The sequence below is a fragment of the Lutra lutra genome, chromosome 3 (genome assembly GCF_902655055.1).
Source record: "Lutra lutra chromosome 3, mLutLut1.2, whole genome shotgun sequence".
Lineage (NCBI taxonomy): Eukaryota > Metazoa > Chordata > Mammalia > Carnivora > Mustelidae > Lutra > Lutra lutra.
In genome coordinates this window covers 103,339,056-103,483,234 of record NC_062280.1, presented here as the reverse complement: position 1 = coordinate 103,483,234, position 144,179 = coordinate 103,339,056, and the positions used below count along the sequence as shown (strand labels likewise).

At 44.5% G+C, this 144,179-nt stretch overlaps 1 protein-coding gene across 4 annotated transcripts; it reads left to right on the top strand.

Moving 5' to 3' along the window:
• Nucleotides 1-52,108: 52,108 nt before the first annotated feature.
• CCDC93 (coiled-coil domain containing 93) lies at nucleotides 52,109-139,455 on the top strand. 4 transcript variants are annotated; one of them, XM_047722562.1, is made up of 25 exons: nucleotides 52,109-52,311; nucleotides 56,886-56,999; nucleotides 58,656-58,750; nucleotides 68,036-68,147; nucleotides 73,100-73,198; nucleotides 73,985-74,041; nucleotides 82,464-82,564; nucleotides 83,200-83,217; nucleotides 90,458-90,494; nucleotides 93,520-93,612; nucleotides 93,906-93,953; nucleotides 94,805-94,891; nucleotides 109,540-109,656; nucleotides 112,701-112,763; nucleotides 116,348-116,421; nucleotides 117,598-117,679; nucleotides 118,145-118,216; nucleotides 119,546-119,599; nucleotides 121,286-121,348; nucleotides 123,500-123,608; nucleotides 127,352-127,434; nucleotides 128,510-128,547; nucleotides 129,852-129,936; nucleotides 134,492-134,605; nucleotides 139,063-139,455. In XM_047722562.1, the coding sequence occupies exons 1-25, from the start codon at nucleotides 52,270-52,272 to the stop codon at nucleotides 139,114-139,116; spliced, it is 1,911 nt and encodes a 636-aa protein (XP_047578518.1). In that variant the 5' UTR covers nucleotides 52,109-52,269; the 3' UTR covers nucleotides 139,117-139,455. The 4 variants fall into 4 exon arrangements, with proteins under 4 accessions (XP_047578518.1, XP_047578517.1, XP_047578520.1 ...); XM_047722561.1 differs by having other exon boundaries at nucleotides 93,903-93,953; XM_047722564.1 differs by lacking the exon at nucleotides 83,200-83,217.
• Nucleotides 139,456-144,179: the final 4,724 nt, after the last annotated feature.

Genomic DNA, 144,179 nt, shown 5'->3' with positions numbered 1-144,179 from the left:
ATAGAAAGCTCATTTTTCACAGCACCAGCCCTAGCACCACCTTTAAAATTTCCTTCTATCCTGGGGCGCCTGGGTGGCTTAGTCATTAAGCCTTTGGCTCAGGTCATGACCCTGGGGTCCTAGGATGGAGCCCTGCCTCAGGCTCTCTGCTCCTCCGGAAGCCTGCTTCTCCCTCTCTCTCTCCCCCTGCTTGTGTTCCCTCTCTCACTGTCTCTCTCTCTCTCTCTTTCCCTCTGTCAGATAAATAAATAATATCTTTAAAGAAAAAAATTTCTTTCTACTCTTTAGTATACTCCTTAGTATTAGGCCAGGAGATCGGGTTGGGGGGAAGAGGGGCAATTTTGGAAACAGAAAACTATGAAGTGTTGTAATAAAACACTGTGTCCCCACACTTGTTTCCTCCAAATGGAAATGATTTGTTTACATGTGGCCTAGAGGTAAGGTCCCACCCAGAATGCAGGAGCGAAGGAGCCCTTAAACATCCCAGGTTGGCTCTGTGAGAGGAACCCAGCATGCATGGACTAAAGTAAAAATCCAGCCATCTAGCAATCTACAACCGCGGAATGCGGAAGGATTGCGAACGAGTTCCTTTATTTAATCAATACAAAGCAGGGACTTTGGTAAGCAGACTGGCAGATCTCCAGCTGCCAACGTGGCATGAAACTCTAAAATAAATTAAAGGCTACAAAGCAGATGGTATTTTCCAGGGTTCTATATAGTTGAAAAACCTGGGACGTGTCCTACATCCAGCATATTAAGCTTAACTCTAGCAACATCACAGCTGAGCCTGGTCAGCATCTCCTGCTATGACATATTACAGGATCAGGTAAATAAAATCCTCACACATACCAGTATGTGTTAGGATTTCCTTGTTAGAAAGCTGTACTCAACCTCTTGGCCCACGTGAGTGAGGGCAGCAGTCAAGGCCACGTATTAGGAATACTCACTTAACCGGTGGTGCCCAGATCTTTGGATTTCAGGGACCAGTAAAATTTCAAAGGGAAAGAGAGAGACCATCTCATGGAGGCTAAATTCAAAGCCATTATTTCCTCAAGTAAAAACATCTCCTAGCCACCGATCCTTCTCGTTTCATAAAAGGAGGTTTTAACACTAAACCAAAGGAAGGACATTGTCTCAAATAAAGGATGGTCCTTTAAATTGCTTGTGTTTAGTTTTCGGACATATTTAGCAATATTGCTCTTTACTTTTCTGAGCGTTCATGGATCAGTGAAAACTTCCTTCTGGCCAGAATGATTCGTGAACAGGCATACGGGAAGTCCTGCTCTTCCTTAAGATACTCTAAGAGCTAGAAATCCTCTTTCTCCAATAATTCCAGTCCCACCTTTCCTGGCTGAACTTTTAGCCTGTTTCTACTTTGAAGCTTTTTTTTCCTAAATACCTATGACCTTTTATGATCTTGCTAGTCCCTCAATTGTTACAGCACTTAGAATATTATTTTAACATATAATCTACCACTCTCTCTCTTTTTTTTTTTTTTAAAAGATTTTATATATTCCTTTGAGAGAGAGAGAGAGAGAGAGCGCACACACGAGCGCAGGAATAGGGGAAAGGGCAGAGGGAAAAGCAGACTCCCTGCTGCACAGAGAGCCCCACATTGGGGCTCGTTCTGGTGTCCTGGGATCATGACTTGAGTCAAAGGCAGACGCTTAACCAACTGAGCCACCCCAGGCGCCCCATAATCTAGCAGTCTTGCTTTGTGGGAAAAGGTTTTGAAATTGAGAATGTTTTATAGAAAATAGTTTCATTTTAAATGAAAAACTTTAAAAGTTTTCTTATTGACTAAGAGAACCACAAGTTAGACATCTCAGAACAAGAGCTCAGCTTTGGAAAGAAAAAAAAAAAAAATACAGAGAAATCTACCATGGAGATGAAACATCCATTATTCAAAATGCATCTGAAGCTGGCTGAGGTCTTTTAAAGTTGAAAGTATAGAATTCAACACAGTTTGATAATAGGCTGTTTTGTTGAAAATGCTTTGGTAGTACATCAAGAAAGGGTTACAAGACCTTGGATTTTAATATTGTCCCTTCTCTTTACCAAGCTAAGTAAGCATCAGGACAATGACTCCCCTACTTTTTGTTCCAAAAGGCCCATATTCCCATTTAAATAGAATAACAGACTTCTGCATAATAAAAAAAATTGTCTTAGAGATCATCTAGTCTACCCTGTTGTTTAACAGATAGGATATCTAAGGCCTGGGTAAGTGAAATGACTCACCCCACATCCCAAGAGATCAGTATTAACATTGGGATTTCTACCATGTTGTATGATCTTTTAAAGATTTTAAAGATTATTTTTTTAAAGATTTTATTTATTTATTTGACAGAGAGAGACACAGCAAGAGCAGGAACACAAACAGGGGGAGTGGGAGAGGGAGAAGCTGACTCCCCACTGAGCAGGGAGCCCAACCTGGAGCTCAAACCCCGGACCCTGGGATCATGACCTGAGCTGAAGGCAGATGCTTAACGACTGAGCCACCCAGACACCGTATCTTGTAGGTATTTTATTTTATTTATTTATTTTTTAAAGATTTTATTTATTTGTCAGAGAGAGAGGGAGAGAGAGCGAGCACAGGCGGACAGAATGGCAGGCAGAGGCAGAGGGAGAAGCAGGCTCCCCGCCAAGCAAGGAGCCCGATGTGGGACTCGATCCCAGGACGCTGGGATCATGACCTGAGCCGAAGGCAGCTGCTTAACCAACTGAGCCACCCAGGCGTCCCGGTATTTTAAATATAATAGTCTTATATCCCCATATTTCTAGGTATATAGTATGCTCCACGTGAGTACAGTCCCTACAGGGATTATAAAGAAGACAAATTTTTCCCAGCCCTCTAAGTTCTCCTTTTGGCTTTCTTTTTATCCTGGACTATTCCTTCTTCCCTTCTTTAGTCTACTACCCCTACCCTCTCCTCTCTCCTCCGTACTCCCTGTCCAAACTCCTTAAAACCTAAGTTCTCAAGAAAGGCTCTGCTAGATGTTTCTAGCCAATATAACATCCTCCTAATCTTTATGGACTAAAGGTCCATATGCCCAAACATCATGCTGAGCATCGCTAAGTGAGTTCTCTCTACCAGGGGTCCTTACGATTTTACAAGGTAGAGAGATAAATCACCAAATTAAATCTTTATTCAAGAGATAAGTGCAGTTTTCTCTTTCCTTGAAACCACCACATGTAAGCAATAGTTTACTTTCAAAGTCAGCCATACTTGTCTTTGGTGCCCTCATCACAATTACCACAGTCCTAGATATTTTAGCAATCTGTATGAATCTATATTGACAACTTAAAGGACTCTTCTTCATTTTCCTTCTTTAGGGTCTGTCTTTTCTTCCTTAACTAAAAGCAAATCTTTGCGTTTTCCACTTAAATGCGATTTTGAAATATTTGAAACATTTTATGATGTTGGTATCAAAATCAATTACTCATACCCAAACCCAGAAACAAGGACTCCCATTTCTGGAACAGATATAGCACAGGACACATGCCAATTCTCTAAACTTCTCTGGCCACAAGTTCTCACTTTTCTGAAACAGAAAGATTGTTCTTAACAAAGACTGAGGTATTGGAGGGTTGGGACCACACCTTTTAATCTTCCGTATGTTACCATATAGAGCCTCGTCTCGGGCTCTGCCCACGCAGATGCTCAGGAAATGCTTGCTAACTGAAGATTTTTATGATCACTGATAGAAAGACGGCATAAATGCAAAACACGACTTTTCCCTTGCCCCGAGTTACCCAGGAGCATCATTCTCATTCAGAGATGACCACATTTCAGAAAGTGGGTCTCATAAAACATACAATTTAATGAAGCCATCTGGGAAGATGATCGTCATATAAATGCAAGATATTGATATTATCTGGCTACTTGGGGAAATACCATGTAAATGAAGGTTCAACCCAGCTCCATAATTCAAACCAAGTATTGATGTACAAGGTCTTTGGATAATGGACTTCGAAGATTGATATTTCTCACAAATCTGAGGCTACTTTTCTCTCCTCCTTTGCAATTTTGCTATTTTTGCAATAAGATTTTATTTTACTTTTTTTTTTTTTTTTAAGCAGGAATCTATCAGTGTCAGCTGGGAGTCCTGAAACAGAAAATTTACATCTGTCTTTATCAGGGTTTTTAACTTCTCTTTTTTGAAGCAAGAAATGATGCAAACAACACAGGCGTTTCTTTCCTGCTCCAGTAATTATGCCGAATGTCGTTCAGTTATTCAGCCTCCCTATTGACCCAGCTGCTTCCTTTTCTGTTTTACATACATAGCAGGAAGGTGTGTTCTGCCCCCGATATTATCCTGAAGGCCGTTCTGGATGAAGTCACCCAAGGATCTGGACGCTCTTTTTGCCAATGTTACCCCCTTTCTCGAGTGACCATCACTAAAACAATACCAAGTTCATTCATGCTGGTAATCACAAAGTGAACATTCAGCTAGCTGTGGTACTCTCCATCTTCTATGTGGTCGAAAAAGGAATGGAGCATTTCGTCCGCGCTTAGGATTCTGCCTTACTCCCTCTGCTGAGGTAATTACCTCTCAAATGGAGGCAGCACCTGCCCCCACAGGGTGATCCGAAGGTCCTCTGGGCTCCTTAATGTCTCTGCTGGAAAAAGTGCCATCCTGTGTTTGTGCCCACTTTCTAAAAACCCCAAGTATTTCACACACTCATCAAATATTATATAAATACAGTCAATATCAACACTCTTCCTAGAAGTTGTCTGCGTGGCAGGGGGGTGTTCATGAACATTGTCTGTGGTGGGTTTGCTGGTCCCAGGCACCCCACAGAGTGTTCATGTAGGGAATGCACATGACATGAGTTGGGGACATGGAAGCAGAGAGGCTGTTCCAAATGTTTTGCCTGGGTGACAACTGGGGTAGAATACAGGAGGGAGCTGACAACATATCCTTGATCCTTAATCCTTTTCATTAAGAAATGTTCACCGCAGACACTCCTCCTCCCATTGCTCATTGTCTTGCATCCCTAAATCACAGCTTAGAAGCAAGTGTACCAGAACTGTGCCCTGTATCTTAGGGACAAGTTTGCACACTGAGAAGCAGGGTCAGAAGAATCTGCTGGTCGTCTTTCTCCTCGGACTACAAGGCACTGTCATTGCCCATCCGTGAGTGTCAGCCAAATAAGCTGAGGGGAGGTCTCACGTCCTGAAAGCCATGTAAGCAAGCCCATTTACTGAGTGCTGTAGCCCAGAGAGGGTAGTAGACATGGGGGTACAGAAGGGAGAAAGCCCAGTTTGTGCCCTCAGAGAGTTCTCAACCTGGCAGGATCATCATAGTAAATTTGACTATATGGATCTATTAATGTTCTCAACATTATTTTCCATGTTTAGAACCTCTAAATGTATTTTTCATGAAAACAAATTGCAAACATGATGACAAAATAATATGGATATCCCAAGGGACTAGAACTCAGACCGCAGAGATAGATAGTACAGAAACAATCCTACCCAAAGAACTGACAGTAACAGATCAACACACACGAGAGAAACAGCAGATTTGCCACAAAGAAAAGGCATTGGTACTGGGGAAAGCCTTTCAACTTCTCATAAAACATCAGACCATTATGAGAACTCAACACTTATTTTAAAAAGGTATCTTTGTGTAGAAAAATTAGTCTCTCAGATAGCCACATTTTCTCAGCATTCAGAGATAGGTTATCACAACAGGAGAAGGCACAAAGAAGTGAGATGCGATCTTCACCTTAAGTCACAATACTGGTGGGAAGGTGAGTTTTTGCACGTGGAAAAATTAAAGTGATATTGATTCACATTGTAAGCTACCTTTAAAACCCTTTGTCTAATATCTAAAGATTCTGTGGAGAAAGAAAGATGTATGACCATAACCAAGAGGTAAAAAATTGAGTTTACAGGGGTTTTGTAGTTAATGGGGGGGAGGGTGGGGGGAGGTGGGTAGTGACAAAGGACTTGAGGTTTGGAACCTGGGAAGAGCTGATAAAGTGTTTTTCTGTGCAAACAAAAAAGCCAAATCCTTTCTAACCATTCCTTGAAGTGATTTTCTGTAAGCATCAAAAGTCTAAGACCAATAAGATTTTGTACTCTGTCATTCAAGTGTTTGGGAAATTTTGAGTCAAATATAGATTTGTTTAAAAAAAACCCAGAAATTGTTTTTCTGATTATTTCTTTTCATAGCAAAAAGGCTGTAGGGGAAACAATAAGGAAAAAAGCAAAAATTACCCATAATACTGTTGCAGAGAGATAATCAGTATTAATATTCTGGCTGTATTTTTCTGAATATTTTTCTATGCATGTGCACATGCAGGTTAACATATACTTTTTACAAAAATGAAATCATGGGGCACCTGGGTGGCTCAGTGGGTTAAAGCCTCTGCCTTCGTCTTGGGTCATGATCCCAGGATCCTGGAATCGAGCCCCGCATCGGGCTCTCTGCTCAGCAGTGAGCCTGCTTCCTCCTCTCTCTCTGCTTGCTTTTCTGCCTACTTGTGATCTCTGTCTCCCAAATAAATAAATAAAATCTTTTAAAAAAAATGAAATCCTACCAGGCATATTGCTTTTTAATGGAATTTTTTACTTAATAATATTTCGTTTTGCATCTCAATAAATATAGGTTTGAATGAGTATAGTGAGTTATTTTCCCCCAAATTTCATGTCCATCCAGAATGAGAGACTGTGACCTAATGGGGAAATAGTGTCTTTGAAATTTTAATTATTTAAGGGTCTTGAGATGAAATCATTCTGTACATAGGGTCCCTAAATTCAATGACTAGTGTCGGTATAAGGAAAAAGAGGGGGATTTGGACATAGAGAGGCCCATGTAAACAGAGGTTGGAGGATGCTGCCACAAGCCAAGGAAAAGGAGAAGGCACCAGAAGCTGGACTGAGGCAAAAAACTCCCCCCTGCCCCTGCGCTCCATACTGCCAGCGCCTTCAGAGGTAGTGTGGTCCTGCTGTACCTCGATTTGGGACCTCTGGCTTCCAGAACTGTGAGAAGAAACTCCTGTGGTCTTAAGCCACACAGTTTGTGGAAACTCTTTGTGGCTGCCCTAAGAAACCCATAACATTAGCATTTTTCTTGGCTGCATAGCATTTGTCATATTCCATTCCACGCGGGGGTTCAGCAAGGAATGTAACATAGTGATGGATGTTGTTGTTGGGCATTTTAGGTTGCTCCCAATTTTTCTCTATTGCAAACGACACCACAGTGAACATTTTTGTTCAGGCAACTCTGTGCCTTTTTATGGGGAGGGAATATAGCCTAATGGTTAACAGCATAGCGTGAGTCCCAAAGCCAGAGTCACGTTGCCTGGATTAGAATTTGGGCTCCATTAATTACTAGCTATTATTACCTAAGGAGTAACCTAGCTGAAGATGTGCTGTTATATGGAAAGATTTTTTTTTTACAACCTCTGATGCATAATAAGTACTAAAGACATGTTTCCTATTTATATTATTAGAAATGGATAATTCTTTCTAGATCAAAGGAGAAATACATTTTCAAAAATCAAATGCAATCCTAAAAGGTTTAGGAATAAATCTAATAAGCACCAGAGTTCACTTTTGTTCATAGGTATACACACTTTCATAGAAAAATTAGAGCAAAAAGACTAGGAGTACTTAATTTCTAACACCTTCGACAAAACAAAGAAAGCACATTAGGAATTTGTTGCCATTGGCTTTGAAACAGCCATTGTTAATTGTTCAACATACTGCCACTTAAATAAGACTACCTCTAATTTCAACCCTAGTTCTGCCACCTTTTAATCTGGAGGACATTACTAAACTTCTATGCTCCTAAATTTTTCAATCAAATACTGGGATACTTATCTCAATCTCATTAGGACTATTCGAAAAGTAAACTGAGGTACTTTATGCAAAGTGCCTAGTACAAAACCTGGAGCATAATAGAGGCACAAAATAATATATTTCCATCACTAAAAAAATAAATAATGTCTAAGAAAACTCCAAGGAATAGTCTATTGAATAAAGAAGACAAATCTAAGATACTTGCAATCACTTCACAGATGAATAATGAATAAATGAAACCTTTTGACCATGTCCCCCGTGAGTGAAAAAAAAAAAATTTGCACCATGCACCACCAACATGTGGATATTTAATTATAAATTATAAACATGCATGATGGTTTTCATTTGCACATTGCAAAACTCAAAACTAGACATTTTGAAGGGATGAGATGAAATTTTTAAAGTTCTCTAAATTTTTAAAGTTTAAAAATTTTTAAAGTTTCCTTCCACACTCCAGTGGATCGTCTTGAACAATCACCAGCTTGGGTTCATGCATTTCAATTTAAAGATTCCCAATGATAAAATATTCTCAACTACAAGATAGTATAGAGATGGGAGGGGTGCAAGGATTTGCCAATCACTAAATGCACATGGAATTAACCAGCAAAACATTTCTGGATCATGGGAATACCTATCCATTTGGTACATGCCCTATTGCTCATTTTTCAAGATTTGGTTCTAAGTCTAGCCCCTGCATGAGATTTCTGGCACTTACAGATAGAACTGATAACTGATTCCCTTGATTTGCCCCCTACCTATGCCAAGCTCTAGCATGTACCTAGAATACCTGATTGCATTTAGAAGCCTCTGTGTCTCTTTCCCCATCTTGACCATCTGCTTCTCAAAGGCAGGGTTCCTTTCATAGTCTTCATTGATTGGCAAGTATTTGATACACAGTACAACCTGAATAAATACTTACTAAATGGATGAGCTAACAAAACTAGATAGGTATACAGTGCATAAAAATTAGTACACCCTGAAAACACATAGAAAGATAAAAAGAAAACGCTACGAACTGTTAAGTACAGCCTCTTCAACATAGGAGCATATTTAATTAGATTGTAATGTCTGACTTTGTTAGCAGCAAATTTCACAGAATTTCCCAGTGAATTCTCTAGATACTGCAATGGAATTGTTGGTTGCTTCGCTCCTCTGCACAGTTCTCCTCTGCTCTACGGAGGAAGGGAGTTAGGCCTGGATGGGGATGTTTATGTACTTGCTAATCATACGTTTTGTTTTCCCTCCAAGCTCAGTTCTGCCTGCCAAGAATAGCTCAGGATGACAATCATTTTCATGCTTTCAGTCAAACAAAGGCTCCAGAAGGACATGGAAGAAGGGAACAAAGCCAGGAGTTGAACATCAACAACAATAAGCAGAAGAAAAATAAGAAGAAAATAAGTTTAAATATCCTGCTCCCATATTTCTCTATCCCATCTTGCATTTTAGTACTCCTGTTCACCTGAAATTAGAACACTGTGGGTGTGTTGGGACCAGTAGACTTTAAATAGCTACAGGAAAGAAGAAGGCTCCATTCCACCCTACACTTACACCCCTCGAGAGTCACTTGAGTTTCTAAATCTCTCTCTCTCTCACCACCCCACTTTGTCTTTCATGTGAACTTGAAGACATGACTAGAAACTGTTCACAGTATTTGTTCCTATGTCTGTTTCTTTAAAGCATTGTTTTCCAAAACGGGTTCCATGAAATGTTCATAGATGCTTCATGGAAAAAGATTCTGTGATGAATATTTGGGAAATTTGTGGTTATGCAAGTTAAACAGATTTCTTTGCAATAGGTTTTCTCATGTCCTTTAATTTTCTGACATACCTGGTCAATCTCTAGGAGGAAGCATAGGTTACACCACAGAGCCCTCTTTTTTCTGGGAATCAACTGGCCAAACTAGTGTTCCAATTAGTGTACTTTTAGAAATGTCACCCTTTGGGGAACCCTCTTACACTGTTGGTGGGCATGCAAACTGGTGCAGCCATTCTGGAAATCAGTATGGAGTTTCCTCAAAAAGTTAAAAATAGAGCTACTGCATGACCAAGCAATTGCACTGCTCAGCATTTATCCAAAGGATACAAACATAGTGATTCAAATGGGCACATACATCCCTGTGTTTATAGCAGCAATGTCCACAGGAGCCAAACCATGGAAAGAGCCCAATGTCCATCTACAGATGAATGAATAAAGAAGATGTAGTATATATATACAATGGGATATGATTCCGCCATCAGAAAGAATAAAATCTTGCCATTTGTAACGACATGGATGGAACTAGAAGGTATTATGCTAAGTGAAATAAGTCAGTCAGAGAAAGACAAATACTGTAAGATTTCACTCAGGTGGAATTTAAGAAACAAAATGGATGAACATAGGGGAAGGGAAAGAAAAATAAAATAAGATGAAAACAGAGAGGAAGGCAAACCATAAGAGACTCTAAACTATAGAGAACAAACTGAGGGTTGCTGGAGGGGAGGATGGTGGGGGGATGGGGTAACGGGGTGATGGGCATTAAAGAGGGTACTTGAAGTAATGGGTATTGTATGCAACTGATGAATCACTGAAATCTACCTCTGAAACTAATAATACAGTATATATTAAATTGAATTTCAATAAAAATATAAATTAAAAAAAAAAGAAATGGTACCCTCTTGGTTTAGCGTTTGGCTTGAACTGGGAGGTCTTGTCATCAGAGACACAGACTTTTAGAACTACTGTGGTCATTTGGCTTGGTGTGCAGCTCTTGACAACAGAGAGAAAACATTGCAAAAGAACTTTCCCAGATAGTCATACAATGAATTTCATTCTTCTGTGGGCTGGCACCTCTGCACCCTGGAGCCTGAAATGCCAATCCTCCAAAAAGAGATAGTCTAAAAACATTGCCTAGCAAAAGAGTCAAAGGACCTAACTGGGGCACTGTGGTTTTAGGAATAAGCATCTCAGGACCTATTTGTGCATTTAATCTCTCAGCAATTGCTTGTCAGAAGAGGAAATGCCCTTCCCTCTTGGGCTGCAGTCCTGGAGAAGCTGTTTGGTTTGTTTTTTGTTTTTTGTTTTTTTTTTTCTATTTTTACTCCCACCCACCCCAGCACAAAGCCTTCCTACTATACATAGCCTTTGTTTACAATATTCTCACCAAGTATATCACTTCTGCCCCTAATTCCTACAGAGGCTTCAATCTCCTGCTACTGCATGAAGACTTTCCTTTCTACCCACATTAACACTCCTCCCTCCTTTCTCTAAACACCCAAGTACTTAATGGCTACACCAGAGGTGAGCAAAACCTGGTCCTCCTTACAAATGCAGCCTGCCATCCATTTTTGTAAATAACAGTTTCAATGGGACACAGCCACCCCATTCATCTAAGTATTGTCTATAGCTGCTTTCTTTCTACAAGAGCAGAACTGAGTTGTTGAGCCAGAAACCACATAACACGCAAGCCTAATATAATTACTATCTGCCCTTTACAGAAAAATTTGCCAAACTCCATACTGTTTCTTTAGTAATTATCAGATGCAGCCTTGCTTTGTGCTGGGACTCATACTTCTGATGTTCCTGTATGTTTTCTCAGCGAGTCTTAAGCCCACTAAGGGCAGGGTCTATGATGTGTACTTTTTTAAAGTCCTTTGTTATATCTAGCTTAGAATAGCTTATCAATAAACATTAGTTCATCAGTGGTTATTTTTATGGATTTTTTTGAATGAGTACGGTTTTCCTAAATTCTCCCGTAAGATGTTCCTGGTACTGAAAAGCAGAGAGTAAATAACATCATATTATTTTCTTTTTTTTTTTAATATTTTATTTATTTGACAGAGAGAGAGAGATCACAAGTAGGTAGAAAGGCAGGAAGAGAGAGAGAGGGAGAAGCAGGCTTCCCGTTGAGCAGAGAGCCCGATGCGGGGCTCGATCCCAGAACCCTGAGATCATGACTTGAGCTGAAGGCAGAGGTTTAACCCACTGAGCCACCCAGGTGCCCCCATATTATTTTCATACTATTTCAGTCTAGTGGTTTGCAGTGGGAAGTGGGCGTGGGCTGTTTACATTGGTTCACTTCAAGTTTCCTCTGAAAATAAAAATAAAACCTCAGGGGGACATTTCTTCCTAGCAGTCTGGAAAATATTATACTCTCTATACACAAATTGCAGAACTTTACTATTTTCCCCCATTCTACTATATACTGATTCCTGCTACCCCCAAACAGCTACAACACACACACACCTACACACACATACGCACTACTCTGAAGGCTCTGTGAACACTAGCAGATAGAATGTGAACTGGCAGAAACTGATCGATATACTTCTGGGATGACGATGGCCACCATGCTGACCCTGCTAATGGCCGCCTGGTGCAATGACTGGCCTGGCTGTGGCCCGGGTTCCCAGCAAGGACTGGTCTGCAATGGCCTCTCATTTGAATACTGCAGGTCACCTATGTAAATGAGCCTCAGATAGATTTGACTGGAGGACACCAGAAGCTCTTTTGCGCGGCCATATTATCTAGTCTGAAAACTTCTCTAGCTGGCATTTGTCAGGGCAAATGAAAATCCTAAGTGAAAAGTCATAAAAGCCAACAAGAACATCCTCACGAGTAGCAGCTTGTCCGCTCTCAGTGGGGTTCCATCAGCCGCTCAAAACGCTTATTTGGCTTGTTCGGTGCCAAGAAGTGGGTCCTTAAGTTGTGTGCCTGGTCGACGCACACACATCTGTGCTCCTGCGGCTCCGGGTGATTGTATGGGCCAGGCTGATTATGATTGTGTAAATCCACCTGCAATTTGTTCTCCACCCAGGACTACAATTGGCTAGCGGGGGAGAAAAAGGAAGGTGACGTTCTCAGAGCTGTCCTGCTGCAAGCTTCAGCTCTTAGACTTCCATTCAGGCTAACTCATCTTGGTTTCTGAATAAACGTGAGGACCGACTTGGGGTTAGGTAGGATGGGATCTTCCCCTGGTCCCGCCTGGAGCTGGCGGCCCAAGCAGAAAGAGTCTGATCTTTCGATTGTGAAATCGCAGCCACTGACATGTTCGAATCTGCAGAAAGTAGCCTTTTTATAATACTACCAGATTTCTGTAATTAGAATTTTCATGGTGTCTCTTGGTGGAGAGATGATAGGACTTATTCATAGAATTTACACTCTAGCGGCTTAATAAATATATAACATGTTGGAAAGGAGTTTCGTGAAAAAGTAAACGTTATTCATCAGGGCTTTGCGTTCTCTTACATGTTGCTTTCAGCTGAGCGATATTGTAAGTTGTGTGATTTTTATTTGTTTTGCATTCATTTGGCTTTCTTTCTAGATCTTATACCGAATTGAATCCAAATAAGAACAGTGCTGAAACAACCCTAAATATGGCATAGGGGGAAATGTGTATATCCTTTTCTTTATATTATCTTTTGTTCACATCCTGAGGGCTATGGAAGGCAGAATGCAGCAAGGCACTATTTTATAGCATGTTTAATGCTTATCAGTAATTTTTCCTCTTGACCTTCTGCCTCAGACAATTAATTTTCTTGAACCACTCACACACCAGAAGAACATAGGGGGGAAAAATAATGTTAGTACTAGTGAATATAATCTTGGAAGAAAAGCTGTGCAATTATTCAAAGACCTAATCTTATCTCTTGTTTCATTTTTATATCACAAGTCTACATTTAAAAGTATTAGATATACTGTCCTGCTGTCCCGCACCTTCAAACCCCAGTAAATAAATGCTGCTAAGTGCCACCAGGAGTGAAAGAGCTTGTAATGAGAAGTGTGAGGAGATATGTGCTCCATTCATCATTCTGTTCAGTCCGATATTGAGGCTCTTGTTATCAGCAGGATTCGTGGCGGTGTCATCGCAGCCGGCATAAATCTTCTGTCAGTGTGGGTCGGACTGATGCCCTATTAAAACTCTGCTTTCACCTAATCACAGAATGACCTTTCGATGTCTTTAATTAACCTCTGACCTGAACCATGCCAATGTCTTGTTGGTAGGTAAATCTATGGCGTGACATTTGCTTATGACACTACATTTGTCTTGGTTTAATCATCATACCTTTCGGATTATGGCTTGAATGAAATACAGTTGGGATCCCTGCTAATAGTTGGATTAATTTTTAAAAGGTTAGAACATAATATTTTCCTCTGAGCTCCCAGTGATATCTTTGCCGACATTTCCCTCTGGGGAGCTGGGGGTCCCCCATTAAAGTAAATTCAGGTGAGCCTTCAATTTCACCAACAATGTCATCTTTTCTGCTCAGAGTTATTCCTTTTGAATGGCCTGGGGAGCTGGAAACATTCTAGATCCTACAGATGACTTTAAGGCTTTAAAATATGAGCTATCCTCACTTGTCCAGGAAAATAGAATGCAGCAGCAGCATGGGGTTAAAAGAAAGAAAGAAGGAGGGAGGGAAGAAGGGAAGGGACCTGGAAGGAAGACTTTCGTCTCACTTTGGGATTGTGCTTTTCTACTCCATGATATATGTGTGTCTCGGGTCTTGAAACTTCTTTGAATAATAAAATTTCATTCATATCTCATTCCTCCACTAAGAGGAGCCCTGTTGGTAACCTCCTATATGAATTAGTGACTATTACAAATGTAAAATATTTTTAAAGAAATACACTTTTTTTACACACAACCATAGTTATAAATTGATTGAAGTGGTTACTAATTCATTTAAACTGAGTAGCTCTTTTCAAATGGCAAGTTGGGATTGGCCTATAAATCGTGACGTTACATGAATAAAATAAAAGTTTTGAGCTACGTAAGATTTATCTAATTTTATACTCAATCTGAAGCTGCATGAAGGGCTTGGACTAGATGATCTCTCAGGTCTTTTTCAGTTGTAAAAGTCTATGATTCAGTGTCTCAATATTATAAATTCTGGGTTTATTGAGTCTGAATTCAAAAGGTTTTCCTGCCTTTAAAATACAATTTAAAAGTTATATTGTAAAGACTTTCAGAGCTAGAAGTTTTCAAGTGTCCCACTTACTTTTGCTCTCCATTCTGCCCCGTTCTCCCATCTGAGCCTGGTAATCTGTGGAGAGTAATTCCTTTGGAGATTAGAGAAAAAGGTATATATGGCATGTAAAACAGTGTCTGGCACACAGTGATACCCAATTCATTCTGGATGCTGGTGAATGTGTTAGTATCTCCAGTGTTTGCCAAGAGATATTACGTCCTTAGATTGAGGCACTAGCCCTCTCCTAATCTATTTTCTTTAAAAATTATAGGATTTAATGGTTAACAACTTTAGAGTCCCCCCAGGTTCAAATACCTGCTCTATCAGCAACTTACTGGCTGTATGGTCATGACTTTACTTAACCTTTCACAATTTCTTGTCCATAAAGTGGGGAAATAATTGTACTTAGTTAACAGACCTATTGATTGAGATAATAGATGGGAGTCACCTATCTGCTCCATATTTTATCTCCATTACCTAGCATACTACCTGGCAGATAGTGAGCGAGCACTCAGTAAATACTAAGATTTAACTATTAGGTAAAATTGTTTTATTAATTTTAATTATGTATTAATATTATCTATATACTGTCCATCACCTCATCATCAACGAACTCGTTCTGTTTCTAGCTCACATCTCCTTTGGTTTAGAAGTGGTCGTTACCTATTTTAACAGACGTGGGCTTTGGTTAGGTCCAATGCTTAAGTTAAGAAATGATAACTACTAATGATATCATCTCTTCTGCTTAAGTCTCATCATTTAAGAAGTGTTTACTGAGCAGCGATTATGTGTCAGGCTCTGGGGATATGATAGAAGGGTAGAAGAGCAAAGAGTTTATGAGAGAGAGATTGATATTAATCAAAGAAGGACACTAATAAAGGAATAATTGTGTGACTTGGCCAAGGACCATGACAGAGAGATACACAACTCTATGAGTGGATTTCACCATAATCAGGGAAGTGAATCGAAGTCCAAAGGAGAAATAGTAAAGGATAAATCACACAGAGATTTATATGCCATGTTATAAAATTTTGTTTTTATCCTAATATAATAGGAGGTAGGGGATAGTGCATTATGAGCTTTAGGTTTCCAAAAGCTTACCTTGATGACCATGTGGAGAGGAAGTCTGAAGGAAACAGGGGCATACATGTTAAATGTTACTGATTTACATTGTACAAAACCACATAGAAGTAGTCTCCTTTATGATTCTTTCTTTGAATCCCAGAACAATTAGATTAGGTTGATAACTTCTTATTAGGCACAAAAATATAGAGGAAGAGAGATCCCCAAATATGTAAACCTTTCCTTTTACAGTGAGTATCAATACTAAGGACCAAGAGGTACCACATAGGCCTCTGAAGTTACCCTCTTCTGCAACTTTTGCTATAACTACAAGAGCACAAGGCTGTCCGTGTTTACTACTTTTTATTATGGGCAGTTACCTGCTTTCTAATTGAAAAGTTACATACCAAGCCAATGACCTGGTTATTATGCATTGGGGCTGGGCTATATAATGCAATTAGAGTTACAAAATTCACTTCTAAACAAGGTCCAACAAGGACAGAAGAAAAGAAAACATCTCTAGATAGAGAGTTCTCAGGGCAAGCAACCTCTTAAAGAAGTAAAGTGGCTTTATTCATATTTCCTTCTGCAAATATTTATTCGAATCTTATGACACAGCAGGTACCTTCCAGGTATTACACAGTAAACAAAGCCTAGCCTTGAGGAAGACATCTGTTATGTGATTTAGAGGGAAAGGTTAGCTTTTATGAACCTACTCTGTACTTGATATTTTATAGGGATTATCTGATTTGGTCATCAAGACAACTCCACAAAGTAGAAATTATGATCTATGCCATGGGAGAATTAGGATTTGAATCTAGATCTATTAACCACAAAACCTTTGTCTTTCCATTATGCCGTGCTATTTGCCAAGAAGGTGTCCCTCTTCAGTGACAGCTCCCCAAGGAGGGGAAGCTACCAAGATTCACCCTCTCTCCAGTGCCTCCTTTTTAAAGCTACAGGAAGTTTTCTGGATCTCAGCACCACTGATATTTAGGAATGGATAATTCTTTGTTGTCTGGGGCTGTCCTGTGCACTGTAGGATGTTTAGCAACATCCCTGACCTCTACCTACTCGGTTCTAGTAGCACTCCAGTTTAATAACCAAAGCTGTCTCTGGACATTGCCAAATGTCTCTGGAGAGAACAACTGTCCCTGGTAGAGAACCACTGGTAGAGAATAAAGGCAAGAGGCCAAAAGATTAAACTCTGAGGTCAATCAGGATTTAAAAGGAAAGCAGAGGAAGAGAAACTAGTGTGAATGATCAAGAGAGGAGACTTTCAACAAAGAAATGATTGGGAAAGTCAGCTGTTGTAGAAAAGTTACATAACATAAGAACAGGAAAAAAAAATCTTTTAATTCAATGATGAGGAGGTTTCTTGGTGACTGCACGAAGGTGAGTTCCAGAGGACTAGGGGAGGAGGAGGCTGGAGTCTAGACGTGGGTAATAAATGGAATATATGGGATGGAGTTAGTGACAATGAACTCTCCTTTCAATGAGCTTAAGAACATTGTAGAAGTGAAGTGCAAATGCTGAGCCCCAGGGCTTAAGAGCCCGGAAGCATCTATTTTCCGTATCTTGGAATACTTTGGGAGCCCAAACCAGCCATAGAAGAAGTCCCAGCACCCCAAGGCCACTATGCTCTGATCACAGTCTCAACTGAACCCCACTTCCACCTTCCCTGCCAAGTGGCAGAAAAACAACTGAAGGCATATTGAAGCCCCCAGCCCAGCCCACCCACCAGCTCAATCTAGGTGACCTAAATCAAAGCTACTTGGGACAGGATTGTCCAGCTGAGTGAGCCCTGCTTAAATGCCTGAGCCACAAAATCATGAGATACTATAAAATAGGAAGTTTGGGGATGATTTTTTACCCAGAGGTATGTACCTGGACCACACTGCAGTGCTCATCCCAGCTGTCTTCTCCCATCCATATATTTAAAGATATATTTATATCTTTATATATATATATACATATATATATATGTATATATATATATATATATAAGAGATATATTTAAAGAAGAAGGATGTTAGACTTAATGCCATCCTGTCCCATCAACAGTAACTGCTAAGCATGAGTTTTGTGCTATTAGCATGTGATGTTCAAGCAATCAAGACTCTAGAGTCATGCAGACCCAAGTTTAATTCTTATCTTCTCTACTTCCTCACTATGCAAAAGAGGGGTGATTAAAGGTCCTATTCATAGAAGCACCAACCTTGAGTGAGTTTCATTTCCATAAAGCACTTACACAGTGCCTGACACAATAAATGTTTGCTAAAGGTTGGCTGTTACTTAAGTAATGGGTTTTACCATCAAAGGACAGCAAATCATCACATGCTTTATAAAATGACCCTGACTTGGACTTCAGAAAAGTTTTCACTAACTTCATCCCTCCTAACTAGCCAGAACTAATGGGACCTTCTGCCCATACCTTATGCTTCTTTATATACAACCACAACCAAGTCTGATCCTATTGGTCTTCCTGTGGCTTCCAACCTCCCATTCTCACTGTTTGACCTACAAACCCCACCCCCACATTCACACACACCAAAAAAAACAAAGCCTCTAAACCACAAGTTCTCCTGTGGGAAATGTTAAGTATTAAAGGATTGACTTCTGAATGTCTTTTTAGCAACCACAAAAATTCCAGTTTCAATTTGTGTGACATGTGAATCACTCCTTTGGAAATAACTAGAAAGAAAAAGAGAACTTACTAGGTGTTGGGGATAGAAAAGAAAGAATAAAGTACAAGTCACTGGAGGAATAGAGATTTTTGTAATAAAACATTGGCAACTCTGAAAGGAAATGGAAAAAAAAGGAGAAAATACCTATTTCGGAGGCAAAGGGCTGAGCTGTGTATGAACAGGGGCGAGGGCAAAGCTGAAGCTATAATCCTGGCTACTGGACAGATATTTCAGTATACCAAATTAGCCTTGAAGATAGCCCAAGGGCTTTTTCCATCTCGGCCACCCAAACTACTCTGCATTTCTGAACCCATAGGGGACGCAGGATCTTCGAGGTGATAGTTAATGACTCTGAGTCATAACATTAACAAACATTGAACATTTAAGTAGAAGACAAGGCACAGAGAGAAAATGCCTCATAGCATGCATATTATCTGAAAAAACAATTTATAAACATCTCATCTTTATCTTCTCCAGGAGGGAACTCCTGCAAAGTTGCTAATAAATAATGGGGGTTAAGACAACATTAATTATACAGCATCCATCATAACTAATTTAAATGGGGGAATTGTCACCAGAAATTTATTTAGTGTGCTCTTTACCTTCCCAAACACAAAAACAGAAGGTAAATGACAACCTCGGACTTTTAATCCCAATTTTCACATTGTCAGAAGTTTCTTTCCTTCCATGGGCTTTTCAAAAAGAGGACTGAGGATTGACGTGAGTGTGTATGGAGAGTTGTGGGAGGGTCATATGGACTTAACAGAGTGGTTAACAGCCCCTCGCTAGGTACTCCATCAGATTCTTCCCATGGGAACATGCTGACTTTGTAGAAACAAATGGATCTGATGCCTTTTGGGTCAAAGTACTTAAGATGTGTCTTGTCTTGCTGTGAAGTATTCCTTGTGACCACAGGACAGAGAGCCATGGATCAGCTACTTCATATTTACAGAGGTTCTTCTGAGCTTTACGCTGACTCCACTCAGCCCCACCTAGACCTCCCTCCCTTCAACCAGGGCTCTACCTGATGGGGTTTGTGTGTGAACAGGAACAGAAGGAGGAGCAGTCCGATCTCACATTCATGAAGGGCCTGAAATTTATACTCTTGAGATATTCTCCAAACAAATTTATATAAACACTATACTTTTTGGAGTGTTAAAGCATTAATTTTCTAAATGTAAACATTCAGAATCTATATATGTACACCTGGCTTAGGCATCTCTTCATTTTTGGTATATCTGATCCTCAAAACTGGAGTGATCTGGTTCTTTCCATCTGTGGGAGCCCCCAACCAATCCAATAATCACCTACAGCTCTTCCCCCCAAATGCTGAAACTTCTCAAATGAAGGGAGCTAGATAGATGTTAAGCTGAAAATGGGAATGATAAATGAATATGCAGTGGGCATATGCAGGTCAAAAGCAAGATACTAAATTCTATTCCATTAAGTCCCACTAGAAGGTATATCCCTCAAGAGCTGGGGCTCAATCTTTCATCTCTATATCCCTAATTCATAGTACAGTGCCTAGAACGCAGTAGGCACTCTATGCATGTGTGTCAAACGGGTGAATGAATGAATGAATGAACAACAGTAGCCTGGACAGACTATTCTTTATGCAATATATGATACTGTCAACTTCAACTGCCTGCAAGGGAATCATTTGTCTATGGAGTAGGCAAATTTTCAATCTGGGACTGACTTCAAGTGGTTGCTCAGACCACGTGCCCAGCTAAAGGAACATAAATGATTCTTAATATCCTACCAAGGAAAGCATAAGTGGGAGAAGGAGAGCTTCAGCTGGAAAAATCAGAGCATATTCCAAAACCAAAGAGAAATTCCTTTTGGATTGTCAATTATCTGGGATTACCTGGGCCTGGGTCACAGACCATTGGTGTGGATAATCAAGAATTGACTGCACATGTGGATGTTAAGCCTGCTTGGACTCGGGCATCCCCCAGTGGCTTGATCACAGCCTCCACTACTCCCCACTTCACATAGCTCAGGGTAGGAGGTGTAAGTGCACAGCAAAGCTGGGAGTGGGCAGGGACCTTCAGCTAATGCCCCCAAAGACTAGAGTTTCCCCCAGAGCTATAGGAATGAAGTGGACTTTTTCATGCACTTGACAAGCAGAGCAAAGGGTGAGAGAAGTAAGGGCATAATAGGAGAGAAAATCGGGAACTGTCTATGCCAGTTGCATTTTCCTAGTTGCTAGAATCTCAGAATAGTCTATCCTAATCCATCCAATGTATTCAAAGCAGGAACAAAAATACAAACCAAGCTGAAGAGTGGGGAATCCTGCTTTGGGTGCTGCCACCCATTGCCTCCACTGGTGTCCATTAGCCGCTCAGGGCCTTTCCCCAGCAGCTTCCTCTGGGAATGATCTACAGTCCCAACCTCTCCTCCTGCCCAATAGCCAATTTCCTGCTCCACATTCTGTTCTGCCAGTGGCCTGCACTCAGCTCTCAAAGGTTAAATCTGGGACCATTTGATAAATTAATCTGGGCTTTCAGATTAATGCATTAATGGGCACTCTTTTTTTTTTTTTCAAAGATTTTTATTTATTTATTTATTTGACACAGAGAGAGAGAGAGAGAGAGAGATCACAAGTAGGCAGAGAGCCAGGCAGAGAGAGGGGGGAAGCAGGGTCCCTGCCGAGCAGAGAGCCTGATGCGGGGCTTGATCCCAAGACCCCGAGATCATGACCCGAGCTGAAGGCAGAAGCTTAACCCACTGAGCCACCCAGGTGCCCACTCTTTCTAATAAGAGTTTTCAGAAGACCTTTGCCCATTTGTGTTGACCATCGAATGGAGTGGCCCCTCCAGGAAGGCAGCATTGGGAGTGGGTGGGTGGTGTCAGCCAGAGAGAGGACATTCTGGGGATCTGTGAACTGAGGTTTTTGAGACACTTCTGGCTTCCTCTAGATGGATGTGTCGATAGAGGCAGGTGACCATCAGGATTTCCAGTACTGAGGGACGAGTCTAGGATGTCATTTGCTACTTCTCTACCCTTTGGGGCTCTCCTGAGAGCATTTTAGATGCTTTTCACTTCATCCTTCTAGTTTCCTGAGAGTACCTTAAGCAAACACAAAGAGGGACAATCTGCAAGGTTATACATAGCATCATGATCAATACTGAGGAAGGAGCTCGCGATGAACAGAAATTTCTGTGGCCCATTCTATGGAAGGATGGCCCTGAGAACACAGAAACAGAGAGTCTGCCCCCACAATTGAGCTGCCTAAAGGAGTCCTTAGCCTCACCAGAAAGAGTGGAATAATTTATACGTTAACATTTTCTTTTAATGTGGATAGCATTTTCCTCATTTATAGTTAATTAGGTTAAGCATGCATGGGAAGCGAGGGAGAAAGGCTTTTAGTGATGCTCTAAATGATTGGTAATTTGAATAAAGTAAAGAACCTCTCTAAAAGATGGCACACCGGCACATATTAAACGGGCCCACTCTGACGTGGAAGATACTGTGGTCATTAAAGCACTAAGATGAGAAGATACAGGATGTGCTAAATATTTTAAACAGGTTTTAAGCCATGCGTATGTATGATATAAATGACATCAGGATGAATGGCTGAAGACCGAACATACTGGATACTTGATATCCTGGGAGCCATCTTCGACCTCTGAGTCACACCAATATACCAGGGCCCAGGGACACAGTGGGAGTGATGAGCTTCGGGTTTCTCCTTTGTAAGATGAGAGTAACAGTCGTGCATTCCCTCACCTTGGTGGCGTCGTTATGAGATAATATATGCGTTTCACTTTTTAGCCAATAGTGGGCACCCGTCAGCTAATAACTAACACTGTTGTCAGAGCAGTTCCCTCCCTCCTTCGTTTAGCTGAGTCAAATACTTTAAGTGTGCTTTTCCTTTTTTAAGGAAAAGTGGCTTCTTCCTTTTTTAAAAAATTCATTTATTTACTTGAGAGAGAGAGAGAGAGCAGGGAGAGGGGCAGAGGGAGAGGGACAAGCAGACTCCAGTGGTCAACCCAGAGCCAGATGGGGGGCTCGATCTCACGACCTTGAGAGCATAACCTGAGCAGAAATCAAGAGTCAGACGCTTAACCGACTGAGCTACCCCTGTAGCCCTCCTGTCTTTTTCTTTTTAAAGAATGCAGGCTCTTAAATTTATGGCAGCTAATCTCACACAAACAAGGTGGAACTCCTTACATACTGCTTCCTTACCAAGAATTCTCAACAAATAAAAATAAAAGCAACAAGACACCTGGGTGGCTCAGTCAGTTAAGCGTCTGCCTTCAGCTCAGGTCAGGGTTCTGGGATTGAGCCCCGTGTCAGGTTCCCCGTTCAGTGGGGAACCTGCTTCTCCCTCTGCCTCTGCTACTCCCGCTGCTTTTGTTTTCTCTCTTGCTCACTCTCTCTTTCAAATAAATAAATAAGATCTTTAAAAACATATACAAGTAATAGAAAGTTTTTACCACAGTTTGCAGGACATTGTATGTTCCTATCATGCTGTGTCAGCTTTAGGCAGTCCTAGCATGCCCACCAACCTTCGTGTTCTGTGTGCAGGCAGGCCAGTGAGTGGAATGTCCTGAAAAGAGCCTGGGGAACTTGGTCTGGTCCCGGCTTCATCACCCCCTGGCTGAGTGACCTGTGGCTGGTTTCCAGAGTCTCTGGACCTCTGTTTCACTCTCCATAACGTGGCGACTGCCTCTATGAAGTAAATACAATCATTTAAGTGAAAGAATTCTAAGTCTCAATCCACAGGTCAAAGAATTATTTTTCTAGACACGAAGTTTTAATGGCTTAGAAAGACTGTGCGCTCCCCACTACATTTCTCTGGTTGGCTTCTCTCTCAAACTCTTTCTCATTTATCAGCGTTCTCGTGAGGGGACCGATGCGATTCTTCTGAGTGGAAAGAGTGCGGGCTGTGGAGCCGGGACTAAAATTCGAATCTCATTGCTTACGTTAGTGGCCATATGAGCCTCAGCAAATGGCTCCACGGTGGTCCCAGGGACCCAGTTTGTTCCCTTGGCTGAAACAGCACAGGTCCCACTTACTCCCCTTCAGCATGAGGATAAAATAAGGATAAAGAGGGCCTGGCCCGGAGTCAGTATGAACCAAGTTGTAGTTCCTTTCCTTTCAACAAGCCAACAGGAAAACTGGCGGATTTTCAGCTCCCCCTTCCCCATGGACTTCACAGAGGCCCCAAACTAGTCAGTAAAAATATTATTTTTTACTCTCTCACACACGCGTGCACACACACACACACACACCACCCCTAGACTATACCCACCCTCTCCTGCCTTGCCCACTCTCCCCAGAAATGAAATGTGCTTAAGACCATTTAAAAGCACTGTTCAGACCTCAGTCCGAGGGTGGGGGTGGGGGGGACGTCACTGTCTTCCAGATCCTAGCCATCCAACCGCCTTCAGGCAGCTGGCTGGGTGAGGAGAAGGTGATTCTTTTTTCCATTGTTTTAATTTAATTCTAATTGAATGTATGGCTGGAGATGCCTTAAATGGACTCTTTTTTTTTTTTTTTCCTGGTTAGATTTCCTCAGGGAGCATACCCCAAGACCTCTCTCTTTGTGATAACTTATTCCGTCCAGCAGAGCCAGGGTCAATTTATTACATGTCCCGACCACCCCCCTCCAAAGCTCCAGCAGGAGGGGCTCCTCTGCAGTTGCTGATGACTAGGGAATTACTCAAGTGTGAACTGTTTCACTGTCTGTCACTTTGCTCATTAGGCAAGTGAGAAAATGTATCTATGGCTCTGTCTCACGGTCCTCATTAGCTTAGCGGCACATTTTTACTTCCCTTATTTGTTTTAAAGATGAATGCATAAGAAACAGGAGTCAGCCGGTGTGCCTCAGTATAATTTTAAAAAGCAAAAGCCTGGATAATCTTATTATCTTCCCAATAATTGTGTTGTTCAGGCGATAGGGAAGCGTAATTGCGTCTACTACATTGCCAGCCTAGGTATAGGGGTGTAAGTGTTTTCAGTTGTAGTAAAAACTGAAGAAGTCCAAAGCACTGGGGTAAGATCGTGGTGTTTTTGGAAAGACAGTACACGGAGAGTCCAATCAAGACAACTAAATAAAATAATGAGCCTGTACCCTAAGAATGCTAGGTTTGTTTTTTGCTTTTTTTTTTTTTTCCTTCCAGTACTCTAGTTCCTGTAGGTAGGAAATATACTAATACTCTCACTACCTTTGTGTTAAATGTGGTTCTATCTCCACCAGGAGATTTAGCAAAAGGTTCATTAGGAGAGGGGGCAATGAGATGGGAGGGATGTGGGGAGGGCGTAGCTTTTTATTTGATTTTTATGGAGCATTCTTTACAGGTGTTTATGGTTGTTTATCATCTCCAGATTTATTTACGGAGATGATAAAACAGAGCTGAGATCGCCCAATATCATTCAAGAGTTTGACGTTCTGGCTGCCTTCCTGATAGAAATGTGTCAGCCTATTTCTTGTTTGCTGCGCTTGACTTGGGGTGTTTGGGATCCACGTTTGTTCAGCCACATAAATGCTGTTCCAAATTCATTAGCATCCATGTGGAGTCCCAGCCACAGCTTCTCTGTGGCTGAAGATTTAAGCAGGGCATGTCTGTCCCACAGGGGGAAAGGGCAAGATTGCTACCCTCTTTTCTGTACTTAAAACTTCTAACACACACACGTAGCATGTTGGAGCTGGGGTTCACTGCTAGAATCAGTTAAAATCTAGGTCCGCATAACAGGAGAAATAGATGAGCTACACCAGCAAATATGCAGAATATGTTTCTGTTTATTTGCATTTACAGATCTAGAGTCAAAATTCAAGAAGTGTGGAGAAAGAAACATTCTCTCCTACTTTTTTTAAAGCTGGATTCTTTTAGTCACAATGCCAGCTAAAACGCCCTATTTTCATCTCCCTCAACCATTTTCTTCATTCAGAGAAATGAGAATGCACGTAACCCATTCAAGGGAAATATAATGCATTATTATAATAGGACTTGGCCTAAGTAGCTAATCACTTTTTATTAACACTTTTTGGCCCAGGGAGTTGGGATTTCTCCAAGCTGACTGTCAGGGCAGGGATTCTGGGAGTCTATATTAGTAATTAGCATTACAAGATCTCGACTCCTGGGGTGATTCAAATTAATACAAAATAAAAGTGCAAATTTCCAAATAGCTTTGAAAGCCTTATCTATTATTAAATTTCTGTTATTAAAGCTCTTTCCAGCCAGTGTGACAGAGGAGTCCAAAGCAGAAGGTTCCCTCAAATATCTGCACAACTCGTCTTGGACTCCTTAAAATTAAATAAAAGAGCATACAATGAAAGATCAAAAGAATTTTCTGTACAATTGGGTTACGCCTTGGCAGTAAAGTTTTCCACCAAACCAAATCCCTACAAAGCAATATGAGTTTCATGGTCACAGTTGCTTTTGGACCTTCCTTGATACATTTGGCAGCTATCCTGAGAGCATCCAAAGAACCGCTGGCAACATCAATCACTCATTTCGTAAGCAGGCGCTAAGAGGCGACAGGAGGGCTCTTGGCACATTACCATCTCTCCACCATGGAACCCCTCCCAGGCAGGAAAAAAGAGAAACGGCGCAGCATAGAGACATTATGGAGTACTCGTCTTCGAATAGGGTTCTACTAATGTGTAAATAACCTGCTTTCTCTAACCATGTCTTTAGCAGCCTAAGTGGTTAATTGTTATTGATCAGCTCTGCCCACTGTTCCAATATCAGTCATTATTGAAAATAATCTCAGTATCCTTCATTAAGCATGCATCTGTTTCCATGGGAATGCATTTTCAACCCAGAGAGCTACTTGAGTGTTATTGGTCTCACTGGTTGTGCCGGCACCGAGGGCTGTGGTTGCCCAATCTGTCATAGTTAATCAACTCTCATCTCTTAACACTGGCTGCAGTTATCAATGAGGTAAGGATTAATATTCTGGGCGAAGCAGATGATAAATCATTTGTATATAATTAGTGTACAGCAAGGTTACAGCTGACATGAATTTTTATCTTAATTATGAGAGAAATTTGTTCCATTAATTTAATTTAGTTTGCATGAGTGGCTAGACACCTAACAAAGTTAATCTTACACCTGTCATTACAACATTAAGGAGAGAGCCTCATGTTGAGGCGCTGGGCTCGGGTCCTCCTGCGATGAGGATAATGTTGTTCATCCTGATGTGAGAATAGTTGATCGTAGACAGAAGATGTAAAGTCGACTCTGTTTAAAGTTGTTCCCTAGGGGATTTATGGGAGAATCTCAAAGCAACTCAGCTGGCATTGCCACCCTCTGGATACCATGGTCCCCTTTCCAAATTACCTATCCCCTACCTTGTAAATCAGGTGGGAGACATGAGGCGCAAGAAGAGACTTATTTTTGTTGGTCATGTATAGATGCAAACCTCAGAATTGGTGGTCAGGGAGAGCTTTGCTTGATGACAAGCTCCAGCATTTGTATCAAATGCAATGGATTAAGAAATGTGTGGTGTTCGGGCTGTCTATTCCAAGTGCTCCGTGTTTATGTTATAATTGAACAGAATAAATCACGTAACTCGGTCTAACTGTACAAGTGGTAATTATGCAGGCATCGAAAGCCTTCAGAGTCCTACACAAACCGAAACCTGGTCCTAATTATCCAAGTAATTACTAAGTCTGATCAATCATATTTGATTGATAGATGAGGTGGGGCTGTTTGTGCAGTAGAATGTGATGTTCTTTATTTTCCTAACGGTTGGCTACCCACTTAAGATTAAAAACAAAACAAAACAAAAAAACCTCGCTAATCTGGATTATTTAAAATGGTTTCCTTACAGGCTTACCTCTGTGCTAATTGTTTTGCCCAGGATGGCTGACCTGGTGCAGGGGACATCCTTAAAGGAAAAAAAGGGGCAGAAAGTCACAGGGTCACAATACAACATCTTTGCCTACACTTTGACCGCAAGGAACGATCCCAGGGATGTCGAAACAGACCGAAACAGGGGATCGCGGAACAGGCCATTTCCAAAACTGCCAGTTTGTGATAGAAGTTCCAGTGTCCAAAGGAAAGGGCCCTGGCATTTTAGGAAACCCCGAATCAGCCTGCAACTGAAATGGGAATCGCACAGTAACCCAGATTAATGTATTGTAATATTAGTCCACAATTATCACTCGGAGATAGGGTCAAGAAGTGTATAGTTGGTTATTCACGAGAAATGACTGATTTAAAAACAAAGAGCTCTAATGGAATTCAATAGTGCTTTTCAGTCATTCTGCTTGGCATCTCTATTACCTGAGATGATTCACAGTCCATTATGGGAGCTTCCATGCTAATAGAATGTCTATCTTCTGTAATACAGACACATCAGAGCACTAACTGGGAATCTGTCACAATGAATTTCATCTAGATTTCACTTCATCTCTTCATGGACTGTAAAATTTGCTCTTGTACAATGCCTAAATTTACTGTGGGTAATTGAGAGAGATCTATAGATGCAGCCACACTCGGTAAAAAGCAGTTTTCCAAAGATCTATTGTAAATTGTGCAGCTTTGCCTCAGCTGGGGAAAGATGATGGGGAGCTGAATCTTGCCTTTACTAATGAGATGTTTTGGTGAGTTCAGAAGGGAGAGGGGGGCAGATGCCTTAGGGGACTCTGCCACGTGGAAAAAGGAAAACAGGGGAGGCACCTATCTTTCATCCTCAGAAAAGCTTTGCAAAAGGGACAAAAAGAAGTTTGGACACAGGCTTCATTACCTTCCGTAGAAAGGATAAATCAGGGCTACGAGAGACATAATATTTTCCGAATCTGCCTGCATTTGCTTGGCAGAAAAAGAATGTTTCCTGCACGACCCAGCTTTCCAGCAGCTCACATTTTCCTCTGCTTACGGCTGCAGGGAGAACAAATTCCATCTCTCATTTGCTAAACCTTCTGTTTCACAGATTGTTAATCCTAACTAAAATATTTGGTATTAAGCTATCTGCATGAATTGTTGATAAAGAATTAAGATAACATTTGAGCTATTAAATATAATGTGTGCTCATCTTTTTTCAAAGGAGACTTGGGTTACTGCTCATAAAGTATACACACTAACCTCTTTTTTTTTTCCTTCAAACCATTTCTCCTTCTTTATTTTACTTATCCCCATCAAAAGCCAAACAGAATCACTGGGTGCCCTTAACAATCGTAGGGTTTAATATTTGTTAGCCAATTAGAATTGTGATATATTCTATAGCTTTTTTCCTAAGCCAGGAACAGAATAATAGCATCATGCTTCACTGGCAGTGAAGTGAGCTGAGCCTTTACATTAGGAGAAAATCAGAATGGTATGACTGCAGTTCATTACCGAAATAGGTAAGTGATGAACTGTAAAGACAAAGGGCATTGTTAAATGAAATGTCATTATTAGAGGTGCTCATGTTTAACAAATGTACTGTAAGTTAATTCAGTAGTGTTTTCTATAAAGTTCCTCACTGCATGTTCGCTGCTCATTTTTACTGTGTCTGCATACCTAACATCTCCTTAAAAATGTATTAAAGGAAACAGTGTCAACCCCCAACCACGGGGAGTAATTAAACCTAGGTCGGAACCCTCTTCTGAGCTCAGGTATTTGGCGTCACTTTGACTGAAGACCCTGACCAGATGCAATTGTGTTTTGGTTCCTAGATCTACATGCAATATGCCAGGATGTGTAAAAACACACACACACACACACATACACACACACACACACAATCATTTTGCAGAAGGACTAAGAAAAATGTTTTCAGCTTAAAGAGAAAAAAAAAAGCAATGAAACCCCTTTGGCATCTGTGCAAAACTGTTTGCTTGCTCTGGAGGTGATAAAAATAATTTATGAAGCTCTACATTTTTAGCAAGAGGAAATGACCTCAGCTTTTAGCAATCTGATGCAGTTGGTGAAGCCTCTCTCTACTACTTTTATGGATTTCCTTGAGCTGCATATTCTGTGACCTGTATTTCAGATTTATTGGCAGATACATAAGGCACATTAAGTAATATAAAATGCAGTGAATGCATCAAACAACTCAGCAGGGACAGGCTGACAACGGGCAGAGGCTGCCTCTTCGAAGAAGTTACTCGCAATCACCATTAAATACCTGTTTATGCGTTTGTCTAATCAGGCTCGAATTTTTGTTTTAAATAAAGACATTGTTTCCAAACAAGAGTGTCTGGCTGAACACATTATATAGCAGGTGGAGGAAGAGGGTGTATGGCCAACTCTAAAATCTAATCAAACCCTCCAGATTTTGAGTGTGAACACTTTTGCTTCCAGTTTGGGGGGAAGCCTGACTTCCCCGTGGGAGAAATGGGGCCCTCAGCATATTGTGTTCCGTTCTAGGCATTTTGGTGAGGGGGATGCAGACTGGCCAATAATGTCTTTGGGTAAATATCTACCCTCCCTGATTAAGGGAAGAAAAGTATCTGGGGGAGACGTGTGTATTCAATAAGGCAATACACTCAGCACTTGAAACAGAGCTGGCAGAAGTTTGGTAAAACCTTACATCCCCAATCCTGTTGTCAAAAACAGTCAGGGGCCCACGTGGCAAGTGGAAAGAGGACCAGTACGTCAGTGAAGAGGCCTGAGTTCTAGCTGGGCCAGCTGTATCATCTTGGACAATTCATACCCTCTCTCTGGAGTTCACAATGCGACTCTTGGCATCCCTTCCAGCACCAAAATCCCTTTATTTTTGAACCATGAAGTCTTAAAGATTGATGTAAGAGAAATGAGATCGTAGGATCCAGGGACACCTCCACCAGGACTGAATCACTTGGGAAGATTCGGGCCCTGGCATAAACTCAAACAGAAAAATGATGGACACGTTGTTTCATAGGGGGAGCTTATCATTCACCTTCCTGTGCCTGTTACATTTTATCACTATTACTTTTTAAGGTCCCCCCCTTCCAAAAAATCTACTGGTTGCCTTCTATCCTATGATGGCCTCTCCATTCTTGCGAAGTATACTGTTCTTTGTTTTCACCACTTAATACTGCCCACAGAACAAGTAAGTAGAAACGTTAAAGGCTCAAGTTCTGGAGTCAGATGGCCTGAGCTTAAGTCCTGGTTCTACCACCCTTAGCTGTGTAACCTTGACCTTGGGCAAGTCCCCTAACCTCTCTGGGCCCATTTTTCCTCTCCAGGAAAGCAAGAGTGACAATAAGAGTGTTCATTTAATGGATTATTGTGACGATGCAATGAGATCCAATTTGTAAAGCATTTAGCACAAAGTGTGATACAGAGTAAAATCCTCAATCTATATTAGGTCTGATTATTATTGACGTTATTATTATTACTCTGTTCATGCCTTTTCTTAACAAGAGAGCAATTCATTAGAGGCAGAGCCACCGCCGCACGTGTCATCTGTGTTCCCTACAGTGTTGGGTTCCCATTATGTTTTCAGAACATAAGTACTGATGGATAAAGCTGTGATAAAGTGGACAAAGAAGAATGAAACCTAGCAGTAATAAATAAAACTGTCTGTGCTCCTGTGGCACAAAGAGCAATTCTAAGAATGGCTACCATTATTAAACATGTACCAGACACTTCACAGAAGTTATTTCCAATCACTATTCTGCAAGATCTATGTAATTATCCTTGTTTCACAGAAACAAAAATGGAAGTTCAGGGGAGGTGAGATAGAGTCACAAAGGAAACAACAGCAAAGTGAAGGAAGGAGAGTCAATCACAGGTCCATCAGCTGTCAATGTCCATTTATATCCTATAGCCCCTGCACCCGCAAGATTACTGACCAATCAGAAAGAATCCCAGCCTCTGCACATGCCCCACAGCCATCTCCCACTGGTGAGTGGGGGGAAGAAATTAAGAGATGAGATAGCCATAGGAACCCTCAGTGCTGAGTCACAGAGCAAAATAAAGGATGGCCCACAGCAGAGACTCAGTCTTCGAAAATGCACAATACAAAAAGAAATGCAGATCAGGGTCATCTGGGGCTCCATCGTAGGTCACTATGGCATTAACCACCACCAGGATTCTCTTTGAACTCTAACAATAGTGGCTTAAAGACAAGAGGTGCTAAATAATTAAGACACTGAATATGGATATTAAATCACAATCATATGATGCCATGTTACTTAGAAATACAGTTATGCCTTACACTTACAAAACTCCTCTCCCCTAGCACTCCCTAGAACACTCATTGGCACTGAGGTAGGGGTAATGAGATGGGGGGGTTCACACTGGCGAAGTTGGGATGCAGCCTGAGAAGACAGGATTAGGAGAGGCAGCCAAGACCAGCCATAAAATCCTGATTGGAAGTGCTGGTACAGGTTATGGCTTGGACTGGGGCCAGGGGAGAAACACGTGGTCTGTGCACGACATGTTGGGGGCCATATTGTCAGGAAGGACATGGTATTATGAATGTCTTTGTCTGATGGAAAAGACCTGGTCTCTCTAAGCAACCATTTGCAGCCCTGAATGTTGCCTACCCTCCAGAAATATCTCTTCCTAGACCTGAGCTAGTGCCCTTGTTTACCCAAAGGCCAGGCAGAAATGCTTGGGATCATAAAACAGAGAGTAGAGGAATACGTGTTCTTACAGTGCTTCCCAGCAAAGAAGCCCCAAGCTCTGCTAGCTAATTTAATCAGAGAGTTAAGGCAGGAGCCAGCTCTTGTAATTCCAAACTAAAATTAGACATTCACCTGAAAAATTCAGGTAACCAAAACAAAAATGAGGGGACGCTGTTTATTTAAATTATGAGGATAATTGCCTCAATTCTCCAATTCCCCTCACTCGGGTAGACTTGGCTTGAGTGTATCAGTATCCATGGTGATTCATCTAATAAGTAAACTGCATTAGCTCTGCTACTAGCAGAGAGGAAAGGAAAAGGTCTTGAAATCTATCTTTCGTGGCTTCCTTCCAGAGCAAGGGATTTCATTATATCCTGAAGACATGAGGCAGTTCAAAGAGATCTGAAATATGGAATGAGAAGGAGGAGGAGGAGGAGAAGTTTGGGCTTCTACACTTGCTTTTTAGTTTTGTTTTTATATATGAGAATCAGGCACTAGAAACAGAGACTCTAGGGGAAGGCTTTATTCTTCTGGTCCAGGATTTTGTTTTGGTTTGTTCTATGGTTGATATCTTTCAAAGAGACACGAGGAAGCTTTCACATTTCCCCTCATGTACATAATTTTAAATAAGTATGACAGGAATTTCTTTAAAAAAAAATACACATATGTGATTTTCTATTCCATGGCTGGAATGAAACTTGATGGAACAAATGCATAATGGTACCTGTTTAATAAATCCAGACAGTGTGAAATGATAATAGAAATCATCCCAAAAGGGCACCACAATTTCCCTGCAACAGCAGAACAATATTTGCTTGGGATCCATCTACTTTTGAAAACTGTTTTATGATTACAAGCATGTAAGCCATACTAATTATTACTGTAAATAATTAATCATTTCCTTTACAATCACTTATTAATTAGCTGTCATAACACTGTTGTGAGTTAGGCAGAAGACAAGGATTCGATATTCAGTTATTAACAGCTAATTAAAATATTCATTGTTTTCCATACGTTGTTTATAGCTTTGCTTCCCTCCTCACCCTTGATCGCAGAATTTCTCGAACCAGGGACAATGGCCTCCATTTGCTTAGCGACATCGCCATCTGTTGTCAGGAAGTAGAAAACATGCTCTTCGGGTTCTTTGGCGGAAACAATAGCTTAATCCTCCCTTCAGCTTTTATTTGGAATCAAAAAAGTTTGGTGCACACTGTTCTCTCCTGAAATGTTTTCCTTCACTTTAAGGTATTCTGCTGACTAATTCCAATAACATCATCTAAGCAGTAAACTAAGTGAGCCCATTAACAGACTGTGGTGAAATATTCAAACTACAGCCGTATCAGGTAAGAGAGGAAATCAGCTACCTGACGTGCTTAACATCAAGTCAAAAGAGGGGGAAATTTAAAATTGATCTCCAAGTGTCGTACAGATTCACTCCACACTAGTTTATCTGTGTAATGGAAGTTCACGTTTGTGGAGGGATTGCTGAATGCCAAGCCCGGTTTATCCTGCAGTCAGTCTAGGGATGGAGACATTGTTATTGTGCCCAGTTTACAAACAAGGAAACAGAGGCACTGAGAGTAAAATAATTTGCTGATGCACGGTCAGCTACATCATTTGTGGGGCCCAGTGCCAAATGAAAATGTGGCAAGAGAAAAATGCCATTAACGGTACTGAAATACAAAGCTTTTGCCTCTCTTCCTCAGTCTTTCCCCACTTTGCTATGAATTCTTATTTGCTATGTTACATCATTCTAAGCAAAGAAAATCTTATCTTTAGGTTATAAGTATGGATTGGGTCATTTATTTTTATATTGTGCAATATCAGTTTTAAAGGCAAACATAAGAACATTTAACTCACGCAAAATCACTGAAATTATGCAGTGTGTTATTTTGTAGCTTCTATATGTGTCTTGCTCTTCCCAGAACAGTGGAAACCCTGCACAAAATTAACTCAGGTGCTTTTACTTCACCTGAGAAGCGCACATTCTACCAACACTCTCTACCTTTGGCTTGCTAGATGAGTAAGGAAGGACTGAAAGGAAAAGGAATTATGGTTCTTTTTCCTTCCATGCCATCATTGGCAGCACAGACGGGGAGCTAATACAGAGAAATAATATGTAGCGGGACAAGGCAGGGTTCCCGGCCATTCACCTATCTTAGAATGCCACTGCCTTCTCTCTGCATTCAGAGCAAGTCCAAGTGCAAACAGAAAGTCAGTCGCAGACATTATGGGTTTACCTGGCATGCACTTTGGGTCTCACCGAGCTCCCGGATATTGTGGGCCCACCAGAACTCTGTGCTCCTGGGGCCACAGCAAAACCCTAGAGGGGCAGGAGCTGGCGAGGAGCAGTGGACACTGACACTGCACTCATCTCTACTCACGTGCGTGCTCCGACCATGTCTTGTCAGGTTTCACTTGTTAAACTTAAGCTCAAAGATAAAACGATCCAGAATCACTGGATCAGGACAGCAACAGCACAACATAAAACCCAGTGCGAGGCTCTCTGCACATGGCATCCCGTGAGACTGCGGAGAGCACACCCCCACGAATCCCACCCCGAGGTGATGGCCAAATGCAGAACCCAGGCAGTCTGAATCCAGAGCTCCTGCTCTCAACCATCATGCTCTACTGCCCTCAGACTGTGCCCAGAGGCACCTTTACAAGGTTCTACTTTATGTATCCATTATTCATAGAATTAAAATAAAGATTATAGTAGCTGTAGGGCCTTGGGAGTCCAGCCTCCTCATTTTACAGACACAGATAAGGGACCTAAAGAGCCAGGATGACAGCCCTGGGCAATCAAACTGTCGGAATGAATGCAACGGTCCTTCTTCCCCTCTCCAGCCCTTCCCTGGCCCACTTCTCTTTTGTTGACCCACTCCTCCTCTCTGACGCCATGGCAACCCTGCCTGTTGAGCCCCTTTGGTTCGGGCAAGGCAAACTCCCTCCCCTTCTACCAGGGCCCAGAGAAGAGCTCACAGGCAGGTCTGGCAAAGCCACACACTCCCCAAGAATCTTGCTACAGCTGTGGGGATGAGAGATACCCTCCTTCCTCCACCAGGATATCGAGATGGGCAGACCATGGGATCCTGGAGCATCCAGTGGCTAACTTGTCACTATGTAGACAGTGACCATGTGAGACCAAGGACGCTGTGGAGGGAGACAGAGCGGAGAGATGCAGAGAGAAATAAGTGTCCACGCAGGCATCGCTTTGGAGCACCTTGGTTGAGCCCTCAATTACATAAATGAGCCCCTTTCAACCCTAAGCAAATGTGAACCAGGTTTCTATTTCCCGCAACAAGGAGTCTAGCCCTAACACAAATGAAGGTAGAGATTTGAGAATTGCCTGTGTCGACATGGTCATTGAAACCGTGGTAAGGGTGTAGTGAAAAGAGGAGCAAAGATAAAGCTTTAAAGAATGTCAAGGAAAGAGAGAGGAAAGGAGAAGCCAGCAAAGAGGATGGAGGGAGCCATCAGGGAGTTTTCAGGAGGCCCAGAACAGAATAGAATGTCCACCAGGCAGCAGTAGGCAGTGGCTATGGGCAGCACTGGGTACTACAGAATATTTAAGCAAGATGAGGACTGGAAAGAGTCCCCTGATCTGGGAATTGGAGGTTAGTGGAAACTCGTGCAAGAGTTCCCTGGGTCGTGGGAAACAAGGCTGGGGCCTGGGTACGAAGAATAAATGGAAAAATCTTGTGTTTAAAATAGTAGGTTGAATATACATATTGATCACTACTTCTTCCCAAGACAGAACTGAAATGATAAGAAAATAATTAAGTTTAACCGACGAGGACAATGAGGACAAGAGAAACCACAGTGGATGAAAATTGGCACTTGCAAACAAAAAAAGGCCACAAAGTTTTGGAAGTAGGAAAACAAATGGAGGACTAGTCTCTGGCTTTACAAAAGGGAGAGAGGAAGACAACTCAGAGCCCTCTTGGGGTGACGGTGAGAATGATTTGCCACTGAGAACCCCCCAAACCCCAGGGCTGAGGGGCCAGGTAGCCGGGAGAACAGGAGGAAAAGGCTCCAGGCTGACAACGGGAAGACCGTCTGTAGCCTCAGTTAGAGCAACTGGACACACCCTTAATCTACCACCTTTGTCTGTTATAGTTGGGTCACTAACCCGCTGATGGCCACAAGAAATCAGAGAACCATTCTCCAGAAACACTGAAAGGACCAGAATCTTGACTCTGGAGCCTGTGGCAGAGTAGGGTCATGGATGAAGTTCTGCCCCAAACTGAGAGATTAGGGGAATGGCTCTCGGGTCATGGCTATGGGCCATAGCCCTTCCTGTCCCCTGCGTTTTACCAGAACACCAGCAGTCAGGAGTATATGCCCGAGCAAGACATTGAACTAGCTTCTCTGCAGAAACAATGCAGAGGACAAACAATGCTGATTTGTATCGTGGCACTTCAGCTAAGTGGGAGATATATTTAGCAGAATCCCCTTCCCTGTGTGGTTCTGGGTTAGGACAAGAGAAATCTGTGTGAAGTTTGGGAAAAGGAAGGAGGGAAGCAGGCTCCATTATATTCTCAGTGTTGGTCTAGGGTGCTAGGTGTCACCACAGTCCCATCCCTACCCATTTCCCAGTTCACAAAGGAAATTAGGAAGATGAAGGAAATGCTCACAGCAAAGTCGCCCGGAAGAGTCCAGTCATTGGAGCATGGGCAGCGTGGCTGGTACAAACTCAACAATGGATCAGAGCCTGGCATTGAGCCACTGGTCAATTGCACTCATCGTACTGGGAAATCCGAGAGGCACGTTCTCAAAGGTGCCACAAAGGTGTCATCAGCCAATAGGGGATTAGGGAGACTTGTGATTTTCCTTCTTCCTACTCTCTGTATTTGATTCCTGGGGCTACATAATGAAGTACAACAAACTAGATGGCTTAAAACAAGACAAATTCATTGCCTCACAGTCCTGGAGGCTGGGAGATCAAGGTGTCAGCAAGGACATGTTCCCTTTGAAACCTGTAGGGGAATCCTTCCTTGACTCTTCCCAGCTTCTGGTTTGCTGGCAATCTGTGGCATTTCCTCACATACATCTGCATAATTGTAAGTGGTTGGGTCTGTGGATCTGTTTTAACATCAGCTTCACTTCTTTATGTTTCAGGTCCTGATTCTTTATCCATAAAATGAAAGCCATTGTCTTCGCTAATAAAAAGGATTAACACCAATACCAATAATTTTTTTTTAAGTCCATTTTTGCCACAAAAATTCTGGGTTCCTTGTCTTTGCCAGGCACTGTGCAAGGCCCAAGGACATTCCAGTCAACAACATGGGAACATCTTCTGTGTTTCATGAAGTTCACAGAGAAGAGAGTTAAGAAGTTGTGGTACTTCATACAATGGAATACTATAGCAGTAACAGTAAAATGCTCTAACCACAGCAAGCTGGGTCCCCCTCACAGTGACAATGGTGAGCATCTATAGGAAGTTCAAGAACAGAAAAACTAGCCTATGGGGATAAAAGTTAGAAGAGAGAATCATCTATGAGGAGGGTGGGAAGGCACAGCCTTCTGGGATGTTGGCCATGTTTTATAGTCGAATCTGGGTGGCAGTTCCTTGGATTTATACATCCGTAAACATTCTTGAAGATTCGGCACTTTACTGAATGTATGTCATACCCCAGTACCACGTTAACAAGTATCCCCACGTAGAATTAACATTTGCTAAAAATGCTAGCAAGAAAATCTAGTGTTCCACAGAGGACCTGATCTGGGGGGGGCGGGTTTCTAGGTTGGTTTCTTCAGGGAAGTCAGGAGAAGCTTCCAAGAGGGGTCCCCAAAGGTGAGCCTGCGGTGGGTGTTGAGAACAGCTGGACCTCTGGGAGATCTGAGGCCAGAAAGCCTGGGCACAGGGAGCAAGAAGAGGGAGTGGTGTGGGGCAGGTGTGTGGAGGTGGGTTTGAGCCTGAGCCGGCAGCCACATGTAGCCTATGTTTAAGGTCACGGCACTGAGACCTAAGGAGGCTTTCAAGGAGGAAACATACCACAGATTACTTAGAAGAGAGTGGATGTTCCATTTGGGTACTTTTCCTCCTGGCTGGTTGATAACTGAGGGTCTCTCCATAACAATACTTAACTTTCCCATTTGCCTTTAGGGGAGCCAGTTATTTAATAGAGACCACAACTCACCTCCTTACTTTTCCTGCCCATCCTGCTCAAGACAGCGGTGCCAACTAAGTCAGTCTCTGACATACACACAGAGTCAAGCATGGACAGCCTTCTCCCACATATAAGCTCTGGGGATGCACTACACCTCAATATACAGACCAATATGCAAGACCTTTTTGCATAACCAGCCAGCATGGTCAACCAGTGAGCCATTGCTCAAACAGGCTTCCATGGGAACACCAGTGCTCCACGGAGCACCAGTTGGTACCTATAGTTGAACACGACTAAGAAACAAGAAGTGTTGGTGTGGAGGAAAAGGAACACTCATCCTCTGCTGGCGGGAACGCAAATGGGTGCAGGCACTATGGAAAACAGAATGGCGGTTCCGCAAAAAATTAAAAGTAGAATTAGCGTATGAGCCGGTAGTTCTGCTATTGGGTATTTACCCAAAGAAAACAAAATCACCAATTAGAAAAGACACATGCACCCCTCTGTTAATTGCAGCATTATTTACAATAGCCAACTATAGAGGCAGGCCAAGTGTCTATCAATAGACAAATGGATAAAGAAGAGGAGGTATATATGTTTGTGTGTGTGTGTATGTGTGTGTGTGTGTGTGTGTGTATACAATGCAATATTAGCCACAAAAAAAATGAAATCTTGCCATTTGCAACAACATGGATGGATCAAGAAGGTATCAGACTTTTGAATGGGGGCGCCTGGGTGGCTGCGTAGGTTAAGGCCTCTGCCTTCAGCTCAGGTCATGATCCCAGGGTCCTGGGATTGAGCCCCATATTGGGCTCTCTGCTCAGCAGGGAGCCTGCTTCCTCCTCTCTCTCTCTCTGCCTGACTCTCTGCCTACTTGTGAGCTCTGTCAAGTAAATTTAAAAAAAGTGTTGAATCACTCTATCCTACACCTGAAACTATTACAACACTGTACGTTAACTACACTAGAATTTTCAAAAATCAAGAGATGTAACTAAGATGTCCACTTGTACATATGAAAAAAATAAATACATTCGACCGGATACCTTTTAAAAGATGCTTGTGGAATATTTGGTCAATGTTGTGCAGTTGTTCTATGGCAGGACTTTCCATGTTTCTTATGTTAATGTTATGATCCCCTAACAGGAAAACTATGTGCAACATTTCCAAACTTGTTTGAGCTGTGCAGCCCTTTCATGGGATGAACCATAGGAGTAATTCAAGGTATACTTTCCACAGTGGAACACACTGTGGAAAGTGGAGATCTGAAGTCTGACAGTACAGTGGTCAGGTACTTTTCACTGGTTAGGGATTTATGGCATGGTGACAGTTGATGATCTCCTTCAACTTAATTAGTTTTTAGAATAAGTGATGGAAAACTGAGGTGGTTGTTTTATTCTCATCTTTCACCAAGTTTTATTTCTTCCTTCATCTGCTCATCTTCTGCATTTGTTCTTGGGAAGCTCATTTGTCTCCATTGGGCTGTAGATTATTTTCTTCTCTGGTAATCTTAAATACCTGAAAGGCTTCTCTAAGCCCTTATATCATTTGCAAGAAGCCTTATTGCTTTTTAACCCCTTTCAGAAATTATCAGAAAGTGACCCACGCTCAGATTCCCCAACCTAATGATCACTATTGACACGTGAAATAATGCTTTTCATATCTCAAGTCCAAAATCATGTTATCTGTTGTAGGCAATTTTAGCCAAACAGATAGCAAGAACCCTAGAAATTCTGCTGCATCTGACATATTGAAAATTTTTGGTATTCAACCCAGGCTTTGCATCTTCTTTGCAATTTTCAAAATGCACAGCCTCACACTCTCTTTCAAAGGCCCTGGTATTATCCAGAAGCAATTACGAAGAAAAACGAAATTACCTTTCGTCATTCTATCTATTCAGGGCCTTGGAAATGCAGACTGACAATGAGCTGACAATTATTTGCAATCCACTTTCAGTTAATTTCACCATAAATTGAGTCTGAGGACCGCTGACAAATAAAATATATTATTCATCTGAAAAACATTCTCTTTGGGGCTCCAGATCTCCAATCTATTTCATTAGTGATCACGATCAAACTAAGTTGAGGATTGATTTATGCAATAGTTATCCCGCCGCAATAATTAATTAGGAAAATAATAGTTTGGTGGAGCTTTGAAAAGGAGCAGTTTCTAAGGCCCTTTGATAAAATAGAAAACTTTTAAAATAATTATGAGGCAGCGTCCCTAAGGGAGTAGATATGCCTTGCCCTTGCCTCTAACCACAAGTCACTAGACTTAAATCATTGTCGGGGATAAGCTCCTTGAATCTCAATTCGGTTCATCTAACAATTTTCTAGTGTGTGCTACACGCCAGGCACTGTATGCTAAGTCTGTGAGTATTACAGAAATGGAACATCCTCCACGAGTACACATGGGCAGGTAACCATGTAAGGTATTAACGGTCCTAATAAATGCTTATAATAGACATAATAGCAAAGGGCTTTTGCAGCCATAGAGGCTCCAGGGATTAATTCTGCCTGAATCATTGGGAAATGCTTCATGGGAGAAAGTGGCACTGGAACTGGTCCTAGGACAATGGGTACACTTTCAACTGGTGGGGCGGGGGGGTTGAGGGGCTGTGGGCTAGAGGAAATGCAAGAGTGATACCAGGCAGATAGGAGTATGAACAATTGCAAAGCACAAGGATGGTTCCAGGTGGATTTGAGAAGAGGTAAGAAATCTAGGGTAGCATGTTGAGATCAAATCATGAAAGGGAAACCAAGTACACAGACTATTTGTACTAAGTTGGTTTTTAAATCGGGGGCTCTGCTGGTTAAATGATACACCTGGTGACAGTGTAATGAAGGAGTGCTGGAAGGTACGCTCATTGTTCTGAAGAGAGCCAATAAAGCACCGTGGGAGAGGAAAATTAGGATGCAAGAAGGAAACTGGGAATCATTCATTCATCCCCTAGAAGTCAAGGCATGTTGAAGTCAGAGGTTGGAAGGATCTCGTAAGTGCTGAGGTCATGGAGGTTGTGAGCAAGAGATGGTGAGGAAAATAAATTATGAGTTTAGTGTTAGAGTCTCAAGGAGGATGAGAGTGTCTTAGAAAGTGATAGAGGAAGAGGATGTTTCTTCTTTCTTTGGTTCATGTATTCATTCAAAAACCTGTCTTTGAAAACCTACTCCTCTAGGCACTGGGAGTACAGACACTAGAAAGACATTAAGTCACCAACTTTGATCAAAAGGAGACTCACTGTCTTTGGGCAGGAGAAGAACTCAAGAGTAGTTAACAGAACCATAAAGCGGAAAGCCATGGGATTCAAAATAACGCGTGTGTACAGGTCAACAGGACCATGTACAGAAATGGGGGGAAATGCTGCTCCAACTCAAGCTTTGTGTCTAAGCAAAAGACAAGACTGGGAAATGGTAAACAATAGGTAGAGAATCCTCTAAAGGATTTTCTCCCAGGACATATCTATCTGTATTTTATTTCTCAAAAGTAGGTCTTATGTCTACTAATCTGCACAGAAAGCTGGGAACTGTAGAAATTGACAGGGCACAATTTTATATCCGAGAGATTCTAGAAGGGGTGCAGGGGAGAATGAAAATTGCATAGACAACTAGCAAGTCCATTCGCATGTTTAAATATATTTTTATTCTATCCTCCTGGTTGATAAAAATCCTACCAGAGTATAGAAATCTAGATTAACAGTAACATTTTTTAGAATTTTGAATGCATTTTTCCACTGTGTTCTGGCTTCCTGTGCTACTCTTGAGAAATTATGCCATTCTGATCCTCATTTCTTTGTTACATGACCTGGTCTTTCTCTCTGTAAGTTCTCAGCATCTTCTCCTTATCTTTAGTGTCCTGAAATGTTGCTATAATATGTGTGGGTATGGATCCTTTCTCCACTCATTATACATGGTACCTGGAGAGCCTTTTCAATCTGGACACTCCTTTATTATTGCTTTGGAAATTCCCCCTTCTGTTGTCTTCTGTTATGATGTCTGATCTCCCGGATATTTCCAAGGCTTTGTCTTCCAGCTCTTCTATCAGATTTTTAATTTTAGCTATCATTTTTCTCAAATTTCCAAGAGCTCTTTTTAAATATTCTAATGATTACTAATTATAATCTGTAATTATCTAAAATTATAATTATGTAATTAAGGTACACCAGGCTGTTAAATGAGTCTTTTAAAATAAATTTGGAGTTCTGGCAAAGGCTCAAAGCCCAGAATGTAATGCACCCCCATATTCCAAAGGAAGATGCCAGATCATTCATATAGGACTTACTATAAGACAATAAAACAAATCCTATTCCTCTGTCCTAGCTCACCTCCTGTCTCTATCCCATATAAGAAAATAATATAGACATACATATATAGGCATGTATAAATAAGGCTAGAAACTGTTCAGAGTGGGAATTATTTTTGAAGAGTTACTTGTTGGGGAGTGAATATTTAAAATAGGTGTTTCTTTTCATCTCTTTAGCCAAGCAAGGGTCATGAACATACTCCAAACCCTGGGGGGACCTGTCACAGATGGAGACCAATGTCTCAGCCACCAGCCAGCTTCTGCTGAGCTGCAGAAGCCTATGGGCCTGCTCATGTTGCAGCCTGGGAAAAGGGTGGTGCAAAGAGTGTCCTTGGGAGAACTAGACCCATGTCCTCTGGACTGAGGGGTATCATGTGGGTGGGGGACAGGAGGATTAGTGCCTTCTACTCACCTGAGGCTGCCTAGGGACGTCTGAGTAGAACAGAGAAGGGGCCAGAGTGGAATGGCTTAAACTTCCATAGCTAGATTAGATTAGACAGAGACTAGTTAGATTAGACAGAGATTCATAAGTTTACCCCCAGAACTAAGTAGGAACCAGCAAAGGAAGAGTGAGCTTGAAAGGATCCTACCCAAGAGTTCTGCACAAACAGAGCGGGCCTGCACCAGGAATACGTTTGGGGAGAGTCAAGGGACATCACGAGATGTCAGGTGCATGGTGCTTCACCTAGTGAAGTGTGAGGAGAACAGGGCAAGGTCAAAAGACACAAGGCAATAGGCAAAAATCCTCCCCCGCCCCCAAGGAAAAGGGTCAGCTTTGGGGCACCTGCTGCACAGAGTCATCAACATCAAATACAATAACTCAATCAAATACAGTTTTCCTTTTTTCTCCTAATGGGAGGGGCAGAGGCATAAGTTAGTAAGTGGGGCAAGAACAGAGGGGAGAGAGAGATAAAAGCACAGACCTTAAACCCCTACTTCCATTTTGCAAAATTCAAGGTTGGATCCAAGCTAGGAAAGGGGAGAAGGTATGAATTGGATGAAAGATTGAAGATCAGATTTGATGGGACTCTTTAATATCTGAAAAAGAGAATATTTTCATCTGCAAAAGTACCCAGAAGAGCCTTAGAATCTGCACAAGTTATCATCCAGATGTGGGGGAAAGGACACCTAGCAGAACAACTTTAAAGAAGATGGATTGGGGGGGCACCTGGGTGGCTCAGTCCGTTAAGTGGCTGCCTTTGGCTCAGGTCATGATCCCAGGGTCCTGGGATTGAGCTCCGCATTGGGCTCCCCACTCAGCAGAGAGTCTGCTTCTCCTCCCTCTCCCACTCCCCCTGCTTGTATTCCCTCTCTCTCTATCTCTCTCTCTGTCAAATACATAAATAAAATCTTAAAAAAAAAAAGAAGAAGAAGAAGATGGATGGGAAGAAAACCCAGTTGTATCCTGATGGCACCTTATCAAGGATAACCCATTTAAATCAACTGGTTATAATAACATTTTCATTTCCCTTTCCATTCTCTTGGTCTTTGTAGTATCATACTTTTGCCATCCTTTTATTTGGATTTCAAAAGAAACAGAAGACAAACACATGTATTCAGTCCCTTTATAACCACAAGTCATACAATTATACATTTCTTTGCATCTATAGCTTCTTTTCCAGGAAAGACTAAGTTGGCCTACAGATACTCAAAATGAGAGGTCAACAAATAGCAGGAAATTCCCAAATTTCCACTTAAATGTTGAGCATATTCCACTTAGATAAGCTTATGTAAGAAAAGAATTATAACTTGTAGCTACCATTGAACTTTCTTTGAAAGGATAATCATTGCCTGTCACATCTGCCATCTGGTGGCCACTCTGATAAACACATTATGCTAATATCCCCACCCTACTTCTCACCCATTCACCCACCAGGCTGTCATCCATCCATCCATCCATCCATCCATCCATCCATTACCTATCCATCCATCCATCCAACCATCCTTCCACTCATCCATTCACGGTGCACTTGTTGCAGATAAATAGAACACACAGTCTTGTCCTTCTTTGAGGAGCTGACAATCTATGGGGAAAAATTGTTTGTGAGAGATTTGTAAGAGCTCAGGCTCTAAGGCTCAAGTGTATGTCTTCAGTCTCTTTTTTTCGATTGGATTCTTCCCTGTGATTTAATGAAAGATACTTAATTCTTTGCCATCTTAAAGGAAAGTCAAGGAAACAAACCCTCCATCAATCATGCTACCCCGACCATCTTCTTATCATAGTCAAGCTTTTCCAAAGAGGAGTCAACACCCTCTGTCCCCTCTTTCTTGCCTCTAATTCACTTTAGTGCTTGTTTCTCCTTATTTCATTTTTAGCATATTTTGATTATAAAATAAATTATATATGCAGAAATAAATACAATGTAATAATTACCCATCTATCATATGCTCTATCGAATATTGTCATTATACTGCATTTGCCTCAGAGCTTCTCTCCCCTAAAAGTAAAACATTATAGAGTTGGTGCCCTTCTTTCTGTTCCTGCTCCTCCTCCAACCTCTCCAGAGAAAACCACAATCATGAATATAATTCTCATGCACATTTTCACACCTTTATTACACATTTCTATATACATAAGCATTGAATATTATTATTTGGAGTCTTTGTAAACTTAGCAAATCATTATGAATGCTGTTTTCTTAAAAAATTCAACACGTATACTTTTCCTAGTTATCACATTATATTCAGACATGTAACTCTAGCTCATTTTCACTACTGTGTATTAACCCATGGAGATATCATAAATCATACATCCATTCTCTTTTTTTATTTTTTTAAATGTATTTATTTATTTGACAGAGAGAGAGATCACAAGTAGGCAGAGAGAAAGAGGGAAGCAGGCTCCCTGCTGAGCAGAGAGCCCGATGCGGGGCTGGATCCCAGGACCTTGAGATCATGACCTGAGCGGAAGGCAGAGGCTTAACCCATTGAGCTACCCAGGCGCCCCTCATACTTTTGATGAATATCAGGTCATGTTAAGTACTTTTCTATCTCATAACATACTTGCCATGGATAGTGTCACGCACATCTGTTTACTCATGTGGGCAGTTTTGAGAAGAGGACCCTCTATCCTTTCCCCTGTTCTAAAAAAGTGAGGAAGAATATCCCCAAGAATTCTCTCCACTGAGGGTCTTCACTGGCCCATCACATCCTCTGCTGGGAACAGGAAATGTTGCTATGCCAAGCACTGGACTTGGTCCTCTGTCTACACAACCCCAAAACAGAAGTGAATCACCTTCCAAGTTGATCCTACTTGTAATGAGTCCACTTCTGAGGATCAAGAACAGCAACAGATTTTATCAGCCATGATTGGAATTCAGATTTCTTTTCCTCTTACTTTTATTGCTATTAAGGGATGATGCAACGGTTCATATAAATGCTTGTTAGGATGATAATTTTTAGGGTGATGTTTTACAACTTTAGATTACCTAAATGCAATCTTATAAATTAATGATGTCTGTGTTATCCTATTTGTGGGTAATTTTGCTGTTGCTAACAAGCCCAACAAAATAACCCAGAACCATGGCAGCAGCTCTTTGTCTTTATTGAGACACGTGAAGCATCTTAGGATAACATTTTAGAAATTCACAATATATGTGTGAATCTTAAAAGTTCATTATTTCCATCTTATTTGGTTTCAAGATAATGAAAGCATAACATAGCTTCATTGCTAGTTAAGAAGTCCATTGACCCAGAAAAACAGTATTCTTAGTCCTCTCTTCTAAAGTGATTTTGGGTTTTCTCTCATTTAGTTTGCCATGGAAGCTTGACGGAACTATAATTCCTAGGACAATGTTATATAAATGCACTTTATTTAGCAGTTAATTTCCTGAGTGCTTTGTTTTCTTTTTTTACATTTCCAGACAGGGTCAGGGTTGGATTTTTGGTTGCAGCTATTTACCAAGTAAATAACATGAAGAGTAGTAGCAATTTTACATGAGCAGTCTTGCCACTGGGGATGTTTGAAACTCAAAGTCCATTGCTATAGATCAAGGGCTGAATTGATTCCAGTGATAAGACTAAATTGTTATCAAACAATTTTTCTTAAGCCATCTGACTGGTGCTTCAATGAGATCCAAACCCCTTCTTTTATTTTTAAGATTTTAGTTATTTATTTGAGAGAGAGAAAACGAGCACGAGCAGGAAGGTAGGGCAGAGGGAGAGGGAGAAGTAGACCCCCTGCCAAGCAGGGAGCCCCATATGCGGCTCAATCCTAGGACCCTGGGATCATGACCTGAGCCAAAGGCAGATACTTAACCAACTGAACCGCCCAGTCACCCCTATCTAAACCCCTTCTGATGGTCCAATAGGTCTGCCTGATCTGGGCCTCACAGCCTCACCAACCACCTTGAGCCATCTGTGCTCTAGCCCCTCAGGTACTCAGAGCCCCTCTGCTTGGCCATGCAGTTTCCTCAGCCTGAAATGCTTTTCCCTACTCTGTGTCTAAGTCTTGCTCAATTCCAGATTTCCAACGCCATGTCCTTGGAGAAACTTTGAATGACTCCTCACTCAAAAACGTACCTCCTGTTCCTCTTTTTCAAAATCCCACCTTTCAAGTTGTCATTAAGAGCACTGACTTCAACATGCAAACATATAATTGTTGATATGATTATTTGTTGACTGTGCACGTTCATCCCACAACTCCACTTTGTTCATTTTCTGTATCCAGTGTTTGCCATGTGGAGATGCTGGGGGGGGGGGCAGGTATAGCATTTGGAGGGACAATTCTTCCTTGTGCCGTGTCTATGTCACACTTAGCAAACAACTCCAAATCTTCAGTGCTCAGAACAACCATTGATATCCCGTTCAAGGGGCTGGCTGGATTGAGCTGGGCTGGGGTTTCAGGTCCCCTCCCTTCTCTCATGTCTGTTTCTCAGCCAGAGGCCCAGGCAGGGAGAAGTGGCTGCCTGGGTAGGTTCTCATGATGGATGGAATGAGCATGAGAGAGTGATGGAAACACAGAAGGGTTCTTGCCCCGCAGCCCAAACCGACACAATCCCAGAGCTTCCCACACTCCTCCGGCCAAAGCAATTCTTACGACCCAAAGTCAATTCAGGACCCTTGTCATCCATAACATCTGGGTGCTAAATGTTGGTAATACTTCTCAATCACTGTGAAAACTCCAAATGCCCCCTCGGTGCTGAATCACTCCTGCCACCCCCCAGTGAGATGGCTTCTCAGTGCCTGGCACACAGCAGGCACTCAACGCATATTTGGCGAAAAATTAACTTTGCCAAATCACCCTCTAGAACCTTCGTAAAAATGTACTTATTGACTAGGGGGTACGACGGCAGTTTAATGTCCTTTAAACAGTAATTATTACTTTCATGAAAGGTACCTCATTTTAATTTTTTTTAATGTGAAGGTGAGAATTTTTTTCATATGTTTAGTGAAAATTTCTTTTAGAAATTCTCTCTTCAAGTCTTTTGTTCATTTTTTTTTCCTTTGCTCACTTTTGTATCAAATTTTTCTTTCTCATTTGTAAGAACTCTTGTTATAGGTAATGAGCATTTTCCCAGTTTGCCTTTTAAAAGTTTTACCAATTTTCTGACAGGACAGGCAGACTTTGGTCTTATTTACCTAGCTTCATCTCTCACCCTTTTCTTGCAGGCCTGCTGCAGTGAACATTTTTACCAGCACCCTCCTGTTGCACAAAATGGACACATTAAAATGTATTTAACCATTCACTTTCATGGGCTATTGACATGGTTTCCAGGTTTTTCTTTCATAAATAACATTGTGATGAAGATCTTTGTACATAAGCCCTAAAAGTGGCAGCATCATATCCAAGGATATTTTCTAAGTTCTTCATATATTTGCCAAATGATTCCTGAGACTCTACCCTCCAGGACCCCCACACTAGCTCCTCACCCTACAGGTGCCTACATGCCAGGTCCTGCTGAAGAAGCCTTTACCAGCCAGCCTAGCCTGCTGGCAAGCAAGGTGAGAGGGGAAAGACTGGGTCTGGGGCGGGGGCAAAGGGAGGTTGTCCAGAACACCCCGGATGCTCCTTCTGCCTGGAATGCTTTTCTCTGGGCTCTTTTCATGGCACCTTCTTGAGATTTAGATCTCCTGTCGAAAGGAGCCTGACAGTCCTATCCTGACCCCTCCGTCTGGAAGGGCCTCGGACTCCAGTTATTCCCTCTCATATTTGTTACTCTATTTTTTTTTCCCTGAAGAGAACTCATCTAGCCAATATTGTCTTATTAAGTGGCATGTTTCATTTCTGGCAGTAACTATCTCATCTGGCTTGCCGACTGCAGCTTCTCCAGCACCAGGAACTATTCCCTGGCACAGAGAAGAGTGGGGCTCAAATTGGTTGCTCAATGGAATTACCTGTGAAATTTTTTTTTAAAGATTTTATTTATTTATTTGACAGAGAGAAATCACAAGTGAGCAGAGAGGCAGGCAGAGAGAGAGGAGGAAGCAGGCTCCCTGCTGAGCAGAAAGCCCGATGTGGGGCTCGAACCCAGGACCTGGGATCACGACCTGAGCCAAAGGCAGCGGCTTAACCCACTGAGCCACCCAGGCGCCCCGAAATTTTAAACATGTCATGTTTTTTAAACTTTTCCTCCCCCAATAAGACAATTTAAAATATTATGGGGCGCCTGGGTGGCTCAGTGGGTTAAGCCGCTGCCTTCGGCTCGGCTCATGATCTCAAGGTTCTGGGATCGAGCCCCGCATCGGGCTCTCTGCTCGGCAGGGAGCCTGCTTCCTCCTCTCTCTCTGCCTGCCTCTCTGCCTGCTTGTGATCTCTCTCTGTCAAATAAATAAATAAAATCTTTTAAAAAATAAAATAAAATAAAATAAAATATTAAATCATGTTACCAAGAAAATGTGAGATCTCATTTGTTACAGGAGATATAGCATATGTGTGTGAGTGTATGTGTAAGGGTGTGCATGTATGTTTGAGTTGTGTGTGACTGTATTGTGTGTGTGTGTGTGTGTGTGTGTGAGAGAGAGAGAGTGTGTGTGTGAGTGTATGTGCTGGGTTGTGTCCAGAAGCAGAGGAGGTTTAAGTTTGCTTGCACCACCCAGGCCTTCATTTTTTCACTATAGAAATGGGATATGCTAAATAAAGAATGGTGTGTTGCAAAATTTTACTGCTTGAGAATAGATTAGCATACGATTAAGAATTTTCAGGAAGAACTCATTTAACTTAAAGACTCCTAGTTCATTTACGGATCTTAAATTCTGTGTGCCACCATGATCTATAAGAAAACTTAAGAAGTCACTGTTCACTACTGTGCTGCATATAAAACAATATACCCCAAGGGAAAAAGTTCCCATATTTATGTCTCTCCGCAGACCAATTAAAGCAGAATCTCTGGGAGTAGAATTCAGACTTTGGTAGCTTTTCAAATTCCCCACATGATTCCAATGTGCAGCAAGTTTGAGAGCCACTAATATAGAGGTAATGTTTGTTGTATGAATGAAAGTTTGATAGATGAATAAAAAGACATCGTTAATCAGAAATTTGGGGCTCTGGTTTCAGCACAGCCACTAACATGCTATGTGACTTAAACGGTGTCACTCTGCTTTCCTAAACACACACTTAGATGCCTTTAAGATCCCTTCCTGCTTTAAGACTTCATGATTCTCCTTGCTGGTCACAGCAAGACCCAAGTAGGAAGGGCTGGGAGAAATGAGAACAAAATGATTGAGGTTTTCTAGAAAACTTCACTTAGGAGAAAGGTAATCCTAACAGGAAGCTCTTTACTATGGCACCCCCTTTTTTTTTAACCCAAAAAGGGAAAATATTTGTGAGGTTCCTGAGAAGTGTGCACTTAGAAAAACATCATACAGCTCTGTATTCAATGTGCAAAGGAGACAGAGAATGATCCCTAACCCCCAAAGATCCCATTAGGGTGACAAAATGTTTGTAGGGATACCCTCAGCCACTGGAGAAGAACAGAGATGCATTTATTCCAAAGTCCTCACAAACCTCCTTCTTTGACATTTGTCTGTTCAAGGTCTTCTCCAAAGCTGCACTGGGGTTCCGCTCTCAAACACAGAAAGCCCAAGCTTTCTTGACTGCTGCCACGGCCTTTTTGCTGGGATCTCTAAGGGGGGGAAAAAAAGGCACGCCGCCAACCCAAGTCTTCCACTGTCACCCTACCCAGACAGTAAAACTGGGCAAGTTAGCTGCTCATGTTTATTTAAATATTGTGAAGGCATTTCCAACAGGGAACTTGTGTGTGGCCTACCTGATTTCTATTATTCTCCAGACCCTATTCTCTGAACTACTTTATATACAGCTATTTAGGCTTGCCTGCTATGTGAGATTTTGCTATCTGTTCCTAGACATCAATACTTTCTAGTCACTCAACAGCAGCCACAAATTACCCTCCATTCCCTCTCATTGTATACCACCTCCGGGAAAGGCGATTTTAAAATTACAAAAATAAATACGTTTGGGAAGTTGATAATGGGTGCCTTAAAAATTGAGATTCATTGGCTTTCCAATGGGTGAGCACAAGATGTCCCCTAACTCTGCTATGAGAGTTCCCATCTTAACCCCCTTAATTTCCCTATTCAGTTTTCTCAAATTTGTGATGCCTGGCACACAGTTTTGTTAGCGGTATTTGCTAACTGAATTTAAGAAGGAAATGGCCGTTTCTAGGGCCTTTGGGATCACATGGGTGGGTATTCCGTCAGGATAAACTCCAGGAAGAATACCAAAAGCCCAAAGAATTCCTCCAAGGACAAACATTTACTTCTTATCTGCTTATTAAGATGCTAGGCATGCAGAGAGGAAACACACACACACACACACACACACACACACACACACACACACACACACGATCTCTAGGAGCTCTGAGCTTCTTATTCCCCACTCTCCCCATCCCTTCCCCCGCCCCGCCCCTCGGGAACGATCTTTACTACAGCAAATTTTCAAGTCACCTTTTTCTTCATCGCTTAAAATTAAATAAATAAATAAAACTTAAAAAGCTAGAGAAGCCAGTATGAAGCAAGTGCGGGTTTTGAGGGGGTCTTGTGGCCCGGGAGAGAACCCTTTTATGTAACTGCCATCCATTTTCTGGGACAGACAGGGGGTGCAGCATGTAAGCGATGTGGAGGCTAAAATGACGTCAAAACAGAGAAGCACTCGCAGAGACGACCTTTTCCTAAGGAAGACCCAGAGTTAGGGATGTTGGAGGTAGGGGGACATTACCCCAACCCAGGTATCCTGAGAAACAAGACGCACTGCCTGGAACACTGAGGAAGCAGCAGGCGTGCAGCAACCTTTCTTGGGGCCTCTGTTCCCTGGTCCGTATACATATCGAGAAGTTAGCGCAAGTGCGCGGGAAGCAGGGGGACACCCCGATTCAGCTAAAACCGGGCCGAGGTCTGGAATTCCCAAACGCATTCATGCTGGAATTTTAACACCAGACTGAGGGAGCTTCCAAAGTCCGGCTCGCAGAGCGGACAGCACCCCCACTGGGGGTATCCGATGCCTGTGAGACGCAGAGAGGGAACCAAAATGCAAAATTTCCCCGAGATGAAAGAATCGCCCCTTTTGTGAAGGACTCGGAGAAAACTGCGGAGCTCTGGAGCGCGGCTCCCGCGGAACATCGGCCACGGAGCCCAGCCGGGACAGTACCTCCAGCTTCCCCCGCCGTCCGGCCTTGTCCCGGGGCGGCTCTCACGCAGGCGCAGTCGCGCCGCGCTCCCGTCCCAACGCGCATGCTCCGCCGGACCGCCGAGCTCCCGGCCGGCGGCGGCGGCGGCTGCGGCAGAGGCGGCGGAGGAAGTTTCCGCTTTGCCTCCACCCCGGTAGCAGCTCCGCGGCCGGGGACAGCTTCTTCCGGGCGCTCCGCGAGCTTTGCTGCCGCCGCACGTCTGTCACAGGACCATGGGGTTGCCCAAGGGCCCGGAGGGCCAGGGTCTCCCGGAGGTAAGGACCTCCCTCTCCCAGACACGTCCGGGTTCCTGGGAGAGGGCCGAGCCCGCGGGGTGGCGGGCAGAGCGGCGCCCGGGAAGCGTTTGGGGCGCCCCGCCCCCTTCTCAGGTGTGTCCCGGGCGGGGAGAGCTGGCCCTGTGCGCTGGGGACCGGGGAGGTCCCCCTGCCTGGGCGGGGGCGGGGACAAACTTCAGCCGCTCTCGGGTCCCCGGGGAGGGAGGTGGTCTTCCCAGCCCAATACCTAGCCCCACGCAGCCCCAGGCGCCGCGGGCCCGAGGTCCTACTTCTCCCGGGCAGTGTCCCCCACCCCTGGCGCCGCAGGGCTCGTCCCGAAGCCCGGGGCTGCAGCGCCCTGGGAGTCACGAGACGCGTGCTGGGACGGTCCGGGCTCTGGTTGTGCAAAGGGCGGTGACCTTGTGGCGCCTGTCGCCGCCCCGACGGGCCCGCGGGGTCCCTCCCCCCTCCTCCCCCAACTCGCCTCGGTGTGTGCAAGGAATGCACGCCAGACCCTGTAGCAGCTGGAAGTTTGGGAACCGTGCGCGCACTGGGTTGTCTGCGGGAGGCGACGCGCTGTCCGGTGGGGCTGTGTGGCCCGGCAGTGCGCCTGGCGGAAGCGTGGCTGCTTCTCCAGAACGTAGCGGGTGCCTTTCCTTACAGCGGTGTTATTAAATACTCACTCGGTCCTAAGGGATAGGATAATCAGTGGTTTCCGGATTTCCACACTGGCTAGGCATAAAGGGAACGTGCATTTCCTTTTGGCTGCAAGTGTCATTCATATAGCTAGGTGGTTTGCAAGTGTCTTCTCTTCCAGTCGATTTACTCCAAAGCTAAGACTAGTTTAGTTTACTAGATTCTGGAAAGAAATGGAACCCACACTGCACCTCTGTCCCCCTCCTAAGGTTTTGAAGCAGGCATTTGGCAGGAGGACTGATGCCTTGACATGGTGAGTGGTTCCTTCCCTTTCAACCGCCTGTCATCCCACCCACCCGACCCCCTGCCAATCCTGTTTTTCATCCCACAAGTACCCACTAATTGTGGGATCGCTGTTCTGTGCATAAAAGCTGGGGATATAGTGATGGCCCAACAGATTTATCTGTGAGTGTGTGTGCCCAGAATGTAAGTCCATTTTGTGGTAATCTTAGGAAAACCTAAGAAATGTCCTGTTGTCAGAACCCTTGTATTAGGTAAAACCTTACATGCAAATTACATCGATGGAATGGGGGATTGTGAAGACTCAGAACTGTATCCTGGTATTTGATATTTCTTGTTTGTCACTTGTTTGTTTTAGGCTCTTATCGAGTTTTTGCCTGACCTTTTGCTATAGACTCCTCTCTGGCCTCTCAGGTTCCACCTTAAATCCCTTTAATTCAGTGTCCTAGAGTACTATAAATGGGGATCTTTCTAAAATAAAAAGCAACATGGTCCTCTGAGTCCTTTGTGTAACCCTTCTCTGACTGCCAGGAGGCTGGGTCTGATTTGTCACTTTTCTGGGAACCTAAGACAGTTCTTGGCAATTAGGAGGCACAGAGGGTAGCTAGAGTTAAATTAGTATCATTCAGTTCAAAGAGCAGTACATATGAATATGGGTAGTCTGTGTCATTAAGCTGCCACTAATCCAGTTAATTCTTTAAATTTAATTTTTTAAACCCTTTACTCTATGTCTGTGAAGGATAGGGAAGATAGCTAGACTTGGCACTGCCTTCCAGCTTCCATGAACTATAGTACAGAGCAATGAAAATTTAGCGTGCCCGGTTTAAGAGCTCACAGTCATACATCTTTATCAGAATTTTAGTTTTTTAACAATGGGTGTATTCGCCAATTTTAGTTTTTAAACAATGGGTATATTCGCCAATCTGATGGCTTTTGATACCGTCAAGAGAGGGCATTCTTTCAGTCACTGTGTGTTAACCTGTGGCCCTTTCTCATTTTGTTTCAGTATTAATCTGTGAAGTGAATGTGGAGTCTTACTAACAGTCTCCATTCAGTGTCTTGCACCCAGAAGTTATTTCACAGGTTATATTGCAAAACTACACATACTTTTCCATTCTGGGGATGAGTGGATAAAAACCACGGGCCATGCATCTGCCTTAGGGTTGGCAGTGGGTGTTCATTAGGTCCAGGCAGACCAGGAATAATCCTCCTGGGATGAAATGTCCTCTTCTTGGAAGTGTTTTCATGATTAGTGATGACTGAACAAATGAAAGGTTCATGTTTTACATCCTAGGAGTTTGAAGAAAATGCTTATATCATCCCATTTTTCTCTTCTACTCCGTCTTTGTGAACCATATTGCTCTTTACCTTCTCTTTTCTTTGAGTCTCCCCACTTAGAGATGTTGCTTAACTATCCCAGATCTTTTGCAAAGGAAGAGAAGGTGTGAATAATTAATATTACTTTATTTTTTCATGTCCCCTAAGAACCAGGGAATGCTTTGATAGCCTGGACCAAGGTGATTTGAGAGAGGAGTGAAACAAGGTGTCGCCTTCACCACCTCCTACTGCAAGAGATTGTCAGTCCTTTTAATAATTCTTTGCAACTATTTGTTAATATGTAAGCTCCCTCTCCTGGCAATTTGTACTTCAAAATAAACTTGAATTTCCATTATCAGTGTCATGACTACGAAAACATTTTGTTAATCTATGACTGGCATAGGTCATGCACTTTGTGTGATGATTGAACATGTCATTCCATATTTAATTGCCCTTTGAGTCTAATGCTGCTTCAGAAGAGTTGTAAACATGACTGAATAAAATATTGTCCTCTCCTGATCCAGCTAATAGGCCATTTCAAAAGACAGGCATCTATATTAACACCAGACATTTCACTCAGAAGAGGTTGATACTTAATTGTATGAATGGCTAGAACTATAAATAAAATAGAAATGCAGAGGAGTGACCATTTCTGGCTACATTTGTCAGGGTTGGCATCAAATAGGAGCTAGAATTTGAGGCTGGTTTCTGGGTGGTTAGGGAGTATGAGGAGAAGAGAAGGGGTATGAATAGTGAAGAAAGGGGAATGAGCCATGCTTGAGGTTGTCCATACCACGACTAGATTGTTCCGGAGGGAGGTGAAGGCTGGAGCTGAAAAGATAGGTTGCAGCCAAAGATCCAAATGCCAGACTAAGAATGTTGGAGTTTATCTTACAGACAATGTATGATGTGTTAATGATAAGGACTGGGGGATGAGCTAAAGAGGGAGGATCTGAAAGTTGTGATTTAGGAGGAAGGGAGGAAAACAAATTAACAGAAGGAAGATTGAGAGGCAGTTGCAGTAGTCCCGGCAGGAAGTATAAATAAAAGGGAGGAGGTCAATGGGACGTGTATAATAAAGGAAGAGTTCATGGGCATTGTTGGGTGAGGGGGTAGTCAGAGGTAGGTCCAAGAATTTGAGCCAGCTATGTGTTCACTGTGTTTTATATAGATTACTGGTTTTTTATGTTCTGCAATAACAAAAGAGAGGAAAGGTACTGTTCATGAAAGCAGATGGAGGCAAAAGGACTAGAATATTTCAGTGGTTTTAAGTTGTCAACACCTGGGAGCGAAGGTAAGATACAACTTAAAATTTTAAAATCAGGTCCCTACTCAAATATATTAGATGAATTTTTTTTTAAAGATTTTATTTATTTATTTATTTGACAGAGATCACCTGTGGGCAGAAAGGCAGACAGAGAGTGAGAGGGAAGCAGGCTCCCCGCTGAGCAGAGAGCCCAATGCAGGGCTTGATCCCAGGACTTTGGGATCATGACTTGAGCCGAAGGCAGAGGTTTTAACCCACTGAGCCACCCAGGCGCCCCTGAATTTATTATTTTTAAGGCAATCCCATTTTGTGGCAGTAATCATCCTTCAGTGTATCTGGGTTGAAAGCCCGCCTTGTATTTGCTTTAGAGATCTAAAAGAGAAGTGCAGAGAAAGACACATATTTGAACTCCCTTCTTTGTTCTTGCTCTGTTTGTCAGTAGCTTTTGGGACCAAGATGTGCATAAAGTTAAAAAAAACACCTTGTTTTTGTCTGTAAGGAGTTTATTATTTAGTCAGAACCTGTCAAGTAAGCGATGCGTTAGAGAACAGGGAGGTAATGTGCTGTAATCTGCCTGTCCCTGGTTTTCTTCAGCACCAGAGGTGTAATCTGTATCACCTGTGTATCTTTTTTTTTTAAAGATTTTATTTATTTATTTGTGAGAGAAACAGTGAAAGAGAGCATGAGCAAGGAGAAGGTCAGAGGGAGAAGCAGACTCCCCGTGGAGCTGGGAGCCTGATGTGGGACTCGATCCCGGGACTCCAGGATCATGATCTGAGCTGAAGGCAATCGTCCAACCAACTGAGCCACCCAGGCTTCCCTGTATCTTTTCTTGCCACCTGTGACACTGTGACAGTAAACACAGCTTATCGAGGCCTGAGGATGCTGTTCTTTGTGACTCTGGCAGCGCTGTGTCCCCATGCTCCAGCATGAACACAGCAAGTCAGCCAATGTCACCAGCTCCTTAGCTATTAAATTGTGGCATCAGAAATACACCCAGTGTTCCTTTATTCAAGGTGGATTTTAGCAGCCTAACTTTTGGCTCTTCTTCTAGGTTGAAACAAGAGAAGATGAAGAACAAAATGTCAAGCTGACTGAAATTCTGGAGCTTTTGGTTGCAGCTGGATATTTCAGGGCACGAATTAAAGGTTTGTCACCTTTTGACAAGGTAAGAGGAAACCTTTCTAACCATTAGGCTGTGTTTTGTTGGGACGGAGTGGTTTACCAAGGCTGAGAAAAGAGGAAGAGATTGTGTTTTTACTTTCTCTAATGTCCATGTTTCTCTTGGATTCAGGTTCGTTATTAGAAGTGTTCCAATTTCGGGGCACCTGGGTGGCTCAGTGGGTTAAGCCTCTGCCTTCAGCTCAGGTCATGATTCCAGGGTCCTGGGATCGAGCCCCACATCGGGCTCTCTGCTCAGCAGGGAGCCTGCTTCCCCCTCTCTCTCTGCCTGCCTCTCTGCCTACTTGTGCTCTGTCTGTCAAATAGATAAATAAAATCTTAAAAAAAAAAAAAAAAGAAGTGTTCCAATTTCTTATTACAAGAAAATAAAAATGTGTCAGTAGATATGCCTTGAATTCCTTTTCTGTGTACAGAGCATTGGGAAGTGCAAAAAAACATTAGAACTAGTTCTTCCTTTTAAGGAACTTACAGTTTGGGTGGAGAGAGAAAGATTATGTGAGATAAAATCTGAGTTAATAAGGAGCTGTCCCAAGTCATTGTGCACACAATTGCCACATATTCTAATGATGGTTAGTTCTGAGTTTGGAGTCAGTGAGTGTCACTATGGAGGGGAGAGAAGTCACCTTGGGTTGAAGTCTGTTAATTCAGCAGAACCTTCAAGAATCCTATACGAGGCATAGTAATAAGTATTGAGGGCACAAAGATCAGACCAAGGCCCTGTACTCAAGGAGGCCAGCTTCTATAGAATAGGGAAGGGAGACAAGTAAAGCAGCATACTCAGTGTCATGATGTAGTAAGTGCAGCAGAAATGAAGCTTCCAGATCAGACAGAGCAGGCCAGGAAAGCTTCCTGGTGGAAGAAAGTGTTGAGTGCCCCAGTGGACCACGGCCTGGCTTGGCTTAACAATCTCTGTGGACTGTTTTCTAATACAGATGCTGCAGCCTCACCCTTTGATACTTGGTTAGATCTGGGCTGGGGCCCGGAATCTGTACTTATAGGCGTCTCACTGTGTTTAAACACAGCCAGAGATCAGAGTCCCCATCGAGCTATATCTGAAAAGTATTTAGCTGGAGTTTTTTTTTTTTTAACCTCAGTGGTCATTTGCACCTCTGAAAGGTCCTCTGTGAAAAGTAGAACAGGGATTCTTCTCTCCTTTAGATACATGAAAAAAACAAGATGTACGGAAATTCAGTAATGAGCCACAAATGTCAGCCTTGCTACTAACCTGTCTGATCTGATCTCAAAACATGTAATTCCTCTGGAATCTGGCACTTACCTAAAACTGGATTAAGCCTTCTCCTGGCTAAGAGTTAATGTCTCAATATAAGGAGGATCTGTGAATGATATGTTGGTTTCATAGTATAAGTCAGCTTCTTGGTCACACTAGCCCCATGTGTGCCATGTGCATACTGAACAGTATGCACATAGGACATTTCCATCGCTGCAGGAAGTTTTATTCGGTGGTACTGTTTTAGACGAGTTGTAGTTGATGGAGTCAGAAGGACATGTGCTCTCTCTCTAAAGAGATACACTTTTGTATGATCATTGATTCTATAAAAACTTACATATTTTTCTCCCTTCCATTTCTTCCCCTCTCCCCAAACTAGAAGGAGAAAACAGGTATTTTCTTCGTGTCTTGCAGGTAGTAGGAGGGATGACTTGGTGCATTACCACTTGCAGCTTTGACGTAGACGTTGATTTGCTGTTTCAGGAAAACTCTACAATAGGACAAAAAATGTAAGTTATTAGGGTTTGCCACAGATGAACCTAAAGGGGGTGAAGGGAACTAACTTTTGAGTATTCTTTTTGTGCCAAAAATTATGCTAGATGCCTTACATATTTTGTTTTGATTTTCATTGCCAACAGGTATGTATTATCACAGTTTTATAGATTATGAAACGGAGTTTGATAGAAGCCACAGTCACAAAGCTAGCCTATACGTCATTTAATGCTCGGACTATTCTTTCTCACTCTCTCTTTTTCTAGTTTCATTTAGAGATTATCGTCACATAACATTGTATTGATTTAAGATGTACAACACAATGATTTGATACATATATTGCAAAATGATCACCACAGTAAGTTCAGTTAACATCCTTCACTTCGTATAGCTATAAATGTTTTTTCTTGTGATACGAACTTTTTCTTATCATAACTTTATGTGAACTTTCTTATCACAACTTTTTCTTGTGATGTGAACATCTACACTCTTGGCAACTTACAAAATACACAATACAGTATTGTTTACTCAAGTCTCCTTGCTGTACATCCCATCCCCAGGACATACCTATCTTACAATTGCAAGTACCTTTTGTACTTCTTGTCACCCTTCCCCCAGTTTCCTCACCCCACTCTTTACCTCTGGCAACCACCAGTCTGTTCTCTGTTCCTATGAATTCAGTTACTTTAGACTCCCACATGCACATGAAAATATACAGTATTTGTTTTTCTCTGACTTCTTTCACTTCGCTAATGCTCTCAAGGTCCATCCACATTGTTGCAAAGAACAGGACTTCCTTTTTTCTTTTATGGCGGAATAATGTTCCAGTGTGAACACACACCATGTCTTCTTTATCCATTCATCCGTGGATGGACACTTAGGTTGTTTCCACAGTTGGCCATTGTGAGTAATGCTGCCATGAATGTGGGGCTGCAGGTATCTCTTTGAGATCCTGATTTCATTTCCTTCTGTTAAATACTCAGAATAAAATTGCTGGGTCATAGGTAGTTCTATGAGATTTTTTTAAATTTTTTATTTTTTAATTTTCTAAGGAACATCCACACTGTTTTCCATAGCCGGTGCACCAATTTACAGTCTCACCAGCAGTGGACAAAGGTTCCCCTTTCTCTGTGGCCTTGCCAGTGCTAGTTATCTTTTTTGTTAGTCTTTTTGAGTTTAAACATTCTAACAGGTGGGAGGTAATATCTCACTGTGTTTTTGACTTGTATTTCCCCCAATGATGAGCGATGTTCAGCAGCTCTGATAGTTTTTCTGATACTCTGTAAGAGTATCCCGGACTACTTAGTTTATCTCTTTCCAAAGGCAGCTGGAAGGAATGTACTGGATGGAAGCTGAACAGAGTGAGAAGAGACTCTTTCCCTCCCCTTTGCTTCTTTGTAAGGCAGAGCCACACGTTGCCTGCCACTGAGAGAAGGCAGCATGGACTCCCGGTTAGAGGTTTCACCTGAGTGGACCCCACCCAGTCTTCGGTAGCTCACCAGGGGTTTGGTGATCTCATTAGACCACTAGGCTCCCACATTCTGCCCTGCCCTGCTAGTGGGCAGCTGTGTAACTTTGGACAAGCCTCAGTTCCCTTATCTGTCAGGAGAGAGATTTGTGATTTCAGATCTGTGTGCATCTGTGACTTAATTTTTCTGAAGCTTTATCCTCCCCCAGGAAAAAACTCTTCCAAATGGATTGAAGGTGGTTTACAAATATGTATATGAAGCAGTGATAGAGAAAAGGCAAAGCAAAGCAAAGGGAAAACAAACTGAGTTGGGGATAAGGCTACAACATTTGTCACGGACCACAACATGCCTTGTTTTTATAAGGGTGAGCCACAGATTTGGCTCCAGGCTTTCTGGCAGCCAACAAAAAGAGAAAAACATGATAAATTACCCAATTCATAGTTTCCATGCTGAAGAAAAGTCGGTCCCACAGAATCACCGAAATTCTTACAACAACAAGACCAAAGGACATCTCTGGGCTGCTCGTTAAAGAGGACATACTGTTCTCTGTGACAGTGTGCTCCTCAGTTACCAGCCATGAATAGCTGAGCTCTGCATCTGGAGCATCTGTCACTCTGGGACCGTGGCATTGCAGCCAGTGACCTGTTGTGAAAAGTTCTTACTAGGAATGAGTGGGATGGAGTCTATGTGTGTGGCTCTACTCTCTGCTGGCCAGGCTTAATCCAGACATGTGTTTTTTATTTTATTTTTTTTTATTTTATTTTGTTTTTATTGTGTAGGTGCCACATTCATGAAGTTAAAAAAAAAAAATTCAAATACTGCCAAAGGGTACAAAATATACAGCTAACATCTCTCCCTATTCCCAGTCTATAAAACCCTGGTTTTATTCCCTGGAAAGAACCATCTTTGCCTGTTTAGCTTTTAGATTTTTTCAAAGAGCTCACTTCCATATCTCTAATTAAGTATTTTTCATTTAAATCTGATAAGAGGAATTTAGCTCACCTGTGCTACTCACTACATCCCCTTTGCCCCTCCTCTTCCACTTTTGTAATTATTATCTGTTTTTCTAGGATCAGTTGTATAGCTTTAATCAATATAAGCTTCTGTTTCTTGACTCATTTATATGAGATGGTTTCTCCTGGTTCCTAGCTATGTAGGGTAAATGTTTTTGCTCTCCATTTTTCCTTCTTCCTTTCAGCCTCCATTTACCAGCATATCATTACTCTTACAATGTTCAGGGCATAATATTTATGATCTGTTTTCTGTAATAGCAATTAAATTGTCCATGATTTATCTACAGATAGATTCTAAAAGTAAATCTATAGGGGCGCCTGGGTGGCTCAGTGGGTTAAGCCGCTGCCTTGGGCTCAGGTCATGATCCCAGGTCCTGGGTTCAAGCCCCACATCAGGCTTTCTGCTCAGCGGGGAGCCTGCTTCCTCCTCTCTCTGCCTACCTCTCTGCCTACTTGTGATTTCTCTCTGTCAAATAAATAAATAAAATCTTTAAAAAAAAAAATAAATAAATAAATAAAATAAAATAAAAGTAAATCTATAAACAGTGTTTACAATAAGAACTAAGAATTTTGGGAAGCCTGGGTGGCTCAGTTGGTTGGACGACTGCCTTCGGCTCGGGTCATGATCCCGGGGTCCCAGGATCGAGTCCCACATCGGGCTCCCGGCTCCATGGGGAGTCTGCTTCTCCCTCTGACCTTCTCCTCGCTCATGCTCTCTCTCACTGTCTCTCTCTCAAATAAATAAATAAAAAATCCTTAAAAAAAAAAAAAAAGAACTAAGAATTTTGATGGTGCCAGAGAAAAAGAAATATAATCTTTTGGATGACAATGATGCTGTTTGGTGGAGAATATTCAAATATTACAGTCAAAAGGAATCCTTATTTATTCATTGACTCATCAGATATTTATGGAGTCCCACCTATGGGTCAGGCATTGTTCTGGGTACTTAGGGTTTGTTAATGAAACATGTCCTGCCCTCACAGAGCTTAGAGTCTTTGGCGGGGAGACAGACGAGAAACAATTAATTTAATAAATAATCGAATTACATATACAAATAATATGTGCTATGAAAAAAAATTACAGCTGGGACGGTATATAAAGGACATGCTTTGGAAGCAGTTGTGTGACTTTAAGTCAGCATGGCCTCATTGAGAAGGTGATACGGGAGCTAAGACTTGAGAAAAGAGGGTTCCAAGCAAAGGAGATGGTGAGCGTGAAGGCTCCCAGCAGAAGCTTGCCTGGTGTACAGTGAGGTGGGGAGGAGGGAACAATGGGAGAGGGGCAGACAGGTTGTAGGGGCCAGATCGTGTAGGACTTCGTAGGTCAGAGTAAATAAAGGCTTTGAGTTTACTCTGAGCGAGATGGGAAATTCTTGAGGGGTTTTGAGCAGAGGAGGAACATAATCTGTTCATAATCGGTTTTAGAAGGAACCCTCTGATTACTGAGTGAGGGGATGAAGTTGGCAGCAGGGAGATTCTTAAGCATACTGTAGCTGTGCTCAGGGGAGAAGATGGTGGCGAGGACAGTGAGCTAGCAGTGGAGGGATTCTGGATCCTCTTTGAAGGGAGAAACAACAGAATGTCATGACAGATTGGATCTGGGTGTGAGTAAGAGCAGACTCAAGACTGGTTCTGAGGGGTTTGGCCTGAGCAAGTGGAGGTGGTCTGTACAAAAAGTCACTGAAAATCAGGCACGCTGTAATTTGCCTCATGTTTATACAGCTTATTTTCCTTGAATTTCTGATTGCCTTTTTTTTTTTCCACAAAGAAGCACATATCCTTACCTATAGCTAAGATTGGCCAGATTCTTTCTTCGTCTGTTTATTAACATAAATTCACTATCTTCTCAAAGATACTCCTGAATGAAGCCTCTTTCTGTTTCAGTTTAAGTGATTGCTTTTGACACCTGCAGCACCCCTGACGTTCTGGGATTTCTTTTAGTGCATTCTTTCTGCACCAGTCTTCCCATTTCCTAGATTCCATGTAGCCCTTCTTCCTAAACTCCCTTGGTGTTTTAGAGTGGTTCTTAGCCCCTTTTTCACTTTCGTGTCCTTGAGAGTTATTATACTTTCCCAGCAGTGATAGTACTCTTAACAGATACTGGAGTACAGTGTTTTTATACAGATTCTTAATCTGAAATCTAAAAAACAATGAAAACAGGCTTCTTTCTTTCTATGTGTGGGTACAAAATTCATTTGGGAACAAAACATGACCTGAACTTTCTTTTTTTTTTTTTTTTTTAAAGATTTTATTTATTTATTGGACAGAGAGATCACAAGTAGGCAGAGAGGCAGGCAGAGAGAGAGGAGGAAGCAGGCTCTCCGCTGAGCAGAGAGCCCGACGCGGGGCTCGATCCCAGCACCCCGGTATCATGACCTGAGCCGAAGGCAGAGGCTTAACCCACTGAGCCACCCAGGTGCCCCTGATCTGAACTTTCTTTAAGGCTATTTATAGTCTATACGGACCCCCACATAGGTGAACATTCATAACTTTTGCTGCAGAAATAATCATTTCAAGTCTAGATTTCACTTGGGCTCTACATAATATATAGTATATGCCTGTTAGGTCCATGAAAGTGCAAACATCTAAAAAGTTGTGAATTCTGAAACACATGTGGCCCCAAAGGGTTTGGATAAGGGGTTGAGGATATCCAGTAGTATGTTCTCTGGTAGGTACTTGGTGTGCTTTTATTTTTTATTTTTTTTTAATTTTTTTTTAAAGATTTTGTTTATTTATTTGACAGACAGAGATCACAAGTAGGCAGAGAAGCAGGCAGAGAGAGAGGAGGAAGCAGGCTCCCTGCTGAGCAGAGAGCCCGATGCCTGCCTTCAGCTCAGGTCATGATCCTAGGACCCTGGGATCATGACCTGAGCTGAAGGCAGAGGCTTTAACCCACTGAGCCACCCAGGCGCCCCATTGGTGTGCTTTTAAGTGCAGAGACTGTAATTGTGGGCGAAGCTGGGGGCAGCAGTTTGCAGGACTGAAGATCCACCAGCCTCTAGCAGTGCACCTGGCGTTCGGGTCTCTATTATCCGTAAGAGAAATGCCATAGCCACAGTGTACTGAATTATTCAAAAGTCTTTTCTGTTTGGTTTTCTAATATGTTCTGGTTGTGTGCAATTTAGACTTAATACTGCCTTCTGTTTGCAGGGCCTCAGTATGTCCCAGCTAATGTGATGGGGGGCCAGATAGCACTGTCTGAGGAGTGCACTTACTTCTTGAGGGCGTCATTATCTTTCAGGCTCTTTTCTGTGTGTGCCCAATTGAGGCCTCTTTGTTCTTGTTGATCCTTTTTGCTGGAGGGTTTCATGAGCTTCTGCCTTCTGTCTATACCCTCCCAGCCTTTCCTAAAGTCCCATACTACAGAGTCCTATGCTCGGAGGTCATGAGATTTTTAGGCTCATAATGGAGTTCGGTAACACACAAGTGGAGGCACCTGTGTGCTGATTACTTGTGCACACATTTTACTGTTTCATCTTCACTATAAGTTCAAATAAGGAGGAAAGGCATTTTTTCCTCATTTTATGATAGGAGTACTGGACCAGAAGGAGGTGACTTGCCAAAAGTCCCAGAGCCAGTGATGGAGCTGGAATTGAGACCCTGGTTTAATTCACTCTCTTTCAAACTGTTTGCAGTGGAGAAGGAAACCATGTACTGAACACTTAAAAACTGAAGGAATCCAACCAATCACCTGTAGTCGCAAGTGGGCATTGTTCAGTCTTAGGCTAGGAAACCTGACTGGGGACCTCTGCATTTGTCATTTTCCCAGATTTTCAGAGAGTCAGAGAGTCTACCCTGAGCTACCGGGAGAAACAGATAGGGGCTGGTGGGCTTCCACAAGAAATCCTCCTGACTTTTGTCCCCTCCCCCCAGCCTGCCTATGTCTCCCCCACATCCCTCCCTCAGTCCAGCAGTATTTGTGCCTCTAGCTGCTTCCTTCCGTATGCTGCCGAGTAAGACCTCAGTCTTGGCAGTGAGTTCTGGGAGGCAGGTTTAATAGGCTTATAAACCCCGAGATGACCCAGGGCATCCTTCCCTCAGGGCCTTTATACCCAGGAAGGTAGTCAGTCTCTGATCAGTGGCCAGAGACAACTCTCAGTCTGAAGGTAGAGAGGGTTGGGCTGGATAGTGTTCAGGGTCTGAGCCTCTTGTTTTTAAGCTCCTGAATGGTTCCATGCAGCCAGTAACCCTCTGCAGACTCAGATCTGTAGCCACTAGGGGGAGCTTTCCTCCCACTGAACCAAAATATAACTGAGCAGAAAAGCCCCATGTCTATCAACAGTTAATACCTGCCCTGAGCAAGAATGCCAAGTCCTTCATTTGCTAAGCTTGGAGTTTAGGAAGCAGAGCCAGCTAAGCACCAGCCTCTTCCCCTCACAAGTTTCAAATAAATTAAACATGAGAGTCTGATGGAGATTAAAATAAAAAATAAAGTGTGTTGTAGAGAGAGCCTTAGATATGATGTCAACTGGGTTTGTTAATACTTACCTACCAAACTATCCATTTGAGCCCCATCAACACCTGGCCAGCCATGGGCTTTCCCACTGGGCAGCCACACATCTTGTGACCAGAAAGATGCATGTGTCCTAAAGTCATGCTGGTCAGAGAGGAGGGATTGCAGTAGTGGCCGAGAGCCACAGGACAGTGTCCTTCTATGCCTCGGACCTTCTGGATAATTCACATATGCACTCCCTCTGTGGGAGGTGAAAATGTTCTCTCCTAGGCTTCCCTCCTGGGAGATGGGTGTCCCCTCCTTCTGTGAATGTATACAGTAGGTGTCCATCTTCCCCTGACCATATTTTTTTCTCTTAACATATTGGACTGGACATGGATATTGTGATCCATGGAGCTGTGGGCATGACTATTTCTCTTTTAGCAGCCATAACCTTGGTGCCACCATGTAAAACTACTTTCCAGGAATAAACATAGTTTTGTAGTATGTTCTCCAGGGACCATTCCTTGGGAAGCCGTTTAGCTTTTCTCCCTAGATTGTACTTAGTTCCCACCAAGACTGAGAGCATAGAACCTACTAAGGGCAGTGTAGATAAAACAATAATTGCTCTCACTCAGGCCTTTGTTAGATGTTGGTCTTTTTTTTTTTTTTAAAGATTTTATTTATTTATTTGACAGAGAGAGATCACAGTAGACAGAGGCAGGCAGAGAGAGAGAGAGAGGGAAGCAGGCTCCCTGCTGAGCAGAGAGCCCGATGCGGGACTCGATCCCAGGACCCTGAGATCATGACCTGAGCCGAAGGCAGTGGCTTAATCCACTGAGCCACCCAGGCACCCTAGATGTTGGTCTTAAGGGTGTCTATTTCTTGGGAAGGATTATGGAGCTGCAGAAAGATAAAAGTTTCCTTGTTCCTTGAACAAGGAATACTTCAGGTAGACCCAGACTTGCTGAATTTGAAGCATCTAGTAAGACCTGGGGAAATAGTCTTCACTTGGAGACAAGACCACAGTAGCTGCTGTAACAGGCTAAGGTTATTTTTTAGAAGGGTTTTAGGTGGGACTGTAACCTAAACTATCCACGTAAGCTGAGCCAGAGGCCCCCATTTCTCCATATGGCCCCACAAGGACATGCCTTGTGACTGTTTCTCAAGGCAGATCCACTAAAAAACCTCTGCTCTCTCCTCTTGAATCTGATCCAATTAGGATGTAAGAAACAAGAACCCGACATCTAGAGATCAAGTATCAGCTGATTAGAGAAGGAAACTGAAGTCTGCCATGGTGTGGACTTGCCGCCCGTAGATTGCTCTATCACTCCAGCGTAAAAGTGCCCCACCCCGGTCCAGGTGGGAGCAAGGGGAGGATGTTGGCCTCCTGACGGAGCTAAAAGGATGCTCTGGGATCTCAGGGAGCCCCGTTCTTCCCCTCCCTACTCCCTGATGTTTTCTAGGATTGAAGCAAGGTGTTGGAGAGAGATCAGAGTGCCCCCCATGAGAAGCAGAAAAATTCTGCTCCCTGGACAAAAAGAACAAGGACATGGTTTCCCCAAATCTAGGATTAATTTTAAAGTATTAAAAAAAAGAAAGGCTATCTTTTTATTTTAAAAACACTTTCATGCAATAGTGAAAAACTCCAAAAATTTTTTTTTCAGTATAGGGCCCTATGTTTTGTCCTAATATTCTGGGCACCCAGCACAGGGCCTGGTAATATTTGTTGCCTGAATGATATTTAGAACCATTTTTTTAATATGTAACCTAGTGGTTCCCAGATCTTTGGAAAAAGTAGGTCAGTAAAACGAAATGTAAAAGAACATGGGGCACTGAAAACTTTCTATTTTACCATGTAAGGATGTTCAGTAATAATTACTACCTCAGACATCACCACAATTTCATAAAGAAACGGTGTGGTTTAAGGGGCGCCTGGGTGGCTCAGTGGGTTAAAGCCTTTGCCTTCGGCTCAGGTCATGATCCCAGGGTCCTGGGATCGAACCCCACATCGGGCTCTTTGCTTGGCCGGGAGCCTGCTTCCCTTCCTTTCTCTCTGCCTGTCTCTCTGCCTGCTTGTGATCTCTGTCTGTCAAATAAATAAATAAAATTAAAAAAAAAAAAAAGAAACGGTGTGGTTTAATATAAAAAAGATAGGGAGAAAAACATTCTGGAATAAAGCCTGAAAGCAGTATTGTGGCCTCAGCCACATGCATACACACACATCTAAATTGTGCTTATTTTTCTTGTTTTGCAGGCAGCCAGGAGAAGCTTAGTCATGGTCTGGCGCTGAGAAGCCCCAGATTCTTCTGGAATGCCGCCCAGACTTGAGAGATGTCCTAAGGGCCACTTAGTGTGTTCTCACTCTTTGCTGGTTTTTTCCAAACAGAGCACTATCCGAAAAAATCGTCTCAGTCCTGCCAAGGATGAAGTGTCCACACCAGCTGGAGCCCCACCAGATCCAGGGCATGGATTTTATTCACATATTTCCTGTTGTCCAGGTGAGAGCCTCTTCATGGTTTCTTGTCCTCTGCACCTCAGAATCCCCACAGCGGGTCTGGCTGTCAGGCCTCCTGGCCTAGATCCTGGACCTCATGGGTGTGGTGTGGAATTGGTGGAGCCCGGCAGGGTGATGCTCCCTGACGGCATCCTCAGGAGACAGTACTCCATCCCTTCCACTCTGGTTTCACCGTCCTCTGTTGTGATCTTTGAATGTTCCCATTAACTGGTTTTCATTGCCCTTTTGGTAAAGATAGAACTCCATAGCACCCCGTACCCTGGACCTGTCTCACCTGTCGAGCCTGACCTTATTCTGTGCTCTTCTTTGTTCTTTCTGTTCTAGCTTCTCTCACTTTCTTTCCGATTTTCTCATACATATTATTATGCTTCCTCCTGTCGCAGGGCCTTTCCCTCAGGCTGCAAGGTTCTTCTCATTTTCTACTTAATCCATATTCATCTTTCAGATTTCAGTTCTACCAAACCTCCTCAAGAAAGCTTCCATTGACCCCCTCCTAATCTAGAACAGCCTCCTTTGCTGTATCCACTCCTCCTGGCCATATTCCTTTCCTTCGTAGGAATCTTCCTTGCTATAGTTTGTAACAATTTCTGCCCCTCCTATCAGACCATGAGCTTCTTGGGGGCAGGCACCATAGCTAGCTGCCTTGCTCACTGTAGTGTCTCCAGCACCTCATGGAATGTCTGGCACCGTGTCGGCAGTTAGTCTTTATTTGATGACTGGATGTCTAATGGGAGCTAGTTTCCACCCTGGCTGTTTCCCAAGGCTCTGTGATTAAGTGGCTCACGCTGTACAACCCCCTACATCCTTGCAGTCTGGTGTCTCAGCCTCCTCGGGGCACTGTGAAAAGAGGAGACGCATAGGGCCTGCTGTGTGAACAGCGCTTTGATCCTTATAGAGTTCTTTGAAGCACCTATTATAATCCCAGTCATTATGTCTGAGGCAAGGAGATACAGAGAGTATCTGTATGAGTATGAGCAAAAACTGATTTGCTCAAGGGCAGAGAACTGGTGTGCAGACAAGCAAGATTCCCATCTGAACTCCTTGTCACTGGACCTTGTACTGTTCCCACTCTGCCATTCATGCAGCCCCTGCTTGAAGAGTCTTCCAGTCCTGTAGTAAGATTATTATTATTAGTTAATATCTTAGTTAAGATATTATTATTAGACTGGAGACTTCTTGGGTTCAGATCTTGGCTTTGCCATTTAGCTGCATGACCTTGGGCAAATGACTTAACTTTGCATCTGTTAAATAGAAACAGTAACAGTATCTGTCTGACAGGATGAGAATTAAGTACATTAATATGTAGCTAGCACTCAGCTGAGGAACCAGCATGTTTTAGTAAGTGCTTTGTAAGTGTTCCACAGTCGTTTCTGGTTTTGTTACTATGTTTGGGAACTTCTGCTGCAATACACTTTCAGTCAAATCCCATGAAGTCTGTAAATTGGAAGCTAAGGCTTTAACTCAGAATTTGATTCATTGGCTTGGTTGGACTTTCTCCCTCTGATGCAGCAGGAATGAATGGTACATGGTCCTTTTTGTGAAAACAGGAAGTAGAGACCCTTAGTTGATTATCACTGAACTTCCACCACCACCATGCTGTGAAGTTGTTGGCTTTTCCCCCAAAGCCTGAATCTCTAGTGATTCGACCTTACTCAGCCCTAAAGTAGAACTTTGAGTGCAAAACATCTGGTCCAGGTAGGAGAAGGTGATGAAAGGGAAGTGATCTTCTGTCGCTAGTTTGGGCTTTTAGAATATCTGAATGTTCTTTTTTTTTTTTTTTTTTAAGATTTTATTTATTTACTTGACATACAGAGATCACAAGTAGGCAGAGAGGCAGAGGCGGGGAAACCAGGCTCCCTGCTGAGCAGAGAGCCCGATGCAGGGCTCGATCCCAGGACCCTGGGATCACGACCCGAGCCGAAGGCCGAGCCGAAGGCAGAGGCTTTAACCCACTGAGCCACCCAGGCACCCCCATCTGAATGTTCTGTGCTGTACGTGGAATGCTGGAGGGCCTCCTGTCTGGGTGTGAAAACCAACATTAATAGTTACCAGATATCTTAATTACATGCATCTGTAAAATTTTAAAGCAAAAATGGAGACTGATCTATGGTTGCCACCTGTATCTTGCCAGGCAAGAAATCTTTAAGAGTAACAACTATCAAAACAAACACTCTTAAATACAGAAAACAGACTGGTGGATGCCTGAGGGGAGGTAGGTGGGGGTTGAACAAAATAGGTGAAGGGAATAGTAAAGAGGTACAAACTTACAGTTATTGAATAAATAAGTCCCAGATATGAAAAGTACAGCCTAGGGAATATAGTCAATACTATCGTAATAACATTGTGTGGTGACAGATGGTGACTACATTTATTGTGGTGAGCACTGAGTAATGCATAGAATTGTCGAATCACTATGTTGTACACCTGAAACTAATATAACACTGTATTTCAGTTATACTTCAATAAAGAAATTATAACAACTGTCTTTCTCTGTCATTTCCTAAAAGAAAGGCCTTTTAACCCCCAATCTCAGAATAAAGGCTAGTCCCTTAAATGGAATACTATGAAAGTATTATGAAAAACTAACCACATACTTGTAGATTTTGCCCATTTTGCTGGAGACCAGTAAAGAGCAGTCATCAAGCTAGCTGTCTTGTGTACCTCTAGATGCTCATCACCTGTGCTCACACTGTTAAGCACTAGGAACACTCTGAATGCCAGCCCCGAGAAGAATGGGTCTAACTTCCAGCCCCAGTAGTTCTAGGTCCTATCTTTTTTTTTTTTTTTTAAAGATTTTATTTATTTATTTGACAGAGAGAGATCACAAGTAGGCAGAGAGGCAGGCAGGGAGAGAGGAGGAAGCAGGCCCCATGCAGAGCAGAGAGCCCGATGTGGGGCTCGATCCCAGGACCCTGGGACCATGACCTGAGCCGAAGGCAGAGGCTTTAACCCACTGAGCCACCCAGGCGCCCCTCTAGGTCCTATCTTTTCCTTCCATGCCGGACATGGGAATCCTGTGAGGGTAGGTACTTTGCTTGAATGCTGGGGGCCCGCAGCAGAGCTCGGCTTTCTAAGAGGTTCCCTCCAAAGCCCTTCACTCTAGGACCTCCAAAATGGTGACCAATTCTCTGAATCCTAAGACTTCTTACCTTCCTTATCGCATCACACTCACCAGGATCCAGCCAAGTAAAAAGTCAGTGTAGATCTAACGAAGGAACATCTGAAAAAGAAACAACTTTGAGAGTCCAGAAGCTGCATCTGCCAATCCAAAGAAAAGTAGAGAGAAGTTGAGTTGAGCAGGGAGTCAGCCTCCTTAGTTGTCTTAGGCTGTGATGCTGGGTGAGGTGTGGGAGAGGGGCTACGGAATCTCTAAATACTGTCCAATCTTTTGTCCTGGCTTCTGGGTTTTAGTGCCTGAGGTCCTTGTTTGGAGGTGGGGTGAGTGGAGTGATGGAAACAAATGAAACTAACAATAAAGAAATATTCCTCCTAGAGTTCTTTGCAGCCATCCCCATCTTGGGCAGCAATTTCCTGAACATGTCCTTTACTTGAGTTGGCTGTCCTCTATGAGCAAGCATCCCGTCCATCCCTGTAGGAGCACCATGCAGTATGCCATGTGTCTGCTTTCCTTAGTAGCTAAGGCTTGCCAAGTATGCTGCGCTCATGGAGAAATACAGCTACTGTCCATATACTACTTTCGAGATGTACTAGCTGTCTGGACAGAGCATGGTGAGTCAGACAGATGGCATCCCCATCCATGATGCTCTTTCGTTATAAAGGGATTGCATGAAGAGCCAGGGAGGAGAGGCTGAGGCTGTGTTTCTGTATCCACATTCTTACTCTCAGGACCTGCGTCTTCCACAGGTCCTGGGGGTGTGTCTCTGTGTGTTGTCACTAACTGGAGCTTTAAGTGGGGAGCAATGAAGAATAGCTACTTCTGCATATCAGCCCAGTACAGCTAGAAAACAAATAAAACCTGTATGTCCAGTCTAACGGTGTGGGAGAGACTCTGAGACTCGCAGCCTTGTGCTTGCTACCTGCGGAGCAATGGACAGATCACGCAGTCTCTGAGCCTCAGGTTCTGGACCGCGTGGCTGGCATGATATTGTGTGGATTAAGACAGCAAATGCTGGGGCGCCTGGGTGGCTCAGTTGTTTGGGCAACTGTCTTCGGTTCAGGTCATGATCCTGGAGTTCCGGAATCGAGTCCCGCATCGGCCTCCCAGCCCCATGGGGAGTCTGCTTCTCCCTCTGACCTTCTGCCCTCTCATGCTCTCTCTCTCTCAAATAAATAAATAAAAATCTTAAAAAAAAAAAAAAAAAAAAAAAAAAAGAACAAATGCTGTGAGTGTCTCGCTCCCTTGAAGCCTAGGGCTGTGTACTCAACAAGGCTGTCCTCAAATCTGAATTTTTGGGAGGTCGTTGCAGTCAGTGAAACAAAGGATCGTACTAGACGTTCTCTGAGGCTCTCTTCCCTCTCTCTGGTCTGTGGCTCCGGCAGCACAAGAAAGAGTGATGTTCAGATCTGCCACTAGAACCAGGGGGCTGTGTGACTATATTCATGTTGTGCTTCAGGCATTTACAGAACATTCTAGTGCTTAGGATTTCATGTCCTCCCACAGTGGCTCTGTGAGGTGAAAGAAATGATATATTCTCACCTCTACACAGAGGGAAACTGAGGCCTGAGCATCCGACGTGAGGCTTTAAGCCTCCTGCACAGCGGCTCTGCTCTTGATCCCAGTGGATCTCAGCCTCTCGGACGCCCAACGGGCTGCTTTTCACATAGGACAGTAGGTGTAGACAGTTTCTCATCACTCAGCCAGTTCAGATATTGGGTTCAAGTGATTTGGGTTCATGGATTGTACCGTCTCTGAATCGGCCTTTACCACAGTGATGGTTCATCCCAAACCTCACATTTCCCACCTTTCTTTCCCAGTGGCTGGTGAAGCGAGCTATAGAAACCAAGGAAGAAATGGGGGACTACATCCGCTCCTACTCCATATCCCAGTTCCAGAAAACCTACAGTCTCCCCGAGGTCAGTATTCTCCTTTTCTTTTGTCGTCCAGTGTACATGAGCGTACACTTAGAGACTCCCCAGGGAGGAGTGGAGTAAACTCAGACCCGTCTGCGGGATGTCTGTGCCCCCGCCTGGCCAGCATTGACAGCAGGCCTTCTGGCTCGTTAGAACTGCCTCTTTAAATGGGCACTGGTGTAAAGCTCTGCAGTCTTGTCCTTTTCTTTCAATTTTAGTACTTGAGTCAGAACTCTTATTAAATTATAAGAACATGAGTGTATTTTTTTAATGATTGTATAAAGCTTTTCAAGAGACCACCTAGGTCATTGTCTAGGGCATTCCTATAGTACCAGTTTAATAGTAACCTCCCCCACTGCGATAATAACACATAGCTATTGAGTCCTTACTACTCAGTCCCAGCCCATCACTTGCCTTCTCTTTAAGCTTCATAGCCACTCCTTGACGTAGGTGGTGGGGTCCCTGTTAACAGATGGTGAGACTGAGGCTTGGAGACTGGGTCGCTTGCCGTGGGTGTCAGAGCTCATCAGGGTTTGAATGAGAACACTTGGCTTCAGCACTACACTCCGTGGTCCCCCTCTTTCTTACCACCATGGGACCTGTTCTGGAGCCATCTGCAGAGGCCCTGGCTTCTTCCCGTGAACGTTATCGTCCACTTTGTTAGAAGGTGGAAGCTCCGGCAGGCAAAGCTGTGATGAGAAATCAGTTTGTAAGATAGGTTTCTGAGAAGTCCTGTTGCGTTTCAGTCTTCACATACCATTTGTTTGATCCCTGTGTTTTGTCTTGCAGGATGATGACTTCACAAAGAGAAAAGAAAAGGCCATCAAGACAGTTGTTGACCTTTCAGTAAGTTACTCTGCCCCTCTGTGAGAGAAGGACATAGGTTCATAACCTCCAAATAGCCCCGTGATTCAAATCCCAAAACCCTTGCCCAGTCCCTCCTGGGATTGCCCAGGTGCTAACCTGAAGTAGGTGTGTGAGGGAGGCCTTGCCTACCTCAGTGTCCATACCTGGACGCTGGCATTCATGGGTAGAAAATGCCACAGCCGCTGCCCTATGTTTTTCTTGGTTCCAGTTTTCTGGGAGGAATTTTCCAGATCCAAAGCCTTTCCTCATTTGTGCCAGTGGCAGGTGTCAACTTTGAAGAGCTCCTTTGAACTGGAGCTGGCAAATTGAGGTTAGCACCCTATGATGGCTCTGGAGAGGCAGAGCAGCTCCTGAGTTTTGTGTGACAAACTGGGATGGCCTTGGCCACCCACACAGTGGATCTTAACTGTGGAGTCTGCACTCAAACGCGCCCACTACCCCGGGTGCAAGGGGCAGCAGAGAGCTTTTCAAACCTTTCTGGGCCAGCCCAGCAGAACCTTATCGCCGGCACACACCCCACCCAGCCCCAGCCTTCCTACCGGAACAGCTGGGAATGAAGGGTCAAGTTCGCTTCCTTCCAAAAATAATGTGCCCGGTTATTTTGCATTTCCCCCTACTTTAAGAGTAAATATGTGGTCTTCCAAGGTGATCACTCTAAAAAGAGTAAGAATCATTCGATGACGTGAAGTGCTCATTTAAAACAAGAAAAATCTTTGTCACTTTAGAGTTGTAATTTCTTTCTTTTCACAATTCCATTTTGGAAATGGAAGGAGTAGAAAACTTTGAAGACAGTTACACTCTGAAGCCAGACACTATTGGCTGATATGGTGGCAGTATCAGATAATAATAACAGCAGGACATGATATGACTTCAGAGTAATTGTTTTCCCCTGGTCATAAAATAGTTGTTCTGTTTAGACATCCTTTAAGTTTTTTGGGTTTTTTTTTAAGGTTGATAGATACAGAGGAACAGAATCAGCCTTAATGTCACAGCACAGAAGCAGCTTTTTTTGATGCTTGGATATATTTCTTCCTTTTTTTTTTTAAGATTTTATTTATTTGTCAGAGAAAGAGAGCACAAGCAGGGGAAGTGGCAGGCAGAGTAGGCAGGAGAGAAGCGGACTCCCCCGGCTAAGCAGGGACCCGGGATCATCATGGGAGCTGAAGGCAGACATGTAACCAACTGAGCCACCCAGGCACCCTCTTCCACGTTTTTAATGTGCATTTTTATACTGAGCTGGAGTCCTACTTTGAATATAATTGTGTTTTTTTAAACTTACCAATGTAGTGTCTTTGAAAGCTATTAAGGATTCCTCCTAACTACATTTGTCATGAAAAATAGTAACTGATTTGTTACTAAACTGAAGGCTGTTTCCCTCTCCTTCTACCCTTTTCCCAGGTCTGCCCTTCACATACCTCCTCAGTGTTTCTTACCTGCTCCTTACTGATGAATCTAGAATCCCAAACTTAAATTGTGAATGGTAACTTACGGATTCAAATAAGGTCCCACAATAGGTGCCTAATTTCCAGACCTAGCCTTCTAAAACATACATCTGTAGCTGCCACATACTGATTGAGGGCCTTTTATGTGTTTGGCACCTCATTAGGCCTTTCCCAAGCATCCTCTCGTTAGCTCCTCCCCAACATTCAGCGAGTTACATATTATTATTTCTGTTTTATAAATCAGAAGCTTGAAGCCAGAATGGTTAACAGATTCCCTCCATATTTGCAGGATAGGAAGAAGCAGCCAGATTTTGATTTTACATCAGATCTCAAACATGACAGGTGTGGTGCTCCTCCCATTTCCTCTCTTTGCCTGGACTCTGATTTCCCACGCACTCCTGGCACCAACTTACGGCAACTTTCCTGGCTTATGTCAGGCTCTGAGACGTTGCTTATCTCGGTCCCAGAGATTCGGAGGCATCTAGAGCGGCAAGGTGCTCTCCTGCCACCTCTTCAGTCCCCTGCGGGATCATTTTCTGTGACTTTCCTACTGGAAAACCCTTTGTCCGGCTAGAGAATGTCTGCCAAGTGGAAACTATAGTGTTGTCTTTCTTCATCTATGAACATAATACCATTGCACCTCAACCAGCAGGCTTTTACTTATTCTTACTTAGGTATAACCTCTTCTTAAAAAATAAATATTAAACCTTTTAATTTTTTTAAAAAATATTTAGCTTATTCTTGTGGCGCCTGGGTGGCTCAGTGGGTTAAGCCTCTGCCTTCGGCTCAGGTCATGATCCCAGGGTCCTGGGATCGAGCCCCGCATCGGGCTCTCTGCCCAGCAGGGAGCCTGCTTCCTCCTCTCTCTGCCTGCCTCTCTGCCTGCTTGTGATCTCTGTCTGTCAAATAAATAAATAAAATCTTTAAAAAAAAGTAAAATATTTAGCTTATACTTATCCTTACAAGACTGTTCCAGTCTTTTACATTTGTCCTTGGTTATGTAGCCCAGCCATTTTTTGGTGCATGATTTTTTGTTTTAAAAAAGCCTATATTTATTTGGTACTAGTAACTTAGTAATAATAACAAAAGATGAAAAAATGGGGAAAAATTACAAAGACTAAGTCACCATGATGTCACCAGCCAGGGATAATTACTGGTATATATTCCAAGTAGGAAATACAGAGTTAGGGATATCAATACAAAGAAGTAGAGATCCCTAAAAATGGCATTATATTGTATATTCTGTTTTGGTTTTTGCTCAGCAGTGTAATTGAGACTGTCTTTCCCCCATAGCCTTTTTTTACTGGCTATAGATTATTCATTATGTGGTATTAATTTAACTAGCTTACTTTGTATCTTATTTTTTCTTTTGGCCACTATGTAGGATATTCTCATAGCTAAGTTTTTCCTTTTATCTTTATTTACTTAGGAAATATTGGATGAAATGGATTTGGGTCAGAGGTTATGCCTAAGGCTGTTAGTACCTCTTGGCAGATTGCCAGGCAGAAAGACTGCTGTGAACTTGAATTTCTGCACTCATCACTTTGAGGTTTTCTCTCTTTGTCTTGGCCTCATTTTTCTTCCTCTTGGGGATTATTCCCACTACTTCGGCTTTCTTCTTGAAATGTGTTACTTCTTGGCTTCTCCATACCTTTTTTTTAACAGAGTAGCTAGCTGCTTTGTAGAAGTCCTGCCGATGGGAGGTGTATTTTCAAAGCACGTAAGAAATCAGAACTCTGGCCACCCAGGACGGGTCCCCCCTTACCACCTTCTCCTTTTCGTGTCATCACATAGTTGCTCATTTGTCTCACTTAACCTGTTGTACAGCTTCCTTCCTCTTTGTCTCAGCCGTCAGCCTTCATATATCTCATGGGTCTGTTCTGTGCAGTGAGGTCTGTTACTCCCGGTTATCCTGGAGTAAAGAGTACCTGTGAAATTTTACCCAAAGCTCCAAAAAGTAATCGCTTACTATTCATTGAACACTTTTTGGTAATATTTAGAATTTTGTGTAAGAATAGAAGAGGGGAAAGGACCCTTAGAACTTCCAGTTTAGTTGAAGAAAATGCTTTGCGGAACTGATGGGATCACCTAGGAGACCATGACATTTGAAATTATTACTGCAGAAATGCTATAAGGAAGGCCTTTTCATTCAGTACATAAAATACAGATGTGGCTGCATACATAAAAAAATGTTAGTATATTTTATCAATAATACTATATTAAAAACAGATCTCTTGGGCTCAGTTGGTTAAGTTTCCAACTCTTGATGTTGGTCAGAGATTTCTTCTCTCCCTCTCCTCTGCCCCTTACCCCCACAAAAAAAAAAAAAAATATGTATAGCTATCTTAGATATACATACATAGATATATTTATATCTATGTATATCTATATATATCTTAGCTTAGATATATATTATCTAACTTAGCTCTTGCTGTGTGTCAGATACTATGGAATAATCCTCATAATAACCGTACTTATATCTTTTTTATAGATGGAGAATCACAGAGGTTAAAGTAACTTGCCCCAAATCAGGCAGGTAGTAAGGTAAACGGGGTTAGGACTAAAAGCTTATCTGTGCACGTATGCATTCAGTAATGTTAGTTGCACACTCACCATGTGCCCGATCACACTGTAGGAGGTGAGGTCAAAGCAGTGAATCAAGGGAATCAAGGGAATTTGGGGTCTCTTCAAGGAAAAAGATACGACCACGAGGGGGCAGCAGCGCACAGAAGCTATACTGGGGTGATGCTTTGACAGGTGAACTTGTAGGATGGGGCAGTCAGTCTCTCACAGCAAGCCACCATCCAGAGTTCTAGGCGTCAGGGCTGCATCCTGAATGGGAGGGGAGCAAGGGAACCCCCTGGGGTTCCTGGAGATTGTCCAGGTGCCTCGGCAATGTCACAAAGCAACAGCACAGAGATTGTGTAGTCAGAGATTGCCGAAGGAGATTTGCAGCAGCAGTTTTGGGTCTTTCCAGTCCCAGTGCTTACCCTATCAGTGGTCAGGACATGCAGTTGTATAAAGTATATGACACAAACAGGCTGTCAGTGGCTAACAATCTGCCTATTTGGGCCACATTTGAAATAACTGGATGTATAAAAATTGGAGTTTGGCCTTGGCATGCTTTTGAGCCAGTAGGTTTCAGCCCACTGTGAGGAAATAAACCTAAGAACCGAAGTGCAGAAGCCAACTCCGGCCCCTCTATTTAATACAGTGAACTTCGTCTTACCCAGCAAATTACACTGGAGCCCTGCGGTGGGATGTGTGCTGGTCCTGAAGGAGCAGAGCAGAGCTCATGTGAAAGAGAAGAGAAAAGGGAACAAAGTCTGGAGAAAACTCTCCCTCCCCAGCTAACTTTCCTCCCTGCAGACATGTTCCTCTCTCCAGAAATGGTCGCCATCCATCGATCTCCCATTTCCTTTACTTAGTACCTACGGGCTTTGTTTCCTTTGTTGTTTTATTAGTGTGAGAATGGAAGGAAGAAAAAAACAAATGTATTTGTCCCAGATATAATAACTTTTTCCTACAGGATCTTTCAGGACACTGGTCTTGATGGTGGAGATGTCTGTGGAGCCCTGTTAGGTGAAGCAGACTTAGTTTGTAGGGTACCTGGGCTGAGGTGTGTCTCTGAGAGTTGAGCCCTGAGAAATGTGTCAAGGTCAGCGGAGGCCAGTCAGGGGAATGTCAGTTCCTGCTGACCCACGTGTGGCCTGGCGCACTGGAGCTCTTAACCAGAGAAGGCCAAGTTGGTGGTGGCTATCTCCCTGCCTGCTCATTATTTCAGAAAGGAGAAACCCTCCGTAATAGTGACTGGTCTGTGCTACAGACCCTGCCCCAGTGTTGTGCTCTTCCACTTTCCACCTCCCTTCCCTGCCGTTTGAAATGTGACTCAGGAATTCTTCTAACCAGTGTCTTGTAGCCAGACCCATAAGGTAGAAATCTGTGACTCTCACAGTGCCAGAGCTCTGCTTTACTAAAGAGTCACTTTAGTATGTTCACCCTGCTCATATGTCCTTCAGTACAGAGAACAAGAGCCTATTCAAGGACTATTAGTCTAGCCCTGGTTTTACAGGTAATGGAACAGGCCCATTGAAGGGAATTCCCAAGGTCACAGAGCTAGTTAATGGCATACCCCAGACTAGACATCAGTGCTGACTCCTGTTGCTTTAAAGGGTGACTTAGCAATAGTTTTTTAAGTTGGCCTGAAAACCTCTGACATTTAGGTCCTTGTTACTTAAGCAACCATTGTAATGATCCATATGGCAGCCTTGGGTATACGGTGGTCTTGTGAGAGGACTCATTTGAGATCACCGGAGGGTGGCGGGAATGCCCACCAGAAGCAAGTGAGTGTATTAGAAGAACCCTGGGACTAGCAGTCAGGGGACCTAGGACCAGGTCTAATACTATTTTAGAGATCTTGGACAAATTATTTAGTCTCTGCTTCTTAAGTAATAAAATGGGGGTAAAAGCATCTGCCTTGTTTCTACCTCTGGGAACAGTTATGAAATGCAAAGATGAGGGGCACCTGGATGGCTCAGTGGGTTAAAGCCTCTGCCTTCAGCTGAGGTCATGATCCCAGGGTCCTGAGATCGAGCCCCGCATCGGGCTCTCTGCTCTGAGGAGAGCCTACTCCCCACCCCCCTGCCTGCCTCTCTGCCTACTTGTGATCTCTGTCTGTCAAATAAATAAATAAATAAATGCAAAGGTGAGATGTATATGAGGCGTTTTCAAGTATAAGGAATAATTACACAAAGGCCAGCATTGTCACTGTTTCCCAGAATAAAAGGTCCTTGTAGCTGTTGGTTTCAGTATGCTATTGTTTTGGAGTCAGTCCTTTTTTTAGAAGAATCCAATTTCCTGTCTTAGCTCATTGACTCTATCAGTGGTAACTAAGGAAGATAGCAGTTAAGCTCAATTATATAGTACTGCTGTAATAGTAGAGCTCAGCGAGAATTAAATCATATTCAGTAACTGACGTCATGTGGATTCGTTATGTGTTGCATTTCCCCATGAATCTGTTTTACATTATTTATAGCTTCCTATTCATGTAGGCACCAGCAGCAAACTAGGAATTATTTCTGGCAGCAAGTTACAAGAACACTCCAGCGTCATCCCAGACCCTATTCCATTCCTTTTTTTTTTTTTTTTTTTTTTACAAAATTGTTAAAATTATATGGTATGTGTTACAAAAGGATGTTTTTCTGTATGTTTGAAACTTTTTGTAATAAACAGTAAAATACTAAAGTTAAGAATTGTCAAGGGAGGTACAGTTCTACTTGGAATAAAAATACCACTCTCTGAAGAAACCTGACAGTAGTGCTTGTCCTCGTGATGTCCAGGTAGAGGCTAGTTGTGATGAACTCTGGTCGTGGAGAAGAAAAGATCAGGGACGAACAACTGGAATACCTTCCTTGCATAAATATTTGCCTACTTGCACCCAGAGCCCTGAGCACATTTTCCTAAGATACTATTTGACTGCCAGCTTGACACTCAAGGAAGACATTAATTTGGGGCAGAATGCTAAGTCAGGTCATCTGGGAGTGAAGAACTACATTAATTGAGCACCTACTACACGCCATGTACTTTGTTCAAGAAATATATATATATATATATATATATATATACTTTCAGAATTTGTCCTATACAAAATAGATCTATGTTTGTTCTACATTTATAATTAAATTACATTCTAGTAATTTAAAAAGTCAGTGAAAATTGATAGAGCATCTGTGTTTCTATACACCTTTTTTGGGATAAACCTTAGCCCAATACTTTTGTAAAAAAGTTGTTATCGCTGAAGGTTTTGTAGCTGTCCTTCTTTTCTGCTGTTAAAGTCTAAGAATTGAAATCTCCTTTACCATTTAAGCTTTTTTTTTTTTTTTTTAAGGATTCTGGGTTAAGCTATACACCAGAATTTTTTAACCGGTTAAACTGGTCGCTTAACTGGTTTGTGGCTCTGGGTGGTGGAAAGGTCTGGATATGCAGTGACTAGAAAGTTTGTATTTTTTTCTGGTAACATTTTATGGAATAAAATCTGAATAGAAAATTAAGCCTTGCTTCCCAGGGCAAGATTCAATATTATAAATATGCCAGTTCTTTCCAAAATAATCTGTAAATTTGGTATGATTCTAATCAAAACTCAGCAGTTACTTATTATGAACCTGACAAGTTGATACTAGAATTCATTTGAAAGAGAGAATGCTTACAATAGCCAGGAAATTTGAAAATGAACAGTGGAGACAGGATAAAGGTTCACAAAGCAAGAGGAATTGAAGAGGGTAACATTGGTACATGTTACTTACACGTATGCCATTTCAGATCAAGTAAAGGCTAGACTATTGATGATGTTGGGATTCTTAATTTTCTATTCAGGGAAAAAAGTTTCTTAATAGAATAAAAAGCTAAGTATAACCTGTACAAGTAACAGACAAGAAGTTTGTTTGTTTGTTTTGTTTTTTATTTTTTTTTGTAACAATTCCTGGTAATAACTAAGATATAAAACGACTGATAAGTTTGACCACAAAAAATATTAAAATGCCAAAGTACAGAAGAAACACCAAGGGGGCGCCTGGGTGGCTCAGTCAGTTGAGTGTCCAGCTCTTGGTTTCTGCTCAGGACACGATCTCAGGGTCATGGGATTGAGCCCCGTGTCAGGCTCCCTGCTCAGTGGGGAGCCTCCTTGGGGATGCTCTCTGTCTCCCTCTGCCACACTCGCTCTCTCCCTCTCTCTAAAAATAAATGAATAAATCTTAAAAAAAAAAAAAAGAAAAAGAAAAAAGAAACACCAAGTTAAAGTTGACAAGCAGTATCTTGAGTGGAAATATTTACTAACTGTATGAATGTCCAAGGAGCGACCTCCTTGAGGCGGCCGCCCTGAGTGCCCACTGTTACACCAGCAGGCAGTTCAGAAAGGGAGCGTTCTCACACTCAGTAAGCCGTCTGTCTCATCCACTTCTTAGGATGTTTACAAGCCCCGTCGGAAATACAAACGCCAGCAGGGAGCAGAAGAGCTGCTCGATGAAGAATCCCGAGTCCATGCCACACTTTTGGAATATGGCAGGTAACGAAGGGGACCCAGGCTGAAGTGTCTGTTTTACAAAGCCTTTGAAAAGAAAAGCTAATTTAGGTTGCTTCACTGAGATTAATTTGGTTGTGTTTTTTGGTTTTTACCTGATTGAACTTACTGTTTCTCGCCCAAGCTTTCCGTCAACGGAGACTTTCCTCTCCGGGGTTGACTTGCACACATTTCTGTGGGTAGCGTTCCCAAGGGTGGGGGAGGCCTGGGTTTTGCGGTTCCCCTTGGTAAATGTGTGTATGCTGTGGGCCCTAGCCCTGCCCTCCTGGGGACTTGGGGTGTCTGGGGTACTCGCTGAGGCCAGCGGTAGTCTGCCCTTCGTATTCCTGCCATTGGTTAAAATCTTCAGGTAAACTACAGAATCGAAAGCAGTTAACAGTAGTTTTAAGTGTTAGGGTAGTAATTTTGATTTCCCGTGCGGGATTTTCCTGAGCAGGAAGATGAAGAATTTAGAAGTATTTTGTCATTTCTTAATAACCTTTGTAATTTTTTTTAAGATACCAGTTATCTTTTTTTCTTATTTTTTACTTAAAAAGCACATAAAAAAGTGCTGTTCTCATTGAATTTCTTGGTTGACCTTGGGTATTAACCCTCACTGATATCCTGCATTTTCTACTTAGGGTAACTGATTCCTTGATGTGAGTATGTCTCCTTGTGCTTCCTTTCTTTATGCTGAGAGTGGTTGCTGTGTGTTGCCCTGTCTAGTAACCCAGCCCTCCTCCGGTGGCTGGAACTAACAGCTCTGACCCCAGCACCTCCCTGTGTGAGCATCTGAAGGCTTCCCCGCTCTGAGGCACTAGAGAGAACCAGAAAGAAGTTCGGCTTCATTGGCTTAAATACTTCTCTTTCATATGGAAAACATTTCCCAAAAAAGTCGCCACCTTTTTTCTTCCTTTTTCTTTGGGAGGGAGTTGTGTGGCATCAGGTCCTTCCTTCCTAAGAGTGAAAGCTATTGTGTTTCATTCGAAGGAAGGTGTGAGTTCTGGCCCTTAGCCGGGTCTGATGTCTTCTCCTCGCAGCTCCCCAGTTGCTGCTGTGAATTGAACTCCTTTTCCGAGTCCGGCACCACCAAGCCATCTACATAATTTGTGGGGCCCAGGATAAAATGAAAATGCAGAGCCCCTTGTTAAGAATTGCTAGCAATGACTAATTATTAGGAATTTCATGACCCCAAAGACAACCAAGCGTAGGGCCCTTCTGAGTATTGGGCCCTGAGCATCTGGATGGGTTGGAGTCCTGGGCCCTGGGATGTAGGTGGGCAGGTGGGGCCATACTGCCCCAGTTGAGCCACGGTGGAGAGACTACCTCTCTGGGTGTCACATGTTCCAGAGCCCAAAAATATTCAGGGAGTGTTATGGTTTTCTTAGTTTGTATTGTTCATACCTCCATTTTTTGTGCATTGTCACGGAATACTCAGATGCTCCTGGGGATGAAAAGGAGTCAGAGATTTGGTGAATTGTCTGCCTTACCGAGACCAGGCTGACAATATTTCACTATTTTTTTTTTTAAGATTCTCAGTTTTAAACTGGCTCTTTGGCATGTGTCATAGAGGGCAGTCATTATTGTCATGTGATTACTGGGTGACTTCAGGATGTCCCTGCCCATCCTCAGGAGTGATTGGTGCAGTTTGGGTCCAGAGCCTGGTGGGGCTTTCTCTAGGGAAGGGAGCAATGCACAGGTTTTCTTTTGTGACTCCTCTCAAATTTGGAGCGTAAGAAAGAGCAGAGTGTATCGATGTCAATCTTGGTTCCTGTTGGTGGGGTCAGGCTACCTTCTGCTGAGTTCTGATCTTAGGGTGGGTGTTTGCTGAAGGATTTTTTTTTTTTTTTTTTTTTTTTTTTTAGGAGAGAGGTTATTTTTCTCTCTTTTTAGCTTTCCTGATGAGGTAATGGTGAGTTTGTGAGAGGTGGGGAAGTGGATACTTAGGACCTTCTGATGGTTCAATCACCTCAGTTCTCTTTTTTTGAGAATGGTCAAGATAGCCTCAGAAAATTTAAGAAATAACCTGCCCAACATCAACTATTAACTACTCTTAAGAATTAATAAGAGCCTCACACTGGGACTTGAACTCAGGTGTGTTGGACCCTGATAACGTGCTCTTATCATTAGCTACAAGTATTGTTTGAGCCTCCAGGGGAAGTTTGGCTCTGGTTTTAGGAAGACAGGCCCAGTCTTTATTGTTTGGTCTGACACTGAACAAGAAGCGAGTGGTCATTAAAACTGACAGAACAAATTGGACAAAACTTAAAGCTCCAGCAAGTATGCATTTCATTCCCCCTTCTTGGGAAAGCCCTCTCCTCCTTTCTGGCCATCAGACTTTCTCCTCAGGGTTTGGTCAGTACTGTCCCCTAGACATATGGTCTTGCCTGTTAAATGAGGATTACATAATAATACACATGTGAAGAATTCTGAGTAGTTTGTCCTGTGCAGAAAACAGTAAATGTCAACTGCTAAGCTCTGTCAGCAGTAGCAACAGTTTTCAGTTCTCAAATGCCCTTAAATATGACCTGTAGATTCAAATGTGCCTCTTCTTTTAGTTCTCCTTGTCCCTGTACTCTGTACCCCTAGCACTAGCCCCCCCGAGCCCCTGCTGAGAGGTTTAAACCACTCTTCCTCCTTCCCTTCCCCAGTCAAGCAAGGCGGGGCCTCCACTGGCCCTGGGACTCACCCTCCATCCTGTCTCTCCCTTTGGTGTGAACATCTCCCTGAATTGCTGATCCCCACCACCTCAGAATCCACATCCCCCATCTCTTGTCCATGCCTCGGTTTCCTCTGTATCTCACCTCTTGATAAGAGGGCAAGTATTTTGGCTCTTGGAGTAAGAAGGTCTGAAACTCTTTGGGGTTGAGGTTACTCATTAGCCTAGGCCCACAGTGCATCTGGCCTTGAGGTCAGTGTTCCAGCTTCTTTCACCTTTTTGACTTATTTGCTGAAATGAAGTTGGACTTTGAGTCCTGTCAGCCATGCTGAAGGCCTTAAGGACTGTTATGCCTGTTCGTGTTTGGATAGATTTAAGTGTTATGATATCGGAAAAACAAGACTCACGGTTTTGATTTTAGACTTCAACAAAATTGCAAGTTTATACTATTTCAGTTTTTTATGTGTCCAGTCAGCTTTTAGGAGCTAAATTAAAACACCTACCCGCGCTGTAGAACTGCCGCCGTGGGGAAATGCATTTTATGTGCAGTATATTTGACTTTGTTAAAGCCCAAGTCTCAGCCAAGTACATTTGAAGATCTAATTGGCTTTATTAAGTGATTCATGAACCCAGCAGCCTCCTATGAAGCAAGTAGAAATGAGCTCCCATGAGCTGTACAAAACAGTAGGTTTTTATAGGAAGGAGGATAGGGTAAGAAGTTACTAGCAAAAGAAAACAAAGGATTGTTTCAGTCAAGGTCACCTTCCTTTAGGGGGGAGAAAAGGGGTCTTTTTAGGTGATTACCTCATCTTCCTTTGGAGGATGGAGAGGGCCCTTATGACAGATTACCTCTGTCCAAAAAATTCTAGATTGTTTGACTTGAAATTCCACTCCTGGAGGGGTTGAAACTTTGTCTCGGTTTGCTGTCACAGCAGCAAGTGACTGTACCTTGGGCCTGTGACTCTCTCCAACAACCTGGAGGTAGAATTTTGAAGCATAACCATTAGAATCCTGGCATTAGCCTTTTCCACACTATTTGAGGCCTAATTTTAGTTGCTTTGAAGTCATTCTGTTCCTTAGTAAAGAAATATGACATGACTCTCCCAACCTGTTTGTATCCTCTGTGATGGCAAGGCCTGTGACGTGCTCATGGAAGGTATCTTGTACATGCTTGTGGAATGAACGGAGAACGGGGTCCACAGTCCTTACTGTTTAGGGCATTGCGTTTTGTTTTGTTGTGTTGTGTTTTAGGAACACTGGAGCTTTATTTAGTTGAGTTTTGGTTTTTTGTATGTATAAAAGCAGTACGTGAGTTAAAAGAAATCTAAGTTCACAGACGTACATATGTATGTCAAAACTCATCCAGTTACACTTGTTAAACACCTACAGTTTAGTGTGTATTTTAAAATTATTTTTATTAAAATATAATGTATTATTTGCCCCAGAGGTACAGGTCTGTGAATCATCAGGCTTACACAATTCACAGCACTCACATAACACATACCCTCCCCAATGTCCATAATGCAGCCACCCTATCCCTCCCCCCACCCCCAGTTCAGGGCTTTTTTATGCCCCTGTTTTGTTCAGGATTTCAGATAGTTTGATCAGACTTAATTTGCCCTGCAGCACTTGTTCTTGAAGGTTAGTTTGTTTTCTAGAACTGTGATGTCCAGTGCTGTAGTATTAGCCATATGTGGCTGTTGAGCACTTGAAGTTTGACCAGTGTGACTCAAGAACAGAATTTTAATTTTAATTGTTACATTTAAAGACTCATTCTTGATTTAGTTATTGGGAAAAGTTTAAGTTTAAAGTAATTTGAATATGTGAGCCTACTAATTTAATGTTATCTATTTGGCTCTCATTCCATTTTTTTTAGACTATGCTGTTCTAGAAGATGTTCTTGATGTTAAAGATCAAGTGTGAGGTGTAGGAAGTGAGGAGGTAAAGTGGGCGGTGAGAGGCCAGAGTTCTGTTGGTCCTGACAGGGTAGGACATCAGTGGGGCTGGTGGCTCAGAGCTAACACAGGGAAAGGTGGGAACAAATTAAAGCATCTGGCAGCACCGATCTCAGACTGGCCCTTGTGAGGAAGGGGCAGGGCAGACAGGGCAAGAGGAGAGGGAGTTGGGAGGGTAGAGCAGCACACCTGTGAAAGATAAAAGTGAAGTAAATGCTTGTAGCAGAAAGAAGGTGAAGCATCCCCTTGTTCTTTGTGAGGGATGCTAGGCCAGACAGGGATACATGTTCTCCTGGTGAAGCTCAAACAACATGGAAGTCTCCCAGAGACATCTTGGCCAGTGAACGTAATGAGGCAGGCATTAATAGGCAACCGAGGACAGCTCTTTGTCCTGGAAGCCTTGTCACCATGTCACATGGAGAAGGAGAGTTTTAGAAAAATCAGCTGGACTCTACTCATTCAGCATCCATTGACTGAGTACCTACTATGTGCCAGGCACTGTTCTAGGTGCTGGGGATACAAAAGTCAGTGGAGCTGTCTGAACCATGCTGAGTGAAGAAGCCAGTCACAGAAGGCCACCCAAGATTCTGTGTATATGATATGTCCAAAACAGGTGAATCCCTCAAGACAGAAAATCAGTTAATGGTAGCCAGGGGCTGGAGAGGGGGATTTGAGATGAGCTTCTGATAGCTATGGAGTTTCTTTCTGGAGTGAAGGAACTATTCTGGAATTAGATAGTGGTGATGGTTGCACAAATAGTGAATCCGCTAAAAACCACTGAAGTATATAGTTTCAAATGGTAAATTTTATGTGATACGAATCATATCTCAGTTTAAAAAACTATTTTAAAAAAAATGAGTGAAGTACTCCTTCCAGGAGTGCAATAGACAGATTTGTAGGATCAGATATAATTATTGTAGCCCTTGGGATGAACACACTGGTGCCTAACCCAGGCCTTTGGGCGGTCAGAAGCTTCTTCCCAAAACCTCTGTCTTTACGAAGGAGTAGAAGAGGCAGGAACTGAGTCACTCACATTGAGTTGCTTACTGCTTTATTTGGAAAATCCAAAAAGTTCTGGCTCCTTAGATGAGGCCTCTCTGTCTGAGGGTATGTCGTCTGCCCTAATGGTCTCCACAGACTAGACCAAGGACACCCAAGGTGCAAGGTTACTTCTAGGCATGGGGAACTGTGGTGAGATCCTCTATTGGTCAGTGATCGTTGGGTGAGAACACAAACCCTCCAGCTAGTTCCAGCAGAAGGGGTTGACTCCATGGATCCTTGGGAACGTTTGAGAGGTGGGATCCAAGCTGGGTGAGGTCCCTGCCCAAGCAGCATATCAGAACCGGGCAAGGATGCTGCTTCTGCCTCCACCGTGAGGAAGCTAGCTAGTGGCCTAAGGGGTTGGGATGCCAGCATCATGGCTGCTCACAAAGAAACCACGCCACTTCAGCCGGAATCAGGATGCCACTGCCACAGCTGCTGGCCCCAGAACCAGGTTACCTCTGTGACCCACACAGCACAGCATACCTCTCTCCTCAGCTGGCTGCTGCTCATTCACATGGCCGGGAAGCGCCCCTGATTCCTGGAGCTCAGGGTAGCATTCACAGCCCTGGGTGCACCCCAGTGTAGAAACTAGAGTTTCTGGGAGCTCCTGGCTGGCTCAGTCCGCTAAGCGTCTGACTCATGATTTCGGTGCAGGTCATGATCTCAGGGTTATGAGATCGAGCCCTGTCTTGGGCTCCGCACTCAATGTGGAGCCAGCTTGAGAGTCTCTCTCTCCCTCTGCCTGCTTAAAAAAGAAAAGAAAAGAAAAGCTAGTCTTTTGTTTCCCAACCTCTGCAGTATAGGGAGTTGCCTCAGACATTGTGAAAAGAATGCGCAGAATCTGCCTCAGGGCCTTTCAGAAACTGTGTGGACACTCTGAATTTACCTTTAGTCGGCTGCACTTGTCTGTACATTTGTGCCAATGAAGGGGCACACTGTGCCCAGCTGGAACTCTGGGGTCTCTCCAGTTATATGACAGCCTCCCCCAAGGCCAGGTGATGCTTTAGCTTCTGGATTCCCGCATGTTCTTCCACTTCTGTTCAGTTTATTTGTTCAGCGTGCACTGGAAATACAAAATGTAAAAGGAGCTCCCATGCCCTCCGGGAAGAGGGTACAGACAGGCACACAGACTGCTGGACATGCTTGCCATCAGAGGTGGGGGGCGGGGGGACGGAGCACGACAGAGGTGGGGTGGATTGGACCAGGCAGACTGTCCTTCGTGGGCCATGCTTCAGAGAGGAGGGGGCTTGAGAGCAGAGGTGTGGGCGTGAATGGAAAGCAGGAGAACAGCCCGTGTGTGCACAGCGGTCTGCCAGGCAGGGTCCACATGGGAACATGGCAGGTGAGAAGGTGAGGCTAAGGGGTTGCTAGGCAGAGCTGCAGAAGGGAAGCCCTAGCGAAGGTGCCCCCGAGGTAAGAGGCCTGCCATTGACGTGGTGCAGATGAGGCTGCTGGGGAGCCAGAAAGGGAGTGAGGAAGAGTGGGAGTGCAGTGAGCCTGGAGGCCAGTGCACCAGCCCAGCCAGTGAGGCCCAGCCTGAGCAAAGGCGGAGCAGGCATCCTTTCTTTGCTTTTCTTAAATGGCCGCATGTACCTTTATCTCTTTAGAAACTGCTTGAAGGTAAGTGAGGTGTGCTGTTTTGCATCATGCTTTCTGTTTCAGGTTGAATGGTTTGCACATTGCTATACTTGCTTTAAAAAAAAAAAAAAGAACCTAAAAATAAACTAATTTAAACTAAAGTGCTTTTGTGAGTTTCCTTGAATTCAAGGTTGCCTGAAGTGAACATGTAACATTGTTGGCATCATGCTTGGGCGACGTTGGAGAATGAAAAATAGGTCAGACTCCAGGTTCTGAATGGAACCATTAGGGAGCATCCTTACCCCGAGCAAACACACTCGCATTTGTTTATACAGAAAGTTTTAAGGCTTTTAGCTTAAACTTTGGGCCTGAAATACGGCTCCTGATTCAGGGAGTAATGGCTGCACTTAAAAAAGAACATTGCACTGTGTTCCCTCCTAGAGCCCCCGTTCATAGTGTTCGCGTGGCAAGTAGAATGGCTGGCCCTTCATTCAAAAACAGTGGACTATGTCTGTGGTTTGGCACTTAAGACATTTTCTCCAGTTACCATAAGGTTTAAATTTTCTTTGGTGCTTTTCATATAAAAATCCAACCAAAATGCATTTGACCACATTGGTGTGATTTTCGAATAGTAATTGAACTTCCCTTTTTTGTGGCCTGCAGGAGATATGGATTTAGCCGCCAGAGCAAAACAGAGAAGGTAAGAAAAGCATAGATAAGGGGAGAGAACATTGGAGAGATGGAAGCGCCTCTCCCCTTTGCCTCTGTCTGATGCTGATGGGCTTAGCAAGAATGGGGGGTTGCGGCTCCGCAGTGACCCGGGCTCCCGTTCCTGGGCAACCCGGGTCAGTGGGGATGTGGCAGCTGCCTGGAGCCACTGCATCTCCCTCATACTAGCTGCGCACTGCCACCCTCATGAGCCAGGGAGCTGAAGCAGCAGCCTCATGGAAGGGCTGGAAGTCATGGCCCCGGAGACAACTAGCTGGGCTCTCCTAACTCCAGAGGTGTGAAGATGAAGTGTGCTGCAGGGCCCTGGGCATTCCCTGCTGGAGGAGGGAGACCCTAGACAGGTGTGAGCAGGGTGCTGCCAGTGATATAGAACACAGCCCCATGTTGCAGGCCTGCCCTAAGACAGCCTAGTGTGGAGAACTCAGGGAGGTTGAGGTGGGCGTTCTAACTTCACCCGGCAGTCTCAGAAACCTCCCATAATGTATGTGTTTACTGACGAGCCTTGGCCGTCAGCTGCAGGGCGGGCATGTGCATCTTACAGTGCCAGACCCCGTACTGTGTCTCAGCGCCTTTTTGCAGGGCTCTGCGTGTCCTTTCTTCATTTACTTCCCTGAGCAACTCAGTGAGGAAGACACTACCTTTTTTCAGAAAAGCTGAGGTCAGAAAGCTGTGAGGTTCAGAGAGGCTTTGGGATTTGTCCACAATCACGCAGGCCCCTCAAGGAAAGTAATAAGAATCTGAACCCAGGTCTGTGGGACAGCAAAGCCTGTGCTCTTAACCACTGCCTTTTAAATAATGGAATGCTGACTAGAGTTGTGGTTGGCTCTTAAAAAGCAGAGTCCTATAGTTTGAGATCCATGGGTACTCTTTTTTTCACTCATTCCCCATCAAACACCCAAGAGTTCCTTGCATAGGACACTTCCTCTCTCGGCTCTGTTCTCCTGCCACCCCGCCTCTGCCCAGAACCCCGATCCTTCCAGGAGGCCTGCCTGGCTCTCAGCCTCCTGCGTTAGGTGGTGATTGCTGTCTCAGTCAGCAGAGGGCACGGAGAGTGACTAGGAGCGTGTGTGCCGAAGGCAGGCTGGCTGGTTTCAGATCCCTTCTCTGTGTGACTTCGGACAGTGTTCTTACTCGCTGTGCCTCAGTTCACGGCATCTGTGAAGGAGGGGCGGTCACTGTACCCCCTCGCAGCCTTGGTGGGGAGAATGACTCATCATGCAGGAGAAACTGAATAAGCATAAGCTGTTTTATCGGGGCAGTGGTAGTTCAGGGCAGCCAGTCATTGATTAGGGTACCTTCTTTTTCGGTCTTCTCATTATTTAATTTTGCAACCGTTGTGTTTTTATTTTTAACTAAACAGTCATTTCCTCCAAAGCAAGGGTTTTCTGGATTTGTGTATGTCAGGTGGCATTCTGATAAATAATAAGAATTTGATGTGTACGTTCAATTTGGCATGTAATTTAGTCTGAAAAGAATGTCTGTGCATATAGTTATTGGGTGTATTAATTATGGTTGGAAAAGTTATGTGATGCCCATTAAATGGTATTCACTTTGGGCTTGTCTACAAATACAGATACAGGTTTCCTCTACTATCCCAAAGTAGAGTGTAGCTGTAAAGCCTTTTATAAGCCAAAATGGTATAAAGCAAAGAAGCAATTGCCATCAGTTTATATGAAAAAATTTGTGAGCATTCCTAGACCCAAAAAGTTAAGTCTTGGGCTTTTCTGATACAAGACGTGCCAACAGACACACAAAATAAATCGAGACAAAGCACAGATGCTAGGATACAGTTCGAAGCTCTTGCAGCTTGATGCTGAGATGCTGAATGTTGTTCCCCGGGAAGGAGCTCAGCAGCCCGCTTTCACTGCCCAGGTTACACACTCCCTCCTAATGGCTCACAGCTAAACGAACGCTGAAAACTGTCCTCGCGTTAACCTTTTTTTGTAAAAGCGAAAATCCTTTTCAGATTTCTTTCAGTCAGCAACAACAGGTACTAATAGGGGTCTTTTGTGAAAGCAAAGTGGCCCAACGCGAGTTTTCGGAAGCAGGGGTTACCTATATCCCCCGCAGTTAGGAGCTCACGGTGTTCCCTGGGGTCAGTTACAGGCAGGTTATAGAAAAGCCTTCTAGAATTGGGTTGGTCTAAGGAGGCCGTCTGAGACCGCCAGTTCTCTTTTTCAATCCAAGAGGACCCTGATATCCAGAGAAGGTAAGCCTGTGGTCGCCCCGCTGGCAGGTGGCAGACATGGTACTAAGAGCAAGCTCTCTAGACTTGCAGCGCAGTTTTGAGAAGCCGCAGGTCATGCGGGTGTCTTGAGCGTGGCGGTAGGTATATTTAGAGCCTGAGGCTGGGTCCAGAGCCAGAAACTAGATCACCAGGTGAAGTAGTTCGATTTTTATCCTTCAGGCCAGTGGTTTTTAAACTTCGTTGGCTGCTCTTAGCAGTAAGAATTCTGTTTTTCATCATGATTCAGTACACACACAGACAGCTCCAAAATAAAGGTTTCACAGAGCAGTGCCTAACCCTTTACTATGTGTAAAGCACTTTGATGTGTCCTGTTCTCTTATTTTTGTGTAACGTCTGTAGATGCTGGTCATACCTGCTAAAGGACTTGCATGTCCCCCAGTGGGTCTCAAGTGGCCGTTTGAAAAACACACTCTGTTAGGCAGTGATTTGCTCTTGAAGGGGTTACGGCCAGGGAGGAGACCCAGTCAAAGGAGGAGTCTGGCAAATGCATGTGACCTGATAGGCATTGAACCAGCAAGCAGTATAGCAATGGAGTGAGGCACAGGTCAAAGCCCGGACCTTGACCCGCTCAGTCTGTGGTAGGACTAGAAGCTCAGGTCTCTGGATTCCCCACTCTTTGGCAGGGACTGGTTCACCTTTCCAGATCTGCATATTGTCCTTCACAGATCTGTGCCCCTTTGCGTTGTCGTCCTTTCTTCACTGAGTCTTCATCTCCAGGGCCCAGCTATTTTTGCATCTTCCCTTCCAGGCCGAGGACAAGAAGACGGTCCTTCCCACAGGGCTGTCGGCTGCAGAAAAAGCTGATGCCCGTGAGGAAGATGAGCTTCAAGCTGCTGAAGAGGTGCGTGGCCCGTGTTGGTCCCTTGGGGTTTCTGTTTCAGTCATCTGGGGAGAAATTGTCCCTTCATCCCCAGCTTTGCAAAACAGCCAGCTGCCTCCCACACCCCACTGCTGTTAGCTGGCCTCTTGCACCCTTTCCAGTTTCCTTTCCTCACCCCTTCCCCCACGCGCCTCACTAGAGAGAACAAGTAAACAACCTTGGATTATACCACAAAGGTCTGTGTAGACCCGTCACAGAAGCCTTACGTACTGGGGTCCACTCATTGCTACTTCTCTCCGTTCTTCTTCCAGCAGCGTATCCAGTCGTTGATGACCAAGATGACCGCCATGGCGAATGAGGAGGTGAGGGGGGCATTGTGTAGGGGGCGCCATGTGGAGGTGGGGATGTGAAACCGCCCTGTGCTACTCCAGGGGGCCTCCTCCTAGAGGGACCCCCTTCATCAGAGGCCTGTCTTTTTAGCAGTCAGTGCTTCCTCTTTCCTTAGGGTCTTTTAGGAAGCTTTCTCCCAGTGCATAGTGTTGCCGTCCATGGGAACCTCTGGGGATCTCCAGGGACCCTTGTGAGAGTGGGATGTCCCTGCTGGGACGGCATCACAAGGACCTCTGTAGAGGAGCCGTGGTTCAGCCCTGCCTCTCCACAACCACCCATGCCAGAAGAACCCTCGTCCTTCCCACTCCATCTGCTTAGAAAATACAACACCACATTTTTCATTGGTCTTTCCAGACCTCAGGGCCTGTCCAAAAGGTTTAACCAAGGGCTTTGAAAGGGTCCCTCCTTTTTAGGGCAGGAAAAGCCTGTAATGAAGTATTTGGAGAGCTCTAAGATTCCTGTTTCTGTCCCATGTGTATTTTTTTCCCCCCTCAGTTCTAAGACTTCCAGGTTCCTCTGCTCAGGAAGAGACCCTGAATGGGGTATTTGGGGTAAAGAATGATTTCCCAGGGATACCCAGGGACCAGGAAGAATCTGGCACAATCACCTGAATGACTCACATGATAGAGAGATGGCTTACCATTTGCCCCAAGGCTTGTTTTCCCCTTTCCTTGTTGATAGATACCTAAACAAAGCCCAGAGTATTCCCCCTCCTCCCCGGGAGTATTACCTATTTTTGCTATACGACTCAGAGCATTCAGATTTCCAGTTCTGTGAAAGACAAGGCATGGCCTTAAGAACACCCCCTTCCCTGTGACTGCAGAGCCGCCTCACTGCCAGCTCCGTAGGCCAGATCGTGGGACTCTGCTCCGCCGAGATCAAGCAGATCGTGTCCGAGTACGCAGAGAAGGTATGTGGGGGCCCGGCTGGAGTCTTAGCCTCAGGTCATGCCCCCAGGATCTCTTCTGTGTCCCTATACCCTTCCATATCATTGATGGAGTCACGTTGTAATTCACCAGCGACATTTGTTGGAAACATGCACGCCATGCAAAGCCGTCAGCATTTGTCCGTTAGCTCAGTTAAGTTTCTTCTGCAGTGCCTATTTTTCTATACATATAAAGAGAAAACCTGTTTCTCAGAGCAAGGATCACATCTGATAAATTGATGTCCGAGGTATAGCATAGGCATTTTTCCTTCTCTACCAGCCTTCTTATAACTCGGGCTCAGTTTGGTGATTGGGTCGAAGAATAAGCTTTTGCCACTTAGGAGACAAACCCCATAACTCAGCCAAGCCCAAGGCAAAATTTTTTGTTCCACTTTATTAAAAGGGTATAGAATGAACTAAAGCCTGAAAGCTATATTTCAGTGTTAGATTTTTTTCTATCCTAAGAATAGGCAGCAGGACCTTGACTATTTCAGGGAGATGGTGATTAATCATTTTGCACATAACTGATTCTGGTCCAGCTGAGATGTAGTATCGGTGAAATCAGATTTACAGGGCATTGTTTCACGTCCTTCCTTTCCCGGCCATACTCAAGTCCATCCCCCTAAAACGTTGATGTGTATTAAAGCATCCAGCTTTGCTTTCCCTGTCTCAGAAGCCTTGACGACAAATTAGTTCTGCTCCAGCCCTCCGTGCAATATTCTTCTCAAGTGATTTTGCACAGATGATGTACTTGGGGAAGGGATGTCTCCTGAAACTGAGAGTTATGACCTTCTGTAAACACAACAGGGGGTCACCTCCCACCGATGAGAGGTCTTTGAGCAATACAATGAGTAAAATGGCTTAGAAAGTCCGGGGGTGTGATTCTCATGTTTCCCCTACCCGCTACCCGCCGAGTCAGTGCTTCTTAATACGGGTTTTCTAATCCAACTTTGATGGAGTCCAAAGTGTCCTCTGTTTCAGTCTGCCACTGAGGAAAGATGACATTAGTCAAAGTGTCCTAAGAGATTTGACTGGAAAAGGACTTAGATAATCCTTAAAGTTACAGATCAGCTTAAAAGCCTTGAAAGTGTAATTGAGGAGAATGATTTATACATTGCCCCAAAAAGGAAGTTTCTTGATTGGTGGTCAGCACACAATTGGATGGCACTTGCCTTTATGTTGCCACATAGCATTGCTGAATCCAGTTTTTTAAAAAAGACAACTAGAAGATGGGGTACTCACTGCAGGGGCCCTGACTTTTGTCTTCATACTCACCCACTGCCGGTGGATAAGAGCTCAGATTATTATTTTTTTTTATTTTTTTATTTTTTCAGCATAACAGTTTTCATTATTTTTGCACCACACCCAGTGCTCCATGCAATCCGTGCCCTCTACAATACCCACCACCTGGTGCCCCCAACCTCCCACCCCCCACCCCTTCAAAATTCTCAGATCGTTTTTCAGAGTCCATAGTAAGAGCTCAGATTATTTTAAGAGGGAAACCAAGCAGGCTGACCCTCCTTTGTTGGTCGTATGCCTCTCCTTGCCTGGGAGTCCTGAAGCTTACCTCTTTCCCCAGTCAGCTCTGCATGTCCATGTCTCCTTTTGGGTCTGTTATCCCCTAAACTTTTCCCTCCTCACCCTTGTACTGTGATCTGTACCCACGACCAGTGACTGCACTCTCTACCTACATTCCATTCTGCCAGAAATGAGTGACGTTGGAAGCAGTTTGGAACCAGTGTCTTTCCAAGGACATAGGTGATTAAACTGCTCATGAAGAATTAGAGGTTCAGGGTTCACCGCTTGATTGTGTTTTTTGCATTATGTACGTAGATCATACAGCGTTAAAGGTAATGCTTTTTAAAATTATATCCTATTAATCTTATTCCCATATCAGAGTCATCTCACATTTGCATATTACCCTCCAGGGTTGGTCCCACATCTCCATGGTGGTTCCTAGTTGCAGCCATCAGGTAGGGCATCAAGAGGTAGGGTGGTACAGTTAAAAAGACAGCATTTGAAGTCATGTCTTGGTTCATATCTGTCTCCTCTACGTCCCAACTGTATGACCTTGACCAATTTATTTAACCCCTCTTTGTCCTCCTATCTCCCTATGTAAAATGGAGATAATACTACTTCGCTGTCAGGATTTTGTGAAGATTAAGTGAAATGTGACTAAATACCTCAAACAGTGTCTGGCACGTGAGAGCTTTTAGCTGATACTCACCTTCATTTGCTTTTTTATAGTCTGCATTTTTTTTTTTTTTGGTCATGTCGAATCCTAAACATTTTTTATGTTTCTAGCCTTTGCACTTATTTGAATACTAGATAATCCATGTGTTAATACAGCCCAGTTCCTCAGACATTTCCCTGTTGTTCGACTTTTAAGTTGTCTGTGTCTGCCACTGTGGATAATGCTGTGGTAAACTCTGAGCAGATAGTTTCTACTAAGAGGTTTTTTTAGGAGTTGGGTGTTGGGTTATCTCTCTTTGTTGCTTTACAAATAAGTTGTAACAACATAAAATACTGTCAGTGATAAAGGGGCTTCACCATGGCCCCACATTTCCAACTTTGTTCATTTTTTTTTCATTTGTCTAACTTGCTACTTTAGTAGAACCTCTTTGCACCCGATAGGATGGGCCATGGTTGCTTGTTTTTGTTTGCTCTATTTTGTACTATATAAATTGTTATTACCTGTACTCATTTATCTTTTGGATATGTGATATTTTTCATATAAATTTGAATACAGTCTATATTCTAGATTTATATATTTCATCACTAAAGTATTTCTTGGCTATTCTTTTTTTTTTAATATACAGTAAGTTAGCCACCATACAGTACATCATTAGTTTTAATGTAGTGTTCAGTGATTCATTAATTGCATATAACACCCAGTGTTCTTTTATTTTTGGATTGCCTTTCATTATAAACAAGGAATTTGTACGTAAATCAATGGATCTTTTTATTATTGTTTCCAGGTGACAGGGTCATCATCTTTCCATGGATCCAATAAGTAATCCATTACATTTCAGTTCATCTTTTACTGATGATGTTTAATTCTTTAACTTATGTGGAGTTCACTTTTATTTATTCTAAAATGGGATTCATGCCGATTTTCCTCCTCCTATCCACTCTCCTAATACCATTTATTCATAATTTTTTATACTTACTTGGAGATAGCTTATCGTATTTTTGTGGTTTTTATCTAATTTAAACTGTTGATGGGCTCTTTCTTACTTTATTGGTTTATACTCCTCTAATTTTATGCAAGTTCCATGGTGAAGTTATGTTTGGCTTTGTTGTAGTTGTTTGCTTTATTGTTTGCTCCTGTTTTATCAGTGGCCTCCCACCAGAGAGCATGAGGAACACAACTGTCGCTGAATGGTCGGGTTTATTGCTGGTGCTGGTGGGGGAGACTGTGCACGAGTGGGGAGCCATGCGACATCTCAGTAAGGAAGCATTAGGAAAGACTTACTATGGGATTCTGGCTTGTTTTAGGTGATTTGTGGGAAGGACCAAGAAAGTAGGGCTTTGCTGTCTGTTGGATGTTTTAAGGGCGATCCTATAAATGAGTGTCTAATTAAATTTAATAAGATGGGGGAATGAAAAAAATTAAAAAGATGAGGTAATGAATCAAGGTTAAAGCTGTGTACTATTATTAGCCAGCATAGGGGGATGTTTGGTCATTTTTGCGATTTGAACAATGATGAGATTTTGTCCATGTTCAGACATGATTATGGAATGCTCATGTCTTTCCCTTCATCTTCAAGACATTGTGTGATGTAGACATTCTTTAGAATTACCTATGTTAAGCACCAAGACCTAGATTGTGCAGGGCAGCTCCCAGCAACATCGAGGTCTTGCCGAGAAGGTCAGGTTGGCTCTCAGATGCCAGAGACTGCTTTACTTCTCCTCTGCTTATTCATACATTTAGTTATCTACTGCTGCACATCAGTATTACAACAAAGGTGGTAGCTTAAAACAACACACACTTATTTTTTTTAAGATTTTATTTATTTATTTGACAGACAGAGATCACAAATAGGCAGAGAGGCTGGCAGAGAGAGAGAGGAGGAAGCAGGCTCCCTGCTGAGCAGAGAGCCCGATGCGGGGCTTGATCCCAGGACCCTGAGACCATGACTTGAGCCGAAGGCAGAGGCCTTAACCCACTGAGCCACACAGGTGCCCCAACAACACACACTTATTATCTCACAGTAACTGGGGGTGAGCAGTTGAGCTCAGATTAGCAGGATTTTTTTGTTTAGGACTCTCACAAGTAAAGGTGCTGCCCGGGTCTGCTTTCTTATCTGAGGCTCGGCTGGGGCAGGATCCACTTCTAAGCTCATGTGGTTGTTAGCAGGATTCAGCCTGTTGGCCGAAGTCCTCAGCTCTTGCTGGCTGCTGGCTAGTGGCTGCCCTCGGTTCCTTGCCATGTGGCCTTCCCCAAATTGCCACTTGTTTGATCAAAGCCAGCAAGGGAGAGCACCTCCTCATAGGCTAGACGTAGTTCTGTGTAACAGCTAGGTGCATGCACTCACATATATCCCATCACTTCGCTGTCTTCTCCTGGTTAGAAGCAGGTCACAGGTCCCATCTACATTCAGGGGATGGGCTTACACGAAGGCCTGAACACCAGGAGGCAGAGGGGATAGGGCTTTCCTAGGGTTGTCCACCACACTGTTTGGTTTTCACTTTAATCTTACTGCCATGGGGCTCCTGGGTGGCTCAGTGGGTTAAGCCGCTGCCTTCGGTCATGATCTCTGGATCCTGGGATGGAGTCCCGCATCGGGCTCTCTGCTCAGTGGGGAGCCTGCTTCACTTTCTCTCTCTCTGCTTACTTGTGATCTCTCTCTGTCAAATAAATAAATAAAATCTTAAAAAAAAAAAAATCTTACTGCCATGAATTGGGCTGATAACAGGCACTGGCAGTTTATCTAAAGTCCATGCCCTCACCTTTAGGGTTTCCGAAACGAATCCCTTGGAAGTGGAGATAGGATTGAGGGATGCCCCAAAGGGAGGCCTCCAGAGGTACTTGTAAGAAACCCAAATTAATCTGGTAACAGGATGGATTTCTGCTTAGTGAAGAAAAGGGACAAGATAGTTTTGGGAGTATGAAAGAGTGAAAATGATTTTGTGAGCTGGCAGTGAATCGAACAGCCGGCCTGGTGCTTGGAAAGCTGACAGGCATTAGGATATAAAAAATGTGGGAAAACACATGTGCAGGCTTCTCTTTGATTTGTAAAGTTCACAAGTTCTTCTAACAGTGTAACATGATAAATAACCCATGTGTTTCAAAGCAAGCCTCTGAGATATGTAACTCAATTTAATATGGTTCCTGTAAAGCAGCAGGGAAGAGGAATGTGAAGAAGCTCCCAGATATATAATTCATGATTCATGTAGGCTCTCGGCCAAAGAGCACCATCTCCTTTCATTTCCAAAGGGTAATGCCCTTTCCAGAATGCGCTAGATGAGACACTGCTGTGCTTTTTGGTGTTGATGTCTAATACGCTCGCTGCATCTTAGCATTCATTTTTATAGGGAAGGAGAGTGTGTGACTGTCATTTGCAGAACACTAAAAAGCTTGACTGTCCAAAACCCACTTCTGCTCTACGATCCTGCACTAGCTTGTGTCTGAAGAAGGGGAAGGAAGCTGAGCCAGGGAAGTAGCCAGGTCCCCTAGAAGGACAAGAAGGGACTCTCCCTAATGCCGCTTACTAACGAACCTTATATCATTTCAACCACTTTAATACGTGACAGCCAGCTAAATCATTCCTTGGTCAGCATCTTCCTGAAATAGAATCTTAAAACATTTTGTTAATCTAGAAGCACATATCTGCCTTAGGGAATCAGAAGAGTCTATCCTGAGTGCCTTCTTTGTGCTCAATGCCTTGTATGTGATGATCTCGTGAATTCTCAGAGCAGTGTGCTGCCTCCTTGCATATAATCCTCTGCCTTCCTTCATCATTGTACTTCCTCACGTGCAGCTGAAACTCTCTGTTCATGTGTATGTGGACCACGTTTTACTCCTGTCTGCAACCTCGGAGCAAGGACCTGGCAGTGTTGGTGTTCAGTATATAAGCGTGTGATGTTATATCCATTTTGCAGATGAAGACACTAAAGGGTTGAGTCACTTGTCCGGTATCACATAGCTAAGAAGTTCCAGGTTCGCATACAGGACTGTCTGACTTTGAAACCTGTCTCCTTGGCAAAGTAGAGTGTCTGTAGGGGCAAGCCATCGTCCTTTGCCGTCATCCTTCTCATCCACCTTCCAGGCTTGCAGTGACAAACCTCTTTAGATTCTGTCACTGTCCAGCTGCCTACCTTAGGCTAAGTAGAGAGAAGCCAGGTCATGTTGGGAACTAGCCACAGAAATAAGCAAAATGAAAATGGTGTGGCCCAGGCACTCACACGCAATCATACCTGTGCTGCTAAAAGCTGTGGAAGTTTCTATTTGGGGTGTGTGCATGTGTGGTTTTTCATATCACTTTTATAACCTTTAGAATGTAACATCCTGATGAATTTTAAGCCATCAAAGGACTTATTTGTGGAAGAAATTTTTTTCTTAATAGGTTTTGGAAATGTTCCTTTCCAGCAATTAAGAAATTCTGGCACCGTTGTTTCTGAACTTTTGATTCTAAGGCCCATTCTCTGGCAGTTAATCGGAAGCCCAGACAGTCTTGAAGTTATGTCTTGCAAGAGCACCTGGGGGGTTGGGGGGGCGCTCAGGTAATTGAGCTGGGTGTAGCCAAAAAGAGGTCATGGCCAGGGTATGGTCAGGAATGCACATATAAAAACACAAAGGAAAGTAAGTCCCCTCTAGAGAATGCAGACAACCACATTTGATTAGAGTGGATTTTGTCCCACTTGTCCTTGTCCCTCTCCTCTGTGATAATTTATATATCACTATGATGCAAAACCACACGCCTCCTAATTTCCACGCTTGCTAACCTGGACAGTACGCGTGTAGGAGCCTTTTGTTTGCAAGGACTGGAAGCTGCCCGTAATGGTATAAGCAAAAAGGGAGTGTTTATCAGCTGTCATAACTGGGAGGTTGGTGAATGCAGGAGTCCCAGGGACTCCAGCAGCCTTGTGTCTCATCTCTCTGCTCTTGCTTCACTTGGTTTCTCTCTCTGTTGTCACCTGCTGGCTTCACCACAGACTGTCAGTCTTCTAGCACCCTCCCCACTTCCATGCGTGGAGTCCTAAGGATGATATCTCTGGCGTGGCTTAGGTCCCATTTTCCTCCGGGGTCCAATTGCTTGGGCCAGGTGGTGGCCAACCTCTTGACTGGCAGCCTGTCTGGCATGAGAGCGAGTAGGTGATAGTGGTCCCCCACAGGAAATGTTATAAACCAGGTGATGCTAGGCACACAGCATGGCCGGTGCCTACTCAGGAAATCTGTCTAACTGAATTGGATGGGATTGACCCAAAAGTGTCAGTTGCTAATATGTCAGCCGCCCTCTTGTGGTAACTGCCTTGGTGTTGTTGTTTCTCTACCCTGGTTTCTTATCTCCAGGGCTATTCCAGTTAGCTTTTTCAAACACTTAGAAAGAAAATTGGTATCATTTTGGATATATGTTCAGTCTTGAGCTTTGACTTCTTTTCTGCCAGGGGACTGACAGAGTTGAGCCCCGAGACGGGATGATTTCCTTCTGCAGTCAACACCTGTTGTGCACACACTGTGTCCCCCGGCAGTGTCCACCGGGGGGGTGGGGGAGGGCGTTGCAGGGCCTAGTTACGAGGAAGAGGTGGACACTGCCTGCTGCCTCCGGGAGCTCCGAGTTAGCCGTCAGTCAACCCGTAAGCAGAGAAATTACAGAATAATATGACCTATATGATCTCAGATGGATGCCAGTTGCTGTTTGGTTTCTGTTGCCATTTGAAATGTCAGTATATGTGCCCAAAGCAAACTGGTTGGTAGAGTTTGTAAGGTTTTATAGGCAAGATAAACACGATACCAGGAGAGGTAGGCACAAGGCAAGATTTATTAAAGGTGCCCTCAGGCGATGTTCCGCGACTCCAGAGAGCAGGGTCGAGGAAGTCGTGCCGGGAGTGGGTTGGGGGGAGTCTTTTACCTGGGTTAAGACAGGGCATAGGTTTACAGCCGTATAAGGTAGGGTATTTGGTGATCGGAGGGTCCGGAGAGTCCTGTTTCCTGCATAGGTATCGGGTTACTTGTGGAGCCGTGACCTGGGCATACATCCTTATGGCGGGAGAGTCAGGGTTAGGGAAGGGGGTGGGGAGCCTGGAAGTTGGCGTCCTGGCGGTCATTTTTATTGTTCCTCCTGCATTCCCGGAGCCGCCGACCCAACAGAGTTGACATTGAACTTTTTGTCATAGGAATAAGTGGGCAGAATGAATGACTTTAAAACTATACCCAGTTGAAGTGAAATGGAAAGATACAGTTTAAGGGGGCTGGGGACTGGGGAAAGTTATTGCACCTTGCTGAGATTAGCAGATCATGGGAAACTTAGCAATGGGGAGATCCTGACTCCTTTGTTATAAGAATCAGGCCTGAGTCAGAACCAGTGTGGTTTCTAGTCAGCTAAGATACAAATGTTTCTAATCCCACCAGTCCCACCACAGAAAAGCATTTTTACCATTTTTTCCAGCGGCATTAGCATGTGGAGCTTGGGAAGAAGTATGGTATGAGGGAGAAGTTGTCTTCTTGGGAACCTCCTGCTGTAACCACAGATAGAAAAAAGGGTCTTCTTTTTTTTCCAGGGTTGGATTTTTGTACTCCTTCATTCTGGACTGCATTTCTTCACACAAGGTCACAAGTGTTAAGTCACACCCTAAATCTGTCAACTTCCAGAGGGCCAAGTTTCCTCTTGCAGCTCTCATCTCTGTTGCTTGATGCATAATGACTGCTCAGCAGAGGCTGACAAGTCTCTGCAGGTTTGTGCAAAGACTCACCTAGTGGCCAGGACAGGTGACTTTCCTCCCTATGATGGGCTTTTCTGTGATGTTGTGTGGCTCCACTACTAGTAGTCTCCATCTGAGCACTGCTGACAATATGCTGTTTTCATTTGTCTCTATCTGTCTCCCTGTAAATGAGAGCTAGGATCATTGTATATTCCCAGTGCCTAACACAATACGGTTTTCATGAGCATTTGTAGGAGAGAGGAAAGACAGAACAAGAAGACCTTTCAAAACTCTCTCTTCCTCTATAGCACAGTTTAGGCTAGGAGAGAATGTAGAGGACAACACCTTTATTTGTGCATGAGTTGGTTTTACCTGATTGGACTGTGGAGGTCCAGGAGTAAGGGCTGTGTCCCCACTACCTACCACTGGGCCTCACACATAATAGGATCTGACTAAAGGGTAATTGAACGAGGCAAAGGAAGGTGGGATAGAGAGATCTAAAACTACAATCTGAATTTAGAGATTAAGGAGCCCTATAAATCTGGAGAGAATGATGCTAAATGTGGGGTTAAAATATTCCAGGATTTCCTAAAATCTGGGGGACTGATGCAATACGTAATAACAGCATAAAAAGAGAAAAAAATGGTATCAGCTAATGAGTTGTGGACCTGATAGGATTGTCTCAAGCTGCACAGCACAGTCTACCTTTTTAGAGTCTATATCAATTTGGATAAAGGCACAGAATTAGTTTGCCAGATTTGGACATCATTTAAAGCTAAAACAAAGAGATGGCTACACCCCAGAGAATAGAGTCAACATTCAAAAATATCTTACATTGAAATTAGGAGCCCAAACAAATCCATTTGTTCAAGAAGGTATATGGGAACTGTTCCATTTCACTTCAGAAAAATCAGTCACACCAATTCAGGATTCAGTGAGCCTGCCATCTGACAGGACGGTAGTTTGTGGGGAGAAGAGTGGAAACTTCTGGATTTGTTCATGCCTCCTAAATGTGCAGTGCTTTCTGGGCAGATACACCGCATTGCCTGCTGTGGAGCCCAGAGCTACGTCTTAGATGCAGCAGAGTTGCATGAATATGGGTCTTCGAGGTTCATGGCATTTCATCAGTGGGAGTCAGGGATAGTAAAAAAATGTTCACGTATCCCGTTTCACCAGTGGAAGCAGAGAGGGTGAGTGAATAGTCCCATCCCATCTGCAGGGCTCAGACTCCAGTGAAGAGTTGGAAAGGTCCCTTGTCAGCTAGCATATTTCTAGAGGGTAGTAGCCAAGATGGAAGGGTACCGACATGTTTTACAGAAAGAGGAGACGAAAGAGCTGTGGATACTTTTAGGTGAATCTGTTACATGGAAGAGTGATTGCACTTACCTCTGTTGCCTTAGGGAAGAATGGCCGTGTACGCGTTTGAGTCTTTGCAAGGTCTGATTCTGTTTCTGTCTCTGTTCTTCCGGGGGGATTTGCTTTTACTTCCAGCAGGCATCTGGAGGCACCCCAGCCCAGGTCCATCGCATACGTAGTCTTGACTTGTGGGGTTTTGGGACCATCCAGGTAATATGTGCATTTGGATTACAGAACTGGACCTGTTACAAATCTCAGTGCAGATTTCCTTTCTTCTTTCGTTCGTTTATTCAGAGCAGTTACTGAATTATAAAAAATCATTGCTTGAGATCACCTGGTATTGGCAAGTACTTTCAAGAAAAAAGCCAACCTCAGTGGTTATATATACCTTCCTGGAGCTCCACTTTCACTAACTCTTTGGCCCTGTAGGTTTTCTTACATTCTTGTTAGCTCATAGGTTTTTTTTTTTTAATATTTACAAATAAATATTTTGGGGTGTTTGGGTGGCTCACTCGGTTAAGCATCTGACTCTTGATTTCAGCTCAGGTCAGGAGTCTGCCCGGGATTCTCCGCCCCACCCCCTGCCCCGACCTCCTGTGTGCATGCACACACTAAATTAATTAATTAATTAATTAGTTTTATATCATCTGTTTGTTTGTTTTCAGTAGAAAGATTCATCAAGGTGCCAGAAACCAAAGTCCATCTGTTGCGGACAAAGAACTATATCATGAGATAGGGATCTTTCTTGCTTAGGAACCATATTTTAGTGTGGGGAGGGAGATAATACAGGAGAGATTCCTATTTTAGGAAGAAGGTTGATATGTAGATAACCTTTGGGGTCTCTTTCATTATAAAAGTATATAGTTTTAGCTAAAGTAATCATTTTTTATTTCTCTTAGGAATTTACTATTTTGAACAAGACTAATATTATCGAGTGACATTTAAATCTTGTTCCCCTAACAGTGGAAGTTGTGAATATCTGTCAGTTATTAGGAAACATTGAATCTGCACTAGAAGTCATCTTAATCCATTCTGTGGTTTTGAAAGCACGTTCTTAATCTGAAATTGTTGAACGAAATTAGATTAGTTCTTTAGCCCTCCCTCCAGTGTAAACACAAATGGAATTATTTGTAGATGATTGGCATTCTTGGAGAGATACTGCACTTTTCACGTAGAAATCAGTTAAGATGCCCCAAGGATTTAATTTTTTTCTGTCAAGGATTTACTGTAAAGTTTCTTCTCCTGTTCTCCATCTGTCCAGCTTTGTCTCATCCTTCCAGATCAACTTCGTCTTCTTCAATTCCCTTCTCACTGTGACTGGCAGTGATGCCAGATGCTCTAAAGACCTGTTTCTGCCTTTATCAGTCTCTAGATTGCTTAACAAAAAGTATGTTTGAAAAGTAGAGCTATCAGCTCTCCATTGACGTGGTTGACTCTTCAGTTCAGCTCTAGAATAAACGATGATATCTGCAGAAAAATAACTTCCCATTAAACAAAGCACTTTGCATAGCACCATCTCTAGACTCAAAGGCAAACAGAGGAACCTACAAATTCATGTAAACTATGGGCCTGTAATGTGCATATTATTCATTTTAATTGGGCTAGAGAGATGTCACATTTGGAAATGGCATTTAATGTTCTGATATTAATGTGTATTAATGCTTTGCAGATTCAAATTTAAGGGATTGCACTTAGCAATGAGAATTGCTACCTATCAATGAGAGAAAGGTTGTTGAAAGCCCATGTCTGCTTAGAGCATATCATAACAGATAGATTAAGTTTGTAGGGTGACTTCAAGGTCTTTCTGTGAACTCTAAGTGTATTTTCTCTATGTGTATGGTTCTCTGAATCACCTATCTAGTGAAAGAACTTTCCTCTCTTAATGTTGTATAAGTGATGGGTGGGCCCACTCCACCAATTGGAGTTCCTTCCTAATAAGGGCACCCCAATCCATGGTTGGGACCAATACATAATTCTCAAGTGAGCCAGTCCCCTTAGATTAAAGTAGTGGTTCTCAAAATTTTCAGTGTCAGGACCCTTTAAGAACTCTTAAATTAAAACTACTGAGGTCTCAGTAGCTTACATATTAATTCATTTACAGAGGACAGTAATAAATGCTTTATATATTAACGTCAAAGCAATGATACTAATACATGACATGTAACATCTGGAAAACTTCACTGTATAATAATGAGAGAATGAGAATGAAAAAATGACGTTTTAGTATTATGAAAAATATTTTGACCCCAAAGACCCCTGTTGTGAGGCTCTTGAGGGACCCTGTGGCTAAAAATTAAGTCTAGATAGAAAGATAGTAAGAGAGAGAAAAAGAGAAAGAAAGAGCTAGCCAACCAGCCCCAAAACCTTCTTTCCAGATATCAAGATAGCTACTGGTTTTCCTGCAAGAAGCATTCTTGGCAGCGAAGTCAGAGGCCTTGATTTTAAAACAAAGTTGTAGGTATGCCAGGTAGGTAGAAGAACTGGGTGGGAAATACACTTTCCATGGTCTTGGGACCCTATCCATAAAAGCAGTTCATTGGCAGGAAGACCTGCTAAAATTTGGAGACACCATCAAGCCAGACCAGAGGTGCAGAACAGCACTGAATGAGTATGTGCTTGCCCCAATAGACTAGAGGGAGTCCTGGGGAGTAATCCTGCCAGCCACAGCTCTGTCTGGTCCAGAGCCACAGAGGCAAGTTGGAGGAGGTCGGAATATTCAAGATAATCCTGACATCAAACAGAGGGACATAACCTGTGGGGTAGTTCCAGTGAACAGGGAATTCTCTTTCAGATGTCAATAAATCATGAGCTGGAAGGCTTGGGTAATTCTCCAAGTTAAGTTAAATGCTGTGAGGATATGCCAAAGACATGCTGGAAATCAGTGTCCAGCAATCTGAGTTGGATGTTAAAACCCAAATCTGAAAATGAACTATAAGAAAAAGCTATTAAATATATAGCAGACAAAAGTGGCCAAATTAATAGCATAGTTCAGGGTGACACTATCAAGTAAAGGAGATATAATTAGCTCATTATAATTGTTCCTGACAAGTGATTTGGAAATCTAGAGGAAGTGGTCCTTCCTCCTCCCTCTTTTTTTATATTCAAATCATTTTCAGAAACAATTCTCCCTCCCCAGACTATAGGTTGTGAATATCTTGATACGACCAAATGTATTTTTAAATGTTAACTCCAATTTCCAGAGATCTAATAAGCTGGAATATGTTAGTTGACATTTTCCGAAGTCCTGGTTTTCAAGGCAAGGTGTGTTGTAATACCAAATGCTCAGTTTTTCTATTTCTGTTATGGCCCACCAGTCTAGGAGATGGAAAGTGATGTTCCTTACTGTTTTATGCAGCCACATCCTGCTGGTTGTTCCCCACCTCCGGAGCCGTTAAGTAGCAAAAACTCATCATCCGTTAGTAGTGCTGCTGAATTATTCAGGGAAATCCTTAACCAAAATAAATGGTGACTATTCCATCCAATTTCTCCTCCTCTCACTTTCCCATCTCTTTTCCCCATGGACAGATTTTCCAGACTTTCAAGGCTTATGATCACTGTTAAAACATGCAGGGAAAAAATCGAATACCCAAATAGTTTTGTTGCACTTGGGCTTAAAGTCAGTGCTTAGTTTGGTACTGGGATACTTCCAGTTGAAAAGGGAAATGTGGTGGAAATGGGCGTTTGTTTAATAAAGCTCATTTAAGCCTTTCTATGATCATCCAAGAAGTATTGGAAGGACTCCTTTTACAACAGGATCGACCTTTTAATTTGTTTGTCCTGAGGCTGGTGTTTGTGTTCAGAGTCCATATCAAGCTCCGTCCTCTTCTGTGTGGTTTCTCAGTGCTGTTGCTGCTTCACCGAGAAATCTCTCCCTGACTCCCCTTGAGGCCTGGCAGGTCCCTGCTACCCGTGCAACCCTTTTTCTCCCTCGCCTCCCCACCTTTTGTTTCAGGACTCTCCTGCTGCCCCGTCAGTAGCTTCCATCCCTCTCAGCTCTATCGTCTGTGAGCACCAAAAGAGTAGAAATAAGAAATGGTTAAAAGGGAATAGATCCGTGGACGGGGAGAAACAAGTGAATAGGCTGTTGCTTTGCATTTTAAGTCCTTCCAGACAGTTACTGCTTTGATGGTGCCAGTTGCCTCCACATAACCATATTATTATGTGTTTCTGTGCTTCTGCACATGCCGTTCCCTCTGCCAGGAATGCGGATTCCGTTGGTAAGGGTCTTAATCGTTGTGTTGGCTCCCCGCATCTGGACCTGGGTGTTGCATAGGACCCCATGGCTGAGCTGGCTTGGTTTGGACAGGCTGCCAGGTAGTGCTCTGCCCAGGGTGAGCAGGGCTGGGTCTCTCTTACACAGACTGAGGTGGGCTTACTAAATCCTTTGGGCTTGCCCTCCCTGTTTCCCACAGCAGTCTGAGCTGTCAGCCGAAGAAAGTCCAGAAAAATTAGGAACCTCCCAACTTCATCGTCGCAAAGTCATCTCCTTGAACAAGCAGATTCTACAGAAGACCAAACATCTGGAAGAGGTTGGTGTTTTCTTTTTATAATTTCTTTCAAGTAATATGAAGCTTTTCTTCAAGAAGGGTGAAGATATTCATGTTAGAATGGAGGTACTAGGGGCGCCTGGGTGGCTCAGTGGGTTCAAGCCTCTGCCTTCGGCTCAGGTCATGATCCCAGGGTCCTGGGATCAAGCCCCGCATCGGGCTCTCTGCTCAGCAGGGAGCCTGCTTCCTCCTCTCTCTCAGCCTGCCTCTCTGCCTACTTGTAATCTCTGTCTGTCAAATAAATAAATAAACAAAATCTTTAAAAAAAAAAAAAAAAGAATGGAGGTTCTAGAACAGGGATTAGCATACTACAGCCCTTGGGCCAATCCACCTACCACCTCTTTTTATAAGTAAGGTTTTCTTGGAATATATGCACATCAACTTGTTTATGTATTTTCTGTGGCCGTTTTCAAGCTCCAGGGCAGAACTAAGTAATTGCAGCAGAGACCACATGGCCCAGAAAGCCTAAAATATTTACTACTTGGCCCTTTCCAAATGTGGTTCACAAAGCCTAAAATATGTACTGTCTGGCCCCAACTGAAAAAATTTGCCAACCTAGTGCTAGAAGAACATCACAAGACTTAAGAATAGCATTTATTGATTGACAGTGTTCACTGAGCGCTGCTCCGTGCTAGGCATAAAACTAGGCTGTGGAGATGAACGAAGAACTAACTCATTCTTTTCACACAACATCCTTGTGGAGGAGGTACTGTTCTCCTCCTTTTATGAATAAGGAAACTGAGAAACAGAGACATGAGGTAGTTTTGCCTGTGATCACACAGCTTACTAATGGTAAAACCAAAATTTTGAATATATAGATCTACCTCATAGTTTCTAATTGACCCCATAATGCAACAGAGTGTATATGTACTATAATTTACTGTTCCTGTCCCCTGTTCACGGGTATGTGGATTGTTTCAGGGTTCCCCCCCAACTGCAAATTTACGCTACCATGAACATTTTTGTAAAATGGTCATCTTTGAGCAAATATGTATTTGTATAAGAATGATTTTAGGAAGTGGGATTGCTGGGTCAAAAATACAGGCATTTTCTATTTTGCTCAAAACCATCAAATTATTCACCAAACATTCTACCAGTTTATATGTTTATCAATAGTATAGGAGAGAATCCAAACTTCTTAAATCCAGGAACCCCTCTTCTAAGATCATGCAGGTGGAAAACAAGCAGGAGGCACTCATGGCCTTGGTGACAAGCGTAGGGAGAGTCCTACCCCAACAGAGAAATGGAAGAAGGGCCAAAGCAAGAGAAGGAGTAAAGAGTGGCTCATGGTCCAACAGGGGAATGCATTATAGAGGCATAGAACTGGAACGTAGCTAATAGGCCCCTGAGCAGAAACCTGAGATTGAGGAAGGAAAGAGGAATCCAGAAAGGGATGGTAATCCACTGCTGAATTTGGGGCTGGGTCTAGGAATTAATTTTGAAGAAGAAAACGAGGTTAGGATGATCATGAAGGATTCCAGCAAGATGAAAAGTAGGCTAAGCTACTGAGACATCCTGTGTTTGGGAAAAGATGGTCAGATGAGCAGATGAAGAGAGCTCTTATAAGTTAAATTAATCAAGTGGAAGAAATGAGTCTTCACTTCTTAGCAGGCTCCATCCCTGCCAAGATCCAGCTCGCATGAGTCTTTGTTGTGAGCCTTCCTTAGACATGCTGATAAGCCAGACTGTCCTGGGACCTCCCCTAGGCCTGGCTCTTCCCCAGATATTCTCATACTCTGATCCCTAGTACACTGGTCCACATCCTTGCAGGTAAGGACTATGTCATGTTCCTCACCTTCTCCTAAACACCTCATTTGAGCAGAGCACTGGGTAAATGTTAGATGGGGGGCTGGGTGGGTGCATGGGTGAGAGGTGGACAGGAAGGTGGGAAATGCCAGGACCCCTTCCTGGAGCCACAAAAGGGCTTCAGGAATTCAGTCACTCGTATTTCAAAAGAAAAATTCTCCAGAAATATTCTTCTCTGCCAATTACACAAACATGTCAATGGAAGTTCTCATTGCACAGATGGCTTCCTTGAAGAAGGAGAAGCCAGAGCCTACCTGCTTCCGTCCTTTATCACTCTTGCTCTCTGCTTGAGTTGGCTTCTTGATAGGCCTTTTTGGAAATGTAACCATTGATCAGTTATGAAGACTAGAAGCATGATTTAGGAGTAGTGATTTCTGAAGGCGACATAATTCTTTAATGGGTTGCTTACACGTTTCAGGATGGGTCAAGTTATTTTGAAGCAATCATTGAGATACAGGATATCTTTGCTAATTTGAACACGGGTAACAGCCAGCGTCTGTTTTCATTTTCTGCCACTTCCCCTTTTCAAAAGTGGAAATGTGCAAACTCTTTGAGCTTTCAGTGAATGTTTTCAGATTTTTAAAAGTTCATAGCACAAGAAATATCTTTTAGTAAGGAAAAGAGAAATGACATTTTCCTGATGTAAGTTTACAATCATGTAACTTTGAACAGGAAAGTCATTCATCTTCTGTCTCCTCGTGTTGAAGTCGTGAATTCTTTCATCTATCTCAGATTGCTTGCCAGTCAGTCATATTCTGTGCTAGCATCCTGAGTTGTGAGATGCAGTTTGTATTCTGGGAATGGGCACAGTGGGTAAGTAAACTGGCTACTTTTTCGTAGCCATACAGAAAAGTCAGACCTGGATTTGAATCCTGGCTTTATCAGTTAGCAGCCGTGAAACTTTCGTCCAGCAACTTAACCCCTCTGAGTCTTTAGTTCCTCATATGTAAAATGAGAAAAACGTCTTCTTCCATTGAATGTAAGGATTCAGTGATAGGATTCATGCAGAACGTCTCGTTTGTCCCCTGACATATAGTTGGTGCTAACTATGTGAATTTTGTCTTCATCTGTTGTCAGCAACCATTCTAAAATTCCCACATTCACTCAGTTTAAATCTCTGTTGAATTTCCATTTTCCCCTCTATGAGATGGGGATCCCCTCACAGCTGTGCTGTTTTGAGGACTGAACAAGAGCCGATATCTTTTCCCTTTCTTTTCCAGCTGCAGGCAAGTCATAACGGCCTACAAGCCAGATACGATGAAACAAAGCAAACTCTGACAGAGGTGAGATTTTCAGAACCGCTTTTGATCTGCATCACTAATGAAACATCCTGGATTGTCAGCCTTTGTGGACAATTAGGGCTCGGGGGCTGTCTGGGGACAGAGGACAAACACATTGTAGTGCGTGACCCCTGCCGTCAGTTTACCCACACCGCCATGTTCAAAAGCCTCAGGAGTCTTGGCAGGGGACACTGCCATGGGCCCTAAGGATGGGGAAAGGCTTCCTGAGGAAGGCCAGGCTGATGGGCAGGGCATGGGCCTCAGAATTTGAAGTGGGACCCGCTCCTCTACAACCTCCACAAGCCGCAGGCTAGAGAACAGCCTCAAAATCCTGAATTCCTGAAGAATGAGGGGGTTTCTTTTTATAAGTGAGAGAACTGCAGAGGGCTGTAATTTGTTATTCAGAATTGCCGGTTTTCTTCTATGTGGGATGGGGGACAGGGTCTCAGGAGGAGGAGGAGGGGTGGTAGGAATATTTCAAACCACGTGACCTGTTTTCTCACCTGGGTTTGGAGTGTGCCATCTCCTGTCAGTGTTAGTGTTGTTTTCCTCCCACTGCTCATTGCCTAGGAAACCGGGCCAAGAAAACAAACACTGTGTCAGGAGGGAAATTTCGATATTTCTGTCCCTCACGTCTCCAAAGAAAGCTGTCCTCATCTGGATCTGATGGTCTCTCCTCTTTGTGATTTTGGTGCTCGGGCCCTAGCTGTACTCTACAAGGACCACATGCAGGGGGGCCCTGCCCAGGACTTTCTGAACCATGTGGAAGCAGGACTGATCTTCAGAGATCTCTCTGAGACCAAGGCAGGCCCCCCTTTTCTTTAAATTTCACATGAAATTTGCCTAAAGTTCTTGTTTCTGTAGCCGTGTGTCTCACTCAGTTCATTGCCTTGTCAGATTGACAAAACTTTGTAATTCCTACTTGGGCTAGTCTCTTTAGTGATTGTCAGAATGTTTGAAAAGGGCAGGCGAAAGAATGAGAGTTGGAATGAATTCTTTGTCCTTCTCTCCAAAGATGCCTGTGTTGCATTTGTACAGATGAGCTCTCTTTACGCTGTTCTGTGACTGCATTCCTATGAGTTGGATGGCAGACTCCTGGGGGGAAACCCTGCTGCTATCTAAATGTTAATGCCACAGAGTCCCTGGCATGAAGCTTGCCAAGTCATGGATCAGTCTTTATATAACCATCTGGGGGAGATTAAAGGCAAAGCATCTTGATACCAGTTTCCTAGGACACTTAACATGCCTTAGGATATAAATCCTAAGTGGCTCTGAAGTAGTTTTCTTTGTACTGAACACTAAATCAGATATTTGTTGAGCTCCTTTCATGTGCTAGAAGGGTAGGGAGGTGATTTAAGTCAATAATAGGAGCTGGTGTTCTTATCCTCAGATGATCATAGTAGCCGACCTCGGTGTGTGCTGGTATGCTCCAGGTACCTGCCTTGTACTGGTCCCCTGACTCTCCATAACCACACTGGCAATGCTATTACCATCCTTGTGCTGCAGATGGGGCACTGAGGCCGTGCAGAAGCTGCCAGACTCCAGCACTGGCTGTCTGGCCCTGCCTCTCCAAGGGCTCACTCACTGTGTAGTAAGGCAGTCACCCCGAGTCCCATCTTGGGAAATGGGATCTATACCAAACTGAGCACTCAGCAACTTCTAGAGAAGCCTGTCTGGTCAGAATACTGAAGACCAGACCTCTGGATAAGTGGTGAACTTCACCTTTGGGCCTCAGCCTCCTTATCTGTTTCAGTCAACAATTGGCCAACACGAGTACTCTGACCCCTTTCCCCTCCTGGTGCGCTGGTTTCACCTTCTTGGTGACACCTGCCCTCCCAGGATAACCTGGCAGCACTGAAAAACAGAAGACCTGTCTTTCCAGTGGATTGAGTAAAGTGGAGCAGGGCAGGGAAGGTCAAGGACAGAGGGCAGCACTTGACCGTTGCGGGGAGGCTGCACGCCCTTGCTTCGGCAGGCCGCCTGCCTCTAGCCTGTCCGCTGTTTAATTTCAGCAGTCACGACTTTAATTTCCTGTGTGTAAGGTTGATTCTTTGTAGTATATGCAATATTCTCTCCCATTTCTCTAAGCACATTAATTGTGTCTAAGGTTTTTCTTGATCTATAAACTTTCTTCAGATCAAAATTCATTTGTTCCATTTTATCTTTCTCATTTATGGTTTTATCTTCCCGCACATGAATTTGATAGTTCTTGGTGGCATGCTTATCTTTGATTCTGAAACTTCCCATTACCAACTGTGTGGATTCTGTACCCATTGTATGCAGCCAGCTTTGTGTGATTATTCTAGAAGGGTGGGTTCTCCTGTTGGGTGAGATCAGCCAGTAGTAAGCCGTACGTGGTGTCTGGACACTCCACCTTTCACCCTGTCTCGCCAATTCCGGGAGCCTGCCTGCCTCTGGGGCTTGAGTTCCAGCTGGACGTTAGAGGAGCCAGCCTCACCGCTTAGCCCAGCTGCTCCTGCTGTGATCCCAGCCCTGCAGATCACTCTTCCCGTGTCTGCTGATCCCACACAGAGGCCTCCGAGGCCCTGCTTCTCTGTCAGGCACCTTCTTGGCCCTGAGGTACCTGTTCCCTTGTTTGAGCGTAATCATCTGGGCTTTTTAGGGCTGGAGGCAAGAAGGGCTGATCGCACCTTATGCTCTTCTGTTTTCAGCTACTACCCTTGGAACGTTTTTTAACTTGTTTTTTGTTTGTTTGTTTGTTTTTCGAGTAGGTAACACAATTCACACAGTTCAACATTCAAAAAGCACAAAGGTTGTAGCACTGTAAGCCAACCATAGAGTTCCCCTCTTCAGAGGGGAACCATGTCTTAAGAGTCAGAAATATTTCATGCACACACAAGGAACATGTATATCCTTTCATACATGTCTACATGCAGGGTATGAATTCCCTCCTACACACTGGAAAGACAGGGCATCAGTTTTTTGTACATTGTTTTCCTCCAGCTAACAGTAGATCCTAGAGATCATCCTTAAAAAGCTGCTTTATTCTTACCTTTTCTTAACAGCTTAGCATTCCATGATATAACAGTACACCTCATAAATGGAAATACGAGTTTCTTTAAAATTTCTTTTTTAAAATCCTCACCATTTGACTCAGAAAAAGAAAGTGAAGTTATTCAAGAAGATGGATTTAACCCTTCCCCTGCTAATAGCCATGCATGGCATTTCAATCAGGTCCGTCCCTCGTAGCCTCTTATTCCCCCTTCCTCCTGACCTGCCAAAAGGCCCCTGCTGTCAGCATTGCTTTCGGCTTCCCACACGTCTGCTGCTGTGGTTTACAGCTATTGCCAAGGTTCTTGGACCATCAGAATGTGTCTGAAAGGGTCCAGTGTTGACCTTCCCTGTCGTGCTCCCCTCCCCCATCCTGTTTCTCTTGTCCACCTGTTTTCTCAGCGTACAGCCAAGTCTGGCGCCCCCCCCCCCCAGCCAGCTGCCGGAAGTGGGGCGCAGATGTGAGCCGGGGGAGGGAGGACGCGCTCACTCTTCGGTCCTCCCCAGTCCCTAGCAGCAGCACCTCCTCTCTCTGTCTCTCTCTCTCTCTCCCTCTCTCTCTCTGTGTCTCGCAGCTGAAGCGTCACAGTGAAAAACTGGACAAAGAGCAGGCAGCCCTGGAGAAGATAGAATCCAAAGCAGACCCCAGGTGAGAGGTTTCTGCCTGTGTGTGTTTCCTCCCTGAAGAAAGTAAGTCTGCCAGTGCCGGGTGGTTTGTTTTGAGCACAGGACAAAGGAGCCCAGGGTCACTGCCTTCAGCCCTGAGTCAGTCATTTCCTTTCACACACCTGATCCAGAATGTGGCAACTCGCCATTGCTCAGGTACCTGCTGACATATGGGGCCACATGGAATCTGCCACCTCCTTCACCTGATTCCCCCTGGGAGCAGATGCAGCACATTCTTGATTTTGCTTTTTGGGGGGTTTTTAAGAACCAAATAATACATTCACAGAGCAAAAAGACATGTGGTGAAAGTCTTCCTCCCACCCCCATGCACCAGCCACCCAGTCTTCCTCCTTGGAGTCAGCCCTTGCTACCAGGTTTTTTTTTTACCGGTGACATTTCAGCCCTGCCTCCTTGGAATTAAAGGTGCGGTGTTTTTGTCTTTTTTTTTTTTTTTTTCATTTTAAATTAATTGTCTTTAACAATTTAAATTACATGTAAGACACACTTACATTTGACCTTCTTAGCTCCAAAGCAGTTAGTTGGTCCATGCTCCCTAAGTGTCATTTGAGTGATACTGTAAATCCTAAAAACTTCCGGCCCAGACTGAGCAGTCCCAGGTTTGAAGGACACTTTTAGCAAAGAAGGACCCACAGATTACTTGGCTTGGTAATTAGAGTCCCTTCTTTCATGATATGGAGCAAAGTCCTGTCAGATACTTGTCATTTTTATTTTCAAATTAATTCTTTTAATGACCCTAAGCAACTTGTTTCCTTTTCCTGGAAATTGGAAACAGGTTGTGATGCTGTCTGTGCTCTGAGTACTGCTGAGTAATTGGTACCAAGGAGACCCAGGGCTCTTGAACTCACTGGTGTCTCTGCGGTTGACATTTTAATTCTACATTCTATGATGTTTATTTGGATGTGGCCTGATGGACTTGGGTGTATAAATGACTAATAATGTCAGTTAAATGGTAGTCAGTTAAATGGTAATAAATGGTAGTTAGTTAAATTATCGTTTGTGGAGAGCCCATTGGAAGCTCTTGCGAGAGACAAGGGAAATTAAGAAGGGAGTCCCTTTTTAGCTGGGGGCTTGGTTTTAGCTGTGATTCAGAAAATCACAACAGCTTTCCGTGTGTCATTGTTTGGTCTTTCTTTTTCAGTCTCCTCCAGAACTTGAGAGCACTTGTAGCCATGAATGAAAATCTGAAAAGTCAGGAACAAGAGTTTAAAGCACACTGTCGAGTAAGTGTTGCTTGATGTCAGCAGACCTTGAACCAGACTCTTGTGAAATGTGTCACCTTACTTCCCCTTGTCCTCTTGTGGCGTCCTACTCACGTGCCGTCGGAAAAGTCGATTCCCAGAGCAGTTCTTTCAGTTGAGTAAGAGGAATAGGGTGTGACAGTGGGTGCTCCCCAAGGGTACCGGAAGTGAGTGAGATTAGTACCTGGGTGTGCCAAACCCCAGATTGAGAGCACAGTCTCACAAACACAGTCTAACAAACATTAATTTACGAACAAGTATCTATTTAAAAGTCTCATGAAGTGTGAAAGAATAGCCTCTTGCGACCCAGGGCTGTCCTGTCAGCGTAGGTTGTCTGTGTGTCACGTGAGAAGCCCTTGCCCCTGGTGGTCTGGTGGTGGGGCAGTGTGTGCCCAAGTCCATTTACTAGCACTCTAAGTTCTGTCAATGTTTGTTTCCCTTTTAAAGGAAGAGATGACACGGCTGCAGCAGGAAATTGAAAACCTGAAAGCTGAGAGAGTGCCGGGCGGAGATGAAAAGGTAAATGCAGGCTCCGACGGACCTGTTAGGTGCTGCTGTGACTTACCAGCAGAAGGATTTCTGGAGGACTCCAGCAGTGAGTCTGATGCTGAGAAGGACCAGCCCGCTTCCGGGTCCTCTGCACGCATACTTCTCAACTGTTTTCCTCACAGGATTGTCTTAGATTTCCGTGGCTGCCCTTTCTCCTCTGCTGGTGGGTAAAAGGCAGCAGTGGGTGTGCTCAGCAGCAGCTCCAGACAGGACTAACCGAATGACAGGTCTGGCCGCCCCTTCCATTTAGAGGGAAGGGTATTTCTAGGAACCTGCTGTTGCCCGTGCAGCATGTCCTCTGAGTGTTTTACTGCTTTATTCATTCCATCCGCCACTCCTGCCTAGCAACAGGCCCCACTCCTAAAAGGCAGCAGTAAGCAAGAAACTAGAGGTAGCATCAGAGCCCCAACAGCACTGAACATTGCTGGGCATATGGAACATATCTGACCAGTGCTCTCAGGACCGAGGCCTTGGTCCTCCAAGGAGCTAGTGTGAATTTCCATTAAAAGTTAAGCTATAACACAGGCCAGAAAGAAAAGTGTTTCTCTCACCAAATAAGATTGTAGGGATTGCTGTTTGTGTTTTCCCTTCTCACAGTTCATTCCAGGCTCATTCTCTGAGGCCCCCTAGGCTGAGGATGAATGAGCTGGACCTGGTCTCTGAGCTCCTTGACTGCACTCTCTCCCTTTAGAACTAGCTTGAGCAGCTCAAGGCTCAGGGAGGGGATGGGACTGGTCCAAGCCAACCAGCACCCATCTGTGTGCCCTCAGCTCGGGGACCGTGCCCCTGGCTGTGTCCAAGCCGGCCGGCACCTGTGTGCATGCCCTCCGCTCGGGGACCGTGTCCTTGGCTGTGCAGCACGTGTGTCTTAAAGGTGCCTCCATGCTGCTGGGACAGGCCTGGCACAGAGGAATAGCAGAGTCTGGCCGTGCAGTGCAGTGGTGTCCTGGGACCGTCAACACCCAGATGGCCTTTCCGGTTGTTTCTAAAACTCTGAACCTTTAGGGCTCAAGTCATCAGCCCAGTTAGCCTCTGAGTTTGTATAAATCAGACTTTCAGGATCCTATTTTTCTTCTTGGCAGTCACATCTTGTTAGAGGGATTATCCCATTCATAGACAGTTGCCGTTTACCTTGTTTGGGTGTGACACCCATTTAGGAACAATTTAAAATCTGGGGCCTGAAGACGGTCAGTGAACTGTCCCCCATGCCCACCCCGACTGCTTCCTGCAGTGCAGACCTACAGCTTCTGTCCCATTTCCCTTACTCAGGAAAGTGTGTGTTCCTTTTCTTTGTTTCAGAGCCTATCTGCTGGAGAGCCACGTGGTGCCCTAACCCCCGTGATCACTCCTAGTGTAAGTGCCCGCCTACCCATCGGCACTGCCGCTGTCTTCCTCGGGCGCAGTGGCCAGCACTGTACCCTCCCCTGACAGCTTCTCCTGCCGATTTGTCTTCTCTGTGACCACCACTTCACGGGCGGGGTCTCGAGGGCTTGCCCCATTGTACACTCGTAGCCCCTTGGACAGAAGCGGGGTCTCCGCAGGGATGGCCCTGAAGACTGCCATTCTGGTGGGGTTTCTCCCACCACTCTGTGCCTGTCCCAGGCATCTGTGTCTGCTCTGGCATCTCGGCTGAGAAGGGGAGGCTCGTGACTTGGCCATACAGGCTTGTCACAACACATAGGCACTGAGGGGCGGAGGTGATACATGGGGAAAAACTCTCTACTGTACTACAGTTCAAGGTCAGCAAACTGTAAAGAGCCAAATAGGAAATACTTTCAGTGTGGTGTGCCAGCCCCACTCTAGCAGCCATAGTCAGTATGTAAATGAAAGGACATGGTTATGTTCCTATAAAACTTTATCTACAAAAATAGGCAGTGAGGCTTAGCTCAACAGGCAAGTTTGCTGACCCCTGTTCTGAATTAAACCCATGCTCCCCACACTCCAATAAACATCCAGGAGAAAGAAAAAAAGGAAAGGAGGAAGAAGAGCAAAGCAGGAAAGCCTCTAAAGGTTTGCCTCCTGTAATGTTCACCTCTTACCCTTGTGGCCTCAGACTGAGCTTCAGGAGTCCTGTAGTACAGCCGTGTGGGGTTTGGGTGCTGCCAAGCCCTGTGGAGGAGACGGAGTATGTTTGGCAGGTGCGTGCACGTGTACACACATGTGCTGGGGGAGAAGCCCCCTCTGACCCTGTTCATCTCTTGCTTTGGTGCACCAAACCACGTCACCATGTCTTTTACCTCACTGGGCTCAGCAAGATCTAGTTCCTCTCTTGTGCTTCAGTGCTGTCCAAAAGAACTTTCTGCAGCGAGGGCAGTGTTCTGTATCTGCGCTGTTCCATACGACAGCCACCAGCTCCTTGTGCTACTGAGCCCTTGATATGCAGCTGTTGCAATTGAGAAACTGAGTATTTTTAAATTTCATTTAATGTAAATTTAAATAGACACACACACCTAGCATCTATCACGTTGGACAGGAGAGCTCTAAGTAGAAACAAAGAAAGCAAACCAATGTCACTATAAACACGGCGACTTCAAACAATAGGTTCCTTAATAATTATCTTCTTATCATCATAGTTTTGGAGCGGGGGGAGGCACATAAATTTGGAGGATACTTTACTTAATAGCGCTAGACCCCAGAAAAAGGAAGAACTGTTATAAAGTGAGGTTGAAAGATTTTCAAGGGATTCACAGGACACGGGACCCAGACCCTAAACTTGGCCATTTGAGAAAAGAAATTTGGGACCTCAGAATGGAGAGATGTGATCAAAATAAAATTCGGTCTTAAAATAATTTATCGAAGATTGAAAGCTGCCTGCTTTTATTTATTTATTTGACAGACAGAGATCACAAGTAGGCAGAGAGGCAGGCAGAGAGAGGAGGAAGCAGGCTACCTGGCGAGCAGAGAGCCCGATGTGGGGCTTGATCCCAGGACCCTGGGATCATGACGTGAGCTGAAGGCAGAGGCTTTAACCCACTGAGCCACCTGGGTGCCCCAAAAGCTTCTTGCTTTTAGATAATTGTGTCCTTTTCCAATTTTTAGGAAGACCTGGACAGACGATATAACATGGAGAAAGAGAAACTTTACAAGATCCGTTTGCTACAGGTAAGTAAAAGCAAGAACAGAAAAACAAGTACACCTGCCTGGGTATCCTGGAGAGGACTAAGACGTCTCAGTGTCTAAGAACAATGGGTACGAATGCTGCTATTTGCCAGTCTTCAGTCTGGAGGGAAACTACGTGGTTTAAGATGTTGACAGTAATACCTCACATTGGTTCGTTACTTTCACGGTCATCTCGATGGATTTGACCACGATCCCTGCATGGAGAGTAGGTATTACCTTCATTTTCTATACGAGGAGATCGACTCCAGTCAGGTAAGTACTGTCCAAAGTCACACAGCTGGTAAGTGCCAAAGCCAGCCTTCAGGTTCCGTTGCTCTTGTCTAGTACTTTTCCTCTATAATCATGTGCCCATTTTAGCGGTCTTATTTGATAAACTTGGAGGTTTGTAAGAAAGCCATCAAATATGAGGGAAGTAGGTTTTAGAGTTGGTTCCAAAGCTGAAGTCACATAGAGCATAATTTCATTGCACGATTCCCTGGCATTGCCAGGATCTGACTCACGGAAGCTCGGAAGCCCGGAGTTAACCCTTGTTGTTCTTTGCCATGGGCCTTCTCCCTGTTCTGGGGGAAGAGAAAGCCAGGCTCTGGCGGGAACAGTCCAACGGCTGCAGGGCCTTGTAAGCCCCTCTCTCCTCTCTCTGGCTCTTGCTGCCTTTGCTGAGCTGTTTGGTTAAATTCAGTACATCAGATTTGTCCTTGATACAGGGACACTGCTAATCTTTAAAGAAACAGAATTAAATGGAACCTGGAAAATATATAGCTGCATCCTTGAAGACTTTGTGACTCTGTGTCCTGTATGGATATTCAGTAGTGTGCTAGGCGCCAGGAATAGAAAAGGGATGGCCCATCTTCCGCGAGCTGGCTGGCTATTTGAGAACCAAGATATATCCCTATCCATGCAAGTACAAAGGAGTTGTTATGCAAATTGCCTATCCTGGGCAGCTTCAGACTCGCTAGAGGGAAGCTACAGTAAAACCATAAGCCTCCTGAGGGCCTGAGCCAGAGTGGGGGCCGTGGGCCCAGGCAGACATGAACTGGCACAGGAGAGATTGAGAAGCTGGTGCTTGAATTTCTGACTCAGGTGGGTACTTGTATTATTCACTGAGAAAAAGCATTAAAAAAAGAACAAGGTTCAAGGGTGTGTGTGTCTGTCTGTCTGTCTGTGTGTGTAGGAGTGTTACTGAGATCTGTTTGCGGCTCTTAAAAGTTGGGCACTCAACCAAATAGAAAGGCTTTTGAGGGGTGAGGGACGTTAGCCTATCTAAATGCTGGTGAGAAGGAGCCAGTAGAAAAGGAAAGGCTACAGATGGAGTAAAAGCATTAAGATTCCTGAAACAAACAAACGCAATGCAGGAGTCAAAGCCTGAGCCCCCAGGGACAGGGGAGCCTTGGCCAACAGGACAAGCACATTTTCCCCTCTGACCAGACCCACAGAGACCCTGCTCTGGGTTTGGTGGGTTTCTCTCCGGGAGGCTTGCATTTCCCCGGTACTTAGAGACCCCCACGTGCTGTTGTGAGCAGGGAGGCCGGCAAGGGAGATGAGGTGGCACAGAAGAAAGGGGACGGTGTGAGAGCCCAGCCACGCCACACTGCTTTGCCTCCCCAGGTGCCGTCAGTGGCCAGTTTGCCTGCTGTACCCCCCCCGTCCATGGTAGGGCAGAAGTAGGAGGAACACACCGTAGGAGTAAGTTGTTCAAGCGTTTCAGTAGGCTAAAGAATTTGGAATTTATATGGAGGTAGCAGGGTGGTGTCCATTCTTCATCACTGGGAAGCCTGCCTTTTCATTCCCGCTCCCCACCTGGTGATGGCGGAGTCAGCTGCTCGAGTCCTCTGGGGCCTGGAGGGATGGCTGAGGGCTGTCCACAGAAGCCCTTCCCACTCGAACTCTTCCATCCCTCACCGTTCATTTGCTGCCTTCTCTGGTTCTGGTTCATAGCCACACACACACTCCTTCTCCCTGTGTTGCAAAGTGGGAGGAGGGGCCGTCTGAGATGGGGTCTTCAAGCCAATAGCAGATTTTGGGGTGGGGTGTGCAATTATGCTCAGAAGGAGGTGAGGCAATATTTTGGCTCCCCAGAGAACATGTAAGATCTTTTACCAAATAGCATTGTCTCCCCCTTCCTTTTGCTTTTAGGCTCGAAGAAATCGAGAAATAGCGATTTTGCACCGCAAGATTGATGAAGTCCCCAGCCGAGCTGAGTTAATACAGTATCAGAAGAGATTCATTGAACTCTACCGTCAGAGTAGGTGCAGTGAACACAGTCATGCTCCACACTGGGCCTGGGAGGCACAGGGGACAAGGGTTCTGTCCTACATGCGTGGGCTAGGGCGTGCATCACTCCACACTGAGCCTGGGAGGCATGGGGAGCAAGGGTTCTGTCCCATGTGCGCGGGCGAGGGCGTGCATCATGACAGTCAGTGAGAACCACCACCTGCCATCATCAGGCCCCCTGGGCCCTCATTCCGCAGAGCCCACTGCTAAGTGACTCTTAATCCCAAGAGCAGCCCTGGGACACTCTGCCGCCCTCTCTGTGGCCAGATAGAGCTCACTGAGCTCCTAGCGTGACGTTTTGAATCCACCTTCTTCCTGGTCAGCCGTTTGGCCACTGAGCTCCCCGTCCGCTTTCCAGCCTTACCCAGGACATGAGCACTCCATGATACAGGCCTCTGGATCAGTCCTTGGTCACTGTTCTTCTAGGTGAACCTTCTTGCCCATGTGGTCCTGACTTTGACGTCACTGTGTTCACCCAGTAATCCAGGACTGGGTCTCCCTCAGCTGGAATCAGTGAGCTGGTCCTGTCAGGTTCAGAGTGACCCTCAGAATTGTCACTGCCACTCTGTTCCCACTGCCACTGTTGTAACTGTTCTTAATTGTGTCAGAGCTCAGCTCAATGACCGTTAGCTGGTCTGAGTCCCTCACCCGCTGTCATGTGCCCTCTCTCTCTGCTGACCAGTCTTCAGGAGTGCTGTGGGCCCCCTGAAGAAAACATTTCTCCTCCTTATCTCCAGAACCTCCCTAGTCTGAGCAGCCTGCTTGGAGCCCGCCTTTCCTTCTCCGAGCCCACATTCTGGCTTCCCCAGTGCACACACCACCCCTCCACACACCATGCACTTTGACACACAGCTTAGACCTTGACTCCTCTCGTTACCTGTGCCTGGGACCCCTTCCCAACTCTTCAGACCCAGCATATACAAAACTGAATTCAGCCTCCCTACCCTGTTTCTCCTTCTGGTCACGGGGGTGACTGTCTAGCACTCCCAGCCCCTTAGTCTTCTCTGGCTCTCGCTGCTCTTCTGGTTCTATCTCCAAGTAACGGTCAAGTCCGTTTCTTCTGGACTGTTGCTGTAGCCACCTTCTCATCACTGCCCAGAGTCTGCACTCTTGTCTGAGAAGTCTTTCCCAAACAGAAATTTGATCACTTTATACTCTTGCTTTAAAAACGTTAACATGGAGTAGCTCTCCATAATCATTGGAGGATCTTCAGGTCCTCATGATACTGATCAGTATCCTGCATCAGTCAGGCCAGCTTCCCCGGCTGTCCCTCAGTGTCTCACCCATCTCGTGAGGACATCTGCCTTTTGGCCTGTGAGCTGCTCCCCAAGTCCAGAATGCCACTGTCCTGCAATTCTCACTTGGCAGACTCCATCCCTTCTTCTAGAATCCCCCTCAGGTTTTGCCTTGGGCTCTTGGCCTCTCGAACATCCTTCCTGGTTCAGGCCAGAGCAGTGTCCTTACTTGGGTCAGAGTCATGCTTCCCTTCATGCCTGCCCCCATCCTGATGTTGTATACGGCCCTTGAGCTTGGTTCAGGTGATCTGGGCCAGGTATCAACAGTGGCAGCTTCTCAGCAGAAAATAGTTTCTGCCTTAAGTTCAATCTTTCCCCATAATTCTGTATCCCTGCCTACTTTCCAGCTTTTTTTTTTTAAGATTTTATTTATTTATTTGACAGATAGAGATCACAAGTAGGCAGAGAGAGGTGAGGGGGGAAACAGGCTCCCTGCTGAGCAGAGGGCCCCATGCGGGGCTCGATCCCAGGACCCTGAGACCATGACCCAAGCCAAAGGCAGAGGCTTTACCCGCTGAGCTACCCAGGTGCCCCTACTTTCCAGCTTTTAACAGTAATAATAATCAACAATACCTTGCATCTGTGTATTTCAGAGTAAAATTTGACACATGTTCAAATCCTTTTGATAGCACATTTTTACATCAAAGAAATTTTCAAGGAGTTTCACCAAAATATCTATATCATTTTCATTATTATTATTGTCAAATATCTACAGCCCCCACCCAGTCCTTGATCTGGATAGAGGAAGGGTGACAGGCACATTCCTGAGCAACAAAACTAAAGGTTGATTGGTTTGTTTATGGCAGTGATTTTCAACCTTGGCTACCTGTTGTAATCACCTGACCCCACCTCCAGAAAATCTCATTTCATTGGTCATGAGATTTTAAAACTCCCCAGACTGTTCCATGTTTTGGCCAGGCTTGAAATCCACTGTTCTGAAGTTCTGAGCAAGAATCGTATTTTAGGGGCACCTGGGTGGCTCAGTGGGTTAAAGCCTCTGCCTTCAGCTCAGGTCATGATCCCAGGGTCCTGGGATCGAGCCCCGAATCAGGCTCTCTGCTCAGCAGGGAGCCTGCTTCCTCCTCTCTCTCTGCCTGCCTCTCTGCCTACTTGTGATCTCTGTCTGTCAAATAAATAAAATCTTTAAAAAAAAAAAAAAAAGAATCGTATTTTATGCTGAGTAGTTCATGTAGCGATTTTGTTACAAATTAGACATTTCGATATTGGGAACGTTTTTAACTGTTGCCTCAGAACACTTGTATTGGGTTATTTATTTCTGTTACCAAACATGTACAACAGCATTGCCAGTCCCCACCCTGCTGTGGGAGGACACAGCTATCACTGGGTGATAAAATTAAAAGTTGGCTAGTTTGCTTAAAGATTCAGGGTTAAGTGTTAGTGGCAGTCACCCAAGAAAACCACCAGTGCCCACGGCCTGCTGTGCCTCTCTCTCCTCCCCTGACTTGTGCTGCTCCAGAGGGAACCTGTGTTCAAGGAGCAAGAGCCCCTGGGGAGACAGACCCCACTGTCATCTGCCAGTGCATGATCACCATTAAACGTCGGGATCTTTGGTTCCAGCTACGTCGGAGGGCTCAGGTTAGGCCCAAAGCCTGATTGTCAATCCAGGTCATGGATTGCTAAGAGAACTCAGAGCAATGAGGAAGGCACATGGCACATGGGCTCAGAGCCACGTGGGGGCCACCCAAGCACCCAGCCACAAAGCAGGAGGATGAGCTGGGGCCAGAACCCTTCCTCCCATTGACCTCGTCCTCTGGTGAATACGGCCCAGGAATTTGGTGCTTTCCTCCTAAGTCATTCTGTAGGGAAGAGTGAAGAACATGAGGCGGACAGAGGTGCAGAGTCATGCTACAGGAAAGGGTGCTGGGAGCCTGGTAAATAAGACCTTCCCCCCCAGTCATATGCACAGAAATGGGAAGAATATTCATACTTATCAAGTACATATGCTGCCCTGGGTTAGGCATGTCATTCATCCTGTAGATATTTTGGGGGGCCCTGCTGTATAGGCCCCTGCTAAGCATAGGGATTACAAAAAGGAACAGACGTTACGGGTCCTGCTCGTGAGCGATGTGGGAAGGAAGGGAAGCCACATGACAGGAGGAGGTGTCATGGGTTTCCTCATCCTTGCCACTTACCCCTGCCCGACCCGGACACCTTACCTGAGAAACCCGCCTATCCCAGGTGCTGCCAGGTTCCTCTAGCCCCTCGTCCCAGTTGGGCCAGTCACAAGAGGCCGGCTCCCGCGCCCTTGGCAGCTCTGCACAGGCTGGTGTGCACTGGGGCTTCTGCACAGACACCTGAGCACACCGGGCTCCTGTGGGCGGGCTTCCTGGGGCAGGGGGTGCTTAGGAATGTTCTGATCCATTTTCTTATTCGTGTGTCAATTTCTTTGCATTTACAGTTTCAGCAGTGCACAAAGAAACCAAGCAGTTCTTCACTTTGTATAATACCCTGGATGATAAAAAGGTGTATTTGGAAAAAGAGGTAAGAACCTGTATGAAAAGAAGATAACTTAATCAGATGATCAGAGACCAGGGCTCTTGACCCCTGGAAGGTCAGATGAACTGAGCAGGAGGCCATCAGCATAAGTGGAAGGAGAGCCCGCTGTGCGCCCCGTGCTGGGTCACAAAGTTAGAGCGGAAGGGTCACCTCGGAGCTAACGTTGCACGCGCACCTGGGCCCAGTGGAACTGGTGGAGCGCGGTTTCGTGGTGCCCTATGAGAAATGACATCTAGAAACAAACACAAGAGGCTCACAGGGAGGGAGCCCGGCTTGGCAAAAGTTATGTTTGAGTTTTAAAGGAAGGGAGGAAGCAGCAAAATAAAATGGGGATGGTGGGCTTATTCGAGTTGATGCGGGGAAACTAGCTATTTCGTCATCACCGTTTGCCAAGAGTGAAGAAGCTGCCCCAGAAACTGACGCCGCCCTCCACATCACTCCGATGCTCGGCGTAAATCCACTCATGACTCGGGGCTCCCTCCCATCCAGCAGCAGATGACTGGAGCAGGCCGGCAGGGTGTGCAGCTGTAGTTGAAGGAAGAAGAAAAGGAACAATGCGGTCTTCACAGGAGCAGCATAGCGCAGTGGCGAGTGTATGCGCTTTCAAGTTGGACAAGTTTAGGGGTTTTTCTGTAAAGAGGTCATTGCACCTGCTTTGTATGACTGTGACGGAGACAGAATGGGAAATGACGGTGAAGGTCCTTGCATCTGGTGACGCCAGGCACATACTAGTCCTGCCCAACCCTCACCTCCAGGTCGGCAGAATCTGTTTCCATTTCATCACTGGGCCAACCCACACTGATTACCCCTCAATAAGAACCATATCACAGGTGCATCTTTCACGTGGGCCCAAATGGAGGCCTGTGTAATTAGTGTCCCCTTTCTGGGCTGTTGTCAGCCAAACCAGATCAATCTCTGTCTTCCTAGAGGACACTTCTGAGGAGGGGCATTGAGTTCTGTTTTTCTCTATATCTGGGGTCTTCCACAGTGACGGGCACATGGCAGGCTCTTACCTCCTTTTGCTTATAGGTTTTCCTTTTTCTTTTCCTTTCCTCCTCAGATCAGCCTGCTGAACTCAATTCATGAGAACTTCTCACAGTAAGTACTGGCAGCCCTCCTTCCCATCAGTACCCGGGTGTACCCCGCACGGCGGGAGACGGGGCTAGACAGGTGGTTTTTACGCTTTCACCCCTACTGCGAAGTGCACCCATGTCCTGCTTTACACAGTCTCAGGGTTCTTGCAAAAATACCATGATGTTAGAGGGAGTTTGAGAAACACCGAGGAATATCTTGGGGAAAAAAGTAACTTCCAAGTAATTTGTGCCTCACTAGTGTAATCTCTGTTTATTTTTTTTTTTGTCTTGTTAAGATTTGATCAATACCATTAGTTCTTGAGCACATAGAGATGCTTCACAATCTAGATAATGAAATAATAAAATTTTTTAAAAGATTTTTAAATCTAATGATAGATTTTGCTTTTAGGTCCCTGTGCATCTTCTAAATAACTTTATTCAGATAGGAATTCTTTTTCCCCAAGAACTATATGGCAAGACCCACCTGCACCCAAGTCATACCAGCCCTCACGCGTGCCCAGTGGTCTGCTCACCCTCCAGCAGCCCAGGGCTTGCTGTCTATACAGCAGGCTCCTTTTGCTTCCAGCACAAACCTCTCTTAGCCCCTGGCAGGTGACCGGTAACTAAGATCTGAATGGATTACGAACTCTAGATCTTAAGCTTCATTTCTAACTAAAAATCACAGCTCCCTGATAAGATTCAGATTCAGTTAGTGACTTATAGCCCTGTGACATTTCTAAAAATGGTGACTTCCTCATTATTTCCTGATAATTGAGAGACACTGCAGTGTTCGATGGTGCCATGATGAGCTCTGCTCTGTCAGCCATCCTGTGGAAGAATTCTCAGTCCCTGTGTCTGTGGGCTTGGATCCTTGTGGTGCCATTCCCAGCGCAGAACAGGAAGTGAAGGGGACAGTTTCAGGACACCAGGAAATCCACTCATTTAGCTGCTGCCTTAAGAAACAGGACCAGGTTTCCTGACCATGTATTTAGGAAAATCTCAGAAGAGGTCTACCAGTCTGGAGCAGTGCCTCCAAATCCTCAGATTTCTAAAAACTAAATGGAAATCATTTTTTAGGCAGTGTATGTCATCATCAAAGTAAGAAATGTTTTTGTTGATTTTAATAACATTTTGTTTTACTTTACGTAAATACATATTACTTAAGCAATTTGTAGAGAAAGTGAGAAAAGATTAATATTCAGTTACGAGATGAGGCTAATTGTCGCGCCTTCCTCGGAGGTTAGAATTCCTAACTGCCTTGGACTCGATGCCTCCCCCTTCCTCAGTGTCCCGCATTCTGTTTCTCACTCTGCTGATTGTTCCTTTCAGAGCCATGGCCTCCCCTTCTGCCCGGGACCAGTTTTTACGTCAGATGGAACAGATCGTAGAAGGAATTAAGCAGAGCAGAATGAAGGTGAGAGGGCTCGTTTTCTGTAGTGCAGCTGGGATCTCATCCTGGTTTCAGAAAAGGTCTTGGGAAGAGCAGGCCTCTTCTGCTTGTCTTGAAAATGTGCTCCCAGTCCTGAAGACCCACCTTCAGTGTCCACAGCGTGCGTGCCCAGCATGCCTCCGACCCTGCAGTGGGCAGTGCCAGCTCCACAGCCTGGTGATTTAAAGGCAGCTCTTAGGGGCACCTGGGTGGCTCAGTGGGTTAAAGCCTCTGCCTTCAGCTCAGGTCATGATCCCAGTGTCCTGGGATCGAGCCCCGCATCGGGCTCTCTGCTCTGCAGGGAGCCTGCTTCCTCCTCTCTCTGCCTGCCTCTCTGCCTACTTGTGATCTCTGTCCGCCAAATAAATAAATAAAATCTTTAAAGGCAGCTCTTAACAGTAGCCCCATGGATTGAACACCCACTGTGGGCCAAGCCTGGTGCTAGTCCTCCTAGAAGGTTCCTAAGTGAGTAGTGTTACCCCCCATTGTATAGGTGGGGAAAGCAACTTTCACCAGCGTCCTCTTCTCTTGCTCACAGTCTCTTCCTCACTGGATCTTTGGTTCCTTTAATTCTGCCATTAGAGATTCATTCCTTAGGATCCTGGGAGCATTTTAGTTTTTAGGAATCCTCTATAAAAAATGCAGATAATTACCAAACTGAATTCTGAAGTGAGAGGATGTTATGCCTCAGAAGAGACTAGAGGTATCAGTAAGCATTGTGAGAGTTCCAGAGATAGCTTTACAGAGAATCATTCAGTCTGGGGCCAGCACGGAGTTTTTATCAGTCTGTGGCTCTGCACTTGGGCCATTTTGACAGCAGTAAGAATTTGATGACTGTCTGGAATCAGACGTAGCCACAATTTTCTGCTGTTATAACCAGACAAGAACTCACTAATACTCCCAAATCTCTTACTTTTGATCCCTTTAAAAACATGGATCACACTGGAATGGTCCTCAGGCATGGCCATGTGACCTTCTGGGGACTCAGGGCACCTGCTGTCTCGAGCTTGGACAGAGTGATATTGGGAGTGACGCCAGAATTCAGACACACAAAGAAAAGAGTGTCTGTGGTACTTGTCATCGTAAAAACCCACACACAGATGGCAAACCTTCACGCTGCCTATAATCTCATCTCACAAGAGATGAACTAAGGGCAGAAGCTCTTTATATGCCTTCCCCTCTAGAAAAAAACTAATCTCCCCATTAGTGACTTCAATAAAATGATGTCAGTGGAGGAAAAAAAAAATTACCACTAGTGACAAAACTATTCGGCCCCAAAAATGAAAGCAGTTGTGAGGCAGCACCTGGTCTGCCTTGCACGGGTACACAAACCCAAGTCAGGACGGTCCCTTCTTGATGAGCTAGGTAGGGTGTAATAGAGGAGGAGCACAGAGAGCCCAGCCGACCACAAGCCTTTAACAAGATCACAGCCCTGCCATCATGCCGTCATGCGTCATGCTCCTCCTTAGGAAGTGGCTCTTTTTTTTTTTTTTTGAGAAATTTAAGAGAGCTGCTGAGTGAGGGTCAGGGAGAGAGAGAAAGAATCTTAAGCCGGTTCCACCCCAGCACAGAGACTGATATGGGGCTCCATCTCACAACCCTGAGATCATAACCTGAGCTGAAATCAGGAGGCAGTGGCTCAAGCCACTGAGCCACCTGGCAACCTGCAGAGCTGTTCTTGTCCATAGTAACACGGGCAATCGATTTGGGGTTTGTTTCTTTCCCCTTGGCTTCCCTTCCTGTTTACCAGGAGATGCCTTCCTAGGGAAGGAAGTGGATTTGATCCATTCATCATCTCCATTCTCCCCCAGGCTTCATGCTGTTGGTACCTCAGTGCTGACCTGTGGAAGAGGCTGCTCTATGCATCTGCCTCCCCAGCTAGGTGGTGGGGTACGAGATGGGGGGCATGCCCACGGGCAGAGAGGGCTCTCTTCTTCATGTGTGCATCACCAGTGGTGAGCCTGGCACCTGACCCATGGTGGGCTTTCAGGAACTGTTTGCTGAGTGAGTGAATTCATTCAGCTGACTGCAAAGGCAGTTCTCAAAGAGGGTTCCCGGTCAGGTTTGAATATTGGCTGGCACTTCAAATGCAAGAAGGCTGTCTTTGCAGAACAGCATGCGTTTGAATGCTTGTCTTTTTATGTATTTGTTTTAAAAACCATAGCACTCCCTTTATGGATGCCACAGTGGTTCCTGCTCAGAGTGTATGTGGCAGGGAGTCTGTGTCCTCATGGAGCACACACACTCCCTGAATCGGTGGCTGTGGGATGTACACAGAGTGGACCATAGACCAGCAGTGTGTACACGCAACAGTGCATGGTACACGGAGGGGCTCCTGAGTGAAGAGAGAGTCACGTAGTGAAAGGCATTTTATTTTTTTAAAGATTTTATGTATTTGACAGAGAGCACAAGCAGGGGGAGTGGCAAGCAGAGGGAGAGGGAGAAGCGGGCTTCCCACAGAGCAAGGAGCCCAAAGCAGGGCTCGATCCCCATTCCCTGGGATCATGACCCAAGCCGAAGGCAAACACTTAATGACTGAGTCGCCCAGGCGCCCCGCTGGAAGGCATTTGCACCTCATCCTGAGGAGGTGAATCCTGGGAGCAGGTGCTCAGCAGAAGAATCTGGGGCTCCTGACCTAGGGTGTGGGGGTGAGCAAGGACTGGGAACTGTGCCTGGGGGACGGGCTACTAGGACAGTGTGAAAATAAAACTCAGACCTAAGAGTCCTCTCCTGATTCTGAGGGTGAGGGGCTCGATCTGCTTGTTACCACTCACATTCTGGGTGTCGGTGTGAAGACAAAACCTAGTCTCTGTTGAAGAGCTACTGTGAACCGAGTGATGTGTCATTCACGTCACAGTTAATGTCATCTGTACCTTGTGACCTGTGATCTAGGTGATAATATCCTTATTTTGCAACTAGGATACCTGTCATTCCGAAAGATGAAATAACCTGTCCAGGAATACACAGTGAGTGTAGGACAGGGGGCTCAGGATCAGGTCACCAGGTGACTTAGGAGCTGGACACATGGTCAGGAGTGGTCCAGGCAGATCAGTGGCTCTGTGGGTGGGATAGGCTTTGGGGACACCGGGTTGCAGTTCACCAGGTGATAGGCCTGGGGATGCCTGGGATCCCGTGCAGCCAGTGAAGCTTTAACCTGAATTTACTGGGCAGTCCCTTCCAATGCGTACCTCAGAAGCCCTGCTCAGGCATCAGAGGCCAGTGAGTCCGTCCAACCACTCGTGAGCACCTGCTGTGAGCCAGGCACCAGCTGCCTCCACAGCTTTCTGCCCTCGCCATCCGCAACGCCCTCACTTGCTGCTGGAAATCATGCACATACCACCGCCGACTCTGCCCAAATGTCATCTCCTCAGAGAGCCCTCCCTGACCCTCCAGCCTGAAGAGGCCGTGCACCCACCCACCTCTCTGTCCCGCAGCCCTGTCACTGTCTTCACAATGGTGATCACGAATAGGACTTTGCACACAGAACTCATTGTGCGAGATGCGTGGTTAGCATCAGCCCCTCTAGCTCACACCCTCCACGGGAACAGTGACGTGACCTCGTCACCACCACATTTAGTCCTCAGGGTGAACACGCAATATTTGTTCAAATATTAAGCTGTTAGGTACCTTAGGAAAGTCTCTAACCCAAATGCATCCTGTATTTATGAGGTCACTGTCCTGGAAACACCCTAAATTTTCCACCAATAGAAAAATGGGTAAAATAGCAGTAAGATTGGGACTATTCTTAGAGTTTTTTAGGTTTTTTTTTTTAAGATTTTATTTATTTATTTGACAGACAGAGATCACAAGTAGGCAGAGAGGCAGACAGAGAGAGAGCCGAAGACAAGCAGGCTTCCTGCCGAGCAGAGAGCCTGATGCAGGGCTCGATACAGGATCCTGGGATCATGACCTGAGCTGAAGGCAGATGTTTTAACCCACTGAGCCACCCAGGTGCCTTGAGTTTTTTAGGTTTTGATTGTAAGAAAGTGTATAATAGCATGGAAATACTATGAAAATGTATGGAAATAATGCATGAAAGCAGACTCAGTTATTTACATAGGGGTTCCTCAGCCTCAGCACAGTTAACATTTTGGACCAGATGACACCTTGTCATGTGTGAGGGCTGGGCTGCACATTGTAGAAGGTTTAGCGGCATCCCTGGCTCCTAGTGGACCCTCTCCTCTCAGCTGTGGCTACCTAATCCATCCCCAGACACTACCTCATGCCCTTCAGGGGCCAGAATAGCCCCTGGTTGAGAAGCACCAGGCCGTTGATTGTGAAATTGTAGACACACACACACACACACACACACACGCAAATGGGACAGTTAGTGCCCAGTAATAGAATTGCTGAAGAAATGAAAGAAGCTTCTATGTAATTTCACCCAAATAAATAGGTCAGTCTCAGAAGTGGTGTGCAGAAAGAGAAATACTGGAAGGAAGTCCGTGAAGATATTGGTAATAGTTGCCTTCTGAGTGTTGCCAGCAGCCCTTGGTCACAATGTGCCCCTTCCTCCCCATTTCCCAAACTATTTCCACAGATGGAAAAGAAGAAGCAAGAGAACAAGATGCGAAGAGACCAGTTGAACGACCAGTACTTGGAACTGTTAGAAAAGCAGAGGCTGTACTTTAAGACTGTGAAGGAGTTCAAGGAGGTAAGGCGGAGATGGGGCCAGCCACAGAAGGCTGTGGAGGGGTTGTGTATGTCTCCAGACGAGCCTTGAAAAACCAGAGCGGTTGCCTGGTTCCCCACTGGTCTGGGGATGGGCCACAGCTGTGCGATCCCACAGTGAAGAACCGCATCTAGCTAGTTCAGGACTGTGTGGTTCGCTGGCCCATTCTCAAGTCTCGAATGTTCTGAGAGATATCACATCTTCATTTTCATTCCCCTAATATTTAGTAAGCATATTAAACCCATAAGAAGATAGCTTCAAAGGCCACCTGGAAACAGCATTCATTACACTTTCAGATCTGGAACTTTCCTTCGTCCCATCCGAGGTGGGAGAGGGACCTTGAGAAGCCTGTGGGAAGAGTGAACTTTGAGCTTGGCAGGCTTGGGTTCGAACCCTGCCTTTAGCACTTACCAGCTGTGCACTTGGGCAGTGGCTAATCCCCTCACACCTGTTTCCTCGTCGGTGGTTCTGCTGGGTCACATGAGGGATAAAGGCGTCTAGCACTCTGTCTGCCTCCTATGATGTCCAACACTCAGCTGAATTTTGTCTCCATCTTCTCTCCCTGCATTTGGGAATGGACCATGCTCCATGGGCTCAGAAAGAGAAGTGTTTGCCCTTTTCTTACGAGATTTTCCAGAAAGGAGACTTCATTTTGTCATTTACTGGGGTATCAGCAACTTCATTTTCAGGAATTCCTTCCTCCTTTCTAACTCAAATCCGTGTGATTTCAGGGAGTGTCGAGATTGCTGAATATAGACAGCTAGAGGTGTAGCTTGTATGTATCCTGGTGTTGGGTCTGCAGAATAAAAAGTACGATCTTTTTATACCAAAAATTTTATTTCTGTACATTTTTAAAAATTTGTTTCTCCTTCCCAATTTTTCCTTTTCTACCTCTCCTTTCCTTTTTTTAAATTTAACTTTTGGGGGCCACAACCCACAGACATTTCAAAATCTTTCACACTTTCCATAAATGTTCTTCCAGCTCCTTCCATGCCTCTGGGGATTTATTAGGTTGTTAAACAGACCCACTCCCTGTGTCAAGAAGCTTAATGTTGTGGTTGGGGAGACAGATAGCAAGCTAGAAAACACAAATCCCAGTAAACAAGTAGTAACAAATAACTAACTTCAGTTTTGGCTGGGGGTAGGGGCACTAACAGAGATGGTGCGGTCAGGGAAGGTCTCTCTTGGGTGCGGACTTGGCCATGGGTGCAGCAGGAGACCTAAGTCTGGGCAGCTGGGAGAGTGACTGGGTGAAAGAGCCCCATGTGGTTAGTAGGGGCTGGAGCTGAAGTTTTGGAAGGGCTAATGAGTGAGCTGAGGGATCAAACAGGACTCACTGCTCCCCAGCAGAACTTTTTTTTTCCCTTTAATGCAAATAATTCAGAAAGAGAAAAGGCCCAGCAGGGAGGAATGAAATGTTGCTTGGGCAAGCCAGCACTTCCCTTTTGACAACAGAAACAGAAAACAGATAAGTTGAGGAGGGTAAGTATAAGCTGTCCAAATCAAAGCACATAAAAGCAAAATGGACAAGCTCATTCTCGTACTCCGCGCTCTCAGGACTGAGATGACCTCCAAAGGCAGCGGTTCCTTCAGGGACAGTAAGCATCGGACTTTCTGTGTTCCTGTCTCCCTGGGCGCAGAGCCTCTTGCACCAGGGAGCACGAGGGGGTACCTCCAAGCCGCTGAGACCCCCAGACCGTGTGCCTGCCTGTGCCGTTTTCCTCCATCCAGAACAAGTCAGGGGAAAAAGAGGAGGGGGAGTGTATGTTCTTCAGTCAACTAAATAGATTTCATTTAAGGGACTCACCTTTAAAAAACAAAAAAACAGCCTGTTTTCTTGGTTTTTGACATGAAAGTGATAGTATTTACTACTTTTTTCTTTTTTAACATTTCACTTGGCAAAGATTTAAAATTAGCAACTGCGTGTCAGTGTTCTGAAATCTTGAACTTCTTCCACCCGCTCGTCTGAGGTGACATGGCCCCTCTTGGGGCTGCCACAGCTTGAGGAAGAAGAGGCAGCAGAGGCTTGCAGCTCCCTGGTTTCCGCCCTGCTCCTTCAGCCTGAGCGGTGCTGCTCTTTCACAAGAGGGCAGTTGCCTGATAAGATCTCCTGTGTGGTGGAAGATCCGTCCGAAGGAGCAAACCTTCGTGTCAGGCTCTTCTTCCAGAACCCTCTCTGTTCTGCTCACTGTCCTTGCCTCTCCCCTGCCTGCCTGGTCTTCTCTGCTGGGTTCTCCGTGCCCACCATTTCCCAGTCTCTGGTCCTCGTGCCAGCAGCCACACGCAGAGCACAACCGCAGCATCCAGAGCCCGGCCCTGGCCACCTCCGTCGTGCCCGTCAGTGGGTTTGTGTCCTGCATGCTCACTGAGCCGAGATGGTGCCCCCCCTCATCCTGAGCCCCAGCCTCCTCTGGCGTCGGGACGCTGGTTACAGACATCAGTGATGTCTGAGTCTCCATGGGCTTGCTCGTCGCAGCTGGGTTTACTGACAGCAAGTCTGCCAGGGAACAACACATACTCTGAAGTCTCTTCAGCTGCTGTGTCACATTAATTAGCCATGTCTCTAAACCACAGTCTCTCTTAAGGTCACCAAAGCGAGCTTTAAATTCTAGCCTCGCACTGACGAATGCAGGCCGTGCTTTTTCACGAAGCTGACTTTGAGTACAGAGTTTCAAGGGGGCTGACGTTCCATGTCCGACACGTGGTGGGCCACATGCGGTCTTCAGTAGGAGAGAAACAGGCAAGGAGGTTGTTTCCCTTCTCTTCTGGAAGGAAATGCCTAAAGGACCCTTTCTGCATTTGCTTTGAACAGATGGACAGTATCATTCTGTAGCTCCCCCAAAGGCCTCCAGTAGATTGCATGAGACTTCATCAGTGCTCACACATAGCATGTGACGGGAGGACCCCTGTCCTGAGATGTCCCGGCATCATGTCGGCGTCTTGTGCGTACCCTGGCCCCTGCTGAGGACGCTACGTGCAGCAGACACTGCTGAGTTGTTTTGCCTCATTTAGAAGTGAAAGTGGGTGACAGCTGAATGTATTTGTTCATGGCTTTGTTGTTTTATCTTTTTTATTACAGAAATTTTCAAAAAATACACAGAAGTAGAGTCTTCCATCTTTACCAACACACCAGCACCTTGTTTTTGGCTAAAGCTTTTCTCCCCAAGCAAATCTCAGTAACTCATTTTATTTTATTTTCAATAACTCCTTTTAAAGAGGAAGACTTTCTTCTCTAGTAAAACAAATGTTACTAAAGGTCTTTCTCTTCCCATACCCCAGGACCAGTGAAGTGCCTTCCCCTCCAAGAACCTGCAGTCAGAAAGTGTCAGAGTGCCTTGCTTCTGACAGTAATTCAACCTTACCCCCGGCCCAGAGCCCAGCCCTGAGGAGAAGGCTAAGTACCTGCATGTGAACTGGCACTTAGTAAAAACAGGGTCCCTGCAGCCATGAGCTATGATACTGCCAGAAAGAACCAAGGGCCTGCAGAGAGCTGGGAGCACCTAGCTAGGTCCGGGGAGATGGAAATGTTGACTTTGGGGGTCTTGGATGCAGAGGGCTCAAGGGTGGAAGAATTTCTTCCACGCTAAGGGCCTCTCCAGGGGAGCATGGCTTCTGGACGCCTGGCCTCACTCTCAGGCCGGGCCCTTCCAGCTTGCCTCTCCAGGCCCTTCCTGCTACCATGTTCACTTCTCAGTTTAAAGCCAGCTCCTGGTGATGGGACCCAAGGATGGAGGGGACAGTGATTGCCAGCAGATGGAGGTATCCTGAGCTGTCAAGGCCAGTGGGAACAAGAGGGAAGGAGCATGCGTAGTGAGCAGCTCTGGGTCATGTTTGAAGAGACAGATACAGAGTGATGCAGAGGTGACATCAAGTTCCACACGCAGGGCCTGGGACCAGTGACCTCCCTCAGTACATGCAGTCATGGATCTCATACAGCTTATTTGTAAAAGAGGAGGGTCCCTCGGTGCATGTCTCTCTCCCAGTCTTCAGTGAGTTTGTTTTCTTAAAGCTAAGGATGTGCCCAGTCTTTGCTGTTACAGGGTGAGCACTTGGCCATGTGCTCTGCTTGCTGTGTGAACTAGGTTTGCCTTTCATCAGTCCTTCAGCTGCGGGCTCCGAGTACCTTCCCCTTCCTTCCTTACCACAGTGGTCCAGGATTGGCGCTTAAGTGTCTGCTGGCTGCTTCTGGCCCCTTGAGGGCTACAGGGGCTCCATGAAGTCTTTTGGAAGGACAGTGCCTAATCCTCACCTGCTCTCGGTCTGACAGTCCAGAAGCCAGTTGTTGTTACAGTAATTTTGGCACCAGAGGCCAGGTGAACCCATTCCAGCTGCTCCGCAGTGCTATTGGCAGCGTGCACGGGGCCCAGTCTAGTCGGCCTGTTGCTGTGTCTCCGGGGACTAGGGAAAGCTAATGGACACATTCTCTGTTTCCTCTCCAGGAGGGCCGCAAGAATGAGGTGCTGCTGTCCAAGATGAGAGCCAAGGCCTCCTGAAGATTCCCAGACATCACCGTATGTCGATATTTTTTTAACGCCATGTATCAACTGCAAGATGGTGAAAATAGTTCTGGGCACTACAGTAGAGAGATGCAGGGGCCATGATCGCAGCACCAGGATATTTTCTTTCTCCCATTTGCTTCCATTTCATCTCTCTGTTGTTGACGGAATCAGATGGTGCAGACGCGGTGGCTTGGAGAACCCCCGTCATCCTATGAAGAAATGCGGGCAGTATCTGTTCTGTGTCAGGTCAGCTTGAATTTCTCCAGTAACATTGCACATACGAAGGTACCTGTATCTGTGTGGACTCTGAATAAAAAGGAATTCACTTGTTCAGCAGATGTTAATTGAGCAACCATTGAGAAGTAGGCACTGAGGGAGACGGAAGTATAAAATCCAGGCCTTGCGCCTTGGGCAGCCAGCAAGTGGCCCAGGGAGCAGAAACAGCCCATTTGACCCAGAGCTCAGCTCAGTCACCTGAGGTTTTTTGGTTCTTTTTTTTTTTTTTTAGTAAGTGAAGGCTTTTAGCTGAATGACCAGCCCACGTGAGTATGGTCATGTGGGCCCTTTGCTTACCCTTGGTGCCTTTTGTTCTGGCTCCTCGAGGTGCCAGCCAGCAGTCTTAATGGTGTAGTCGCAAGAATGAAAGCTCAGTGGCTGAATTCTTACACATGACTCGAGTTTATTTCACCAAGAATTGAAAACAGGAGCCTCATATTGAGGACCCTGTAAACAAGAAGGACACCTTAATATGCCCTGTTTCTCACGTGAGTCCCAGCCAGACGTGGTGCCCCCCCTCTTCATTAGGCACACATGCCAGGAGCTCCATGACTGGACAGGTCCTGGGCCAAGCACAGAGATGAGACACCATCCACTGGGCTCCGGGCATTGCGCGATAAATGCTGTGAGCAAAAAGCAGAGGGCATCGGAGGAGGAAGAACAGTGAGGCGCACAGAGATCCAGGAGACTTCATGGGGGAGGTAGTACTGGGACTAGAGCAGAACGGGGAGTTGCATTTTAACAGGCGGAGATAGGTGGGAAGGCCTTTGGATAAATATGAATGTAATTAGAAACTTGAAAGGGTGCAGGGAGAGTACAAGCGTGCTTGTTGGGCAAGGAGTGGAGGGGCCTGTCTGCAGGAAAGGCCGGCTGGGACCAGCCTTCAGGACCAGGGGAGGCGGGGGCTTGAAGGCAGGCGGAGCAGTAGACTCTTCCTCCAGAAATGAGCAGTCAGGACCAGATGGGAAGCCCCTCCTTTCATGGCTGTCAGGGATCTGGCAGCCCAGCCGTGTCCAGTGAACCCTGGCACGAGGTGGGCATTTCATTCTGCGTGCTTGCACGCATGCTAGTCAGCAGGCTCGAACGTGACACTTAGAAGCTTATACAGGGAGGCAGCTGGGGCGTTCAGTGCAGTCACAGGAACAGCACATCCATTCTTAGTTCTCTGAGATGTGCAGTAAGCAAATCTGATGTGCACAGACCTTTAAAAATCCCTTGCTGGATTAGCAGCAGGCGCTGGTTTCTGTGGTTGGGCAGCAAGGCCTGTCCGGGTCCCAGAGCTGTGGAAGCAGCAGCGCCCGAGGTGGTGCTCCCCTGTGCCCAGTGTGCCCTTCCTGGGCCCTGTACGTCTCTCCTCAGTGGCTCACGGGGCTGCTGCCAGCTGCAGGTTGATTTTTGAAACGGCCCCATGAAGTTGAAGCCAGCGACAGCCAGAAAGCAGGTGGCCCTCTGAGGGCTGGGGAGGGGGCAGCTGTTTGCCAATTATTTCAGGTTTGGGGAAACATCTGTGTTTTTGTGTTGAGAAGATCATGGACCCACTCCCTAGCCTTGTTTTGAGCCGTTATGAAATTGTCTTATTTGTCCAGAGGTGGTAGGGAGGAGAGTGGGTTGTATTCTGGGGTTCGGTAGCCCACCTCTGCTATCAGGGCAAATATGGCATGACTAATCAAAGTCACTAATTAATAACCATTTAGGGGCATTTATTGGGCTGTGTTTCCAAAGAATTTCATTTTGATTTGGTTTTGCTATAGGGAGGTATCAGATTTCCTTTCCCCTTTTAACCCACAAGGCCTAATACAAACAAGTTCATTCCCATTCCTTGGACACATCTTGATTAGACTGCAGGAGCCAGATTAGAAAAGTCTGTGTTTGCTACAGGTGACCCCACAGAGTGGATGGTGTCTTTGTGAGGAATTAGGACCATAACCACGCCTTACAGTCAGGCCTTAAAGGCCGATGTGATGCCCTAAGGCCCCCTTCATTTCAGAAGCCCCTCAGGAGAGTTCCTTCCGGGACATCTTGTGAACCCAGAGTATGACTGGGTATTGGGCTAAGCCCACAGACTTTTCTGGAGTTAAAAAAAAAAAAAAAAAAAAAAAGGCAGCAGGAAACATGCTTAAGTTACTTTTATGAAATGTGTGCTTCTGGAGAAATGAGGCTTCCCCAGGGAGCATTCTGTTGCCCCTGTTCAGTCAGAGCCATAAGCTTGCTGTCCAGGTACCCTGGCATTCTCTGCCAGCCTCAGGTGGAGCGCCGTCCTCCCTGACACACAGACGTCTCGTGGAGTACATGGGCTGCCTTGGTATAAACTGAAGTCAGAGCTGCTGAGCAGTACAAACCAGAGGGCCACGAAGTATATGGGGAGACATCGAGACATGTTCCTTATTGTCCTCTGCCTGGGTTCGGTCTCATGGGTCCCTGGGGTCAGCTCATTGCTCTAGAGGGAGGTGTCAAATGTTTGAGAATGCTGCCAAAGTGACATGTCGGGGTCTGTTTCCTTTTTGAACAGAGCAAATTCCAGGTTTGTCAGGCCTGTTCTTGTTAGAGTCTCGAGTGTATGGTTCTCACTGGCTTCTGGTCCATTGCCCATATTCTGTGGGTAGCCAGGGCCTGCCAGTGTCTGCTGAAGCAGGACCAGAAGGCCGAGGGGCTGGGACAGATAGCAGGCCGTTCTCAGGCTGAGGAAGCGCTCCTTTAAAAGAAAAAAAAAAAAAAAAGGCAGTAGGAAACATGCTTAAGTGTAGCTCTTGGGGCCCTCTGAAACCAGGAGCAGAGGACAGGGATGGCCCCAGGCAGCCCTCTGTTACCTCACCACGCGCCATCCCCATGACCTCAGGCTGACTGTCGCTGGCCCTGATCACGTCTGTAGTGACCAGAGCAGGCCTGCCAGCAGAGGTTTGGACCGCAAGCAGTGGCCTGTAAAGCAGGCCACCTTGATTCCTGGTTCCCACGCGTGTCCTGGTCATGCTCTCTCTGCACATGACTGATGATCGGTGTAGAGGGAAGCAGCCATTCGAGCAATAAACTGTAACAGGTACTTTGCCTGAGCCTGAGAGGCGGAGTTGGCTTGAAGCTTGCTTCGGAGAAGAACGTTGAGGAAGCGCTTTATGCTTTCCTTGGGGTTGATGTTGGCTTCAGGGTACAAGCCCTTACCACACAGCAGTCTGGCGAAGAGCCCCAGCAAGGTGAGGTACTTGCTGGCCATCTCTGTGGCTGCGTGATAGTCAGGTAGGGCAACTTATGTGAGGCATCCTCAGAGCCCCCCCCCCCACGCCTTCTCTCAGTGCTTTTCCCCAAGTCCAGAGCGTTTCTTCCAACAGCACATGGCGACGGGCTGAAAAACACTATGTAAAAAATCCTGTTGTCATGGTCCCCACTCTCCTCATGATAAACGTGTAGAAGCTTTGAGGGGATCTAGTAGTTGGCCTATGGCTCATGTGACATTGTGGGGATTATTGCGGGTTTTCCGCATCAGCCTTATACTCGTTTCTCAGACGTGCCAAGCTCATACCTGCCTGTGGCTGTTGTCCTTGCTGCTGCCTCTGCCTGGACCACCATCCATCCAAGGTCATGGGCAGTGGCTTTCCAGGACGGCCTAATCTGCTATAGACCCATTCAGTGGCGGCCTGCAGCGCCGATCACATTCTGCACTTTCCCCCGCTGTCTCTCTTGGTGGCACAGGCTACTTACTATTTGATCTCTTAGTCCCTTGTGAAGTCTGCTGTGTGCCCACCCCCCAGAGTGGGAGAAAGCAGGAAACGTGCAGTCTCACCAGAGTCTTGCTCGGGCTAATGGCCAGGAAATCCTGGCGGAATAAAATAGCTTCTCAAATTGTGACTTTGTATCCCTGTATTAGCAGAGTTTAGAATGAAACTTGGCATCTAACTGATGCTTGTTTGCATACAGGTGGGCAATTTCATTCAGCAGCTTGTGAGGATCTCCTAGAGTGTCTTTGTCAGACTCCAGCCTCTACGGTCGGAACGACAGAGGTGTCAGAGGTCTCAGACCTTTCAAAGCAATTACCTTTCATGTGGGTTTTTTCTCCCCAGATGGGGAAAGAGAAAGGGAACACACCAGTGTCAGGAACTATTAGGTCATGAGTCTGTTTGGTTCAAAGTATGTCATGAACCTAATGGTCACTTGACTAGTTGAGGTGACTCAGCCACATGAAACCAGGAAGTGGGGAGCAGCACTGGGATGCGGTGTTGGCAGAAGTACGAACTGTGCAGACCCGTGGTTGGACAATATCTCTGAACAGTGCCCAGACTTCTTAAGCCAGCAGTGCTACTTCTAGGAATCTTCCCCACGTACAGGGATTTTCATGCAGCATTCTTTGTAATAGCAAAAAGTCGGAAACTACCACCAACGTAGGACAAGGGTTAAGAAAATCATGGTGAATCCATGCGGGCTCTTAAATTTAGAAGAACGGAGTCACTCTGTATGTACTGCCATGGGATGATCCCTAAGGCACATGGTAAAGTAGGGGACAAGAAGCTCTTGGTATGCTAGTGTTTGTTTTTGAAAAGGGGGGAGGGGTGGAGAAAAATGAGTGTCGATGGGCATACACACGTGTGTGGTGCAAATATGCACATCTGACTACGGATCTTCTGGCGTATGCCTGGACTGACTCTGGGAGGATACACGGGAACCTGACGGCTTCGGTTGCCTCTGGGAAGAGGGGTGGGAATTGCTTTTCACTGTATACCTTTTGTACCTTTTGAATTTTATAACATGTACATGTATTATCTATTCAAAAAATAAAAGTTTTTAAATCTTAACTT

Excerpts from the sequence above, each read along its gene's own strand:
- CCDC93 (XM_047722561.1), top strand. The coding sequence starts at position 52,270 with ATGGGGTTGCCCAAGGGCCCGGAGGGCCAGGGTCTCCCGGAG. Across the intron at positions 93,613-93,902 it reads AGCTTCAAGCTGCTGAAGAG|CAGCGTATCCAGTCGTTGAT; the intron begins GTGCGTGGCCCG and ends TTCTTCTTCCAG. Across the intron at positions 118,217-119,545 it reads TGCCGGGCGGAGATGAAAAG|AGCCTATCTGCTGGAGAGCC; the intron begins GTAAATGCAGGC and ends TCTTTGTTTCAG.